A 124,336-nucleotide genomic window follows, 5' to 3' on the forward strand; every position below is an offset into this window, starting at 1 on the left:
TTATCTAAGACGAATCACTAAGTAGGAAGGCGCTAGGTCGCGACATTCTTCGAAGAGCACTCGTTTCGGAAACGCGCGTTTCTTATATCCAAACCCGCGTTTCTGAGACTACTTCTCAAGGCGTTTTTGTTCTATAGTGCCTAATCTAAAAATTAATCGTAGCGTTTGTCTAGATTCGCTTTCGTTTCCCGTTTACAGACCGATAAGTGCGGAATAGCACCCCGACTTTAGCGCTGTTTTCGCGAGAAACCGTAGCACTCGCGGCTTTCGGACAAGGACTGTCTTATTCTACACCCAATACTCTAAAAATTCATCGTAGGGTTTAGCTCTAGATGCCTTCGTTTAGGAGCTATCCCGTTTCGAAAACTTTCCTTCATATCCGGCCATATTCCTTAGCGCACTTTAAAACAAAGGAGCGATTTCGCTTCGAAATCCTATGTTACGGCGGGTTCTCGCCAAAGCCGCTGGGCTTTACGCGTTATTCGAATGCTAATGGAAAGATTCCAGAACCTTTCGCGTGCCCGAAAATTACGATCATAATTTTTTTCCTAAAAATGGTTTCTATGTGCTTTTGCGCTCGTTCTACAGTAGATAAGATCGGTATTTAGTTCTCGGAAAGGCCACCAGGCCTAAGGAAACAGAGGCTAAATACGGGACTCTGACTAACGGTCGGATAGATCAACCAATCGCAGCAACGGTCACGTGATTGCGCGAACCTCTGCCATTGGTTGACTCTCTATCTTTGCCCTACGTAGGAGCATAGCAACCGGACCTTCACTACTAAATAGATTAGGGTCTTGCGAGTCTCCCGGTCTTTTCGGGGACCCCGTACGACTTTCGGTTGCTAAGCTAGCGCACTTTAAAGGAGTGGAAGTTTATGCTGAGAAGCACTGTACCAACGTCAAAACGAGAAAATGTAAGAACAATAGTCCCGTCTTTTATTGGCCAACCGGACAAACATCGGTTTATTAGATTAATCGTAATCGAGTCTCGCGGTCCTGAGCTCCTGCAGCCCATGCAACTGGTAGCTGGACGAAACGCACTCGTCAGAGGGGCCGGTCTCTTTTTGCATCGTACGATTCGGGACGACTAGCGGAGACTCGGACAGTTCGGTATTTCACGCATAGCGATGAATTGGGCTCGATTGTGCATCGGCGCCGCCGCGGCGCTTCTTCTCACCGGCGTCGATCATGCCGTGGCGGGCACGAAACAGCTCTGTTTTCCAGACGGTGAGTAAGAACGCACACGAACGCGTCCTTGGGGCTCCGACGCAAACGGGATGGGCTCCCCTTTCTCATTGTTTCGCCAATTCCGGTCGTGGTAATCCGCGCGCGGCATGTTTTCATCAAATTCTCGCGTTTTTGACGCTTCGTCGACTATCGCGCGTTGATAGACGAATCGTAGTCGCTACAGAGACAAGCTGCGAGATCGCGTAGTACGCGATTAGTCAGTCAGCTCGCAGCGCTAGGAAAACACGCTCAAATAGATATATTTACCCGATACAAACATTCAGCAACGCTACACTATCGTAAGCGCCGCCTAAAAGCGAAACTCGCGCACGAAACGAAACGAAGCGGCTAATTTAAACCTGGTCGATCCCCGCATTGCGTCTGTCAAAGTCAATGTAGCTAATTTCATAAGACATGCACAATACTTCATGTCTTTTATCCCGCTCCTTTTCCCTCCCCAAACAACAATCGTAGGCTCGACCGATTTTCTAAGGGGTCTCGGAGTCAAAGATCTGCCGAGCGGCGTCACGGAATCGTGCGACTACGACGACGTCGTCGCGTGGGAAGTGACATTAGACGCGCGCGTATCTGCGTCGCTAGCCGACGTCCTGCGTCGCGGTTACAATCCTCAGCCTCCCACCTCCGCCCCCCGCCTCCCGCTTCCGCCTCCAACTTTATATACCTTCGGGGGCGATTACTCGTTCGAGCTTCGCCTGCGTCCTTGGGTAGAGTCGGCGACGGTTCTAGCGGTATACGACGGTATTGGGAACGAGCGACTACGCCTCAGCGTCGGACAACACGGCGCCTTTATACGACTGCAAAGCGGCTTGGGAAATCTTCCCGACACTCTTCGCGTTGCAAACGTCAACGTGACGGGACCCGGATTCACCCGTCTCAGTTTTAACGTCGTCGGTGGACAGGTTCAGGTCAAAGTCAATTGCTCTCCACCGGTTGTAGTCACTCCGCTCCCTGCACCGGTCGATACGGCGGCGGAGAGACAGTTTGAAGTCAACGGTGCGCTCGTTGTGCTCGGTCGGCCAGGCGAGACGGGTTTGGTGGTGAGTTTTTCTCTTTCCGCTCCACCGACAATATTTTATTTTATTTTTCTCGTGTAGTCGCCTCTTGCTACGCTCCAAACATTGACATTTGACGTTGATGGGAGCGAAGCCTTCGACAATTGTCCTTACGTCGTCGAGTGTCCGACCGGCGACGTCTCCGCAGCGGTATCAAGCGCTTCGGCGGATATCGCTGTGCGAAACATCAAGGCGCGTAACTTTTTACGCCGTTCTACGCACGTTCTTTTACGCGCTTGCTTTACGTAGGGTCAAAAAGGCCAAAAAGGCGAAAGAGGACGCGTCACTGATGGCGATGTAAGTTGACGGTCATTTTGTCTTCCTCATTTCATGTTTGCTCATTCTCACAAAGCCGGGTCCACCGGGTAGTCCGGGATCAGACGGATTTCCAGTAAGTCTTTTTCGCACACATCAACAACACCACTACTTTCACTTTCTGTCGCCGTCTCCAGGGTCGAGACGGTTTGCCGGGTGTAAACGGACTGCCAGGAACGAAAGGCCTCCCCGTAAGAAAGCAAATCGACTAAAAAATTCGGCACGCAACCTTTTGCGCAGGGCGATCGAGGACCGGGAGGTTTTCCAGGTCCGCGAGGACCGCCTGGCGTGCCAGGAGCCCCTACTATCGTTTTCTCGGTACCAAACGTTCCGAGCGTCATTGTTGGGCAGAAGGCAAGCTAACAAATTTTAAATACTTCAAATTTGAATTTTCTTTGTAGGGCGAACCGGGTTCTATTGGTCCAACGGGACCGGCTGGACGAAGAGGACAACCCGTATATAAAACGATTCTTTCATCAATTAATTTATTATCACGTGTCTTTTTTGTAGGGTACTCCTGGTCTCGACGGACAGACGGGTCCTCCCGGAGAGCGCGGTTATCGAGTAAGCTCTCCTTTTTTCACATAAACAAAGCCGTCTTGACGTTCATTCTTAGGGACTTCCGGGTACGATTGGACAAAGAGGAAGAGCCGGATCTGACGGCGAGCCAGTGCGCACAAATAGAAGAGATATTTCCTTATTTTCAACATTCATTTCTTCTTTTATTAGGGTCCTATTGGACGACAAGGACCACCGGGTATTCCAGGAGAGGCAGGAAAGAAAGGCATACCTGGTCATCAAGGACCTCCGGGTTTGATCGGAACGCACGGTCCCAAGGGACCGCCTGGTGTGGCCGGCAAACCAGGAAAAGCGGGAAATGACGGAGAAAGGGTTGGAGAAGAATTGTACGATTACGTCGATAAATAAGGCGACCATTCTTTCCCAACAGGGAGCTTCCGGAAAAGACGGCTTGCCTGGACCTCCGGGTCAACCTGTACGTCAATGATATTTTTCTCCCCAAATAATTTTCTTCTTGTTTGTATGGATTATTTGATTCAGGGTGCCCAAGGAAGTCCGGGACAGAGAGGACCCGATGGTCCGCCTGGGCCAATTGGTCCACCGGGACCAGCGGGCGATCCGGGCGCACAAGGACAACCTGTATGTGTCTACATTTAATTAAATGCGTCGTTTATCTTTATGAGTATATTTTTAGGGTCCGCGTGGCTTGAACGGATCGACGGGTGCGCCAGGAGCACAGGGAGAGAAAGTAAGACTGATGAGCTGAAAACGGGCCAAAGAGTTAGAAAAAGTTTTCGTCTTTTTTAGGGTAATGTAGGTCCTCCGGGACCTTCAGGAGAACGAGGAATGCGGGTGCGATTTTTCGTCTTACATTTTGATACTTTTTTAAACGTTTTTCGTTAGGGGAATCCCGGAAAAGACGGAACGCCGGGAGATTCGGGAACGCCAGGCACTTCAGTGAGCACTTCTCTACTTGCGTCAATGACTTGATTTGAGAGTGTCTTTCCAAAGGGATCATCTGGTGTACCAGGAAACCCGGGTCTGAAAGGCTCAAAAGTACGTTGATGATAATCAACATAGAATTTAAAGACAGCGTTTTTTAGGGAAGTCCAGGAGTTCCTGGTGAACGGGGATCTACGGGACCGCTTGGTCCCAAGGTAAGACAAAAAGAGCCCGCGTTATTTGGATACATAGGTTGTTCTCACAGGGCGAAGTCGGACCGATAGGCTTGAGCGGAGATCGAGGAAGTCCAGTAAGAAAAACATCCGCTATTTATTAAACTGAACACGCGGTCATTGAACCTCTCAGGGCACACCCGGAGACTACGGAAAGATAGGCGGAAAGGGAAGCAAAGGCGAGAAGGTGCGTTCCTCCCATGGTTGAAGTCTTTTTCTTTGCACGTAACTTGACTTATTCAAGGGTGAATGGGGTCCGATGGGTCCCGCCGGCAAGGACGGCGAAGGACAAAAGGTTAGAATTTTAGCAAATAAGTGAATTTTGTTATTAAATGTTATCATTTTAGGGTCAACAAGGCATGCCTGGTACTCCTGGAACGCTCGGTGCGCCTGGTCCTCAGGTAAGAACAGTATTGCTCGCAATTTTGATGGAATCCTAATTTTTTTCTTAGGGTCGCATTGGTAATCTCGGTTTGCCGGGATATCCGGGTCAGCACGGTCCCAAAGGAGAGCGCGGCGAGCGGGGAGGAGGAGGACCACAAGGCCCTCGAGGAAAGAGAGTCAGTCAACCTATTAGACGCATTCTCCTGAATGGAAAACGTTTCTTTCTATTTTCAAGGGAGCTGCTGGTCTCGACGGTCAGCCTGGCGCCACAGGACTGCCTGTGAGTTATTCTAGAGCAACGCTTCGCGTTCTTTCACCGTTCACTTTTAGGGAGAGATTGGCCCAAGGGGTTATCCAGGACAGGCGGGCAGGCCAGGACCGCCGGTAACTTGCTCGCAACGATTCGGACAATCTGCAAAGGATAACTACTCGTTTCTTAGGGTGAATCAGGCGACGATGGCGCGAGAGGACCCCAGGGAGAAAGAGTAAGGAAATTCGCCTTTTTTCTGCGTTTCTTTCACGCCGTTTTTACACAGGGATCGACGGGCGTACCTGGACCGAGAGGACCTCCAGGCGAGAGAGGAGAAAAGGTGAACTGGAAACACAAAGTACCAAGGGGGTTTTGTGAGAATTTGCTCTTCTGTTGCTAGGGCGACACCGGAAGAGCCGGCCAAGACGGATCGGCCGGAGAGCCAGGAGAACCCGTAATCAAAAAATATTACCGCGTGAAATTCTGTCTGAATATAGTCTTTCTAAGGGAGCACCCGGCACTGACGGAAACTCGGGAAGCAGCGGAATAACGGGACCACCTGTAAGTGCACTTCTCGCTACTCCTTACTCTCCATTCCATGTTTTTGACTGTGTAGGGATTGCCAGGACCGCGAGGGAAGAACGGTAACCAGGGACCTCTTGGGCCATCTGTGAGGAAGAAAAAAAACACATGCATAAATATAGATTTATTATATTTGTATAGGGACCTCCTGGAGAACAAGGTGCTACCGGCGAAAGAGGACGCGACGGTTTGAAAGGCAAACAAGGTCCAGGTGGTGCTCACGGACAACCTGGCTCACGAACTGTTCGTCGTCAACTAATTAAATGAATCGATTTTTTTCAATTTTTTGTCTTTGAAGGGTGAACGGGGTGAACAAGGTCCTCCCGGTTCTCCTGGGGCTCCTGTATGTAAAGAGAAAAATTTCTTTTTTGTTTGTTTTTTGAATCCTGGCTTGTGTTTTTAAGGCGACGAGGGTGAACGAGGAGAAAAGGGCAGCGCCGGAAAACACGGCAATCGTGTAGAGGAGACGAACCGGGCGAAATGTATCGTTTCATAAATTGATCGCATTTAGGGTGCTACGGGGCCGAAAGGCATGCACGGACAAATTGGTCCTCCTGGAATTCCTGGCGCGCCAGGACAACGAGGCGCGCCCGGTCCAGACGGTCCAAAGGGAGCGAGAGTACGTCGTCTTCAAGAGAAATCCGCGCGCTCGCGTATATGGTAATGTCTTTTTTCTGTGTATAGGGAGATAACGGTGAAAAGGGACCGGCCGGCGAGAAAGGCAAAGACGGGGCGCGGGTGAGTTGTAACAATTCCAACGTAGGATTTTACCTGAATATGATTTTTCTGCAGGGTCCGCATGGCGCTCAGGGCCAGGCTGGAAGAGACGGACCACCAGGAGAAAAAGTGCGAAAAATCATTCTTCGCATTAGACTGGAAAGAGACGACGTCTTTTTTTTATTCTAGGGTAATTCCGGCTTGCCAGGATCTCGGGAATTGCCTGGACCAAAAGGAACCGCGGTATGTCGCGCAAGCGTCGGCGTAGCTTTGCCTAATTTTTCTGCTAGGGTCCACGCGGATCTGACGGCAGCGACGGTTCGCCTGGTCCATCAGGACCGCCGGTGAGATTCGACGGCGATAAGATCCATGTTTTTCAAGTAAATGTTTCATTTTAGGGAGCTCCTGGAGAGCCTGGCACAGACGGCAGCAGTGGCGTTAAGGGAACTTCCGTAAATGGCACCAAAATGCTTATTTTTTTGCTCTTTACTGTCGTTACTAGGGTCAAAGGGGTCGACGGGGTCCTCCTGGTACCGTTGGATCAACTGGTCAACCGGGAGAAACGGGTCTTCCGGGCAACCCGGGACACCAGGGAGAAGCGGGCGACAGAGTAAATTTGAATTAGCGAATAAAGTATTAGTTGAATGAGTCGTCTTGGATAGGGTTTTCCGGGTCCTTCCGGTCCTATTGGCTCTCCGGGAGATGCTGGCGAACGGGTGAAGATTCTTTTTGGTTTTCTTGTTGTATTATTGAATATTTGTCTCGTCTAGGGTTCAACTGGACCTCCAGGTCCGCCTGGATATGCTGGATCGACTGGTCAAAAGGGAGAAACTGGATCGCGTGGTGGAATTGGCGCTCCCGGACCTCAAGGACCGATAGTAAAGAACACTTTTCTTAACCCTTTGATTTTATCTTACTAAAATGCTACGTGTTAGGGTGATGCCGGAAAACCCGGTGAAAGAGGCGATCCCGGCGAGAGAGGCGCTCCTGTATATATTACAATTATTTTTCCACAGTTGTTTTCCACTCACGTTCTTTGCTTTGCAGGGCTCACCAGGTCCAACGGGACCTCAAGGTCCTGGGGGCTTGAAGGGGCCCATAGTCAGTTCGCGCGCACATTATTCAAGTCGTTTTTCTATATACTTTACTCTTCCAGGGCCCTCCCGGACCGAAAGGCGAAAAGGGTGTGAACGGTCCTCCAGGCCCACCAGTGCGTTCCCTTTATCGCGATTTTCTCCCCCCGCGTTGATTTGACTTTTGTGGTGTTGTCCTTATAGGGAAAGGATGGCGCTGAAGGAGCGCGCGGCGACGACGGAGGCGCTGGACCGAGGGCAAGTTCTTTCGTCAATATATCAGATAATTATATTTGCTTCTTTCTCCGTAGGGACTGGCGGGTCAGGCCGGTGACATTGGACCAAAAGGCGAGAAGGGAAGCGAGGTGAGTTTGATTCAGTTTTGAATCTTGGGTCCATTCTGATCTTCTTCGACGTGTAGGGAACTCCCGGAGAGGCGGGAATTCCGGGCAGTAGCGGAGCACCAGGCAAAACGGTCAGAAATCATATTCTTGGACGTTTGATCTTTGCTCTGTTAATTTCATGCAGGGCAACCCGGGACCGCCTGGGCCGCCAGGACAGGCCGGTGATCAAGGAGAACGGGTGATTATAAAGCGGACCTTTTTTGTTCTACTATATGGCCGTATTCTTAGGGACCAACTGCACCAGTTGGGCCGAGAGGAGAAACAGGTTCACCAGGAGTAGAGGTACGTCCTTTAGGAGAAGAGAGAGGAGACCGATAACGAGCGCTTGTGTTTCCACGCCACCAGGGTCCCAAGGGCGACAGAGGTTCCCCAGGTCTGGACGGACCACCAGGAACAGACGTGAGTGTCAAATCGATTGCGTGTGTGAATTTTTCATCCCGCATTGGATTTAGGGCTCGTCCGGCGAGCCTGGCGCTGCAGGAGCGCGGGGCGAGAAAGGAGATAAAGGACCGGCGGGTATGAAGGGACCTTCGGGAGATATCGGACCGAGAGGAAAAAGAGTATATAGAATACTTTCTCGTTTTATGTTTGTTGAGAGCATTTTTACTTTTTACTAGGGAGAAGAAGGTGCTCGCGGTCCCGAAGGACCTATTGGAATAAAGGGAAGCATGGTAAATGTTTTTCTTCCTGTCTGCGTGACGTGTGTTCCAGAAGATGCGATGTATTTTTGTGCAAGGGACGACAAGGCGATTCCGGAAACCCTGGCGTGGACGGAACACCTGGAAAACCGGTCAGTATTCGCGAATTTGTAAAAATTTTTACGGTATCAAATTCTCTGTAGGGTCCTCGAGGATCGGAAGGACAAAGGGGACCGCAGGGACCGTCAGGAAGACCGGGACCTCCTGGAAAGCGAGTAAGCTTGCTTACCAAAGGATGTTCTCCATACAATAATACCGTTTTGAATTTATTTAGGGACCTCCTGGACCCCCGGTGAGATTTGTCTATTTTTTGATATTTTAAATTTATCCGCGTTTTTTCTGGCGCAAAGGGACCGCCTGGACCTTCGGTGAGTGTAGCCCAAATCTGTGCTGTTGTTGCGGGGTGAGACTTTTTGTTTAGGCGTCGGAGACAGGCGCTGGGCAAGGCGCGGGTACATTCAAGGACGGAACCGACCAGTACTATCTCTCGACAAAGCAAGGCTCGTTCGATCCGTTTGCGCAAGGCGAAAAGAAGGTTTGCTGGACAATGACCGTGAGTGGCTGAATTGGCTTCAAGCCTTGTTTTTTAGAACATTGAAGATTTTCCGCTTGCCGAGCCGAAGAAACCGGACGGAACGAAAGACAATCCAGCGATGAGCTGCAAGGACTTGAAGGCTTGTTATCCAGATCTAGACGACGGTACACCGAGCTCCGATGAGATAATTCCATGCACGCAATCAACGCTTTCTCTCTCTCTTTCTAGGCTACTATTGGATAGATCCCAATGAAGGTTGCTCCTTCGATGCCGTCCACGTTTATTGCGACTTCAGTGCCGGCAATCGGACGTGCGTCAATGCAACGAACGTACGCGTTAGGATTCGTTTTCTGCTCTCTTTGCGTGTGCAGCGTTCTTCTTTTTGTTTAGTTTGATTTCATGGGCTCCGTTTCTAAAGACACCTTGGTTAGCGACGTGAGCGGCGAAAAGGTAGGAAAAGAGAAGGGTATCTCCAGCAGCGCCACTCGAGATTGAATTCTTTTTTTTTTCTTTGCTTGACAGTTCAAATACGATGCCGGCAAAGTCCAAATGCGTTTCTTGCGAATGCTCAGCGACAGGGGCGTACAGAGTTTCACGTACTCATGCTGCGGCGCGACGCGAGAGGCCAGTTCACTGCCGGGTCGATTCCGCGGTCACGCATGCGGCGAATTCAAGCCGAGCGCACCGGAGAATGTTGAAGGCACAAAATGTCCGGTGGGTTTGCCGCGCGTTTCCTCGTTCGTTCAGCGGCGAAAGAAAATTGTATTCTATTCGTTTTAGACGCTACAATACTTGCTGATGGCCGAAGATTTGGATACGCTACCTTTGCCGGTTGTTGACTTTGCACCACCGAACGATTGCCGTGGCATAAAGATAGACGTTGGACGAGTGTGTTTCGCTTAATTAATTAAATAATTAATTAACCTTGTCAGCTAGCGGGGAGAGTGGTTTTGGCAGATATTGAGTTTGCCCAATTATTTACATATTGTCAATAGAAGTGCTACTAGACTAGTAACCTAAAAATCACTCCGGACTTTTTTCAGTCGAAAGTCTTGTAAAGTATACTAGTAGGAGCTTCATCGTTTGCGGAGTCTTGCTTCAGGGCTTTCGAACGTTCGATCTTGCGGCAAAAGAGCGCCGCAAGACTGAAGCAAAAGCAACAGTCCGCGAAAGTCGACTCGTCTAATACGGGCTTTGAGAACCCCGTACTCGATTAGTTCTGGACGCCGATTTCACTCGATTCATACGCCGATCTGAACGTAGATGGCACGCAGATTGAAGGTCTGTCAAAGTATTTTTATTGCTGCGACTGCGTGTCTGCAGTCGGCTATTTTGTTGTAAAAATCAAGGCAAAGTCTTTTTTTTAGATGTCTACGAGAGAGCAGCGACTCATTTACGTGTTGGCCTTCAGTGTCGTGGAAAAGCGTATGCCTCTCGAAGCGGCAGCCATTGTTGAATACTTGCGACGGAGAGGCGTTCATGGGGTAAATGTCGAGAGAGGGGCCTCTTCTCGACCTGTCAACGGCGGCGAGGAGAGAGTGGGAGATGCCGTCACCATGCTTAAATCACTTTTTGAGTTGCTTTCTACGAGCAATGATAGTCGAAAGGAGCACTTCTCCGTATTTTGCTCGGCTCTTCGTCAGAATAATCCTCACGTTTGGGAAACGTGCCTTGTGCGTTTCACAGGTAAGCAAATAATTGTATTCTTCTTAGTATGATGTGTTGAATTTTTACTGATGAAGATCTGAACGACGGAGAGTTGGACTCTATGTGCCAAGGAATGGCACGTGATCCATTTAGTTACGCTGAAGACAGTACGCATTGAAACGTCTTCGTTTATTTTCACGTCTATGGCTTCTCTTGTAGTTACCCCCTGCAGTGATGTTCAATCAGAAGTTGATATGAAAGGCGTGTCTTCTCGCAAAAGTACGTGCTGTGAATCGATAATGGAGTTTGATAGTTTGATCGGTATTCTAAGGCTTCTTTCGTTTGGATGATCTGCCAACTGACGAAATAGAAGTAATTCATTGTCAATGTTTGGAATCAAAGAGGACAGATGGAGCACGTGTTGGTGGTATAAGTTATAACTTATCAGATTCGTTTAAATATAGTGTATATCTGATCTAAGGGTGCAAACGGAAAAATCTGTGCGTTCAAGAGGCCGGCAGAAGTCCACGGAAGGTGCAAAAATGTGTTCAACTGCCTAAGAAAAGACAATTTGAAGCAGACGTTTCACGAGCTATGCTTCATTCTTCCTCGCAGTCAGGCAAGATTTTACGACCTTGTTTCTGTTCTCTGACAGGAGATGTACTGTAGGAAAACTGGATTGCAAACGTCTTCTTTGGAGAATATTGGACAATAAAAAAGAGAGGAAACACTTGCGGAATATTGCCAAGGCTAAGAGTCATTTGCATTTAGACTCACGTGAGTGAAAATTAGACCTGTCAGAAAGCAGTGAAGTTTATTTTAGGCGTTGCAACGAATGCAAGCCATGATTCATTGGAGTTTGAGAAGCGTCTCTACGAATTTTGCTGTGAAGAGATTGGCCAATATTGGCTTCCTCTCGGGCTTCGCCTTGGCTCGTCCCTGGTCGAGCTAAGGGCTATAGGAAACGAATTTGATCGTTATGGTGACAGCTACAAGGCCTTAGCTGTCGTAAGAAAACACATGGCTGACCACGACGGTGATGCGACATTCAGCAAAATTCGAGCTATCCTCCTCGAAGTAAAACGAAGTAGCGCTAATTATGCTGAGACCATAAAAATTCTCTCAAGTACGTGCCCATTTTGGAAGCATTTCTTCTGGCTTTATTGTCTTTTAGGTGTACCACAGACACCTCGACAATTTTTACGGTCGTGTTTCGGAATTGGAGGCAATACAGCGTTTCTTCTGGGGCAGCCAAACCACGGAAAGTCACTTGTGCCCTATCTCTCACAAGTTACAGGTAATATTCTCCTTTATAAAGGAATTTTACTATCATGTGCTAGTATAGTTTATCTGCGGAATTGGTGGAGTTGGAAAAACACATCTTGCTATGCAATATGCTAACTGCCAAGAAAAAGCGTATCACCCTGGTTTAGTTTGCATCAATGCCGAGTCTCCCATGACAATGGAAGCTTCTTTGCGCGAATATGTGGGAATCTTTTTTAGTTGCAATGCTAAATTTAATGAAAACGTTGTTGTGTTATAGTTTTTGTTGGAAAGGGCCAGGGGTGAGGGAAACCTCGATATGACAGGCGGAGCAACTCTTCGGCAGTTATTTTCGATATTTTATGAAAGAGCCAAGCAGAGCAATCGATTACTGATTGTGTTGGACAATGCTGACGAACTCGACACCATTGCAGATTTTCTTCCCCCATCTTCCGTTGCTTGTCATGTCTTGATTACAACTCGAACGACAGGACAAAATGAGGTTTTTCAAAGAAAGAACTCAGCTGTTCTAGTTCTTGAGACGCTTGACGAATCAGCTGCTGTCTCAGCTCTGATCGGGTTATCAGGCAAAACTAAAGAGGAGTTGTCTCGCACTGAACTTTATGCTGTGCGAAAGATTGCTATTGAGGCACCTGTTGAGGGACTTCCCATCGCTCTTAGTCATGCTGGCTCATATATACAACGTCACGACAGTGTCACTTTTACAGTTTATTGGGAGAAACTCGTTGAAGAGAAGCGTCAACTCGAAGCGGCTTCGTTGAATTTACATACTTTTCTTCGCTATTTTCGACTCTCGCACATTGAAGATGTTTTGCTACGCATTGGCATCACAACTCCAGCCGCCTTGCTTCGTTTAAAGATTGAACGTCTTGAAATAAACTTCTTTGACAGACAATCTCTCACCAATGCCATTGAAACACTGAACACTAGGCGCCACGCTTTCCTTACTTGGGAGATGGATATATCAGACATTGAAAAGAATTATCCGTCTGCGTATTCCGTTCTTGCGTGCTGCTCCGTTATGCTTCCCAAATCAATTCCGCAAGAGGTGATTTCTGCCGCACTTTCGACAATTCATGGCAACTCGAGGCCTCTGCGACTCGTCGAAAGTCTCAGCGCCTTGAAAAAGTACACACTATTAAAGCGAGACGAATTCAACGACGGAAGCGAAGTTTACAACTTGCACCATCTCGTTCACCGCAGCATTTTCGAAAGATTGAGAGCAAACAAAGAGGCATTGGAGTACGTGCTCGTAACCGTAGGAGACGTGATGCTAAGCTTGATGAGCAGTTGCAAGTTACCGTACGCCGGTGAGCGTAGTAGAATACATCCTCATTACTGTTCGGTGGTGAAGAGTATGATTGCTCTGCGAATGATTCCTAGCAACACTCGTCACATTCGTCTCGCTCTTAATCTTAACTTTGGATTTGGCGAATATGGAATTGTGAAGGAGTTGTCTTTGATGCTAATTGCCAACGTCAACGAAATTCCATATGTGTCGGAAAGAGAAGAAAGTGAAATCGTGCGTTATTGTATGTCTCGGTGTTGAAAATGCCACTGGCGTTCTTATTCTTAAGGCGATATTTAGGTTACATATTACTGAGCTCTGTAGCTGCCTTCCAAGATGATCATACCGAAGGCAAGAAACATTTCTTTAAAGCGTTCGAAAAGAGAAGCATTGAAGATTTTACGGAGAACGAACTGGCTTCACTGCCTGATGGCGAGTGTTCTCTTATAGTTCTCAATGCTTTTTTAGGCGATTTTTCTAGGTGTAGTCGTTGCGGCAGCGCATTATGCAACCCGTCGAGACGCTGATACTATATTTAACAAAATGTCTAAGATAGAGAGACATAGAGTTGGGCTGATAAACAGTAAAAAGCACTCCTGTTTTGTTTCTATCATGTCTGCATGTTATTGTATCTATAGCGTTTTATCATATGGCAGTCGCATTCTTTCAAAGTGGTAAACTTGAAAAGTACCAAGACCTTCAAAGAGTTTTCGTCTCGTTTTCGACTTCGCGCTCTGAACCTGCAGTAAAACTTACAGGTACAATGTAAGCATTCAAAATCCTGTTGGCTGTTTGGAGGCGCTTTTTGTAGGACTTCTTTGCCTTGCTTTCTGCATGGTATATGAGAGCAAGTATCAAGAGGCTCTTGACTACTTTAGGCAACTTATTGAATTTTATGAAGCGTTTGGCTCATATTTATCGCCACTATCTAAAGAGATGACGGGTATGTTTTGCGTGAGTGTTAGCGTACATTGCTTGATGATTTGTGATCAGTAAATGTACGCGTGACGGCTTTTCACTGCTGCGAACGGACACGCCAATATGAACTTGGACACGAACTATTGCAGAAAGGATTGGATGAAGTTAGAGCCAGTTTATCGGCTGACGACTTTTTTTCAATTAATTGTATGTAAATGAAAGTATATTATTAGTATCTTTCTTTGAGTTAGTTTTCTAGATCATACGATGTACGGGTACAGTCTGTATTTGCTTGGTAAGTTCACCGAGGCTGTCACTCAAATGAGGCAATGCCTCGCGGCGTGTCCTCGGTCAAGGGAAGATGAACCATTTCTAGTGAGAAGTAATTTCTTGAAAAAATATGTTTCTTTTTTAAGAATTTCTTTTCTCTAAGACGTTACGTACATTTGTATGTCACTGATTGAACTCGGAAAACGTGACGAAGTAGTTCAAACTTTGCATCAGTTTGAACATGTTTTACAAAATTTTGCTCTTGATTGCGACGACACTTTAATGAGCGCTGAGGGTAATAGACCTTTTGCTGAATTTTAATTTTAGTTTTTGGTTTACCATTGTTTTATGCAGATTGTATCTATTTGTCGGAGGTTTATGCTGCGATGGAGAAGTGGAACGAAGCTGTAGTTCTACTAAAGAACAGATTATCCATGTACGCAAAATTCGGAACGCCACCTAGCTCTACAGCTGTTTCAAGTAAATCGGAATTTTTCGCTATACTTTTTGCTGAGAGTAAATACAGTGTCTGCTCTTCTGGCACTGTACCTGCAAAAGATGGGGTTAATTGAGGAAGCATGCATTTTGACAAAAACGGCACTTCTTCAATACAATCCAAGGCTATTTTCAGATGGCATTACATTGTCATTACGTAAGCATTCTTCTGCACAGCAGTAGAGTACCTATAATTTTTTTCAGTTATTAGAGTACAATCAGAGTCTGCCCAAGAGTTTAGGAAAAGGCGGCGACTCTATTCTATGAAAGGCAACTGTGTATATTAACGTGGAAAAGACGTTCGCTTAATTAATAATCGAGGCTAGGTTTTTGTCGCGACGTTTAATTAATCTCTTTGTCAGATACATGCTTTGCTGTAACCAATGGCAAGAGAATCGCTTTCTTTGCTAATTTAATTAATTCTCATTTTCTCTCGACAATATAGATAGCATGGCAATATTTTTATCAAAGTAACTTGTATTATTTGAATCATAATTTAATATTAATTTGTATTTAGGTTTCTCTTTTGGATTCCTCTCCAAATTGAGTATGTCAATCATACGTACGACGAAACAGAAGATTACCTCAGCTCGGGAGAATACGGAGTAGTTATCAGTATGTCTCTCAGACGGGGTGAAGAAGCAAGCGCATAGGGGCGATGAAGAGCAAACGGTCGCGGTCTAAGTTTTCAAGAAGAGAAAATAAGTGAATTTTATTCTTCTTACCGGTAAGATTTATTTCTTCCCTGAAAGAGAATACGTAATGTGTAAGACACGTTCAAGATAATTGGACTGTGCATGCACCGACGCTGAACGCGACGCTCTATCAACGGCGTTAGTAAGAGAAGGCAACTTGCACGAGCTCTTTGCTGTCTTCTGGACTGCAGGGGAGAATTTCGACTAGTTGCCACGCGAATTGCAATTGCCATGGCCCATCTCCATTACAATTGTCCTCTTATAATCATTCACTACGACATAAAATGTATGGTCAAAAAAATTCTTTTTTTTCTTATAAGCGCCACGATCCTTTCTGTGAGAGAGAAGGCCGTCACAAGGGCGAAGATGATTTTCTAATGTGCAAAGGAAATGAACCAAACTATTGCAGTAATTCGTAAATAATGTAGTAGCACTAAAACAAATTGGAGCATGCACAAACAAACGAATTCTTTCTTTTTAGCACACATTGAAAGTCAGTCGTCTGTCAATTGCCGCGACTCCACACCGCGAGCGCTTCTTCATGAGACGAGGACCTTCGACGTATTGCGCTACTTCGGTGCTCATATCATACCAAAAGAACGTTTGCACATCCGAAGCTTCGTGACAAGCGCCTCGCATCACGCCACCGACGCTATATACCTTTTCGTTATAAAAGCAGTAAGTATTGTCATAGAACCGACGAAGAGTATCGAGAAAAGGAGGACAATCCCCAAGTTTATAACGAGTCAGTTGACCGTTACGTACGTCGAGCGTTAAATGTTCAAAAGGCCTACCGGGCCGCGATAAAATTTCTCGACGTAGATGCAGACAGTTACGGTCTGCGCACAGAAATTGAAACATGAACTCGTCGTCGTTGTCATCGTAGCCTTGAGAACAGAAAGGGACGTCTAGCCAACGATCTGCAAAGGGATCGTACTTGAAAACATCCAAGTTCTCTCCCACCAAACCTATCAGGTTAGAACCGAGAACATAGATATGATCGTTTGATACGAGTGTTCCTTCAACTGAAACAGGCTTCGATAACGATTGGAGAGTTGTCCAACTATTTGTCGCCGAATTGTACTGTTCGCATAGCGTGAAGTCATTCTCGCCTATATTGGATCCCATTGCATAGATGCGATTCTCGTAGACAACAACTCCTTCACCGGTTCGAGTGGACTGCATAGGGGAAACATCTCTCATCCAACAGCCCTCCGTCGAATCATATCGCTCTACGGAACGATTACGCCAGCCTCCAATAGCATAGACACTGTTGTCGAGAGTGACAACGCCAGGACTATATCTCGCTTCATTCAACGAAGGAAACTCTTTCCAGACGTTTGATAGATGATCATAATATTCGACTGTCTTCGTTGCTGTCACGTCGTTTGGAAAGAAGCCTTTCGACTCGGTACTTACGACTCCGCCAACGGCTAAAAGAACTTTGTTTCCAAGACGACGAGTTGGTCGCGGTTCACTTGACTTCTCAAGTACGAAACGGCGATAAGATTCGTTAGCAGAAACAACGGGATGTGATAGAACAATTTCCCGTTCTGCAATGAGAGGAAATCGCACGACTTTTGAAAGTTCTTCAAAACGTGATTTCCGATTTTCCTCGTCATATTCAATCCACTGCATGACGACGTCCCACACGTCTTCCTCTCGACTCACAGCCAATTCATCCGAGGCTAATAATTGAGAGACGATTTCCAGCGAAAGACGTCGAAATTCATCCGTCTTCACCAAATCAATAATATGAACAGCAGCAAGTCGAAGTGCTACTGATAGCAACTTCTCGCAATTGTGCTCATAAGCGAACGTCATCCATGTAAGACAATTCGATTTATTCACGTGCTTAGCCAACCCCGTGCAGCAATAGTCGACGACATCCTCAAACAGCAGACGATCAGCAGTACAGAAAAGAGTGACGTCATTACCGGAAGTGATTGAAATTTTTCCCGTATACGCGAAATCGACGAGGGCCTCCACGGAGGCCGAATCGACGTCGCGAAGGTGAATGCGCTCTTTGGAGCTTTCGTGCATATTTTTTGTAAACATTGTACGGAAATAGGCGCTCGCCGAAGCGAGCACGAGTCGATGAGCGGGAATTTCGACGCCGTTGTCGAGAACTAAGACGACGTCGATGAATGCTTTCGACAGACGATCATTTTGAGCAGATCGCAGCATTTCGGACGATCGTTCCGCCTTAGAAAAGGACAGGTCGTAGGTTGCTGGCCTCGTGGTGAAATCCATGCTCTGCACGTGGCGCTTCACGTGGCTCGAGAGCGATCCCGTATAATGAAGCTAAATGATTCTGGTCCGATTGCTCATTCGCCTAGAGCTTGCGACAATGCGTTATCCAAGTCGACTAGTGACTTCAGCTAGTGTCGGATGTGACGTCATGGATTCGTTCGACGGTTCCCAGACTCGCCTTCGTTTTGTGGCATTTTGTTGGACGTTGAAGAGCTGCAAATCGCTCTCCCTGTCCTTTAGGTCGAATAGGATCCAAACGAGCGTCAATTCGGTATGGAATCGCGAAAGATCACCGTACGAAGCGATTCTTCGCGAACAAGTGACATTGTCCACAACTAATCAGGCCAATATGCCGACGCAGCGGCAGATGCGACCGAAGAAGTTCAAAGAGCGACGACGACGAGGGTGAGATGGAAAAGGGGCCCCTTTCCCGGATCCTCGCTCTTCTAGGTCATACAGTACGAGCCGTAAATCTTTGGGAGTTTTGCCGATAAAATAAGTTCTCAAAAAAATTAATTTTTTCTTGGATAAAAAGTTCTAGAGGATTTCATTGGCTATCGCAGGCACTAATGAATAGAACCGGCTTCCGAAAAAAAAGAATGTCGCACCGTTGGATCAACCTAATGAAAATATTAATCAACATTTTTATTAGTGTACGTTCTTGAAGAATTACGTATCACCTCATGTGTCTATCTTATAGGACAGCGTTTGCCGGATCCAGCGTGTACCAATCACGTTTCCGTGAAAGGGCTCGTCGAAAGTACTCTCCAAACGGCCATCTTTGTGTGGTAAGTGCTAATTAATTATAGCACGAAAAATTACAGCATCTACAGTTTCACACTCACAGTCTTTGAGTTGAGATAATCCTACCGAGGCTACGGAACATGTGGCAATGAACTTTTTGCTCTGTTAGGGGCCTCATTAGGCTCCCAAATGACGTCACGGCTGCAGAACGGAGAATTTTTAAATAAGATATGGTACACGAACACGTGTTGGCACAATTTCGAAATATCTTTTTTATTCTAACTGAAGTGTGGGCGCTTTTGTTTGAAACAGGTCCTGAAATTGTGTTTGGACTTTTTGATGACGTCACCGTGATATTGCTCTCCCATCAATACGCTTAGGTAGGAGGAATGTAGAGTACTCATATCAGCCAGAAGAGAAGACCGCCGTGTTTTATAGTCTATGAAAATGATGGCTTGTCTCAACGTTGGTCTCTCAGCAGTCGAGGTAGACGTCTACGCATTTCTTACGTCTATTCTTATCCTTATCTTTAGCCGTTCGGGGTCCTGACTCCTGAGCACGACCCCGTTATCAAAAACTGCTCGCGCATGAAAGGGGAGGGACGGTTTATTTATTTAATAAATTCAAAAAAATTGCACAGAGTCTCCCGTCGCGTTTTCCGAGGCAGTTTTTGTTGACGGGGTCTTGCCCGGGACCCCGATTGAGCAGTTGAACACCTAAAAGTACACGTAATTTACGAAGACAATTGGTCTTTGTTTCTCAGTTGAAATTATGGTTTTTCTTTATACAATTATTTGGTCTAGCTAGAAGAAGCTCAGAAGGAGTGGTGGACTTTGGAGTGTGTGTACATGGAGATCATTACAGTTGCCTTTAGAAGGTGAGTTAAGTCCTCTGTGTATGATGTCATTGTGAGATGCTTTGGTTTGTTTCTCAATGCAGGAGATAATAGGCAGGTACGTTTACAGAGTAGGGAATATTATTATGGCGTTTTCTCATTTTCTTTTATAGGTTTTGGGAATGCAATAGAATACAATAGAAAGCTGTGTCAGGGTGCTTTCTCTCAAGGAGTGAAAAATCTGGCGCTTTGTAGGCGAGTGGGTTTGGGATTTCGAAAATAAATAGTAATCTCATTGGCGTAAGAAAATCTCCGCGGGGGTATGGAGTTGTCTCGAATCACTAGGCAACGGTTAGGTGAGTGTAATAGTAGATATGGGTGCCAGTCAGTAAAGAGTCTTTTGTTTTGCGATGCATTTGTTTTTGTTTTTAAAAGTAGTGCCTTGGTTCATTAGTGTTTATAAAGTTTTTTGTTGGCGTTGAGTTCCTGGGGTGATCTTCTTCGCAAACGATCAGTATCAACTTTGTTTTAATTGGATCCCCAAATTGTCTAGTAGTATCCGTATCCATACACGGTTGTGAAAATGTTCATAGAGGTATGGTGTGGATGGAATTTAGTGCACGAGCTGTAGATTTTTTTACCCTACGAATCTGCTTTTTCGGAAAAGGAACGAAGGATATAAATAGTAGATTTCGTCTCGTTGAGTGGTTCAATTGCTCGCCTGAATCGCCTTTCATAAAGGTAAGTACTGTTAATCTCTCAATACATAGACTGTATTACTTAATCCTAGTCCCTTTTTAGGGAATCTTCTACTAGTGTATCTATTGAACCTGTTTCATTTGTGGCGACCCTTTTGTTTCATTAAAAAGACAGTGAAACGGCGGTGTTTCTCTTTCTTTATAGGTAGCTTTGTAGTGGTAGTAGGAGTCGTTTAGTGTAGACGTAGCGTAGCGTAGAGGGTCCTGAGCATGACCCTGAATTAGATTTGAAACTGCTCGGAGACCTTCTCGAAGAGGTCTCGTGCGGCACGTCGCGCTGCACACAGACAATAGCGTAGACGTAAGCATGTTCGTGATATTTTATTTAATAAATCCCGGAAGTAAACCGGAAATTCTGAAAAAATGCGCATAGGTTTACCGTGTTTCGCTGTCCACCTGCACGGACCACGAGGGTCCGTACAGGCTTCGGTTTTGTGGGGGGTCAACCTCACTACTCCCCCGTCGGAGTTAGAGCCTGTTTAGTCTCCCGGCTCGGACGCCTGGGACCGGCAGCCCTCGGATGTGAGTTCTGCCCGCCTGGTTCCAGGGGGACCGCTATTGTAACCCACCGCGTCTTCCTAAGTGGGGTGGCAGTTTTGCACTCATGCCACGGGAGTAGGGGATTGAATCCCCTGCGGTTAAGCCACGTTTATCCTCTCTGGCTCAAGAGTTGGGCCAGTTTTATTTAGTCACCTCGGGGCCCAGAGGTGAACGAAAATGACCTCAAAAGTTTCTCGTATGTGATCTGGAAAGCAAAAAAGCAATTAAGATGCGAAGCAAACCTGGCAAGATCCAATGTGGCGAAGACCGTTTTAACAGAAGGCAGACAGGAGACGACGAGTTTAGCCACAGTTCACAAGGTAGAAACAGTCTTGAAGAAACCCCGTCCAGCTAAGAATCTATGCATTAGTAAGAGTGAATGGCTTATTCAAATGCTCTCTTATAAGACCTTAGAGAATGCTCTTTCTCATTCTTTTCTCCATTTCAAACGTAACTAAGAATTACAAACAAATGAATGCGTCAAATCTCGAATTTTCAAACTGTCCACTCACTTTTTACTAACAAGTTCTCGATGTTCACGTTGTTATTTGACCGTTGATAATAAGAAAATTATTCGTCCTATCAAATCCCCTTCAAAGCAGAAAAAGAAAATCAATCATATAGGAAAATCAAACATAGAGAACTAAGAAGAGAACACAATGAAGAATATCAGCTATTGGCGAAAGTATTAGATCAAACGATCGCACTCTGCGAGCGTATATCTTTCCAACGATGTGATGTACGTAACCGCTTCAACCTATAAAACAAAAATATAATTGAGAAAAATTTGATAACACGTCTCTCTCTCGAAATACCTTATCTCGAGCGTATCGAGCAGCAAATCGCTTCAAACCGCTTCAAACAGAATGCTGTAAAAAAACAGACAAAGAGTCAAAAATCAAAAGAGGAATATAAAAAAGTAATCGATCGCCGAAGATCGCTTCAAAGCGTTCAACCGATTCGAAAAGACACAGAAAATCCCTTCCCGACTCACCTTTACTAAATTCTAGAACGTTCAGAGAAGAATTGTACGTGGAAACGGCGATAGAAGATCATTGAACGCAGTTTCTTTGCAAAGCGTGCGAAAGCACGTGGCCCGGCTCTTCTGCGAGAAAGCTCGCACATCGGTGCATTGGGCTACGAAACGAAGCAAATAACGCCGTTTAGAGCAAAAAATATCATTACGATCGATTTCTTCATTCTTTCTGGTCGCATTCTTGCGAATTGCGGGGCGACGTCGGGAGAGGAAACGCAGACGACGAATTTGTGTCGCCAATTGCTTCTTCGACGTCTTATGAACCATATTCGACCTAGATGCTGTCGAATGGAGGCCAATTTGCGACGGCCAATCGGTCAGGAAAGGGGTGATGACGTTATATCCGGGTTTGGGGACCTAAGGCACTGTACTGTACAGAGATTGCACTAGACAACTAACTGACAATACCAGGAACGTGAAACTTTTGAGAAAGAGCTTTCCCGATAACTAACTATTTACGTTAGACCTCGTACATCCCTTCTGAGTACATGTATCCCTGTTATATTACGTAATTAATTAAGTTAAGCGAGTCAGACATATAATCAACAATTACCACTCAAACATGATGTCCCGAAGTCAGCCTATATATCAGGCACTTAATTAATTAAGTCATAAAAAATTGAAAAGATAGAAGTACAGAAGTAGAATCAATCATACAGAAGACATGTCTAATCTTTTATAAACGGTTTATCTGTACCGATAGTGACAGACATCATAGTGGTTTTCAATTTGCAATTCAAGTCTTTACCTCCAGTGAGAATAATCTGACTAGATCCATCTTTATTCTCAAAGCAATGGAGAGTGTGGCTATTAATAGGAACAATTCCTGGCATTAGGTGAAGCTAATAAAAGCACTGAAAAAGTGAAAATGCTGTCAAAATCAATTTCTCTTACCGAGTAAGATCTCCTTTTTTCAACGTCAAGAATGTATGCGTAGTCTTGAAATTTTCTACCCTTGTCTCCGCCAAGAAGAACAAAACACAGTTTCCCACATATTCCTGTTTGGCAATCGACAGAGTCTGTGATTATATCGAGCCAATGGGTTTGGAAAAAATTCGATAAATATCCATTTCTATTACAATTCATTTAAATTTGTCAACTAAATTAGTAGGATTTACCTTTTGTTTCAAATCTATCACAAAAGAATCATCTAATGATTGGCAGCCATACCCCCCGTGAACCAATCCACGATGTTCATCAATTGTTTCCATTGCAGCATCGCTTCGCGGTTGTGGCCTTTCTCCACTAAGCTCAATATTCGACCAGGACTGCATGCCAAGCTTTGTCCAACCACTAGAACACAGCTGGACATCTAAAAATTAATATAAATTGGAAACCAAGAGCTTTTTGAGTCACTAACGGCTCGCAGAAATCTGAGGTGGCACCGTTCCAAGTAAGGATGCAGGATCCATGAATAAATTTTCTAATAATTCAATGTTAGATACTGGGCGTGTCGCTGTATTCGGATTACTTTTACAGACATAACCAGCCTTGGTCGAACATTTTGCAGCAGCCCAGCCAAAGCGAACGCCGTCAAATGCGAACGTAACGCACATGACATTCTCGTGCACCGGCTCATATTTCGCCCACATTGTGAAAGTGGCTGGTAAGCCATGAAGCCACGTAAAGGCTCTTGAAGTATCATTGTAAATCAAGCCAATCCAATGCGCTGATCCGCTAAAAGGAGAAGATTCTCTTGCAATAAGGAAATGCTCACTTATGTCGCTAAATGAGGCTAAATGAGCATCGCGCTCTTGACATTTATGGTAATGTGCGTAATCTTGCGAAACGGGCATATCTTCTTCTTTAGACAAATAATAGCAGGCTCCCATGTAGTAGATTTCATCTTTTCAGCAATGAGGAGTGAAAAGCAGTGCGTCGTCTGTTGCACGCAATTCATTGTCAAAATCGACTAGGAAACAAAGCTGTCAAGAGGAAACTACAAGCATGTCTCATACCTAGAGCTACTTTGCATAACATTTGTTTTTTTCTAATGCAATCAGCAGTCAACCAATAGCCAGTACGATAGTTCATAGCAACGCATGTACGAGAAGGGTCAGTGTTTGGTTCTCCTCTATCCCACATGACGTACCTGCACGCACATGCAAGCCTATTCAATTATTTTCCTCTCGTGAAAGCTGTTTCATCGCACTGCACCTCAAAGAATCTCCATTGACCCAATTAAACCGATTCTCTCCTTTTCGCTCTAAACCAAGCCACACGTCATTACCATCGAGAATGCCATATGCCTTCATGTCGGCAAGGAGAGTGAGAACATAAGCATGTTCGTGAGAACTGCTAATGCTGACTTGGCTAAGAGAGCATATTAGATCATAATAACTCCAATAAAGGAAGTGAAATGATGTGGGCTCTGGTAACAGAGCATAGCAATAGCCAGCATAGAGAAACCAGCCAGGAGGACAATCTAAAAAGTTGTTTAAATAAATTAGAAACGGTGCAAAGATTTGCATTTGCTCTACATTTTCTCTCTTCACAGAGAACGACGGCTTCCTGGCAGGATTCATAGGGCTGTTCTATCTGTAGATCGTAATCGTCCAACGCCCTTTCATTTCCCTTGAAACGTCTACCATTTGTGTATATCAGTACTTGTTTTTAGCCGCTTGGGGTCCTGAGTACGACCCCGTCAACAAAAAACTGCTCCGCCGGGGTCCTGAGCACGACCCCGTCATCAAAAACTGCTCGCGCATGAAAGGGGAGGGACGGTTTATTTATTTAATAAATTCAAAAAAAATTGCACAGAGTCTCCCGATGCATTTTCGAGGCAGTTTTTGTTGACGGGGTCTTGCCCGGGACCCCGATAGAGCAGTTTTTGTCGACGGGGTCGTGCTCAGGACCCCATGAAGACCTAAAAGCACACTTTAGAGTGCATTCAGGAGCGATATATAGTATATGAATACCTGCTGGTGCCTTCCTATCTGAATTGACACTTCCTATCTAAATTGACAAAATAATCGACAAAACGAATAATGTACAATGTATTTCACACTGCCATCAAGGCGAACAAGCGACGTCAGCGTCTGATGTGCTGATCTAAAGTTGCAGTGACGCTGGGTGCGTGTAGGTGACAATATGTGACTCTATTATTATTGAATAGCCACTTTCTTAATTCTCTAGTGGTTGCGAAGAAAGAGACTCGCAGCTGTATACGATTACGGAACGGCCAGTAGCAATCGCGCGCTCTTAATTGCTCCACCCAGTCAAACCCGCTCTCGAAGAACAATGCAAAAGCCGCTGGAAAATCTAAAGGCGTACTACGACGACAGAGGACACGCCAACGCATCTCTAAAAACTGGGGTAGCGACCTCACCTACTGCGGCTCCTTATTTAGTGCTACAAGTCTGAAACTTTGACCCAATTAGTACGCCATCCTTACGTTGAGAGGGGCACCGCACTCTACGAACCATTACCGCGGTATGTGAGACTTCTTACGTTTGGTGCCGTTTCGACTGCTTCGACGACGCACTCGTTCCACAATCCAGAGTATAGGCATATTGTTAGTTATAGGTATATAGTCTGCCGATATGCGCAGATTGCACGCAATCGTTGAATCGCACGACTTCACGTGATGGCAATTCGTCCTTTGAGTCGTTGCGTTGACGTGTTTACTCGATGTGAGACGGGATGAACCACAACTTCTCCGGTATCTCAGCAATCATCGTGGCTATCTGTCACGCCGTTGCAGGAGTGACGCAGTTTCTGTTGTGTAGTAGGATTCTTCAAAAATGTTTATTCTTGTTGATGAGTTTTTGACGAAGGGCTCAGAGGCGAAGATGCAGTTTGTTGACTAGGGCGTCCGAATCTCTTTTCATCGGCGCCATACATGTAGTTCATTTTTCTCTCACAGTGTTGTTCACTTTTCTGCTGCCCCGTGTGAAACGCTGGAGACGCTTCTACTGGATGACCACTGTTGTCCTCTTTCTAACTGCTTTTGCGTCTTCTTTGGCTACCAATAGCATTTTTATTTGGAAAACATGGAACACGACTACCTCCCCTGTGATGGCAATCTTTGCATTGATCGTCGGTTGAGCATCAAGCGTAGGTCAGCTTGCCTACGGATGGGTGAACTACATGAAAGACAATTAGGATCATTACTAAAGTCTCCTATTGTTGAGATTGTTTTAGGACTACTGCATATAGTCAATCCTTTTCTCTTGGCTCCCAGTTATTTATTCATGTTTCAATAAAGAAGATGCAAATGCGTGTTTGGCTTATTAATGCGTAGAGCCATTTTGGAGCAATGCCTTTTGAAACTCGACACTTTCAATTAATTTAAATGTACAGTCACGGTCACTTAACATTGACAATGACAACTGACAGATTCGCATATATAACACCCATAGTATTGAACGTCTCTATGACAAAAACGAGAACATGGGCTGAGGCCCCATTTGGGGATTCAAAATCCCTTTTCGCTCGCAGCGAGCGTTGTGAACATCACGCGCACGCATCATTCCAAGGATATGAAGACCAACCTTTTACATGCACTGAGACTTTTAAGGTGCCGTCGAACCTTACGTTACGCTTCGCAATGCGAGCGTGACCCTTTCGGGAGCCTCACCTTTTCGTAAAAGCGCCAGCGCTTAGAGAAACAGCCTTGGAAAGCCTATGAGAAAGGCTGCAATGCGCGTGTTGGAGTGTATTCAGGCAAAAGCTTCGTCTCTTCGACCATTACCCGGATAACGACACAAAGTACACGTGTATGTCCACGTGGAGTGTGTGATCTTGCCCTTGCAGAACATTTCCCTCATGTAGCTTGATGGTTTATTTTGTCTTTCTCTTTTTATGTGGTGTGTTGCGTATTTTTCTTACCTTATGTATTAATGTTACAGTTTATTGGCATGTTGGTCCGGTGGATCAAGGAAAAATGTTCTATCATTTTGCTGCATTTCAACGTCGGCGAAAATACGTCTGACTGGACGTAAAATTTCTGTAAAAAAAGCAGCGTTTTCCTCTTTGTCCACCAAATAGTAGCCCCTGGCAAGGCTCAGTATTCAATAATGATCCAGTGCATCTCGCCCCCGGATGTAAACGACTTGCTTCTTTTCATCTCCATCGTCTTCTACAATAGAAAAACTTTTATGGTCCCCCTTAATTAATTAAAACACACGCGGTTCAGATGGCAAAGACACTCGCTAAACCGGACACGCCACTCACGAGGACGAGCCAGGCGAGCCAGGCCAACACTAAGATCTCGAATATCATGAAGTTCTTCCTTAGGTGATCAGAAAAAAATTACGCAAAGCTAAACTATCCGTCGGCATGGCATGCACAAATCTAACTGAATCTAGCAACCTAATCGACAAAGTAACATCAGAGTGCACATTACTCTAACCATCGATAGTAGCTGTCACAGACCCTAATGCATGTATGATAACTTCAGTGCATCACAGAAAAGAAATTGGCCATTTATCTCTAACGGATTGAAGAAAACAAAAAAACGGACTTACCTTGCTACGCATAGAGAGGCATACAGACAGTTTTCTAAGTCTGCAATTTAGGCAGAATTCTTAGGTCTTGCTGGAGTTGCGTTCTTCGACACTAGAGCGTTGCAGTTGACTTTTATCAGTACCTTGGTAGGGTGTGCGAAACGACGCTTGCATAGAGATGGACAAATAACAGTGACGTCAAAGTCTTCAAGTTGGACGTCAAAACCGTTTTCTTTGGCATCAATGACCACTCGTTAGCGAATTATGCTTGCAAGCTCGGCCTTTGTCCCGTCCTTCTCGAATCTGTCAAAATTCGGTGAGGGTCCCCAGTACCGGTGACTGTATATACGTACACTCTTACCGGGTTATTTGCACTTTGCAGCTACTAAAAACCCGCTTTGGCAAGCGAGATGGCAGTGACAAAAGGCAATCGTAGCAAAACGGGCACAGACCGGCGCAAGAAGTCGACTCGGAGGTTTGGCACGGTGAAGTTCTCTTTACACTCGCACTCGCAAAAGAGCCCCTACGGCGGTCGCATTTGGGCATGAAAACGGGATCCGCGCACGTATCGCCCTTGTAGCCGACGTCGCAGAGGCACGCAACGCAGCGGACATTTACGCACGGATTAGCGCACGTCGGTGTAGCACACATTACGCACGTTGGGCGGGCCAACCATCCGCAGTGGCTGCATCCGCGATAGCACGTTGGCCCGCCCCCTCCGCCACCGCCCTTACCGCACTGGAACACTGGACAAAGCGCTTCATGACGTTATTAATTAATACGAAGTGATCGTTCTTACGGCAGGCGACTATCTTGGCTCCCATGAGGGCGGCACCGATTCCGAAAAGTCCGAAGAAGCGTTTCTCTCTCGGAAGGGCGAGAGTCGAATTTCCGATAGGCGCTTCGCCGTAGAGACTTTCTTCGACGAGAGTCGCGACGGAGCACAGGGCGGTCGCGAGCAATATGGAAACAACGATGAACACCGTCATTCCGCCGAAGAAATTAACTGAGATAAGTGACCGACGAGACCCCTATAAGTACAATAGGAGAGCGTCTAAGTCAGAGCGATCTGACTCAAAATATTATTACAAGATCCGGTTAGCTTCCTGCGAGAGATTGCAAGTGGGTCCCGTCTGTTCAACCGATACTGGAGACCTCAAGAAGTGAATTGATTCTGTTTATGATGAAGCCTTTTTGGTAGTGCGCCTACCCAAAAGCCTTCGTGCCGGAAATCTGAAATGAGAAGACAGAGAGGAGGTTCGATCCTTCAGTGAATAGCTTCTCACTGAAGCACAAACATAACGCTTTTAGGATGTTGATAAAAGAAACCAACGCCCGGCAACGCCGGGTTATTTCTGGAAAAGTAATCAAAACTTGTGATCAGTCGAGAGAACGCTCTCTTTTACAGACAGTTAAGTACCGGTACAGTATGAAAGCATTGAAAGACATCCACAATAGTCATATAGAATGCTCTCAACTCAAAGACTGTGAGTGATATCATTACATGCTATAATTAATAATTAACACTTACCACGAAAAGATGGCCGTTTGACGAAAACGTTATTGGTACACGCTGATTTCCGCTTTAACCGGCAAACGCTGTCTACGAAGATGAACCCATCTGGCGATATTTGAAGTTATGCGAAAAGCGAGGATCCGGGAAAGGGGACCCTTTTCCATCTCACCCTCGTCGTCGTCGCTCGTTCCACTTCTTCGATCGCGTCTGGCGCTGCGTAAGCTAACGATTCATCCTGGTCTGATTATTCGTCGCTTGTTCGCGAAGAATCGCTTCGTTCGCGATTCCATACCCAATTGACGCTCGTTCGCATCCTATTCGACGTAAAGTACAGGTATAACGATTTGGAGCTCTTCACTGGCCAACGAATTGCCACAAAACGAAGAAGGCGAGTCTGGCGATCGCCTTCGAACGAAACCTCACATCCAACACGTGACGTGACGTCACTAGCAGACCTATTTTTGGATGTCTACGCGCGGTCCAATGAGCAATCGGACGTTTTCATATTGGAAAGCACCTCGTGGGCTTATACGGGATCGCCTCGAGCCACGTGTCTGGCACGTGAAACACCACGCCAAGCATGGATTTCACCACGAGGCCAACAACTTACGAACTGTCCTTTTCTAAGGCAGAACGATCGTCCGAATTGCTGCGATCTGCTCAAAATGATCGTCTGTCGAAGACATTCATCGACGTCGTCTTAATTCTCGACAACGGCGTCGAAATTCCCGCTCATCGACTCGTGCTCGCTTCTGCGAGCACCTTTTTCCGTACAATGTTTACAATAAACATGCACGAAAGCTCCAAAGAGCGAATTCACCTTCGCGACGTCGATTCGGCCTCCATGGAGGCCCTCGTCGAGTTCGCGTATACGGGAAAAATTTCAATCACTTCCGGTAATGACGTCACTCTTTTCTGTACTGCTGATCGTCTTCTGTTTGAGGATGTCGTCGACTATTGCTCCACGGGGTTGTCTAAGCACGTGAATAAATCGAATTGTCTTACATGGATGACGTTCGCTTATGAGTACAATTGCGAGAAATTGCTATCAGTTGCTCTTCGACTTGCTGCTCTTCATATTGTTGATTTGGTGAAGACGGACGAATTTCGTAGTCTTTCGCTGGAAATCGTCTCTCAATTGTTAGCCACGGATGAATTGGCTGTGAGTCGAGAGGAAGACGTGTGGGACGTCGTCATGCAATGGATTCAATACGACGAGGAAAATCGGAAATCACGCTTTGAAGAACTTTCAAAAGTCGTGCGATTTCCTCTCATTGCAGAACGGGAATTTGTTCTATCACATCCCGTTGTTTCGGCTAACGACTCGTATCGCAGTCTCGTTCTTGAGAAGTCAAGAGAACCGCGTCCAACTCGTCGTCTTGGAAACAAAGTTCTTCTGGCAGTTGGCGGAGTCGTGAGTACCGAGTCGAAAGGCTTCTTCGCAGAGGACGCCACAGAAACGAAGACAGTCGAATATTACGATCATCTATCAAACGTCTGGAAAGAGTTTCCTTCGTTGAATGAAGCGAGATATAGTCCGGGCGTTGTCACTCTCGACAAGAGCGTCTATGCTATTGGAGGTTCGCGTAATCGTTCCGTTGAGCGATATGATTCGACGGAGGGTTGTTGGATGAGAGATGTTTCTCCCATGCACTTCAGTCGAAACGGTAAAGGAGTTGTTGTCCACGAGAATCGCATCTATGCAATGGGATCCACTACAGGCAAGAAAGATGACGTCACGCTCTGCGAACAGTACAATTCGGCGACGAATAGTTGGACAGTTCTTCAATCGTTATCGAAGCTTGTTTCAGTTAAAGGAACACTCGTATTAAACGATCATATCTATGTTCTCGCTTCTAACCTGATAGGTTTATCGGGATGCCACTTGGATGTTTTCAAGTACGATACCGTTGCAGATCGTTGGCTAGACGTCCCTTTCTGTTCTCAAGGCTACGACGACCCGGACCGTTTCGTGTTTCGATTTCTATGCGCAGACCGTAACTGTCTGCATCTACGTCGAGAAATTTTATCGTGGCCCGATACGAAGCCTTTTGAACATTTAACGCTCGACGTACGCAACGGTCAGCTGACTCGTTATAAAGTTGGAGATTGTCCTCCTTTTCTCGATACTTTTCAGCGGTTCTATGAAAATACTTACTGCCTTTATAACGAAAAGGTATACAGCGTCGGTGGCGTGATGCGAGGCGAATGTCACGAAGCTTCGGATGTTCAAACGTTCTTTTGGTATGATATGAGTAGCGAAGTAGCGCAATACGTCGAAGGTCCTCGTCTCATGAAGAAGCGCTCGAGGTGTGGAGTCGCGGCAATTGACAGACGACTGACTTTCAATCTGTCCTAAAGAGAAAGAATTCTTTTGTTTGTGTGCATGCTCCATTTTGTTTTACTGCTAGTACATTATTTACGAATTACTGCAAAAGCTTGACTCATTTCCTTTATGCATTATAAAATCGTTGTTGCCGCTCTGACGGCATTCTCTCTCATTAAGAAAGAATTTATTTTGAGATAGAGCCAAATCTCATTAGTTTGAACGTGAAATTTAGGACTAACTCAGAACTTTTTCTATACCGATGTTAGGTAAAATAATAAGCGGATTTATGTGTTTCTGTTCATCTGTCAATCATGAATTCAAAAAGTGGTTAATGCTTGTTATTTTCTGTCTTTCCTTCTTTTGCTGTTATTCCCCTGTATACGGTTTCCCGGCCCATATGCCGAAGGATTTCCGTATTAGAATAAAACTGTAAACTGAATTGAACGGAACTGAACGTTATATCCGGGTCACAGTCCATTAAAAAGTAAGCCTTTTGACTGAGTTATTTCTCGAGACACGATTCGGCTATAGTGAAATGTCGTTCGAACTACCTTTTTTAGGCGCTGGTTGCTTTAGGAAAAAGTGAGGCTCCCTAAGAGGTCTCCCCGAGCATCTCCGCCTGTCAAACGAAAAGTAAGGCTCGCAGACTCGAGTTTATTATTCCATATGGCGATTCCATATAGGCCTACACCTAGACCGTGCAGTCGACGCGTCTCACTGGTTTCAGATGGCCCAAGAGGCGAAGTTTTTCGTCGCGCTTTCAGAGCTCGTCTCTCCTCAGTCATAAGTCTAACTCTATTTTCCGTTGATCTTAGAGAAGCTTAGAGGTTGTTCTTTGTGCGACTAATGTATGGAAGCGGGCGATATTCACAACGACCGCTGTGAGAAAAAATCTCGTGGTTCTAGCGACACTGAACCCTCAAAAGGGGCCTCACCAGTTTTCTCACCTTGGGTTTTGTTTAGCCTTCATTCTTGTATTGGAAACGGTACCGACATATACGCTTGCTGTTTTTAGGTTCAGATTATTTTCGAGTACATATAGGACATCCGTACATATATTTATACACGTGTCGTTATCCGGGCATTGGCGGGCAATGGTAAAAGAAAAGCGAACGTTTTGACTGAATTTTTTCGCCAGACGCGCTTCGGTCTTGAGAATAGGCTTTTCAAAGCGGGTTCACTAAACGCAGGCGCTTTTACAAAAAGGTGAGGCTCCCTAAGCGGTCCCGCGAACAGATTTTCGTATTGCGAAGCGTAACGCAAAGGTTGCGACGCGTCTTCGTAATTCTGTTCACGAAAGGCCAACATTTTGACGGGGCAATCGAAGCGTCTCAGTGGTTCCCCATCGCTCTAGAGACGAATTTATCCGACGCCTTTTCGAAGCCCGTTTCTCGTGTGTCGCAAGCCGATTCTTTAGTCCGTAGCACAAAGTAAAGCTAAAAGATTAGTCTTACTATGGCTAGAATCATGCGAGCGCGCAATGTTCACAACGGCCTCTGCGACCCAAAGTTCCGTGGCCCTAGTGATACCGAATCCCCAAAGGGGGCCTCACCTCGTTTTCTTTTTGTGGTCGTAGAGACGTTCATTAGTCATTCTCTCTTTGGCTGGAATCGAGCCTTTTGTCGTTCAGAGCCATTTAGAATCTTTAGTCGATTGACGTTTAGTCACCGTGACTTTGTGTTTCTCCCTTGCCAAAGGTAAGGTAATTCTCGCAGACGTCATTCAGTCTCGCTACAATGAGAAGTTTACGCGATTTAGATGAACGAATGTTCCTACGCGTCCGAAATGCGATCGAATCGACGTCGAAGAGGCTCAAAAAGTTTATGCACGCTTTCGAAGCGAAACGCAGGTGAGCGAGCGCATCTCTCTCGACTCCACGAGAGAATGCAACACAACTGCTGCTCTCTGCTTCGACTATGAGTCCCAAAACTGTCTTTGACTGAATCTACGGCTACCCTGATACGGACACGAAAAGGAAATTCCAATGTCATGTAATGATGTTCATTTAGGAGGGGCTTATGTGCTATTATTGATTGGTATTCAACCGTTGAAAAATTTTGGACAGAGACACTTTCATGTGATGAACCATCATTTTTTGATAATAGAGTCAACTGCGAACCAGCTTCGCAAAGGTAACCCAACCGCATGATTTCTTTACCAACGATTACACGTGTATGTGCACGTGGAGTGGAGCGTGCAGAAAATTTTTGCTGATGTAGCGTCACTGTTTATTTTGTCTTTCTCTTTTTTGTGGTGTGTTGCGTATTTTTTTTATCTGTATGTATTAAGTAATTAATGTTTATCGGCATCATATTGGTCCGGTGGATCCAGGAAAAAACGTTCTCTCATCTTGCTGCATTTCGACGTCGGCGAAAATACGTCTGACCGGACGTAAAATTTTTGTATCCAAACACAGCGTTTTCCTCTTTGTCCACTAAATAGTAGCCCCTGGGAAGGCTCAGAAAATAGTGATCAAATGCATCTCGACCCCGGATGTTAACGATTTGGTTCTTTTCATCTTCATCGTCTTCTACAATGGAAAAACTTTTATGGTCCCCCTAAAACATTCGCGGATCATGGCCAAGACACTCGCGACACAGGAGACGCCACTCACGAACACGATCCAGGCGAACCAGGCCAACACTAAGATCTCGAATATCATGAAGTTCTTCCTTGAAAAGCACTCCACAATCTGAACTACGACACCTACGTAACAAGCGTTTATCTAAAAAGCGTCTTCAATCTATTGCATTGATGATAGTGCTCCTCGCCTTAGGTAGAGTCGAGAAAGAGGAATAGATCGAGGACTGGATGCGTTATATCCGGGTCATAGTCTTATCGTCCCCTCGAGTCAGTGGATAGGGCCCGGACACTACGGGAAGTTACTCCTCAACTAAGATGGCGTCTCGAGAACTCGTGAGAGGGGTTCCGCTGTGATTGAAACATAAGGAAAAGGTTACGTAGCAGCAAATCCAATCGATCGAGGGGTCATTGTCTTGGAAGAAAAGCCTTTCGCCTTCGCCGTGCGCGATGGAATTGTCGAGAAAGTGTGCCACGAATGCTTAGTCAGGTAAAATGCGGCGAAGAGACGTACGCCTCGTTTCGTGAGCCATTGGCGACGGACAAACAATTCATCCCCGAATACTTGCTGTCGTTATCACGACTCCACACCGAGCGAAGCGTATCACCACAGCTCACAACAGTCTGCTTAGTCGACGGCCAAGTGGGCGGGGTAATTATAAGCGAGGACTTGACACGCCCTCTCGTTCCAGAAAACGATCCTGCAATGAAAGACGGAACTATTTGTGTGGAAGAGTATATGCCTATTCTATCAAGTCTAGAAAAGATGCAGGCTGAGTACTTAACCAAACTGGATAAGAAGCCCTTGCCCTGCGAGTATCTGCACCAGTTCCTCTTGGCCGTGGATAAGCGTTTTTCAAGGCGAGGCATAGCGACGAGACTACTAGCCAAGAACGCGGAGCTTGGGCGTCAAAGAGGCTTTCGTTCGGTCATTATTGAAACGACTGGCCGATTTTCTCAGGGTGGATGCGGCTTTGTGACGGTTGGTTCTATATATATATCGCGTACAGTGAAGCTACCCTATCGAACGGTGATCTCATGTTTCCCGGGGCGATGGAGAGGGGGCATTCACACGCCGAATTGCTGGTGAAGCAGCTGCTGACCTGATTAAGTCAAGAGACAAAGATAATGTCTTTTGATTTTTTTTTCCTGAGTGCAACTATAAGCCACTGTAACTAAGTAATGTTTCTAGGTCGTGCTCACGGTTGACGTTCTGTAGTAGCCGTTCGGTTCATCACATTGGAAGCATCTGCGTCTAGAATTTTAGAAGGTTAGTGCTTCGATCGTGTGACATCTGGCGCGCGCCATTCTAAGAGGCACAACGTCAAATCACGTGTAATGCGTACATGCATGTTCAATGTGCAGTAGTAGTTGGAAGAGGACAAAAAAACTCTCTCGATTCAATCCAGCGAACTTTAGGAATTAAATGTAGCATACCTCAGGAAAATTTTCTGTAAGGAAGTAGAGCGAAGACATGCGCCACGTGGACGGGTATCGAACCTATTAATACTTCGAGCTGCGTTATCCGGGTAATGCTCTGAGAAAAAACCAACGTTTTGACTGAATTTTTTCACAATACTGGCTTCGGCCTTGCTCATTTGCGTTTCAAATCAGTTTCTCTACGGGCTGGCGCTTTTACGAAAAGGTGAGGCTTCCTAAGGGGTGTCGCGAACAGATTTTCTCAATGCGAAGCGTAACGTAAAGCTCGCGACGCCTCTTTGTTATTTCATTTGACGGTACCCTAAAGGCGTACATTTCTACAGTGCAGTCGGCGAATCTCAGGAGTTCCCCATCGCTCTAGAGCGAATTTATCCGTCACCATTTGAAAGCCCGTCTCTCGTGCGTCGCACGCCGAATTCATTACTCCGTTGCACAAAGCGAAGCAAAAAGGTTAGTCTCCATATGTCTGGAGTTTTGCGTGCGTGCGATGTTCCGAACGCCCGTTGCGAGCAAAAGTTCCGTGGCCCCAGTGATGCTGAACCCCAAAGGGGCCTCACCCGTTTTCTCCTTGCTGTCATACAGACATCTCATCGTCCTTCTCGATCCCTATTTTTACGAGTGGGAGAAATTGCAGTTGCCCTAATGCTGCACTGGTTAGAAAAATCCTCATAAAAATTTCATCAGATGCAAAATTAATTTACACAAAGACGCTGTAAACGACCTTTATCACTGGCATGTAAAAGGAACTGATTGAGAACGCCGTGTTTAAATTTTTGCCCGCTCACCCTAAATATATCCGTCTACGTACGTTTGTCCAAAGATTCCTTTTATATAGGCTTTTCACATAGGCATATTGTTTAAGTCAAAAAGCGAAACTGTCGTATTCAGCGTTGAATATTTTCAAGCCTTCAAAAACTGCTCACCCTTCTATAAAAGTATTCGGCCATGAGCTAGCTTTCTCTCATGCCGTCATGGACTTCGATGAATATGTAAACCTTAAGCTGGACTAGTAGTGAAAACATTTGTCTTTAAAGGTTGGATTGAACGGAGAAAAGCCCTGTCTGGCATACGCGACAATTAGTCCTTTTTGCAGTAATTCATCAGTCTGCCAAGACGTGAGATCGAGGGCTGCACCTTTACTCACTAGTTCGTTTTCAAGCAAGGGCTATTATTTTGTTTGCAACTCTGTTTAATTAAGGTAAATCGAATAACCGGAATAGTTTATTGTAGTAGTGATGAAAGTCAAGGCATCTTTTGTATAATTTTTTCAGAAATAGAGAGAGAAAGAAACCTGTGCGAGCTGTTGAGACTATAGTGGAAGTATCACGGTGTCCACATGAAATTATAACGTAAGATGAGCTTCTTCTGCTCTTCTTTATTGTGCATAACGTATGTCTTTTCTCTTTGTCCTTGAGCATTGTGTTTTAAGTCGTAGTTGCATGCAGACAGAACACTGAATTCTCTGTGATATCGATGTGTTTTATGACAATATTTGGAGTCTAGCTGTAAATGTTTTTGTTGCCGCCTTTTAATTGTTTTCCCTCTCTCATACACTGTTTGGCATTTCTAGAACACTGATGGTCTTCATCGGAGTCGGCAATCAGTCTGTCGATATTGGATGATCAACTACACCTCATTTGACGTTCTGGCGACGTGTGATGACAAATGGTTAAGGCGTGGGCGTAAGAACATAGTAAGGATGGGAATGCGCAGCTAGTCGTCTCATCAGTTAGTCAAACCTTTTACAGTGATGTGGAGTCATATGTCTCAGGTTTCGCTTCTACTCAACATTATCGTCGCTCTCATCGCCAATACTTCGTCTCGAGGCCGAGCGTCCGTGCCAGTTCCGCTACCGTCTGACGCAACTCGGTTTGCCCAAAATGAAACGCGATGTATAATCATCGCTCAGTGCCGCGGTCTATGTAAAAATGAGGTTCGAGGACACGGTTTCTTAAAGAGAGCGTCACTAATGTATATTTCTCTCCTGTATCTCTTGGCGTCGCGGTAAGCCCACGCACGCTTCCTAGGGTAACGCTTTTGGTTTTACCTTACTCTCTTTCTCCTAGCTGCTCTGTTTCTCGAACTGCTACGCTTTTCACGGTTCAGGACGAATGTGTCTTACGATGAGGATAAAAGTGAGTGACGTAATTGAGTTGTTCTCTCACCTAGACCTATTCTAGGAAGCTGATGTCACGTCCTCCGCCTCTTCTAAGACACGTGACGTTGAATGTCTTTGGAGCGCTGCTTTTCAAGATTCATGGCGAAACCAGTCACGTTTAGGGTACTTATATTGAGCAAAGCGCATTCGCCTATTGGAGTTTCATTTTCTTGTTGGCTTTCCTTAGCGTTCAAAGTGCAAAGGAAGAACAGAAGCGGCGTGTTAGTTCTGACGCTTTGCTACGAGAATGTGGCCTTCTCTGCTTATCCAATGCCTCCGACGCTTCTTTGATGTTCGCCACGTTTGGTACCTCAGGGCAAGGTCTAGTACATTTCCATTATAGTTTTTTGTACAAATGAACTCTTGTCTCAGCAGTTGCGACAATTACATTAACTGCTAATGTCATTCCCGTCTTCCTCATTTTCATTGTCGTTACATGCATTTGTCGCAAAAAGCGCCGCTTTTCAGAGAGCCATCACCGTCACTCCGCCGTCTTTTTGCCATCGAGAAGCGAAGCTCGACAAGTCTCCGTTTCACCGACTAAACGTATTGGATTTCTTTTCGTCTTCGTCTTCGTCATTGCCGTCGTTGTACCGAAAGCCGTATCTTCGCAAGAGGATTTCTATTGTGAGGGTACGATACACGCTATCGGCTTGCTATTTGAATGTACATGAAATTCGTTATATTTTTAGAATGCGGAGGAGATGAATGGTATTGTCTTACATCGTCATGTCTCTACTTTTCTACACGTGGATTTTCGCAACAAAAGTCTTTTACTTGGTATGAAGCCGACGAATTGTGTTCTCGTAAAGGAGCGACACTCTTATTCATCGACAACAAGGAAGAAGAAAAGAACGTAACGTTGGCCTTGATTGAGTTGTCAGTTTCATTTTTGAATTCCACGAATACTTCAGAGACGTTCTTCTACGGTCTAACACAAACGTCTTCTGCATCAACAGGCGTTTACAGCTATGGATGGTCAAACGGTTCGCCACTACTTTATATTCCCTTTGATTCTGTGACTGCGTTCAAAGGAGAAAATCTTTGTGGGACGCTCGCATTTGAATATTTTAATGGGTCATCAGCGATACATTATCAAGCTGATCCCTGATTGTCTCAGCATGCCTACATATGCAAGAAGCCCAGAAGTATGTAACGCGTTCTGTTTTGCGTCTTACTTAAAACTGCCTATTCTTCTTATAACAGATCATTCTTGGCGTAACGGTGATATTCGAGTGGTTGGCGGCGTTTTGCCCACGTGCGGGCGTCTCGAGATATTATACGACGACTCATGGAGACGAGTCTGCATGAATGATTTCAGTGCTGGTCGAACGGCTGTTGTTGCCTGTGGACAATTGGGTTACCATGGTGTGCTTGAAGTTAGCTCTCGACTTGAAGAAAGCGACCATACATCTAACTAAAACGTTTTTCATACTTTCTGCGTCATTTCTTGGCGTAATTTTAGGTAGTTGAATTGAGAAGTCGAATGACATCATAAGCGTGAAGTCTCTGGCTGGGGTGCGTGGCTGCGAAAGCGAATCGAGAAGACATGCAAAGGATCTAGACGTCTACTGTACTGCGTGTCGATGTGTCTCTACATTTCTCTTTCTTTTTTGTGCGTGCAGGTGCGTGTTTCCGACGTTTATTGCTACAGCCACGAGTCTCATTCTTCGTAACCAGTCGTTAAGGTATGCATACAGTATAAGGAGTCACATAGGCAATGTCGCAATTTTTGTAATTTTCGATCAGCACATCAGACGCTGACGTCGCTTGTGAGCCCTGATGATAGTGTGAAAGAAGCGAGGACTACCTTGTTGACTATTCGTTTTGTAGACATTTTTTGTCGATTATTATCTTCAGATAGCACTATTCTCTTATGGTCTTTTAGGTCAGTGCACCGAACTTCAGCAAAGGAAGGCTCCTGAACGCACTCTAACGTGTACTTTTAGGTCTTCAAGGGGTCCTGAGCACGACCTCTTCGACAAAAACTGCTCCATCGGGGTCCCGGGCAAGACCCCGTCAACAAAAACTGCCTCGGAAAACGCGACGAGAGACTCTGTGCAATTTTTTCGAATTTATTAAATAAATAAACCGTCCCTCCCCTTTCATGCGCGAGCAGTTTTTGATGACGGGGTCGTGCTCAGGACCCCGACGGAGCAGTTTTTTGTTGACGGGGTCGTACTCAGGACCCCGAACGCCTAAAAAACAAAGATAAGAATAGAAAGAGGAAATGCGTAGACGTTTACCTCAACTGCTGAGAGACCAACGTTGAGAAAACCCATCATTTTCATAGACTAAATTTATTACGGCGGTCTTCCCCTCCGGCTGATTTGCGTACTATACATTTCTCCTAGGAAAGAGTATTGATTTTTCACTAAGGGAGAGCAATGTCACGGTGACGTCATCAGCACAATTTCAGGACCCTTTTCCCACTGTTTTAAACAAAAGCGCCCACACGACGGCTGGAATAAAAATGATATTTTCACGTGAAAATGTGCGAACACTTGTTCGTGTTAACATACCCTTATTTAAAAATTCTTCTTTCTGCAGCCTTGACGTCATTCGGGAGCCTAATGGGGGCCCCTAAAAAAGCAAAAAGTTTATTGGCACCTGCTCCGTAGCCTCGGTGACACAGTCATTATTATTCTGATGGGCCCGTCTTGGCAACGTTCTTCTGCCATATTTGCTGTGGGCGTCTTCCTGATCATCTGAACGCACATTAATATGACGATGGGATGCTCTCAACTCAAGGACTGTGAGTGTGAAACTGTAGATAATGTAATTTCGTGCTATAATAAATTAACACTTACCACACAAAGATGGCCGCTCTTTCAATGAACCCTTTGACGGAAACGTGATTGGTACACGCTGATTTCTGCTTGATCCGGCAAATGCTGTGCCATCAGATAGACCCCCATAAGGTGATATGGAATTCTTCATGAACGTACACTAATAAAATGTTGATTAATTAATATTTTGATTAGGTTGATTGAACGGTGCGATACTCTTTTCAGAAGCCGGTTATAAAAATTACTTATTTAATTAAATACAAGCGACTGACCGTGTCCCACTTGCACATTAATTATAGCCAATGAAATTCTCTACAACTTTTAATTAGAGATATAAGCTAAAGCTTGTTGAGCAGCAATTTTATCGGCAAAGCTCCCAATGATTTGGGGATCGTATGAGATTAAAAGAGCGAGGATCCAGGAAAGGGGCCCCTTTTCCATCTCACCCTCGTTGTCGTCGCTCGTTGAGCTTCTTCGGTCGCATCTGCCGCTGCGTTAGCTAGTGATTCATCGTGGCCCGATTATTTGTCGACAAAAGTCATTTGTTCGCGAAGAATCGCTTCGTTCGCGGATTCCATACCGAATTGAAGCTCGTTTGGATCCTAATCGACCTAAAGGACAGGGAAAACGATTTGCAGCTCTTCAGTGTCCAACGAAATGCCACAAAACGAAGGCGAGTCTGGCGATCGCCTTCGAACGAACCCATGACGTCACATACGACACTTGCTGAAAGGTGACGTCACTAGTAGACTTATTTTTGGATGTTCACGCGCAGTCCCACAACGCAAGCTCTAGGCGAATGAGCAATCGGACCTTTTCATAGTGGAATTTATCTGGTAAGCACCTCGTGGGGCCCCTCGTGAGGTTAGCTTCATTATACGGGATCGCTCTCGAGCCACGTGGAGCGACACGTGCCAAGAATGGATTTCAAAACCTACGAAATGTCCTTTTCTAAGGCGGAACGATCGTCGGAATTGCTGCGATCTGCTCAAATTGATCGTCTGTCCAAGACATTCATCGACGTCGTCCTAGTTCTCGACAACGGCGTCGAAATTCCCGCTCATCGACTGGTGCTCGCTTCGGCGAGCGCCTATTTCCGTGCAATGTTTACAATCAATATGCACGAAAGCTCCAAGGAGCGCATTCACCTTCGCGACGTCGATTCGGCCTCCATGGAGGCCCTCGTCGAGTTCGCGTATACGGGAAAAATTTCAATCACTTCCGGTAATGACGTCACTCTTTTCTGTACTGCTGATCGTCTGCTGTTTGAGGAGGTCGTCGACTATTGCTGCACGGGGTTGGCTAAGCACGTGAATAAATCGAATTGTCTTACATGGATGACGTTCGCTTATGAGCACAATTGCGAGAAGTTGCTATCAGTAGCACGTCGACTTGCTGCTGTTCATATCGTCGATTTGGTGAAGACTGATGAATTTCGACGTCTTTCGCTGGAAATCGTCTCTCAATTATTAGCCTTGGATGAATTGGCTGTGAGTCGAGAGGAAGACGTGTGGGATGTCGTCATGCAGTGGATTGAATACGACGAGGAAAATCGGAAATCACGTTTTGAAGAACTTTCTAAAGTCGTGCGATTTCCTCTCATTGTAGAACGGGAATTTCTCCTATCACATCCCGTTGTTTCTGTTAACGAGTCGTATCGCAGTCTCGTTCTTGAGAAGTCAAGTGAACCGCGTCCAACTCGTCGTCTTGGAAACAAAGTTCTCTTGGCGGTTGGCGGAGTCGTGAGTACCGAGTCGAAAGGCTTCTTCCCAAACGACGTGACTGCAACGAAGACAGTCGAATATTACGATCATCTATCGAACGTCTGGAAAGAGCTTCCTTCGTTGAATGAAGCGAGATATAGTCCTGGCGTTGTCACTCTCGACAATAGTGTCTATGCTATTGGAGGCTGGCGCAATCGTTCCGTAGAGCGATATGATTCGACAGAGGGCTGTTGGATGAGCGATGTTTCCCCCATGCAATTCAATCGAACCGGTAAAGGAGTTGTTGTTTACGAGAATCGCATCTATGCAATGGGATCCAATAGAGGCGAGAATGAGTTCACGCTATGCGAACAGTACAATTCGGCGACGAATAGTTGGACATCTCTCCAATCGTTATCGAAGCCTGTTCTAGTTGAAGGAACACTCGTATCAAACGATCATATCTATGTTCTCGGTTCTAACCTGATAGGTTTGGTGGGAGAGAACTTGGATGTTTTCAAGTACGATCCCTTTGCAGATTGTTGGCTAGACGTCCCTTTCTGTTCTCAAGGCTACGACGAGAACGACGACGAGTTCGTGTTTCAATTTCTGTGCGCAGACCGTAACTGTCTGCATTTACGTCGAGAAATTTTATCGTGGCCCGGTACGAGGCCTTTTGAACATTTAACGCTCGACGTACGTAACGGTCAACTGACTCGTTATAAGGTTGGGGATTGTCCTCCTTTTCTCGATACCTTACGTCGGTTCTATGACAATGCGTACTGCCTTTATAACGAAAAGGTATATAGCGTCGGTGGCGTGATGCGGGGCGCTTGTCACGATGCTTCGGATGTGCAAACGTTCTTTTGGTATGATATGAGCACCGAAGTAGCGCAATACGTCGAAGGTCCTCGTCTCATGAAGAAGCGCTCGAGGTGTGGAGTGGCGGCAATTGACAGACGACTGACTTTCAATGTGTGCTAAAAAGAAAGAATTCGTTTGTTTGTTGTGCATGCTCCAATTTGTTTAAGTGCTACTTGATTACTTACGAATTACTGTAAAATTTTGGGTCATTTCCTTTACACATTAGAAAATCATTGCTGCCGCTCTGATTGCATTCTCTCACAGATTGTGACGCTTGTAAGAATAAATAATTTTGTTGAGATAGAGCCATACCTTTTATGCGTTAGTGAATGATAAGAGGACAATTCTATTTGAGATGGGCCACGGCAATTGCAATTCGCGTGGAAACCAGTCGAAACTCTCCCATGCAGTTCAGAAGACAGCAAAGAGCTCGTGCAAGTTGCCTTCTCTTACAAATGCCGTTGATAGAGCGCAGCGTTCAGCGTCTGTGCACAGTCCAATTTAATTGAACGTGTCTTAATTACACATTACATATTCTCTTTCAGAGAAGAAATAAAATTAACCGGTAAGAAAAATAAAACTCACTTATTTTCTCTTCTTGAAAACTTAAACCGCGACCGTTTGCTCTTCATCGCCCCTATGCGCTTGCTTCTTCACCCCTTCTGAGAGACACTTTGATAACTACTCCCGAGCTGAGATAATCTTCTGTTTCGTCGCACGTATGATTGACATACTCAATTTGGAGAGCAATCCAAAAGAGAATCCTAAATACAAATTAATATTAGATGATGATTCAAATAATACAAGTTACTTTGATAAAAACATTGCCATGTTATATTGGCGAGAGGCAATGAGAAGTAATTAAATTAGCAAAGAAAGTGATTCTCAAGCCATTGGTTACACCAAAGCATGTATCTGACAAAGAAATTAATTAAACGTCGCGACAAAAACCTAGCCTCGATTGTTAACTAAGCGAACGTTTTCTCTACGTTATTTTACACAGTTGCCTTTCATGGAATAGAGTCGCCGCCTTTTCCTAACTCTTGGGCAGACCATGACTGTACTCTACTAACTGAAAAAAATTACAGGTACTGTACTGCTGTGCAGAAGAATGCCTACGTAATGACAATGTACTGTCATCTGAAAATAGCCTTGGATTGTAGTGAAGAAGTGCCGAATTCGTCAAATTGTATGCTTCCTCAATTAACCCCATCTTTTGCAGGCACAGTGCCAGAAGAGCTGACACTGTATTTACTCTTCTCAGCAAAAAAGTATAGCGAAAAATTCCGATTTACTTGAAAGAGCTGTAGAGCTAGGTGGCGTTCCAAAGTTTTCGTACATGGATAATCTGTTCTTTAGTAGAGCTACAGCTTCGTTCCACTTCTCCATCGCAGCATAAACCTTCGACAAATAGAAACAATCTGCAGAAAACAATGAAAAACAAAAAACAAAAATTAGAATTCAGCATGAAGTCAATTACCCTTAGCGCTCATTAAAAAAGCATCGTTGTCGCAATCAACAGCAAAATTTTGCAAAACATGTTCAAACTCATGCAAAGTTTGAACTATTTCGTCACGTTTTCCGAGTTTCATCAGTGACATACAAATGTAAGTAACGTCTAAGAGAAATGATATTCTTTACAAAAGAAACTTTTTTTAACAAGAAATTACTTCTCACTAGAAACGGTTCCCTTGACTGAGGACAAACCGCAAGGCAAAGCCTCATTTGACTGACAGCCTCGGTGAACTTACCAAGCAAATACAGACTGTACCCGTACCTCGTATGATCTAAAAAACAAACTCAAAGATGCTAATAATACACTTTCATTAACATACAATTAATTGAAAAAAAGTTGTCAGCCGATAAACTAGCTTTAACTTCATCCAATCCTTTCTTCAACACTTCGTGTCCAAATTCATATTGGCGTGTCCGTTCGCAGCAGTCAAAAGCCGCCACGCGTACTTATCGCAAATCATCAAGCGATTTACGCTAACACTGCCGCAGAACTTAGGATACCTGCCATCTCTTCTAGTGGCGATAAAACTGAGCCAAAGGCTTTATAAAATTCCAAAAGTTGCTTAAAGTAGTCAAGAGCCTCTTGATACTTGCTCTCATGTAACATGCAGAAAGCAAGGCAAAGAAGTCCTATAGAAAAAAGTGCCTACAAACTGCCAACAGGCTTTAGAATGCCAGCATTGTACCTGTAAGCTCTACTGCAGGTTCAGAATGCGAAGTCGAAAACGAAACGAAAACTCCTTTAAGGTGTTGGTACATTTCGACTTTACCACTTTGAAAAAATGCGAATGCCATCTCATAAAACGCTACAGATACAATAAAATTTAGGAATGATATAGAAACCGAACAGTAGTGTTGCATTACTCGGTCTTAGCACATCTCTATATCGCGTTAACTTAGCCATTTTGCTAAATATATAATCAGCATCCTGACGGGTTGCATAAAGCGCTGCAGCAACGACTAGACCTGAGGAAATTTGCAAAGTGAAAGCATTGAAAATTATAACACTTGCCATTAGGCATTGAAGCCAGTTCGTCCTCCGTAAAATCTTCAATGCTTCTCTTTCCGAACGCTTTATAGAAATGTTTCTTGCCTCCAATATGGTCATCTTGAAAGGCAGCTACAGAGCTCAGCAATATATAACCTAAACATAGCCTTGAGAATAAGAACGCTAGGGCAATTTTCAACACCTACACATACAATTACGCAGAATTTCACTTTTTTCTTTTCCCGACACATTTGACATCTCGTTGACATTGGCAATTAGCATAGAAGACAACTCCTTCACAATTCCATATTCGCCATTTATAAAGGTAATATCAAGAGCAATACAGATGTGACGAGTGTCGCTAGGAAGCATTCGCAGACATATCATACTCTTTACCACCGAAAAGTAATGAGGATGTATTCTACTACGCTCACCGATGTACCTCAACTGGCAACTGCTCATCAAGCTTACCATCACGTCTCCCACGGTTACGAGCACGTGCTCCAATGCTTCTTTGTTTGCTCTCAATCGTTCGAAAATGCTGCGGTGGACGAGATGGTGCAAGTTGTAAACTTCGCTTCCGTCGTTGAATTCGTCTCGCTTTAATAGTGTGTACTTTTTCAAGGCGCTTAGACTTTCGACGAGTCGCAAAGGCGTCGAGTTGGGATGAATTTTTGAAAGTGCAGCAGAAATCACCTCTTGGGGAATCGATTTAGGAAGCATAACGGAGCAGCACGAAAGAACGGAATACGCTGACGGATAATTCTCTTCAATGTCTGATATATCCATCTCCCAAGTGAGGAAAGCGTGACGCCTAGTGTTTAGTGTCTCAATGGCATTGGTGAGAGATTGTCTGTCGAACAAGCTTACTTCAAGATGTTCAATCTTCAAACGAAGCAAAGAGGTTGGAGTTGTGACACGAGCGCGTCGCAAAACATTTTCTAGGTGCGAAAGTCGAAAGTAGCGAAGAAAAGTACGTAAATTCAACGAAGCCGCTTCGAGTTGACGCTTCTCTTCGACGAGTTTCTCCCAATAAACTGTAAAAGTGACACGGTCGTGACGTTGTACATACGAGGCAGCATGACTAATAGCAATGGGAAGTCCCTCAACAGGTGCCTCTATGGCAATCTTTCGCACAGCATCAAGTTCGGTGCGAGACAAGTCCTCTTTACTTTTGCCTGATAACCCGATTAGAGCTGAGACAGCAGCTGATTCGTCAAGCGTCTCAAGAACCAGAGCAGTGGAGTTCTTTCTTTGAAAAACTTCATTTTGTCCTGTCGCTCGAGTTGTAATCAAGACATGACAAGCAACGGAAGATGGGGGAAGAAAATCTGCAATGGTGTCGAGTTCGTCAGCATTGTCCAACAGAATCAGTAATCGATTGCTCTGCTTGACTCGTTCATAAAACATCGAAAATAACTGCTGAAGAGTTGCTCCGCCTGAAATATCGAGGTTGCCTTCACCCCTGGCCTTTTCCAACATAAACTATAACACAACAACGTTTTCATAAAAGCATTGCAATAAAAAATGATTCTCACATATTCGCGCAGAGAAGCTTCCATTGTCATGTAAGACTTTGCATTGATGCAAACCAAACCACGCCGATAAGCATTTTCTTGGCAGTTGGCATATTGCATAGCAAGATGTGTTTTTCCAACTCCACCAATTCCACAGATAAACTATACTCGGAAAGTCTAGTAGAAATTCATTTATAAAGAAATTATTACCTGCAACTTGTGAGAGATAGGAGACAAGTGACTTTCCCTGGTTCTTCTGCCCCAGAAAAAACGCTCAATTGCATCCAATTCCGAAACACGGCCGTAAAATTGTCGAGCTGTCCGTGGTACATCTAAAAGACACTGAAGCAAGAAGAAATGCTCCCGAAATAAGCACATACTTGAGGGCATTTTCGTAGTTTGAGCAGAGGTAGCGCTGCTTCGCTTTATTTCGAGGAGAATAGCGCGAATTTTGCTGAATGTCGCATCACCGTCCTCGTCAGCCATGTGTTTTCTTACGACAGCTAAAGCCTTGTAGCTGTCACCATATCGATCAAATTCGTCTCCAACTGCCTCTAGCTCGACCAAGGACGAGCCAAGACGAAGACCTAGAGGAAGCCAATACTGGCCAATCTCTTCACAGCAAAACTCGTAGAGACGCTTCTCAAACTCCACTGAATCTTGGCTTGCATTCGTTACAACGCCTAAATAAACTTTGGTAGAAAAAAAATTGCTTTCTGACAGGTCTAACTTTTACTCACGTGAGTCTAAATGCAAATGAGACAGTTTCCTCTTAGCCTTGGCAATATTCCGCAAGTGTTTCCTCTCTTTCTTATTGTCCAATATCCTCCAAAGCAGACGTTTGCAATCCAGTTTTCCTACAGTACATATCCTGTCAGACAACAGAAACAAGGCCGTAAAAAATCTTGCCTGACTGCGCGGAAGAATGAAGCATAGCTCGTGAAACGTCTGTTTCAAATTGTTTTTTCTTAGGCAATGGATGCATCTTCCGTGGACGTCCGACGGCTTTTTGAACGCACAGCTCTTTCGGCTTGCACCCTTAGATCAGATATACGTTATATTTAAATGAAACTGATAAGTTATGACCTATACCAAAACGTGCTCCATCTGTCCTCTTTGATTCCATACATTGAAAATGCTTCCAAATAGATCTAAGAATTACTTCTATCTCGTCATTTGGCAGATCATCCAAACGAAAGAAGCCTTAGAATACCGATCAAACTATCAAACTCCATTATCGATTCACAGCACGTACTTTTGCGAGAAGACAAGCCCATGATTTCAACATCTGATTGAACATCACTGCAGGGCGTAGCTACAAGAGAAGCCATGCACGTAAAGAAACGAGCAGGTTTCAAAGCGTACTGCCTTCGGCGTAACTGAATGGATCACGTGCAATTCCTTTGCACATAGAGTCCAACTCTCCGTCGTTCAGATCTTCATCAGAAAAAATTCAACACATCATACTAAGAGGAATACAATTATCTGCTTACCTGTGAAACGCAGAAGGTACGTTTCCCAAACGTGAGGATTATTCTGACGAAGAGCCGAGCAAAATACGGAGAAGTGCTCCTTTCGACTATCATTGCTCGTAGAAAGCAACTCAAAAAGTGATTTAAGCATGGTGACGGCATCTCCCACTCTCTCCTCGCCGTCGTTGACAGGTCGAGAAGAGGCCCCTCTCTCGACTTTTACCCCTCTCCGTCGCAAGTATTCAAGAATGGCTGCCGCTTCGAGAGGCAGACGCTTTTCGACGACACTGAAGGCCAAGACGTAAATGAGTCGCTGCTCTCTCGTAGACATCTAAAAAAACGACATTGCCTTGATTTCTACAACAAAACAGCCGACTGCCGACACGTAGTCGCAGCAATAAAAATAAATTTAGCATTCCTTCAATCTGCGTGCCATCTACTTTCAGATAGTCGCATGGATCGAGTGAAAATCGGCGAGAACTTATCGAGTACGGGGTTCTCAAAGCCCGTATTAAACGAGCCAACTTTCGCGGACCATTGCTTTTGCTTCAGTCTTGCAACGTTACGGCGCTCTTGTGCTGCGTTCAAACGAGTAAGAAGTATGCCAACGCTGTAGCGTCGACGTGCATGTAATCGCATATTTAAACCGATTCGAAAAGACACAGAACATTCCTTTTCAACTCACCTTTACTAAATGCTAGAACGCGCAGAGAAGAATTGGACGTGGAAACGGCGTTAGAAGATCATTGAACGCAGTTTCTTTGCAAAGCGTGCGAAAGCACGTGGCACGGCTCTTCTGCGAGAAAGCTCGCACATGGGCGCATTGGGCTACGAAAACGAAGCAAATAACGCAGTGTAGGGCAAAAACAATATCATTACGATCGATTTCTTCATTCTTTCTGGTCGCATTCCTGCGAATTGCACGGCGACGCCAGGAGCGGAAACGCAAACGACGAATCTGTGTCGTCAATTGCTTCTTCGACGTCTTATGAACCATATACGACCTAGAGGCTGTCGAATGGAGGCCAATTTGCGACACCAATCGGTCAGGAAAGGGGTGATGTTTCAACGTCATATCCGGGTTTGGGGTCAGATAGTAAACATTTACTAAGGTACTGTACTGTGCACAGAGATTGCACTGGACTACTAACTGACAATATTACTGAATGCAAAATTATTAAATTAGCGGATAAAACCTTACTTCACTACTCGCTCCTCGTGTTTTTTGGCAAAGTGCAAGTAGAATCCAATTTCAACATCTACCGTGTAGTTTTCTTAAACCACTGAATGCACAACGGAAAACCTTTCTCTTTTGGTTGATATGTCAGCTGCTGGCCGTGCAACGGCGATTACTGTGAATGCACATTTCAAACGAGCCGGTGGTGGGTGTTGGTGCTAACGTTAACGGAATTGCTCTATCAAGAGTTGATGATTATTCCAGAAAATTACGCCATAGTGTACTTGCTATGGGATCCTCTACAATTTAATGTTCTAGGAGCACTGCAGAAGAAACTGAAGAGAACGGAATGTTTCACAGTCTCTTTTCATGGTGATTGAGTTTCCAGAGTTTTAAATTTGATCGTCAAAAGGTAAAAAAAACAGCTTTGCACTACATTCCGAAAACATTTCTTACTTTTACCTTGAAATATCCACGTCGAATGCTGGCAAATGCGTATCGTTTCACCTTTTGTAACTCTGTTTCTCTAATTATTCGTCAGAGTTTGCAACTTACACGTTAGAAATAAATTTTGCATTTGATTTTTTGATTTTTGTATTTTATCTACTAGACGTTTGTCATGAATTAAACACTCTGGCAAAACACAATTGTAGAACGTTCACTGAATACATTGTCAATGCGTCGAGTAAAACAGGGCTTCCATTTTATAGTAAATTTTAATTAACAGTAATTAGGCAATCAGCACGTTCACACGTATTCACGCGCACAGATAACGTTATTGCGAACAAAAGAGGGAATGATTTCTTTGAGTAATTTGACAAAAAGCAGGCCAGCGCACAAAGTTATTCAACTTCCTGAAATAACGTGGTAAAAAAGGCAAGATAATTGCTTGCAAAAAAGTCTCGGCAAAGCTCACCCTAAAAATTCACTCTGAGGGAAGCTGTCAATTTTTGAACGAATTTGATTCTAGGTTGAAGTTCCTTTTAGTAGACAGACCTAAATTGGCAGTGCATGGAAATTTTTAACGTCAATTGAAGGTTAATGCTCAGAGCGTGCACAAAGAGAATTTTCAAATGCAATGTATTTTTGTTCAAAGTTTTTTGTGTCATCATAAGAGGAGTTGACAAGTAAGACCAAAGTTATTTCTCGCATAAGGAACAAATTTCTTTATGATTTCAGGAAGGCTAAAAAAGGTTTTCAATTACTCTTTAGGTTCATAATTTAGTCATACCACTGCATAAAAGCTTCCACACATTGATCCTTTGTTAGATATCCTTGCAATCGGCCATCACTTGTACATGTTGGGTAAGTGCAAACAATGCGATAGAATGCGCTTTTGAACAAAGGCGGTGCAATCGCTGGAACTCTTTTGTACATTAATTCACGTTCTTCTGCCATGTACTCCGGGACAGTCGACCCGTGAGGATTTTCGTCGCACAACGGCATGTCCAGGCTTGTGCAGTTTGTCAGGGAGGCCGTCTCCTTTACTCTTACTGGTTCAAAAGCCATTTTCTTAAATAGGGCAAACTGCATTTCAAATAAATCTTTATTATTTTCAAATTCCTTTGGGAAAAGGCAGGGGATGAGTTTCATGAGGTTCTGCAAATGAAAAGATGCCTTGCTGGCAGAGTTTCACATCTAATTGGCTGCTACTATATATACCTTGGATATCGATTCGACCGGGACAGCGAGTTTTCTTTTCACAAGGCCGTTTCCGATGCACACTTCATTTGCGCCAACAAAGCAGAGTATGTAGTAGAGGTATTTTTCGCACTCGGTTGAAGTATTGTGGCTGTTTTGAAATTCAGTGTAAAGTGTTTTCTGTTGAGCTATTCTCAATGCCTCTCGCTGCGGAATAATGGTGTCATTGCTCAATCCGTACACTGTGTAGCATAATTCTAATGGAAGTCGAACGCACTTGTCTAAGGGACCCAGATCATAGACTGCGCTAGAGAGAGGCTGATACTTGCTCGCAGAAGCGGCAGCAACGCCAAATACAAACACGAAGCAAAAAGCAGTCCTCTTCAGTTCCATGAAGTCTTGACAATATTGCCGACAAAAAGTTTCTTTCTGCTTATATCCAGTAGCTGCAAACCAAAAATACCTATTATCATTCTCTGATGTTCACGGAGAAGATCGTTGTTGAAGTGCGAAGAACAAGGGAAACTGTAACACCTTTTACTTTCTATTATCTCCTCCTCTCTTAACTCAATTTAGGCGTTTTGTAGAGTATATAAACGCATTGATTCAGAGACGATTTCATTATTTTTCAATGATGTTGGACTTCTGGAAACGTTTACATTTTTGCCTCATCGCAACTCTCTTAGGAAGAGTGAAATCAGAAAACGGCACCATTTTCAACAGTTGGCAGACAATCGAGTTCACAAAGGAAGCCTCGCATGCGCTTAGCTATCCTGTAATATCCCTGCTGAACGTATCTGTTCCAAGATTTGTCGCTCGTGGAGAACGCCATCGCGAGCTACTAGTCGTTAGAAGAGGCCTCACGGAGTCGAGTCGAAACACGTTCTTTTTTGATCCGGTGGCTCAGTCGTGGCTGACCTTGAAAGTGGAAGGTGCGACGCCGCCAGTGATCCCGTACCAGAGCGCCACGGCATTTCCAAGTCTGCCTGGCAGTCCTATTGTTTTCATTGGCGGACTGAGAAGCGAGAACACAACATGGCGACTGGAAACGAGCAGGGCCTCCGGTTTCCTCGTTTATCGATGGAAAAAAGGCGCTCCTAATCCTTACTGCAACCGACGTGGGCACGCAGCTGTGGCAATTGATACCAAATTAGTAGTATATGGTGGAATGGAAGAAAACTGCGGAGACGTTGATTTTGACAGGATAACAGCAATAATTTCGTACGACGTCAAAGATGACGAATGGTCTAAAGTGTTGCAGCTAAATGAAGGTCCCACCATCAGATGGTACCATAGCCACGCAAGCGTTGCTAGTAGATACTTACTAGTTGCTGGGGGTCGGCTAGGGGAACTCGATCATCCAAGCAAAGGTTTTATCTTTGACTTCAAGGTAAAGCTTTGGCGCGACTTACCACCAATTCCGTTGGGCGAAAAGGTAGTAATTCTTGCTAGCAGTTTGGGAGTTCTTAGAAATGAAGAAATTTACGACTGGGTTTTGGTGACAATGCCGAATCCGATGCTAACAATTACGTCTATAACAAATAGGCGCGCTGCATACCCTTCCCTTATCGTGTACCGATTCGCCTTGAAAAACATCGCGAACGGTGTGTGGTTACCATTAAATACATCAACGATGGTATCGCCAGGATTTCCTTTGCGGGAGGGCGCTTTTCCAGTTGTCAAGGTTAACCGCGCTAAAATTGCTGTTTACTACGGTCGAATGTATTTATCACAAAGTACAGGAAACAACAAATGGTTTTTTGTGTCGGGCGGTTACTACAATTGGGGAACGCTTCCAAGCAAGTCTGAGCCCGGTCCCCTTGCCGGTTTTACGTACACTCTTACGAGGGAAAAACATATGTACGTTTGAGGTGGATTTTCGCATTCTTCGAGCCCTGGGCAAGGTGGAACGATGTATGAAGCAGCATGGCGCCTGTCTGTTGATTTTTCCGCCAAACCAGGTCTTTATCAGTGGGAACGCTATCTTCCAGCGAACTTCGGAATGTCTAGAGTTATAGATGAGGATCTGAGAGTTATGGTTGATTCAGTAGAAACAAACGCACCGCTAAATGTAAGAGGACACAGCTCAGTTCCGGTTGAACACTCTCAAACGTCAAAGTCAAGCTGTCTGCTTTTATTTGGAGGAGTGTATCGCTATATAACAGATGACAAGCTGGTATTAGTTTGCCCAGAATCGTTTCTCTTTAGAACTTTTAGGGCACCAAAAACCGGTCACAGGTGGGTTCGTTGGCCAAGTGACAGAGCTTTTCACACAGCCGTCATGTACAAGAAGAATACAATGCTGCTGTACGGAGGCGTTCGTTTTAGAATATATCATAGATTCAGTGGCAACCAAGTTTTCTTAGCTAGCAACGAGATGTGGATTTTAGAGTGGAATCAAATTCCTCTTGATGCTTCTACAAACATTGTCTGGACAAAGCAATTGACAGAGAATGGGCCATTGCCTCGTTTTGGGCACACTGCAGTTTTAAGGGGAAGTAAGATGTTGATTTTTGCTGGAACCGATTTTCAGTCAATTTTCAATGATTTGTGGCAGTACTGCATTACGTCAAGACAATGGAGCAGGATCACATACACGTTAGACTCTATTAGTGCGTATAATCTTGCGTTGCGCCACCACACAGCTGTCATGGGTGGAGGTCAAATGTTTGTCTTTGGAGGTTGCATGAAGCATCCTAGAAAACTTTTGAAAGGAAAAGACCAGCTTGACTTGTGTCCAACGTCGCATATTTCAAGTCTTCTACTTGCGTACGACACGATGAAAGGACACTGGAAAAAGATAGAGTCTTTAGGACAACCAGGAAGGTATCTTCATGGCATGATTTTTCTTGAAAACACTTTGCTAGCATACGGAGGAATTGGATCGGATGGCAAGGTAAAAGACACAATATTGACTCTCAAACCAGGCTGCAATCCAGGTGAAAAAGGAGACGTTCTGACGACTGGCTGTCAGCCGTGTGACGTAGGTCACTATAGCGACAAAGGTGGTCCGGTCTGTGACAGGTGCAGTTTGTTTTTTAGCACAAGTCGCCCTGGCTCATCAACTTCGAGCAACTGCACAGTGTGCAGCGAGATTTGTGCTTTTGGCGGAACTTGCACTGCTACGAGACCGAACGTCGAATACGAATGCAAGTGTATGTTTCCCTTTTCAGGAAATACTTGCAAAAGCTTTTGGCCTTTGCTAGTGTTTGTGGCCTCTATACTGGTTTCAGCGGCTGTCGTCTTTCTCATTTACAAAATTGTAGAGTATGTCAGGAAAGCGCGACGCTACGCGTTGGATCTTCAAGACCGAGAAGACGAAATAGACAATCTGCTGGAAGTTTGGAGAATTGAAAGTGACGAGCTAACTTTCATTCGAAAAATTGGCCAAGGCGGTTTCGGCGAAGTGTGGCTTGCCGAATATCGCGAGCTTGAAGTAGCCGTCAAAATTCTTAACGAAAACGAACGACTTTTTGTCGACAATTCGAATGAGGAATTTCAGAGAGAAATTGACTTTATGAGGCAACTTCGACATCCCAACATCGTTCTCTTTCTCGGAGCCGGCTCCTTCAAGGAAGATGGCAATCTATTCCTAGTTACAGAATTCGTGATTCGAGGATCTCTTCATGGAGTGTTGATGGATGCATCCATTGGCTTGACGTACGAACAGCAGATTCGATTCTGTTTGGACTCCTCTCTGGGAATGCGTTTTCTTCACGGACTCAATCCGCCGCGAATTCATCGCGATCTAAAAGCAGCCAACTTGCTTGTTAGTCAAAATTGGGTAGTGAAAGTGAGCGACTTCGGAACGGCGCGACGGCTCTTGAAATCGCAAGAGAACGAAATCACGTCGCCCGCCGAGAACTCACTTTCGAAACTAAGTTCAACGGATGACAATGACGACGAGACGCAGCCACTCTTGCTCGCACGATACAAGAAAATGTCGTGTCGACTTGGGACAAGTCTGTGGAAAGCTCCTGAGCTTCTGATGCAAGAGGCATACGGCGCCTCAGTCGACGTCTTTAGGTAATTAACTCACCGGCAATTCCATACGTTGTTCGAATATTCCTCTTCTAGCTTTGGAATTGTTATATGGGAGATCTTCTCGAGAAGAAAGCCCTATGATGACCAGCACCTTCCTCAGCATCTAAACAGCTTTATTGACCATATATGCAACAGAGGAATTCGTCCGACCGTTCCACGCAGTTGCCCCGACGGCGTTGTAAGGCTGATGGAAAGCTGTTGGCAGCGCGAGCCAGCAATGCGACCTACATTTCGAGCAATAGTGAGAACACTCGAAAGCCTTCATCATTCTATCAGAGAGTGACCTTGCCAAGGCAAACGGACTGTGCAGTTAAAAATAAAATGAATTTGCAAAGAAAGCCCTTAGAGCCAGATGTTTCATTGACGGACCTGGAGCGAACGTAGCCTTTTCTCCGTCTACGTATCCGGGAACAACGAGAATATGGAACGGGGACTGAACTGCCAAACGACGCAATTGTAGCAAGCGCGAGGAAGAAGAGACCTAGAACATCTAGAAAGTTAGAAAGGCTCCTGCGTAAAGAGAACTGCGAGGCGGGAGAGAAGGAGAAGAGAGAATAAGTGCGATATTCCTTGGAGGGGTCCCCCACTACGTACGCGTTGAGACAGAGGTCGATAGGTTATCCACTCAATTGATGTTACCAAGGAAAAGCGAGAAAATCGGCTAGGGACTCGTTCTTCAGCGATCGCAAACGCGACCGTATCCGGGACTGCGATTCTTTGATCACGTGTTCGTTACTTCTCTTCATCGTCTCATTCTCTAAGGACCCGACACGTACGATGCCCCCTACGATGCGTGGGCTGAGTTGAACAACTGCGCAAGTCAAAGAAAACTCCACCCCACAATCTTACGTTCATGAAGACGGCAACTGCAGCGCTCCTTTTCCTCTCATTGGCATGTTCCTGTCACGGTTGGCTCAATCAGAGGCCGAGTACGTCGTGCACCAAACCGAGCGGTCGCGACTGCAGCTGGTACGAAGACTGCCTCGAAAAGCAGTTTCCCTGTGAAGGCAACACGTACGACTACTCAATAGGCTTTGCAAAGAAATTCTGCAATCTCTTTGGAGAAACCTACAATACGTTCAGTAGCACTTCCAAACGTTGGATCGATGCAACGCGCAAATGCCTGCAAAAGGAATTGGCTCCTATTCTCACATCGAGCTACATCAAGTTTCTACCCAAATATCATCAGTGTCGTTTGATATATTTTAGAGGTTTTGCCTCGCACACGAAGTGTTATGTGAAGCCGGAAAGCGGAAGCAGTCTCACTATTTGCAATCTTCCGGATAAGTTGAAAATCCTGAACGTTATTAAAGGAGCATTTTTTCAAGATGTTCGCGCAGTGAGTAAGCAATCTGGGGAAGTCGTTCTCGAATGTGCAAAATTGAAGTTGGCACAATTGCGCTCAAATTTGTCGCAATGGGGAAAATAAAGGCAACAGACACTCATTTTTCGTTTTTGTTTTGTAAATGCTGCTGTCACGTGTTCGTTTTTCGCTTTTTTTCTAACGTAAAATAAATCTTGTCCAACATTTAATTAAGGGCCGGTTCCTCACGATGCTGACGTCATTAATGACACCACTGGCGGAACTGCACACTTACGGAGCCAGTATTTTGCGACGTGAAACTACCCAGACATGCCAATCAGAATGTTGATAGGCTACGCTTTGAAGCTACTATGATTGGCACGTCTCGATACGCTACAATGGGTCATTCGCGAAGAACCCCTATAAGAGTCAGGTCAAAGAAAAATCACTGGTACACATTAATAATTAACCCAGGGTCACGTAGACAGCTAGTCAAAGACGCAGACCTATGGCCCCTTCTCCTCCTCGAGGTATCCGGAGAAGAGCCTGGAAATGAGGCTACTCCAAGGCAGCAGCATCACCTTGCAATAAAGTATGTCTGAAAGAATGTATATTTGCCGAAGTGCCGGGTTTTCAAGACCCGGATAGTAGGGTGACGCCCCAGAAACTCTTTGCGGAAAAGCAGGTCTTTCTAGAACGCCTACTAGCGTCTCAAACAGCTTTTCGACGGGAAAAGACGGTTTGTAATAATCGCGTTTTCATGTCGGTTCTATAGATTCATTCGATCGATTGGTTGAGAAGTTAGGGTTAGTGCTGAATCTCGTTATTTGCTCGCTCTTGCAGAGTTCCTTGCCGCTGTTGTCAAAGGAAATACAAATACAGTATTGCAGTTCATTCGTGGATATCCGGGAAAGTGGAAAGAAGCGACGGACATTGTGAGTGCAGCGATATATAGATAGCTTACGCCTTTCAAACAATTTGCACTGACTTCTTTTTTGATTTAGCGCGGCGAAACTGCACTTCACCTCTCTCCAACAGTTGAAATTACGGAATTTTTTGCTTTCAGCCGGAGCCCATGTGGAAGCTTTAGACAAAGTATATTAGCATGTTATTAGTGGGGTTATTTCATTCTTGCTGTTTCACGTCAGTTGGGATTGACGCCTTTTCTTTGTGCTGTCTTCAATGGCACATTAGCAGTAATGAACGTTCTTATTAGTTGGGGCTGCGATGTTTCTGCTAAAACAAACGTAAGTAATGGCAAATCCTTTTGTGATAGTCTTTTAGTGATTTGATTTTTTTAGGCTGGTAATGGAGCTCTAGCACTTGTAAGTTCAAACGGTCATTTGGATATCGCAAGGAAACTGGTCGTAATGGGATTCAGCGCCAATGAACGTCATCAGGTACTATTAAGAAATGATTTATGCGAACGTTTCCCAAAATGAAATTCCCAGGTTGGATATACGTCACTTCATTGGGCTTCTCAGCAAGGACACGCTCGAATTTGTTATTTTCTAATTTCATCAGGCGCTAATATAGAAGCTTTAGAAGAGGTATAAAGTTAAAGGCGATCCTATTTGGGGTAATGTTCTCAAGGTTTCATTGCAGTTTGAATATACGCCTTTTCTTTGTGCCGCCTATAACGGAAATTCAGAGGTACTGAAAATTCTTTTTCGACGTGGTTGCAACGTTTTTGCACAAAACAGCGTAAGTGATCGATCAATATGCCTGTTCCGCTCTGCGTTACGTCTGCGTCAGGTAGATAATAATCAAGTCTTTGATCTAGGATGGTTGTGGAGCTCTCGCTCTTGCGAGTCGTAGTGGTCATTTGTGTATTGCTAGAGAACTTGTTGACATGGGATGCCGCATCAATGAACCTGATAAGGTATTTCTGCTTCACAGATCAGAAGATTTGTCATATTTATGAGTGTTCAGTCTGACTATACGGCACTTCATTGGGCGTGCGCCGAAGGCCACGCTGAAACGGTTGAGTATCTTGTTTCAGCTGGAGCTGATACAAATGCAAAAAATGCCGTACGAATTTCTTATTCACATTCTAGCTTCTTTCGACTTTTGTTGCAGTTTGGCAGAACGCCTCTTCTTGAAGCGGACTTCAAGAAGCAGTACGACGTCGTGGCAGCTCTCGTACAAATTTTGGGTAGCCAAATTTCAGTTCAAAATAGCAGCGAAGACAACCAATCGGAGGTAGTTCCCGTGGCAAAAACAACTTTTCATAGATGTTGACGTTTTCTTGTATAGGTCAGCGAAACGACTTTCCAGGAAAGTTACGTAATGCCAGAAGAAGACAAGAACAGCTTTGAGAGCAATTGCAGAAAATCAGATGAAGATACCGACGAAATTTTTCAAAAGATTTATGACGAGGCTCTAAAACGCTAGCCTCGCGTGCGCCAGGCCCTTCTCCTCTGCTCCCGGATAAACCCGGGGAGGAGAAGGGCCTGGTACTTGAGTTCACGTGATCAGCCCCCTTTTGGGGGCAGCGGTCGGTCATGTGGCGGATAACATACTGCCGATGTCACCTCTGTAATTAAAATGTCACCTCCGTAAGTAAAGTAATTGCTTCACTGCTTGCCTGCATGCCAGTGGACAATATCTAATGACATTATCGCACCTCTAACCGGCTAATTGGTGCCAAACGTCCCGTCGCTAATCATGACTTCTTCGCATGCCGAAACTGCGCCGTCCGTCGCTGAAAGGGCACAGAAAATTCTCCAATCTGTTTTCAAGTTGGAGACATTCAGGCCAGGACAGCTTGAAGCCATCAGAGCCGTAGCAGATGGTGTAGACGTCGGTGTGAGGATGACCACCAGCAGCGGCAAGTCTCTCTGCTATCAGTTAGCCCCTCTGCTGTTTGGGCAGTCTTCCGCTTGCATCGTGATCAGTCCTTTGCATGCCCTTATGATAGAACAGGTACAATACGTTGAGTACATGTATGTGATATGGCAAGCATCCATAATTAGGTCAATAAATTAAACAATTTGGGACTCACTGCTATTTCGTGCATAAATGTCAAAGAGATACAGACGCTCTCAGAATCCTGCTTGAAGGAATGCCTATTCTGTAAGATGCCTGAATAATCCAAATTGTCAACTATTTATGACTCTCTTAGTTTATCTTTCACCCGAATGTGCTGTTAGTCCTGCGTGGATTAACGTCATAAAGACAGTGCTTGCGGAACGTGTTAGGCTTATAGCAGTAGACGAAGCGCACTGCGTTGCCGAATGGTAGTATTGTACATCTCTCTAAAAGACATAAAGGATTACTTGTACAGGGGGGATGAATTTCGAACGGACTACGCCAAACTTGGACGGCTGAGAGTTTACTGCTCCTGCCCCGTGATGATCCTGACTGCTACTGTGACACGGTCGCTGATGAAAAAAATTTTCGAACGAGTTGACATTCACCGACCTATCATCATCTCACTGCCCCTTAACAGACCGAACCTTTTCTATATTGTGAGACCTATGAAGCTGACAAACGAGGTATGACTACTGCTTATGTAACCATTCCTTTCACCGTGTGCTCTACAGATGACAATCGAACCCATAGTCAACAATCTAAGAGAGGGGAAGAAGATCAAGACCATTATTTACGTGGGGAAAAAGGATTTGGCTGTAACACTGTGGGGCATGCTCAGGTGGTCTGACAAGGTTGCCGTGCACTACTCGTCGCTGACGACGGCTACAAAAAGACGTACAGAGAAGAAATTTAGGAATGGGGACGTTCACCTTGTCATTGCAACAATAGGCTTTGGGATGGTAAATCAAAGTCTCGACTTTTGATTTGTCTTATAATACTTTACTTCCCGTCTGAAGGGAATAGACGTCAATGATGTCCGTCTGGTAGTATATTATGGGCTCCCTAGAGCAGTCACTGAAGTTTTTCAGGTAATAACATATGAATCTAAACTCATATTTACGTCATACTTTCTCCAGATGTTTGGAAGAGCCGGCCGCGATGGCCAGTCGTCTACATGCGTTCTCCTTTATCGTCAGAGAAGCATTAGTGGTAAAAGTGTTGACCCAGCAGTTGCCTCCCTCGTGACAAGAAAGACGTGTATTCGACAACAATTTTGTTCGCTCCTTGAATCACCGTACGACAAATCCAGCCAGGGACAGAGTCCTTGTTGCTATCACTGCCATGTTTCCGGTGAAGATCCAAACAGTTTATTTCTGTTTGGTGACAAGAGGACGACGACCAAGTCCAAGGCCATCGATAAGTCACCAAGGAAGGCGGAGGTGTCCCAGTCAGCGAGGAGACGTTTACAGAGAAAGCTGGAGTCGTGGAGAACACGCGTGGCACAATCTCACACAATGTGCTTCCTTGGAGATGAAGGAGTCGCCAGCAACACACTTTTGCAAAAAATTGTCGATGTTAGTCCCAATCTCAAATCATTGGCCGACGTCGAGAGGGTCACTGGAGTCCAAAAGCGTTTTGCGCTTTCTCTTTTTGAAGCAATTTCCTATCCTGAGGACTGCATTGAGCATGACCACTGCTACTGCTAAATCACAAGATCGTTATATATTATTCAAAACGTTAAGACATCCTCGATATCGTCAACCATATGTTTTCTAGGCAACGAGATGTCATCCCCCTCTGTGTCACAAACAAAATCAGTTTTATCCAGAAATTTTCGGAGCCAACCATTTTCCAACTTAACAATGCCACGCCTTCTTGGATCAACGAACCCCTTCGAACCAAACTTCCGCTTTCCTCTGTATTCAGCAACCCTATTCTCCGTTAGAATTCTAGTTAGTGCAGTAATATCTTCCCGTGATGACGTGCTTGTGTGGGAAGCTGTTTTGTAAATACCAAGAATTTTCTCACACGTTTTGCTTCCCTGCAGAAGGTGATATGCAATCTTCGATACCAACGCCACGTGAGCCTTGCTGAGGTTGGCACCACTTGCACGAACAGAGTTTTTGATAATTCTGAAGTCACTGAAAAATTATTTATACATAGTAAGTATATTGTAACTCACAAATTGTAATGCTCCACTAATTGGTCGATTGGTTTTCCTCCTCCAGGTTTTCCTTTGATGTTCACTGTTCTGAAGTGAGTGTGAATGTGCGCAACATGTCTATCCCAGTCAGCTTCAATGTTGGCAATCAGATTTGCAGCTTCGTTTGCGTAATTGCTTCGATTTCCTCCCAACAAATGAATGAGCCAAAACCGCCACATCCGGATTATATCCCGGCCGTCCTCGTACTGGATGGCCTCCTTCAGATGGCAGTAGAGGAACCCCATATGAAGCAGCGCCCTGTGGAATGTATATACTTCGTCGTCCTCAGGTCCTTCTGGAAACGATGGGTTGCATACTACGATTGTTTTCCTGACTATGTTCTCAACACATTTTCTCAGCCATTGTTCCTGTCGGTCCTCAGGTAGTTTAATTGTGTCTGTCAGCGTCTTCAAACCAAAATGAGTGCAAACTGCGGCTGTCAGATGAGCTTCGAAGGCCTATATATAGAGAGAGACAGATTGTTGTTGCCGAAGATTGTTGTCAATTGTAATTTGTCTCACGTGAAGAAAAAACTGATCTGATTGCTGAAATCTTTTGGCCGTTTTGTCCACCATAGTTCTTTGGAGAGTCTCCTTGAAGTGACTTAGCGATCCCTTGAAATTTGACTCTCCCCAGAACGTTTCCAAACAGAGACCTAGACATTCCCACAAGAAATGGAAATCACCTACCAAAAAGGTATTACTACACAACTGCACAACTAATGGGAATCACCTGGAGACTCCTTGACCCAAAGAAGCCTGTCAACGACTTCGGGCTCCGGTGTTCTCCAGCGTTGAGCACCCCTGATATTTTTGCACGTAAGCTGGTCCCCCACGACTGCCTACAAAAAAGTATTTGTAGTGTAGATTATTTAACTGTAGATCGATAGAGCCGCACTGTAGGCGAATCGTCTGTTTTTCCTAGGTCACGTGCAAATTCTTCGAGCACGTGTATGGTGCCGTCCTTGCTGCCTTCGTTTTCATCCACTATTTCCAGTGGTGTAATAACAGGTATCCTAGGTTCTTTTGCTGGCATGAGTTTTGGACATGCTTGCGTTAGGGAGGATAGACTCGGAAATACTCTGGTGATAAATCTCATTATAAAATTGATTCCCGATTCGACGAGGTGGTCGTTGTCTTCAGCAGATGGCAAAATGTCTTCCTCGTTCAGTTCCCGTCGTTTCGTTTTCTATTCACGTTACTACATGACAGGAAAGAGAGCTAATATTAGGCATACCACCCGAGCAGTCGAAGCTTCTGGAAGAGTTTCGTCGAAGTCAATGATGAGTCGAGTGGTCATGTCCCATCGCTGAATATGTTTGTCTTAATTTAAAACGTTACATAATTATTTTGCCAATCTGTCATTTCGTTGCGTCACCCGTTTAGTAATATTTAGGTTGTCATAGGCAAGAATTCGTGGCTGGTGAGATTCCCTGAGTGGAGGACGAATGGTTTTCGCAGTGATTCTGAGATGTTCCCATATTTTGGAATATGAAGCTGATATTCCAATAGCGTTCATCCCTCGTATGATCTACTGATGGGTTAGTATGCCGAATAGTTGCATTTATCAAAATCTCACCTGTTTACTCGCAGAATGGGTAACCATCAGCATTGCTATTAGAGTTGGGAATGCCAGTGAAACTTTCGACCTCGACCTCTGTTTCAGGATTATTGCGACTACAAACACAGCACGCGTCTCATCACGATCTCCAAACGACCCCACCAATGGAGCAGTGATGGATGACACTAGGTTGAGCAGTCGTGGCGCCAGCAACTGAATCTGCCGGTGAAAGGCATCGAAGTCGAAGAGCCCATCGATGTCGAAATCCAAGTCACTCAGCAGGTCTAGTTCTGAACTCAAGAGACCAATAGCGGCGTCCCAGTCCACTCCTGCATAGGGAAGACGTTGCTATGGAAACATCTACAGTAGTTAAAAGCAGCATACCGTCAGATTTAGCGCATTTCTCTGACTCTGTCACGCCCGTCCCGCCTTCGTCCACACGTGCCTTCTTCGAAATCCCCGTGTACACGTGTGTCTTTCCTCGCTTCACTCTGGACGAATTGGGGAAGGCAGCGCGGGCCAACCTTCCAATCTCCACGTGGCTTAGCCTCGCGTAACGAGCACGGACGACGTCCTGAAAGTCTGCGACGCTGACGCAGTTACTGGCGTCGGATACATAGAACTGCTGTTCTATCCTGTCAAAAGGACCGGACTTGGCTCCCAAGGATTAATGTGGTATTCAAAAAGTACTCACCACGCACAGCGATCGGCCCAGAGGTCGTTTTCAGTATCCATTAGGCGGGAACGAGCACGAAAAATAATGATTAGCGACGGGACGTTTGGCACCAATTAGCCGGTTAGAGGTGCGATAATGTCATTAGATATTGTCCACTGGCATGCAGGCAAGCAGTGAAGCAATTACTTTACTTACGGAGGTGACATTTTAATTACAGAGGTGACATCGGCAGTATGTTATCCGCCACATGACCGACCGCTGCCCCCAAAAGGGGGCTGATCACGTGAACTCAAGTACCAGGCCCTTCTCCTCCCCGGGTTTATCCGGGAGCAGAGGAGAAGGGCCTGGCGCACGCGAGGCTACTAAAACGCGGCTCTGTAGCAGTGAATCGATCTCGTGTTATTGTTACGGGTCAGGATGGGGCTGGCAAGTCTTGTCTTGTTGATTCTCTTTTGAACAGACCCTTTGCAAAAGATAAAGCGAGCACGGAAGGCGCGGCTGTGGATATGGTCCATACAACAACCAGCGACTGGGTGGCTACTGACAGCAAAGATCACTTAGATCCTCTTATTGCTTAAGGTGTCTATTGCATGAATCAGCAGCAGTTGTCGTCGGAATGCTGGCAAGAAGGCTCCTCCAAATTATCTCCTTTCGTCATAGATTCTGAATCAGACATCGATAAATCAGAACCGGCATTGGACTCCGTGGTGCCAGTTGAAAGAGTGGAAACGTTGGCCGAAAATTTGAAAAAAGTCGCCATGGAGGCGAAAACGCTCACCGCCAACCAGCAGCAACTAGCAAACACTTTTGTCATCAATAGACCAAGTGAAGAAGAACTTAGTAAGCAAATCCTTGGCGTCCGCGATATCTGGGATTTAAGCGGACAGGAAATTTATCTCGCCACTCACTCGGCTCTTATGCCGCAAAGCAGAGAGTTTGGTTTGTCCATTTACATGGTTGTGCTAGACATATCAAAGTCTCTGTCCGATAACGCTCAGTCGTTTCATCGACCATTGGATGGCGAAATAATTGACCAGACGAACGATTTGGGATGGATACGCACAAACGGGGACTTTCCTCTGTACTGGTTTGGCTCAATAACTGCAGCTCACGAAGAGTTGCCTATAGGTACTCATTGGCTTGGCAAAGACGAAGAGGTGGCTTATCCTCCAGTCTTCGTAATTGGATCTCATCGAGACATCTTGGAGAGCGACAAGAAAAAGTTTTCTGATTCAGCTTCAGTTGAACGGTGGCTGAGAGAACAAGGTAATCGCCTTGAGAAAATTCTGAGCGAAAGCGATTTCATGAAACACATCGTTTTACCGGAAAACAGCATTGGGAAAGAATTGAGCAAAATGGTTCATTTTGTCGATAAAATCTTCCTTGTAGATAATTCGGCGTCTGGTTCGACTTCTCCTTGTGAAGGTGTCAAAGAAGTTCGAGAACGAGTTGATCGTATGACGACGAAGTTTTGGAAAGGCATGAAAAAGCAGCCTCTATTCTGGGTTTATCTCGAAATCCTTCTCTTTCGTTGGAGCGACGTTATGAAAACGGTTGTTGCTAAAGTTGATGAAATAGCGAAGCTCGCTCAGAATCCGAACATATGCAATATTACAAGTCGCGACGAAGTTTTTGTGGCGCTAAAATTTCTGGCCAATGTGGGTGCAATTCTCTATTACCCTGAAGTAGACAGTTTGAAGGACGTCGTTTTTACCAGGCCCATGTGGGTTATCAAGGCTTTATCAGTATTTGTGACCGCGGCAAAGCCTGGCCCATACATGATGCCGAAGTGGAAAAAACTCAGAGAGAAAGGTATAATGGTAGATGACTTGATGAACTATCGTCTAACGCAAATACGGGAAAATGACTCTAGTGAGATAGCTTCTGTCTTAAGAAACGCCAAGCAAGAGCAAATTGAACTAGATAATAGGCAAATTGTGCAGCTGTTAGAACTTCTCGACGTGATAACACCTGTTGAAGGTTCGACTCCGAAAGAATTTTATGTTCCGTCGATGCTCCAAACGTTGTTTCTGTCTAACTCCGAAACTCTTTGGGAAACTCACCCTCGCTCGTCTTGCTTTCCCGCTCCTCTGATTGTTATTCCAATGAAACTAAAATTTGTTCCGGAGTGCCTCTACTTTCGTCTTGTAACTCGCTTTTTAAACTTGTATCCAAAAGGCCCTCAGCTTTCTCGTCATCAGTGCATCTTTCAAGTAGAAGATATAGAGTCTCCTGTCGAAGGTACGACAGGAAGTTCAAGTCCTAAACTCTTCTTTTCTTCTATCTATGATAGAACGCTTTTCACAATCACATTGCCCGGGGATATCACTTGTTCGCCATCTTGCTTTCTCGCGTGACGTCAATGCGAAAAAGCAAAACCACCCAAAGCGCTCAATCAGATAGTTTGATACAAGCATATCATTATTAGGATTAGGAAATGAACGTAAATACATACAGCAAACTTGATTATTGCCAAGTGGCGGTCTATGAAGAATGCAACAAACAAAACAAAACGCTGGTGTCAACATTTAGAAATGTTTCCCTGTCGATAGGCAGCGAAACAGTGGCAGGCATGACGACCGTTACCGATCTTTCTCTATCTACGGGAAAGATTTACACTGCCAAAATTAGATGCTTTAACAGAGCGGGGCTTTATACAGACGTTATCTCCGACGGGGTTTTAGTAGACGCATTTCCTCCAGTAACGACAAAAATCCATGATACTCGCTTTGAAGATGTACTACAAGTCGACACCGTGGACAGAGACTACCAGGCCAATCTAACAGGCATTCGCACAAAATGGAAGCTCTTTACCGCTGCCAGCGAGTTAGAAGCCTGCTTCTGGTCTCTCAAAAACCAAAGCAAAGTAGTCGTCTCCGAACAGGAAATTTCTTCAAGTGTTTTTCGTACTCGTATACGCTTTTGCTTCTTCGCCATACAACGTACTACGCTAGTGTGCGATGCACTAGTTACGCTGGACTGTCTTCCAAAGCAACGTCTCACGGAATTACTCCAGACGATACCCACCCTATCGCTGGAGTAGTCTACGATCTCTGTCCAGACTCTTGTAGTCTGTTGACTGATATTGACTATTCGTCCAACATCACAGCACTTGCTTTTCGCTTTGACGGATTTTCCGATCCTGATAGTGGCATGGAGTTTTACGAGTGGTCTTGGAGTTATAACCCAGGCTGTTCTAACAACTCGGGGAGACTTGAATCATCCCAAAAAATGAACGAGTCTTACGGGTGCATGTATCGTCAGGCATGTTCCTGAATCACAACACGCTCTACCGTGCGACCGTTCTGGGTTACAACGGAGCAAAAGTGAAAGTGAAAAGCGTTTCAGATGGTGTTTTAATTGATACGACTCCACCAAAGAAGGTCTTAGTAAAGGACGGTGAAAGTCCCTTGGCTGACATAGACTATCATTCTTCTAATAACGTGATATCATTTACGTGGCCTTTGATTCGCGATGACGAGTCATATATTGCCATTTTAGAAGTTGGTCTTGGATCTGAACCGGGAGATAGCAATGTTTTCAATATGACAACAGTTGTGAATGAAACGACATCTCACACGTTCAACGACTTGAACCTTCGACAGAATGAAGTTTACGTTTAACCCCGGCAGTGCTATGTTTCTTTTCAACGTATCCCACGTTGCTGGAAGCGGTTGCACTCTCCTTCACCTAGAAGACGATTACCCCATCACGAACGTAACTGTTGCCGTAGATTCCGGGAATGATTACAAACAAATATGGAACGCAACAGTTAAGTCATTGATTTATCAAAGAATTGGCGTTCCCACTGGCGTTCCTGCAAGTTCCGATTTCTGGACTGACTATATCATTTATTGCCCTGTGACGGAATAAGGGGCTGAAGGGCTGAAGCACATGATATGACATGTGTAAGGACCATGCCATGCCGAAGTAGTTCAGTTTCGTGTAATGATCTGTGTGTGCGTCTCTTTGTGTGAATGTCTTATGTTCTCACTGTCGTCTATATTGGTGTTATGTTTCAAAGGCTTGTGCAGAAATGAATTCTAAGTGTTTTGCAAATCAAACCAGCGCTTCTTGTGTATCGCTATAGTCTACACATTAGGGTGTATAAAAAGTATACCCAAGGTGCACGCTACACGCATCACCATTCACTTCCACCGCAGCTGCAGCTAGATATCGACTCTCTATACTATATACTGTCTGTTATACCTGAGACCCCTTTCTGTATGCATTCGCCGAAAATTGAAAGCCTCGGAGACGTCTTCCGTTTATAAGCCTTCTCTGCGCCTAAAGAAGCATGACACGCGGCTTTAGACGCTTGAACTGGGGGCATAGAGTATAAAATACACATATCTATAGTGCATGTAACCTTTACTAATAGGTAAAGCTGGTAAAGCGGATAAAGCGTCCCGCAGCGCTCGTGTAGAGATGACTCTCGACTCCGCCACGTGAGTAGGCCTAGCAATCTGTATATTGACAGATAGGTAAGGATGACTAAGACCAATATTACATGATGTAGACTTTTACCAGGATGCGCTTTGAATCTGAGCCTTGCGCAGCGATCCTTTATTCGTTGGACGCTATATATTACTCTTCAGCAACATGCCAGACCTCTTTTCCACAGGTAAAGTAAGCGTTTGCCTGTCGCAAAACTAGCTGTGATCGCATTTCCGTGTTTCCGTATGGCAGTAGACATATCCAGTGACATGCACTGGCTAGCAAAGACGACGTAATTTAATTAAGGTACTAGGTCTCGATCCGTCACGGGGTATTGTCTATATATACAACTCCTATAAGAGCCCCGTCCTTGTGAACATGGACTTCCGCCTTTCTTGCAATAAGCAGATTAGAAACATTTGGTTCTCTTTCTCGATCTAGAAGACTTTGAGAGCTGCGTCCTCCGGAGACCAAATAGGCGATATAGCGCCTAAATTTCAGTCATGAATAATTTGCGGGAGACATGAATGACTTGGGTAGGACATGCACCCATTACCAGATTCACCAGCCAATGAATCAATGCACGATTAGTCTCGCTTCGATACGCATAGCTCAGGCTGATCTCCCAACTAGGAAACGACTTAGTAATTTACCCTCGTCTAGCTCACCGGCCCGATGAGAGGCCATCTTCTGAATCTTTCTTTTTCAGTGAGTTATTAATTAGCATTCACTCTATCTCGACTGCCTGCGCGAAGTAAAGACAAAGAAAATAATGACTACGTAGCTGAATGGTCCTGTAATTCTTTAGCAAACACTTAACGTATCCGAGTTTTAAACAATTCTTTAATTAACCGTCTTAGACACACGGAATAGGAGCTTGAGAGACGAGAAACTCCCCTTAGTTTGACGCCGGTCTCAAAGTGTCTTTCAGCCACATGACTAATGAACGTCTCTATAACCACAAAAAGAAACGAGGTGAGGCCCCCTTTGGGAATTCAGCATCACTAGGGCCACGGAACTTTCGGTCGCAGAGGCCGTTGCGAACATTGCGCGCTCGCATAATTCCAGCCACATGGAGACTAATCTTTTAGCTTTACTTGGCGCGACGGAGTAAAGAATTCGACTTGCGACGCACGAGAGACGGGCTTCGAAAGGGCTCGGATAAATTCGTCTCTAGGGCGACGGGGAACCACTGAGACGCTTCCACCGCCACGTCAAAATGAAGGCCTTTCGTGTAATGTTAAACAGAATTATGAAGACGCGTCGCGACCATGGCGTTACGCTTCGCAATGCGAAAATTTGTTCGCGGGACCCCTAAGGGAGCCTCACCTTTTCGTAAAAGCGCCAGCGCCTAGTGAAACCGCTTTGTAAACCTATTCTCCTGACCGAAGCGCGTCTTGCGAAGAACTTCAGTCGAAAGGTTTGCTCATATGGTTTGCTTTTCCTCGACTATTTCCCGGATAACGACGCGAGGTATAAATATGTACACACATCCGTGCACGTGGAGCGTATCGGCTGATGAGATAAAGAACTCGTCTTCTGATCATTTTCTTCTGCTATCATGGGCTCATGCTGCTCATGGGTGAGCGACTCTTTCTTCATTTGGCTCCATTCTTTGCGGCCTCTCCAGCGGTGCGAGCCCACCGTCCGTATGGAGTACGCTAAACATACGGGCATCTCTTTCAGTTCACCAGCGTGTCCGCTACGAGTGTCCGCTCGCCTGTTGACTAGCCTGTTGACTAGCCAAGCATGCGAATGACTAGATTTCTCTGCTACGTCGGTGACGTTTGGGACGCTGCGTAAATTGGGGGGTTCCTGAATCCGAACAAGGTAGAGGGGGGTCGAGCGAGCTGATGAAATATTGCTCCTACCTAAAAGCAGCTCCTGGCTTACTTTTTTCTTCAAGTTGAAGGGTAGCCACAGTCCGGGGTCTGAGCGATGACGTTTTCGGGTCTTCTTACGCAAAAGTTTCCCGGACAAATCGATATTTTTGGCCTATCCGGGGGACTCCTGTATCCGAACAGGCGATATCTTCACCAAAAATTGTTGTACCGAGGTCAGCTATATATCATTCGAAAGCTTAGAAACTTCGCTTTCATGCAGCACCAAAACAAATTGTTTTCTTTTTCTTTTAGGCTAGAGCAAAGTTACTCGCTTTCCAAGATCCTTAGGGTTATACTCTTTCTCGTGATCAGATTACTTCAAGAAGAGGCCTCAGGTAATAAATTTAAATAAGTTTGCATAGTTTTGAGCTTGATACGTGTACATGCTTTGAAGTGAGGCTGAAACACTTTGACCTGAGCATCATGCCTTTATGCGGAAAGCAGTCAGACACGTCCCATATGCCAGGACGAGTTGAAGAAGTCTTGTGCTACCTCAAAAAATGCACGCAAGCACCTGAAGATTTCGCAGTTCGACGGCTTTTACGGTATATATGTATATAGCCAATATTCAGCTGCACCACGTCCTACAGTACTATTTAGCTTTGAATATTGTGCGTTTCGTAGAATGATCATGCAATAGCAAACGCGAGTCAATTTTTACACTCGAAAATAGTGGAGTCTAATTTGATTAGTGACTATAGCCACACTGACGGTTCTGTCTTTCTGACTCGGGAATATCAGTGCTATCACTATTAGTAGTAAACTTTTTGTCGACGGCTAGGGTACTTAATAAGCGATTCCAGATCCCCGTAGGTCGAAGCGCATGCTATCCAAGCAGGCCGCAAATACGTCTATCTCTGAGATCACAACACCCTTTCAGCGCTCACACATTCTGCTTGAACAGTCACAGGACATGCAAATGCCGGCATAATTTTTTGCTGCCAGGCTAAATTTAGGTTGTGCTCCGACAGGAAGTGCTCGAGGGGATTAACCGGTGACGATCGAGGAAGCTTTTGAGAACGCGTAAAAGCCAGAAAGGATCTGATAACGTCCATACCGTCCGCCAGCCGCTAGAGACGGCTACCTGATCGATGAAGTCGAGGTTTTCCTTGACGGAAACCGCAGCTCCGCAGGCGAAAATATCCGCAATGGAAGAGCCAGCGTTGGCAAGACCAAAATAGTCCTTGGCGCAGCACCTGCCGTCCGACTCGCGAATGCATTGAAGAGGCAGGGATAGACTCTAAACTACTAAGGAAGCAGGCTTATCGCTAAACGTAGCGCTTTCGACATACGCTTCGCTTAATTACATAACGCTCAAACGCAGCGGCCCAACCGCTCTTTACATTACCGTGCGGAGCACTCGCACCATATCGCAGGTGATAGGAAGGCAGCAGCTGTTGGCCTGATTGGACCACAGGGGCGACGGCCGTGGAGCGACAAGGAGACGAAGTGGTGGGCGCAAGCGCTTTGCATGTTGTACGGAGTCATAAGAAACAAAAGGCACCGAACAATTTCTCAAAATCCCGAAAGAAGCGTCGAAAAAACAACTCTGTGAAGCGAGTAACGTGCGTCATCGCTGAATAATCGCGTCAGCAATGACGCACGCCAACATTCCATCAACGTTTCTCATACATAGGCCTACCACAAAGCAGCTGACGACAAACGCGACCGCTTCGTAGGGGATCCTTTCGGCGGCAGTGAAGTGAAGTACTCAAGACAAGACAACGGGTAAAGGCTTCTTTACCCCGCCCCGGATTTCAAACAAAGACCGACTTCCTAGCACAAACCTAACGCGGCAGACAGTCTTTCGTATCACAACGCGCCTTCACTTACATTAACGACTTCTACGGCGAGAGCTACAGAAATACTGAGCTTGAGGTTGACATCAGAGCAACAGTTGGCGCTTTTGATGACGTTTGCATCCGGCGATGTTATGTTTAGCTATCTAATTCAATGTGGTCCTTAAAAATAAAATAAATATTCCACAGGCAAAGCCCGAGAGAGATAAATAGGTTGCAGTATAGCCACACAACGTCCAGAAAGTCCTCAAGCTCCGACGTCTCCTGTTATCGCGTTGACCTCCTCTGCAACCATGAGTTTTCGTCTTGCAACTACCTTTCCTTTGGCATTTCTCTTTGCAGTTATTTCACCGCCGGCTAGCGTAAGATCAGTTGGACAAAGCACATTTATAGTTGTTGAACGACGTGCTCTTTCTACAGGGCTATCCAAAAAATTCCATCTCTTTTCGCGGACAAAATGTTTATTACGCTCCCAGTGGTGGAAATAATCCTTCCGCGCTAAATATCGGAGACGGCAAGGCTACGGTCTCAAACGATCAAATAGTCTACCTTCCGGGAAGTGAAGCCCCGTTTAACCCCGGCAGTGCTATGTTTCTTTTCAACGTATCCCACGTTGCTGGAAGCGGTTGCACTCTCCTTCACGAAGAAGACGATTACCCCCTCACGAACGTAACTGTTGCCGTAGATTCCGGGAATAATTACAAAGAAATATGGAACGCAACAGTTAAGTCATTCGTCTATCAAAGAATTGGCGTTCCCACTGGCGTTCCTGGAAGGCACGATTACTGGACTGACTATATCCTTTATTGCCCGGTGACTGAATAAGTGGCTGAAGGGCTGAAGCACATGATGTGACATGTGTAAGGACAATGTCTTTCTGCATGCGTGCCGTAGTAGTTCAGTTTTGCGTAACGATCTGTGTCGTCTCTTTGTGTGAATGTCCTATGTTCTCACTGTCGTCTATATCGGTGTTAAGTTTCAAAGGCTTGTGCAGAAATGAATTCTAAGTGTTTTGCAAATCAAACCAGCGCTTCTGGTGTATCACTTTAGTCATAGAGGTTACCAGCATGGAGAACGATAAGTCTCTGTCCTCGCCCCGATGGACGTTTCCAACCTCTACACATCAGGGTGTATAAAAAGTATACCCAAGGTGCACGCTACACGCATCCACCACAGCCTAACAGAGCCTAGATTCTATAAATAGATTCATGCTGGATTTACTCGCAATATTGGCTGCTAGAGTTGCAAGCCTGAAAAGCAAAGTGAAAGCTCGCATACAGCAAGAAAGGGAGAGATGCTTCGTATGACTTGTCATCTCGTAATCTCTCCTTATTGGATCATTAAGATGACCGTTTTGCGCGCGGAAAGACGTTCTTTTCTGCGGATCCTGATGCTCTTCGTGAGCCATCGAGCGTCTCCGTCGCCACTCTTAGGAGTGCGAAGTGCTCTAATAGATATTTGGTCGACGGGACGACGATTCTTTTGAATCCAATTGCTTTCTCCGTGTCTGCATTTTCTTCACGATTTCTGCTTTCGGCAATTGACAGACGACTGACTTTCAATCTGCACTAAAGAGAAAGAATTCCTTTGTTTGTGCATGCTCCATTTTGTTTTACTGCTACAGTAGTACATTAATTACGAATTACTGCAAAAGCCTGACTCATTTCCTTTGCACATTACAAAATCATTGTTGCCGCTCTGACGGCATTGTCTTTCTTAGAAAAGATTGTGACGCTTATAAGAAAGAAGAAATTTTTTGAGATACAGCCAAATCTAAATCTCATGAGTTTGCACGTGAAATTTAGGACTAACTCATAACTTGGAACGCATATGAATACAACGGGTTAGGTCCCCTCTGAGGGTTGTACATCACTAGTGCCAGGGGATTTGCGAACATCGCGCGATCACATAATCGACATCTCTTTCATGTGAAAATGATCGAAGGAGATCGACATCTCTTTCATATCAAAATGAAGGAGATCAACGTCTTTTCCTATAAATATGAAGGACATCGGCATGTCTTCAATATGAAATGAAGGGTGCTTCTTCTATTTTCACACGCCTAGCTCCGCCTTCGTGAGGATTAACTCGATATCGCTCAAGAGCGATGTACGTAGCAGCTAGTGCCTGAAGGCAACTATCCAGCTGACTGATCGCTAGTCACAGCGCTCACAGTCGCCATTTTCAAGAAGCCAAAATTGAAAATCTAAAACACATCTAAGACTGCCAGCTTTTACTGTCTACAGATTCTCTGGCGACAATAGCTATAACTATAAATAGCGTAAAGGCTCAATACAGTTTCTGTTCAAAAAGGCACGCCGACTGGCCAGGATTTCGTTTTTCTAAGAGACTCCATTCATGGCCTTATATTAATTAAATAATTCTCTCGATCTCTACCTCTGGTTGCTCGATTTACCTGAAATAGAGTCCAAAGCAACTTGTCAAGTACTTCTAGAAGCTTTTTAGTTTGGCGGAGTCTCGACGCAAGACTCTCTGACTTGTTTTAACACTCCCTCTCGCGATCTCTCCCATTTGACGCAATCGCCTGATTTGACGAAGTCCAAACGCGATGAAGCGTTGAGAAAGCGGACGACTGTCCTGCCGAAGGAGGCTCGACGCTGCCTGGGGCTCTGAACGTCGAGAACTTCGAATTCGTCGAGCTCTCCAGCAGGACCCAAAAACGATTAGACTAGTAGGAGCTTCATCGTTTGCGGAGTCTTGCTTTAGGGCTTTCAAACGCTCAGCAAAAGAGCGCCGCAACGTCGCAAGACTGAAGCAAAAAGCAACGGCCCGAGAAAGTCTTCTCTTCTAATACGGGCTTTGAGAACCCCGTACTCGAACTGTTCTGGACGCCCATTTTCACTCGATTCATACGCCGATCTGAAAGTAGATGGCACGCAGATTGAAGGTATGTCAAATTTATTTTTATTGCTGCGACTGCGTGTCTGCAGTCGGCTGTTTTGTTGTAAAAATCAAGGCAATGTCGTTTTTTTAGATGTCTACGAGAGAGCAGCGACTCATTTACGTCTTGGCCTTCAGTGTCGTGGAAAAGCGTCTGCCTCTCGAAGTGGCAGCCGTTGTTGAATACTTGCAACGGAGAGGCGTTCATGGTGTAAAAGTAGTCGAGACTCGGCCTGTCAACGGCGGCGAGGAGAGAGTGGGAGATCCCGTCACCATGCTTAAATCACTTTTTGAGTTGCTTTCTATGAGCAATGATAGTCGAAAGGAGCACTTCTCCGTATTTTGCTCGGCTCTTCGTCAGAATAATCCTCACGTTTGGGAAACGTGCCTTCTGCGTTTCACAGGTAAGCAAATAATTGTATTCCTCTTAGTATGATGTGTTGAATTTTTTTGATGAAGATCTGAACGACGGAGAGCTGGACTCTATGTGCAAAGGAATTGCACGTGATCCATTCAGTTCCGCTGAAGACAGTACGCATTGACACGTGTTCGTTTATTTTCACGTTTAGGGCTTCTCTTGTGTAGTTACCCCCTGCAGTGATGTTCAATCAGAAGTTGATATAATGGGCGTGTCTTCTCGCAAAAGTACGTGCTGTGAATCGATAGTGGCGTTTGATAGTTTAGTCGGTATTCTAAGGCTTCTTTCGTTTGGATGATCTGCCAAATGACGAGATTGAAGCAATTCTTAGATCTATTTGGAATCATTGTCAATGTATGGAATCAAAGAGGACGGATGGAGAACGTGTTGATATAGGTTATAACTTATCAGTTTCAATTAAATATATAGCGTATATCTGATCTTAGACAACAAACCGACAGAAGCGTACGTTCAAAGAGCCGTCGGAAGTCCACGGAATGTGCAAAGATGTATTCAATTGCCTAAGAACCAACAATTTGAAACAGCCGTTTCACGAGCTACGCTTCCTTTTTCCTCGCAATCAGGCAAGATTTTTTGACCTTTCTGTTCGATGACAGCAGATGTACTGTAGGAAAACTTAATTGCAAACGTCTGCTTTGGAGATTATTGGACGAAAAGAAAGAGAGGAAGCTCAATCACTTGCGGAATATTTTCAAAGCTAAGAGGAAATTGGCTCATTTGCATTTAAACCCACGTGAGTGAAAATTAGACGGGTCAGAAAGCAGTTTTTTTCTACCGTAGTTTATATTAGGCGCTGTAACAAATGCAAGCCATGATTCGTTGGAGTTTGAAAAGCGTCTCTATGAGTTTTGCTCTGAAGATGTTGGCCAGTATTGGCTTCCTCTCGGGCTTCGCCTTGGCTCGTCCCTGGTCGAGCTAAAGGCTATAGGAATCGAATTCGATCCTTATGGTGACAGCTACAAGGCCTTAGCTGTCGTAAGAAAACACATGGCTGACGACGACGGTGATGCGACATTCAGCAGAATTCGCGCTATCCTCCTCGAAGTAAAACGTAGCAGCGCTAATTATGCTGAAGCCACAAAAATTCTCTCGAGTATGTGCCCATTTTGGCAGCATTTCTTCTGGCTTCATTTTCTTTTAGGTGTACCACAGACACGTCGACAATTTTACGGTCGTGTTTCGGAATTAGAGGCAATACAGCGTTTTTTCTGGGGCAGCAAAACCAGGGAAAGTCACTCGTATCCTATCTCTCACAAGTTACAGGTAATACCCTCCTTCATAAAGGAATTTAACTATCATGTGCTAGTATAGTTTATCTGTGGAATTGGTGGAGTCGGAAAAACACATCTTGCTATGCAATATGCCAACTGCCAAGAAAAAGCGTATCACCGCGGTTTACTTTGCATCAATGCCGAGTCTCCCATGACCATGGAAGCTTCGTTGCGCGAATATGTGAGGCTCATTTTTAGTTGCGAAGCTTAGATGATGCCGTTGTTTGTTATATAGTTCTTGTTGGAAAAGGCCAGGGGTGAAGGAAACCTCGATATGACAGGCGGAGCAACTCTTCGGCAGTTATTTTCGATATTTTATGAAAGGGCCAAGCAGAGCAATCGATTTCTGATTCTGTTGGACAATGCTGACGAACTCGACATCATTGCAGATTTTCTTCCCCCATCTTCCGTTGCTTGTCATGCCTTGATTACAACTCGAGCGACAGGACAAAATGAGGTTTTTCAAAGAAAGAACTCCGCTGTTCTGGTTCTTGAGACGCTTGACGAATCAGCTGCTGTCTCAGCTCTAATCGGCTTATCAGGCAAAAGTAAAGAGGATTTGTCTCGCACTGAACTTGATGCTGTGCGAAAGATTGCCATTGAGGCACCTGTTGAGGGACTTCCCATCGCTATTAGTCATGCTGGCTCATATGTACAACGTCACGACGGTGTCACTTTTACAGTTTATTGGGAGAAACTCGTTGAAGAGAAGCGTCAACTCGAAGCGGCTTCGTTGAATTTACATACTTTTCTTCGCTACTTTCGACTTTCGCACCTAGAAGATGTTTTGCTACGCGCTGGAGTCAAAACTCCAACCGCTTTGCTTCGTTTGAAGATTGAACATCTTGAAATAAGCTTCTTTGACAGGCACTCTCTCACCAATGCCATTGAGACACTAAACACTAGGCGTCACGCTTTCCTCACCTGGGAGATGGATATATCAGATATTGAAGAGAATTATCCGTCTGCGTATTCCGTTCTTTCGTGCTGCTCCGTTATGCTTCCTAAATCGATTCCGCAAGAGGTGATTTCTGCCGCACTTTCGAAAATTCATGGCAACTCGAGGCCTCTGCGACTCATCGAAAGTCTAAGCGCATTGAAAAAGTACACACTATTAAAGCGAGACGAATTCAACGACGGAAGCGAAGTTTACAATTTCCACCATCTCGTCCACCGCAGCATTTTCGAACGATTGAGAGCAAACAAAGAAAGATTGGAGTACGTGCTCGTAACCATAGGAGACGTGCTGCTAAGCTTGATGAGCAGTTGTAAGTTACCGTACATCGGTGAGCGTAGTAGAATACATCCTCATTACTGTTCGGTGGTGAAGAGTATGATAGCTGTGCGAATGCTTCCTAGCGACAATCGTCACATTCGTCACGCTCTTGATCTTAACTTTGGATTTGGCGAATATGGAATTGTGAAGGAGTTGTCTTTGATGCTAATTGCCAATGTCAACGAGATGTCAAATGTGTCGGGAAGTGAAGGAGAAAGTGAAATCCTGCGTTATTGTATGTCTAGGTGTTGAAAATTGCCCTGGCGTTCTTATTCTCAAGGCGATGTTTAGGTTATATATTGCTGAGCTCTGTAGCTGCCTTCCAAGATGATCATATTGAAGGCAAGAAACATTTCTATAAAGCGTTCGAGAAGATAAGCATTGAAGATATTACGGAGGACGAACTGGCTTCAATGCCTGATGGCGAGTGTTCTCTTATAATTTTCAATGCTTTGACTTTGGAAATTTCCCTAGATCTAGTCGTTGCTGCAGCGCATTATGCAACCCGTCAAGATGCTGATACTATATTTAGCAAAATGGCTAGGATAACGGGATATAGAGATGTGCTAAGATCGAGTAATGCAGCACTACTGTTTGGTTTCTATCATTTCTACGTGTTATTGTATCTGTAGCGTTTTATCAGATGGCAGTCGCATTTTTTCAAAGTGGTAAACTGGAAAGGTACCAACACCTTCAAAGAGTTTTCGTCTCGTTTTCGACTTCGCATTCTGAACCTGCAGTAGAGCTTACAGGTACAATGTTGGCATTCTAAAGCCTGTTGGCTGTTTGGAGGCGCTTTTTTGTATAGGACTTGTTTGCCTTGCTTTCTGCATGTTTTATGAGAGCAAGTATCAAGAGGCTCTTGGCTACTTCAGGCAAATTTTTAAATTTTATGAAGCCTTTGGCTCATGTTTATCGCCACTGTCTGAACAGATAACAGGTATCTTAAGTCCTGCGACAGTGTTAGCGTAAATCGCTTGATGATTTGCGATCAGTACGCGTGGCGGCTTTTGACTGCTGCGAACGGACACGCCAATATGAATTTGGACACGAAGTGTTGAAGAAAGGATTGGATGAAGTTAAAGCTAGTTTATCGGCTGACAACTTTTTTTCAATTAATTGTATGTTAATGAAAGTATATATTATTAGTATCTTTCCTTGAGTTTGTTTTTTAGATCATACGAGGTACGGGTACAGTCTGTATTTGCTTGGTAAGTTCACCGAGGCTGTCACTCAAATGAGGCAATGCCTCGCGGCGTGTCCTCGGTCAAGCGAAGGTGTACCATTTCTAGTGAGAAGTAATTTCTTGAAAAAAGTACGTTTCTTTTGTAAAGAATTTCTTTTCTCTAAGACGTTACGTACATTTGTATGTCACTGTTGAACCTCGGAAAACGTGACGAAGTAGTTCAAACTTTGCATGAGTTTGAACATGTTTTACAAAATTTTGCGGTTGATTGCGACGACGCTTTGATGAGCCCTGAGGGTAATTGACCTTTTGCTGAATTTTCATTTCACTTTTTGGTTTTTCATTGTTTTCTGCAGATTGTTTCTATTTGTCGGAGGTTTATGCGCTGATGGAGAAGTGGAACGAAGCTGTAGTCCTACTAAAGAACCGATTATCTATGTACGAAAAAGACGGAACGCCACCAAGCTCTACACCTGTTTCAAGTAAATAGGAATTTTTCGCTATACTTATTTGCTGAGAGTTAATACAGTGTCTGCTCTTCTGGGACTGTGCCTGCAAAAGATGGGGTTTATTGAGGAGGCATACAATTTGACTAATACGGCACTTCTTCACTACAATCCAAGGCTATTTTCAGATGACAGCACATTGACATTACGTAAGCATTTTTCTGCAGAGCATTACAGTACCTATAATTTTTTTTCAGTTATTAGAATACAATCATGGTCTGCCCAAGAGTTAGGAAAAGGCGGCGACTAAACTTTATTATATTCTATGAAACGCCACTGTGTAAAATAATGTGGAGAAGACGTCCGCTTAATTAATTATTTAATAATCGAGGCTAGGTTTTCGTCGCGATGAAACATTAATGAAGCACAGAAACCTAAAATAGTTGTGATCGAATTGACTACTCGAGCATAAAACAACAACGCACGCCTCTCGTCAAAACCTGTCATTCGACTTCTCAAATGAGTATTCATTCAACTACCTAAAATTTATTACTATTACGCCAAGAAACGACACAGAACGATGGAAAACGTTTTAGCTAAACGCCCTCCAGGCCGTACAAAGCGTAAATATGACAATTTGGCGATTGTCACGGTGCTGAAAGAGATCGCGACTTACACGACGAATGGGACGTTACGCACAAATACCAAACAGTCAAACAACCTTGAAACGTTAAAAATTTCACCTGCGTATCGTCCGCATCGCATCGCTCGCCGAGAAGAGACGAAAAACGAGGAAAAGTTTTTTACTCATGTGACGCCTAACGCGCGCAGTTCTCATTGCTGGTTATGTATCACGTGGCGGCATGCAACTCGATTACAACATAGATTAAATAGAGACAATAACTGGACGAGCGAAGCAAAACAACGTAAAAGAATTCCTTTCTCTGCTCTTCTCACCTCGTACGTAATGAATACAGTATACGCAAAAGGCATCTCGTTTGAGTTCGTTCTTCCCCAAAGACGGTTTCGCTTACCAGTCACGTGCAGATCCAATGTCCGACAGATGTCATCGCTCCTTAGTGTCGAAGATCCTAAAACGAGATAGCGGTGAAAACGTGCTCGTTCTGTATCGTCCACTTAGCTTTTAGGCCTCCATACGGACGGTGGGCTCGCACCGCTGGAGAGGCCGCAAAAATGGAGCCAAATGTAGAAAGGGTCGCTCACCCATGAGCAGCGTGAGCCCATGAGCCGATCTAGCATAGGGAAGAGGGCCCTAAAACTAGACCGGTCCCTGTCGACAGTCATAGCCCTGCTGCAGAGGAGCTATCGCGCAAGACGTGAACAGAGTGAACAGTCGTGTAGTCGGCGTGGAGATGACGAGCCCGCCGACGCCGACGCTCCCCGTGTTGTACTAGCTTATAGCGTAGTAGAGCGGGACGGTTACGCCGATGACGCAGCCCCTACAGGGATTAGAACCGCGCGAGCGGCGACCTGTAATCACTGCGCCTTCGTTGTCCCGGGGAGCGACGTTGCGACGACTTGTTGCTCGCACTCCACGACTGACGGGCTGTACTGCACGCTGAACGACGACGAGGTTACGCAAAGAATTGTGTGCGATGTGCGCGCCTATATGTGCGAGAGAGGAGAGAAAGAACGAGCGCTCATTGGTTGAAGATAATTTGCGGTAAGACGCGTTACCTTATATGGTCAAAATTGCGGCTCACGTGAAAAGTTTCGACTAACCGCGTGACGCGCACCTGCTCGTTTTTTTTTTTGTGGTTTTACCTGACGTCATGGTGTCGAGTGCGTCGAAAACCAAGATGGCGGACCGACGAAAGCTCCCAGCTCGTACGCGCGTGTAGCGTCTCCGTTCCCTAAGTAAAAGACAAACGCAACGTTCGATCGAGTCGAAAAAGCGCGTTGCGACGACCAAAGGGAGGCATTTTCGCAAAATTTCAGGACTTGGACAACGATTGAACGCTTTCTTTGTTCGCACGAGTATCGACAGACATCGTCGCAGTAACGCATTCGTAAAAACGCTCCGCGTCTAGAGAAAATTGCAGCGCGACGTCGCGTCGAACGTAGAACGAGTCCGCGATCGCGATCGTCTCGCGATCAGGCTCCGTTTACCTATCTTATTGTATCCAGGTAGCGGAGTATTCGTAAAATCCCGACTAGCGCCTCAGGAAGGGCGAGGATTTCGATCGCTGTTTGGCTGCGTGGGCGTTCCTTTTCTCTGCATGGGCGTTTCTTACGTATTACGTCATTAATAGCATGGTTTCCCGGTAAACTGTTCCTTTCTTCTATATCTATGATAGAACGCTTTCACAACCACATTGCCCAGGGATATCCCTTGTCCGCCATCTTGCTTTCTCGCGTGACGGTAATGCGAAAAAACAAAACCACCCAAAGCGCCCGATCCAATAGTTTGATATTATTAGGATTAGAAAATGAGTTTATACGAACGTAAATACATTTGGTGATTGACACTGCTGTAAGTGAACGTACATCGTAAACGACACCCAAAAAAAATGCAAGACGTGCAAGTTATTTTTTCTATTCGTCCCTCTCTTTTATGCAGCTCTTCATATTTTCTTCAACGTCGTATTCAAAAGGAACTAAGTCATCAATTGACGTCTCGATCTCAGAAAAACTCGGTCGTTCTATGCTGTCCGAAGCCCAGCATTTCTTAATTATTTTTGCATAGCCTTCCGGACAGTCGTCAGGAATTTTGGGTCGATATCCTTCTATGACGGCCGCCTTCAAATCAGAAGCAAACTTGAAACCGCTGTCGGCATGAGGTATTCTCCTTGTCCAAATCTCCCACATAACAATCCCGTAGCTATGAAAGAAACTCCAACGCCTCATATGAATACCTACGTAGTTGTTTACCTGTATACGTCGACCGAAGCTCCGTACGGTTTTCGTGCGAGGACCTCTGGAGCGAGCCACTGCATTGTACCAACTTCCTGAGTCATTGCAGTGCGGTGGCTGTCTACCAACGGCTCACTTTCTTCATCAACTGAGCGTCTCCTTCCATTTCGCCTTACATCTTTATGACGCGAAGGCGCCTCTTTAGAAGACTCAACCAGTCTTGCTGAGCCAAAAACAGCGACGCGCACAGTCCAGTCTAAACTGACAAGCAGATTCGCACTCTTCAAGTCACGATGAATTCGAGGAGGCTTCATCATGTGGAGATACAGTAATTCATTCCTCTGGCTCCGTCCAATGCAAAGGAAAACTTAGGTTCTTTATCTAGAGCAATGTCTTTGTTGTGTAGTATCGCTGTCAGTGATCCCCTGTGCATTAGTTCCATGACAAGAAAAGGTGTGCCATCCCCCGAAACTTTCCACCTCCGAAAAACATTACGACATTCGGATGACGAGTTGTTTTCATGACTTCAATTTCTCGTGCAAATTCGACTCGACTGCGTTTGATTATTTGCATTTGATAGGAGTAGAATATAGCTTAGGCAAAGGCAAATCGCCCTTGAATTTGATCGCTAATGTGAAAAATCCAGCCCGGACGTTTTCTTCCACACCCGGACACTTTTTTCTTGAAAAAAGTGTCCGGCCGGACACTTTTTTACCTGGACACTTTTCTGCGTGACAGGCCTAGAAGTTCTCGGCGTTGAGCTCTATAGCGCACCAGGCAGCGTCGATCCTCTCAGTCGTTCGGCTTTCTCACCGCTCTCATCAGGCGATTTCGTCAAATGGGAACAGCCTGTTCCCATTTGACGAAATCGCCTGATGAGAGCGGTGAGAAAGCCGAACGACCGAACAGCTATCTTTATTTCATTATTTGTTGCCAGGCTTTTTCCTATATTCACTTTACGTCTCAACAACGTTGTCGACGAGAACGATCGACTGGGACTGAATGAAATGAATAGGAGCTCCTGTAGAAAGCAAATGTATTTATCAGAACCCGAAAGTGCATTCCGTTCTCTATGTACACCAAACTTATGTCCATAAATAGGTCTATAAACTAAAGCAGTCATCACTGATTAGTTTGACAAAGGTGTAGAAATCGAGAGAATTAATTAATATAAGGGCATGAATGCAGTCTCTTAGAAAAACGAAAGCCTGGCCATTTGGCGAGCCATTTTGAACAGAAACTGTATTGAGCCTTTAAGCTATTTAGTTCCAGGTTGCATGCATTCAAATTTTAGGATATTTTTCTCGCGCTTTGGCTATTACTGGACATAAGAAATTTATCATCACTTTTTGAATTCATGATTGACAGATGAACAGAAACGCATAAACACAAACGCACTGCATGCAAAGGAACATTGCAAGCATTGCTTTTCTTCACAACTTCGTGGAAACGCATTGGGCACAGACAAGATTTTTTTTTCCAACGTAAGGTGGACACGGTATAGCCCCGCAAGAAACCTCAACAGAAGTAAATTTACCGCCCCCGGCCTCGAATGCCTTATATTTTCCATCTGCACTTTCAAACATGTAGCAAAATTAGCGTGCATCGAATTATCTTTACCTCGGACGTAGCTTTCCGGGTTTTCGTCGAAGCAAGCCACTGCATATGACATTGAAAATGCCAATCCTTTATAGGCTGCCATACTGTTCGCAGGGCAATGTGCAGATCCGTACTGAGTGAATGTTGCTGACTGAGGAGGAGCCTCACAAACGGCACAAGGTATCTGAAAAGTCAAACGTAAAAAACATTTATGAATTACCTTTTTTGCCAACTGCTCAATATTGAAAAGAGAATAAGTTTTGAAATTACCTGTTTTGAATGGAGCTCCGTGATGTTTTTCCTGCTAAGCCCCTTGTAGTACGTATCGTATACTACGGCGCGCATATACACTGCATAGCCGTCATTTTTTTGAGGATAACGCACGGCATGAAGTTCGTCGTCCAAATCTTTTTTGCAGGTGAACGAATTGCCTGAAGATGTTGAGATCATCAAACCGGTAAACTTTGTTAATGTTCCTTTGGGACAAGACGTCCTTCCCCAACGAGTGAAAGCGACGCTAGTCGAATTGGGAGTGCAAACAGAACACGACAGACGTGTTTCTCGTAGATTATCTGCTGATGAACTCGTAGTGGTGTCGACCATTATAAGAGAAGTTCTTTTAGCATATTCATTTGGAGTCCAAGAAGAAGTCCATTTATCGAACGAACTTTCGTCGACGCATTCACGAACTCTACCGATGGTAAGCAGGCTACCCGAATACACTTGCGACCAATATGCAGGGCACTGATCTAAGAACGTAAACGATGATCGATTCTCACGATGCAAGCAGACGGTGCAAGGAATATTTGGAAATTTTTGAGATGCGCTTGAAGCGAAGTTCACGCTTACGATTTGATTGCCCGTGAAAATGTTCGATTCTCCGGGCCTTGCACCCGTTAGAGGAAAACATGGAAGTCTTGAATGCGATTTGACCATTTTCCCGGAGTAAACGAAGTCGGCGTTGGCCGGGCAATTTTGTTGACCCCAGTGAGTGTATGGAGCGCCACGTGCAGTTTGTGGGGACGAGCAAACAGCGCAGGTCACTTGCTTTGTTATGTCTTCTTTATTGAATTCCAGCGGAAAAAACGCCCATCTAATGGCCAAAAAATACAATTAAAGATTTAGTGGCGATTTATACCTTGATGGATCGTAAATGTGTGCAACTTTTTCTAATCTTCCTGATTTTAGGTTTTTGTCAACGCACACGCCCTCCGCGGTCGGTTGAGCCATCAGATATCCACTGAACTCTGTTCTCCACGATTTTGGACATTTTTGAGTTCCTAGAAAAAACATGAGCATTCGCACTCAAATGTAAACCCGAAGGAGGGGGGGGGGGGGGGGGGAGGAGGGGGAGGGTGAAGGGGTTGCAACACCCCTTTTGAAATATTTAGAGAACTTTTTAGTGAATTACAACATAAAAAGAACTAAATAATACGTATGACTGACTGACTAAATTTTAGAAGTTCTCAGCATAGGGGGAAATCTGTATTTCTGTATTTGTCCTTAAGAATATTTTGAACGATTTCGCCCACATTCAAAAGCGACTGCACCCCCCAGACTCTTGGCTTTCAACCCCTCCTTCGTAAAATTCCTAGAATCGCCACTGCAAATTCAGTGCAAACCTACAAAAAGTACATATATTTTGTAACACGCGAGTATTTTCTGACACAGAACCAAGCTATTGGATATGCACTGGGGGACATGCCAAATTGAAGAACAAGCCGACTTACCAGGGATCATAATAACACCACGCCGGCGGACTCCGCAAAGAGCACACGGTATCGCATCATACAATCTGTCCTTAAATTTCAAACTTCTGAAAGAATGGTAAACTGCTCCTTTAGCGATAAAGCCGCTGCCGAAATTATTGTGTATATTGTCCGGGCCTTGGGATTTCGTTAAGCACAAAGCATTTCCGGGTTTGATGTAATTTTCTCCATTTAAAAGGGCGCTAACAAGTTTGATTGGCAGTGTATGAAACATTGCAACTAAAAGATATACTTAGCTGCGTATCCAGTACTCAAGAGACTGCTTCCTTCTCGACACGTAGTTTCACCCCAACGAACATAAGTTGTGTAGCCGTTGCTTGGATCTATTGTGCACGAGTCGAGATTGCACGGTTTTTCATGAGTAAGCTTAGGACAGTCGTTTGGATCGAAATAGCTAATAATTTTTCTTTCTCTTGTTATCTTTTCACAGCTCTGCAAGTTTGCAGTAGATATGTGAGATACAAAGGACCCACAGCACTTACGTCTTGAACGCATGTAGTCCATTGAGTCCACAAGGTGACTCTGCATGATAAACCTAAATTTTTTTGAGTTTGAATAATCTGCCAATGTTTCGCATGTCAAAATAGCACCTGGATCCTATAGATCAAAACACTCACAACAGTATAAGGTGAAATCGAATAAAACGGTTATACTTGATAAACCGGATATTCGTGGGCTTCCTGTCCTGTAGCAGTGGGGGAGAGTAGAAACAACGCAGCGACGCGTAGTTGCCAAGTCATCTTCAAAGTATCAATTCACTAGGCTTTAGACTTACATAATAGCAACTGTCTAATTCTTGAGGATTAATTAAATGGAAGTCAATTACGCTTCCGGTTCTCAAGGCTTCAAGAGAGAATGCATGCACATTTGGTAACAAAAAAAACAAATCCTTTTCATGAAAAGCGCTTCACAAACCTAACGCGCGTACTAAAAAGTTCAAGTCGACAAAGGAGACCGTAGCAGAACGCAGCATGTTACCACTGATTGGAGTCACTTAAGTTACAGGTGTCAATAACAGCGGTCTTTAGAAGTTGAGTTTGGGGTGTTATACTTTGAAAGAGAAATACCGCATCGCTCGAGGTTAGACTGCATGCAATAACTTAGGTGAGCTTTTCTCGTGTACCTTTTCAAGAGATTTGAAAATCTTCAAGTGGAGAAAACTGCTGCGTCGGCGCGCAATTTTCTGAATGAAGTGACCGTGAGGCTGAACTAGCCTTATATTGCGCTAGCCAACTAGACCCAGGTGGCGGATATGCAACACTAAAAATTAAATTAAACAAGAGTTCAAAGGAACAGCTGTACTTGAAAAATGTATAATTTGTAGGAATGATTAATCATGCTTCCAAGGCATTGAATAAATTACTTACGACTGCACGCGTCGAGGTTGGAGACGGTTTCGTGCACAGATGCAGAACAAAAAGAATCTGCACGTGACTTGCACAAGTCATAAAAGCCACCTGCAGAATTCTACTGCTATGTGCATCTAAACTCCTTCATGCATCACTAAAGTCGCCAGATGCCAACACGTAAAATTGAAATAAAATTCTCGCACGCAAGTAACGTATTCTCGAGGTCTGCTAGAACCTTCTAATGTACGTTTAAGTAAAAGAGAGTAAAGCGTGTGTCTCTGCAGAAGAACGACTGAACCCTTCGTCAGCTAGTGTGCGTTAGGGCTGCAGTCATTCGTTTTGAATAGTTGCAGAGATCATTGGAAGCGTCATGAATGAATGTATGCATGCTATAAGCCAACAATAATTTTATACATATATGAACCACTCACACTTTATATATAAATAGCTTACTTTTTATATATATGGAGGAAACTAAATATAAATATGAGACGTTTCCTTACATATACTGTATATTTTTATATATGTTGCAATTTATTTATATATATATTTGGTCTTCTTTGTTTATACTTTTGTCCCCTTTGGCGTTCCATACACAACGGTCGCTGCGAGCCATAATCCTGTGGCCCTAATGGTAGTGAATCCTCAAAGAGGGCCTCACCAATTTTCAGTTGTCAAGTTAATATATTATTAGTAAACATAAATCTATGGGTGGGTTAGCAAGTACAGGTAAGGGCAGACTATACGGCAAACTAAAACGTGGAACGAGGGAAGGGGTATGTGTGAGACGCAGTTAGACGCAGTTATTGAAGACGACAACCAAAGCACCGAATGAAGGTGTTGGCGGGAAGTGACGTGACGCGGGTCGCCGAGCATGGAAAGATTGTCTTGATTTTGTCTAAGATGATGGTAGCATAGCCACGCTGGAGACCCACCGAGAGACGTTTGCTCCAGTAGTTGACAAATGCAGCATCATTGACGAAGTCGATGGAAGGACGAACAAGTGGCCGGAGCAGGATGCCATTGGGAAATGAGCCGATGACGATGGGCAGACCACCCCGATCTAATATAGTGACTTCACAGCGACCAAGTAAGCCTCGCTGTTCACATTTTACACGATGTAAGAGACGGACAAAATCGTACGAAAGAGCTATCCTGCATACATCGAGCGAGCAAGGATATCCCTCCCAAGCGAGATTCTGACCCCGAACACAACGTATTTAGGTTCTGCTCCGATGTTTGAATACGTATGAAGGTAGCGTGATTAGAAGGCATGGTGCCCTATCTATTCTGCATGCATGGCTTCGAGCTGCCAGCTGAGCCGGAAAGCAATCTTTGACTTTTAAAACGCTGAAGTTGACATCTGCAGCAGCGCCATTCAAGCATCTATCCTGATTTGCCTAATCATGACTCAAAATCCAGCTGCCTGGCATTCTAAGCTAAGCTACGAATAAATATCGGAACAGCCAGCTGGCATCCTGTGCTAAATTATGAATAAAAAATGCCACCTCAACGTGCACTCTATATGTTTAACCAATATCTTCACATGATTGGCTAAAAAGGATTCTAGGAAATGGGTGAGTGTGCGTGTGCATTCGGTTAATTATCAGGACAGCTGTGGGGATTTTCAGATGCATCATAACGACATTGATCTGTAAAATGACGCACTCACCTGCAGTGCGTTCAGAGAGTTCGTTCGAAATTCAGCAGTCAGCTATAGATTCTTGGCAAAAAGAAGATTTAGGAATGAGGCGCTCCAAATGTACTCTCCCTACCTACCGAACCGCAAAAACAGCTCTTTCAACAGACTTTCAGTCATCAAAAGCTTGTACAGTATGGTCAGTTGGTACTCGTATTTTTCGCCCAACTCCACCATCGCTAGTCCCGAAAGACCTCTCAACCCTGATCGTAGCCTCAAATTTAACATGTGCGAATATAGGAGGGTAGCTGCCTACTAAAACGAAGACTGTTTGCTGTAAAGAAGACGCTTGTGACTTCTCTATTCTTTACCTAACGCACGCTACCTTCAGTTGAAAAAGAGCATTGAACGACTACAAGCAGAGCTTCGTGACGACTCTCTCATTCCTAGGATGAAAGTAGGATTTGTGCTGTTTATAAGCTCGAGGCTTAGTCTCGCATGTGCGAGCCTGACCTTAGGTTTCGCAGGCGGAGAACTGCTCGTGGACACTCCTTAGGGAGCCTCACTCTTTCGTAACGGCGCCAGCGGCTAGAGAAGGTTATAAAAGCGGCTTTCAACTATAGCTGAAACGCGTCTTGAGAAAGAATTTATTACCTCAGTCCTGGTTCAGTTGTGTTGCAGGTACTTTGAATTAGAGAACGGTTACAAGCATATAGTGCACGTTCAGGTAGCATTTCTTTATTCGTAGTTAATTAGCTTAGGATGCCATGCAGGCAGCTGGATTTTGAATCATGATTAGGCAACGCAGGATAAATGCTTGAATAACATTAGCTGCAGATGTGGAGCTCAATTTTGCTTATGCGATGAAAATGAAAGCTTGTATTCAGGCCCAGCTGGCGTCTTGAAGCCATGCAGAATATATTCAATAGATAAGCCATGTAGGGTAGTATGACTTTTCATCATGCGACAATCATACTTATTGAAGCAACGAGCAGAACCTAATTACACAGTACGTTCTCAAGCATTGTTCTCTTTATTGCTGTAAAAATTCTCATCTAAACTTACGCGAAAGTTAGACAGTTATCGAAACTGCTCGCGTTCTCGTTTTACGAAAACTATCCATTGTTTTTTCTTTTTCCCTGTAGTTAGTTGCTTACCGCCTTTTGTTGCTGTGTCTCTTTTGAGACAATGTCTAGTACGAATGTAGAACAGTTGAATTATGTCCTACGTCATGTTTGCAGATGTTGATAACTATTTATTAAGCTGGAATCTCAGGTGCAGCGAATCCTTGTAATTTACAGACGCTTGGGTGTCTTCTTTCCAATCACGTCAAGACTATTAATTAAAGCTCCGTTTGCTTGTTGCTCTTTTATTGTCATTTGACGCTTACATCAGAAGGCACTCAGCGACAAACCTTCTTGCTCTTCCACTCAAGTAAATTTTTCACGGTCCCTGCCCATTATAGTCTAGCAAACACAGGCACCTCTATTTATATATCGAGAATGTTTGTAGACTGGCCTTTTACTAACAGTAGCAGTTAAAACTTGCATGCTACGGTCAGGGGTTCTTGTTTGTCTCTAGAGGAACAGTTGTTGCCTTCTGTTCCAAGTAGCAGCTAGGGTAGTAATCAGTTGTTGGAACACCAGACTCTCTTACAGTACTACATTCATCTTTGGTGATTGAGAGCTTCGTTGCTCCCGTTACACTCAAACTAGTATACGTACATAAACAATTGGCAATCTGCTTTTAGGTTTTGACGACGCTCAGCATTGCTACTTTGAATGTCTACTTTTCTCGTTGTTCAGCAATTGCTTTTATTTCTGCTGTGTTCGTGGCTTGTGAGCTGCGACGGCGAGATTGTGTCATGCCCGGTAACTAGAAAGCGCCGCTCTCTCTCACTTTAATTTTTTTTTTTTTAATAGGATCCAGGTAAAGAAGTTGTTTCATTATACGTTCAATAATAATACCGTGCAACGTAAACGTTAGGACTTTCATGCAGAGTTACTCTATGGACGGAGTGGTCTCAATGCTCTCAAAGAGTGAGCTCTGAAAGTTCATATGTAAGCTTACTTCATAACCAAACATTTTTTAGACTTGCGAGAACAGAAAACATACAAGAGAAATTATTTCCTATTTTAACAAGAACGATTGTCCAGCTCTTACTGAAGAAAAGCCCTGCGATATCGAGAAGTGTATAAGAAATTTTGATAGCGGCTATACTACCTACGTCCGTTGGGGAAAATCAACTTGCAGAGAAGGGGCTGTTTCAGTGCTGAGCGGCTACGCGGCAGCGTAAAAACAGAATACCGTTATTTTTGGTAAATTACAAAAGATATGTGCTTAGTGCTGGGATTGATGGTCGTGCTAAATGTCTTACCCATCAACCCCAATATGAACCATTCAACTACATCTTTGACGGCGCCGGTGTAAGGAAAATGGATTTACAGATCTACGGCACTAGGGAGTTTGAAAACGGTGTAATAAAGCACCGCCCTACTAAAAAGTATGGTAAAGGAATTGCGTGTTCAATTTGCGAAGTTAGCGCATACGACGTTTTAATGATTCCAGGTAGGGGGTTTAAGAGAAAGCTGTGTCTCATTGCTTTTATCTTAACAGGTCGAAGCGAGTGTCCTTCTAATTGGATTAAAGAGTACAGCGGCTATCTAATGGGTTCTAGATACCAGATAAAACAGTGCGTAGACAAAGGCATGGATACTGTTCTTAGAAATGAATTTGACATTAAAGATAGGTAAGCAAAATAATCGGTCTAATTGAAAATCAAAACGGTTTTAATTTTGAAGAGACAACTGGAAGTTCTCTTTTCTTCAATGTAAAGACACAAGCACCTGTCTAAATGCTTATCCTTTGGAGTGCACCGTTTGCTCTACGCCAAAGAATGTAACTGGAGCTGTATACACGCAATGGGGGAGACAAGAATGCACCAAGGGTCAGAATCTTGTCTATTCTGGTCTTTTAGTATCAGGAGGACACCCAGGGTGGTTTGAAAAACATCAGTGCTTGCCTTCAACGCTATCTAAGCCAATCAAGCCTGGGCCCTATCATACAATTGTTCTGGTCTTTGCGCGCTACCGTGACGGAAACAAGGCAATTCCATGCTCAGTATGTCTATCGGAAAACAAAGTTAGTTCTGTCATGATACCAGAACGATCAGAATGTCCTGGTGATTTGCATCAAGAGTATAGGGGCGTTCTTGCAGGCGATGCCGATATGAATTGCTTTGATAAAGATCCGCTGTACCACTTGAAAACAGTTACTCTCTCTAGTACTAGCGTGGCTGTCATTTCTACCGACTATCTTCAACCATCTTCATTCTCGGCCAAATTTCGAACCAGTTCTCAAACATCCGCGTTGATCAATTCTCCTTGTGTATTATGCACATTCAGTCAAAAACAGTCCAAGGCGGTTTTTACGCGATTTGGTCGGACGTCGTGTCCTTCAGGTATTCCGACGCTGTACACAGGATTTGTTGCAGGAAGAAATTATAAACTGTTTTGCTTCCCAAAACGCGATTTTCAGAAATCTGATTTTAGCCATGTCTCGAAAGGCGCTCTTGCTACGTTGTCTGCAACACTCTACTACGCACAAAGCCATGTTATTTCTCTCAAAGCATTAACCAAGGTGCTTCGAAAGAAGGTAACGGCAATGCTTTTAAAAGATTTAACACTAGAGTGTAACTTAATTTTATTGAGACATTACTCTTGTGCACAATAAGTAATGAAAGATGCGCTCTCGCAAAAGCTAAAACCCTATTTCTACTAAACCAAAAATAATGTCTTTTTTTAGGTACCTTGCACTGTGTGTGCTGCTGCAGTCTCGACGTTTACTCTATTTGGAACTCATTTGTGCCCCAATTCGTTTAGAGCGGCTTACAAAGGATACGCGTTTTCTGCCGTAAGACACACGTTCTGCATTGACAAAAACCCCGAAGCCTATTCAGGTCTTACATGTAATTTACCCTTTTCAATTAAGACGTTTTTTCTTTATACAGACGACGAATTTTATTCTATAACACACTCTCATTTATATCCCGTTAAGGCTAATTGCTTCACGCTGCCATGCCCACCCCATATTGAATCGTTCATACTGTGCGTTCAGTGTGTTGCGTCCGAAATCAGTTACTAGTCACGTGATAAGTGGACGAAATCGCAGTTTATACCATTTTAATGGCATAGTCTGTTTCTGAATGTTGTTTTTGGCTGTTTCCTTTTGCTTTCATTGGCGGTTGTTGTCCGTGTTTTCGCTCTTGTTGTAGTTGACCTCTATGTACTGCAGTGCTCATAAAAAAATTTTTAAATTCCGCATCTGTTTTTGTCAGTGCACAATAAGTCGCGGAAGCAGGATTTTCTAAAGAGGGGTCTTGGGGAGGTCTGCCAAAAAATGATTAATAATGATCGTTTTGCTTCTCCATCGATATCTACATCCTTCGTGGCGTTATCCGGGTAATGATCAAAATTTAAGTCCAGCTTTTCGCTGATATTTTCCAAGACTCTTTTCGGCTTTATTAGAGCGCTGTCCAAAGAACTTTTTAGGGCGAGGATTCAATTACCTGAAAATGAGGCTCCCTAAGGGGGCTCACGAGCATTTTTTTCACCCAAAACGTAATCTAAGTCTTGCAGACGCATGTCGACTATTCTGCTTGAGGATACTTTTTAGGCCTACACTTAGACGGTGCATTAGGCGCGTCTCAGTTGTTCTCCCTTGTCCAATTAAGAGCCGATTTTCTTTCGAAACTGGTCTCTCTTCCGTCGAAATTCCCTTCTCCGATGACCAAGAAAAATTGAAGAGATTATGTCTCTATCCATCTTCAAGCGAAACTAAACGAACGTGTGATGCTCAGAACGGGTAACGGCCGCAATTATTGCTACGAGCAATAATCCCTTGGCTCTATAGTTATACTAAACCCTCAAAGGAGGCGCCTGAACCGTCGTCTCAACGTGTACCCGTTCGGATTGGCTATATATCATTGCTTTTCTTGATAGTGATGTAGTGAAATAGGACAGGTAATTTTCAAACGAAGGTTATTTACAACCTTTCTTTTCTTCTCGAAGGGATTCAATATGAATAGACTTGTTTTTCTTCTCAAATGTTGAAAGCAAGCGCCTGAAACTAAACTCGTAGTCTTAGTGGCGAGAGCAGATAGATTCTTGAAGGCAATGTATATTATTTTTTTTGTAAGGGCTTTCTGTTCTTTCCGGTCGAACTGCGGTAAGCATCAAAAGATGTCAATGATTATTGTTTGGCGGCTCATATCAACCGTTTGTGGTCAGTGTTTAGAACAGCAGGATATGTCACTCGTGTAAATACTGTTGCCTCTACATAAGTAGATATATGAAGGTAGTGCAGTTACCTTTGTTCTAATACCTCTGACTCCAGAGAGGAAAGAGCGTACAGTATAGCGCGATAGAATCTTTTGCTCTACATTAGCACATATCAAAGAAAATCCGATGATAACGATGAAAGCTGAGTAGACCTAAAAAACGTATTGTAGCTTTCGTGCGTCAGGCGTGTTTATTTCAAACGGGAGGACTGAAAGCGTCCGTTCTCGCTGATTATCCGGAGCACAAACCGCTTTGTTGTGGAGTAAATCTAATTTTTTCCTTGAGGGAAAATATTTATTTCTCTGTACAGTGCGTCCAGCGCTGAACCGGAAATTCTTCTTACGTGCGCGATGGATGTTTTCGTATCTTAAAATGCAGTACACGCCTTCAATTAAGACTCGCTTACTTACGCACATGTGTCTCCTTGCAAGTCCGGCTGTCAGCGCAAATGGAGACTGTCTCTTCGCGTGGAGAGGTCCTATTTCTCATGTCTCGTCCGCTTGGTACGTTAGGCTATTTTCCTGCCGTTTGAAGGTTCCAGCTACCCTTTTAGCCAGCGTACTTAGCTTTTATATGTCCCAGAAGTATAATAACGCTAAATGGCGGGCTGGACAGCCTTTAGAGAGACCATACCAGCGACTATTCTAAGAGGCTGAGCGTGTTTACGTTAGGCTATTTTTGGACTTCAGTGGTGCATCCTCGGGTTGGCTTCCAGCGGAAATGTCTTCGGCGTTTACGTATCTTTGTCTTCTCTATTGGACCCAAATGCATTCGACGTCGTTTTAAGCAACATGTGCTCATCCACGTGTAGTTGTCGTAGCGCACGCAATCACGTTGCAATGGCTCCCTTCCAGGTTTTTTCCTTCTGCACGCCACTGAAGGGAATTCGCCTATCTACGCGCTACGGGCAAATGAGCGGAGGAGATTTTGTCAGTTTTCGCCGCGAGCCGGACAGTGTCCACGACCGGAATGCAATCGCGGCGACGAATCGCGGTGAAACTGTTGGCCACATTGAGCGATCCCTAGCTGCTGCTCTCGCTGATCCATTGGACGACAGACAAATTCGATTGGAAGGGTACGGCGCTTTTTTGATGACGTGCATAACGGTGCGAATTAGGGTGCTCGTTGGCGTTCCCTACTCGGAAGGATCCAGTCGATCGTGGCGCCGCCGCGTTTGGGACTGCAATGTCAGCGTATTCGCTGCGGAAAACTGCCAGCCTGCGGTCGTTTACCGCACACTTCGTCAAGTCCAGTCACTCGGACTGACCGCTCGTCTCAAGGGCTGGGTCGACGAGATTGAAGAGGCGTGCAAATCGTGCACGTCCTCCGAGGGGACACGCAGCTCAAGCCCAACGTTTGACCCGCCAGAGCGCCCTTCGTCGACGACGCCTGATCTCGGCCCGCCTGATGCTAAGCGGCGGCGACCCAACAGCCAGCAGTAACTATCGTTCTAGAGAGTCAGAATGTCTTTGATCTAGTTGTGGCTTTTAGAAAAGCCTGAGCAATAAATCATACGTTTCCTCAACAGCTGCCCGCTCACGACAGCGTTGACTTTCTGTGCGACGCATAAACGTGCATTGCTCTCTCCAGTTCAATGCCGCTGAGACCCTCTCTGTAGAGTTCTTCGTGTTTCCGCACACGCTCAAAGAAGGCGGCTATGGTGGGTGATTGAATTCGGGCAAGGCTTGCTGGCGCTGTTGTATGAAGACCCCTGATCGTGTAATCGCAGTGAGCTTTGGTGTATTGCTTTGCCATGCACCAGACCCTTTCTATGGGATTGAGCTCACAGTGAAACTTGGGCAGATACTTCACTACATGGCCGGATGAATGAACCAAGTGTTCAATTTCATTCATCTCTTCCTGAAAATCTGTGTGCGAAGCCAGCATGTCCGTCAGGAGCTGCTTGCTCTTTCCAACGACGTCAAAGCCTCTCTCTTGGAGAACTCTACTTAGCCCCTTTGGGATTCCCTTTTCATCGACCATGCTTTGCCTTTCTCCTTTCCAAATGGTGTCTCTCATGCAGGGCTGCTTTCCACCAGAACCCTTGTTCATAGCCTTTACATTAAGGGCATTTGAAGCAAACTTTCGGTGGCAAGGACTGTTGTCAAGGATGAAGAGCGCCTTCATTCCTGGATATGTACGATCAAAAATCCTTATGGCTTTGACCATCTGTTCTTTGAACCGAGCGGCGTTCCAGTAACCTTCCCGATTGCAGCCAATTTCGAGAAACTGTCTTACAAGCTCTTTGCCGTCAGGAGAGGAGAGAAAAGAACCGTCTTTCTCGACAATGAAATCCGACACCATCAGTGCCTGCCCTGCCGATTTTGGCTTGACGGGATTAAAACTGCCGTCGCACCAAAAGGTTGATTGGTCCTCGTTCGAGTGAAAGATGCTCTCGTCATGGTAAACGCGGACAAGACCGGATTCATCGTACTCCGCCAACTGCCTCAGGTACAGAGAGCGGTAGATGACAACGTCCTCGCGCTCGTGACCGTCAACGTACATTCCTTTCTTGTACCTGGTCACCTTGAAGTCGAGCCGTTTCATCCACTGGTGAACGGTGGATCGAGAGACAGCCATGTTGGCGTTCCCAAGAAGAGGAAGGACGCGTGAATTTACAAAGTTCTGCACGTCGACGAGGGTAAGATTAGGCTGCCCTTTTCTGCAGCTATTGCCTCGCACGAATTCCTTTAGCATAATCTGAAGGTCGTCCTCTCCCTCCAAAAGCCAAACCTGCCCTCTTTTCCTCTCCTCTTCGCATGCCTCACCACCTTCAGCAATATGCCCCATCCAATCGCGTACTGTAGCACCGCTGCATCCAAGAAGAGCAGCCGCTTTTTGGCACGCTTTTGTTATCCCAAGATGAAGGAATTGTCGGACCAGATATGCGGCGAACATCATGCGATTCGTTCCGGCGAGATCCCGCATCCAATCGTCGACACGCTCGCTTACAACTTCCATTTGTTGAGCCCACTTGTGCGTACTGGGCTCTTCAGAAGGCGTGACGGGAAGGTCCGTGTCATGGGGCCGTTTTCTTCCTCTTCCACCGGCGCGGCCACCCTTTGCAGCATCTCCCCGGGGTTGGAGCTTGTGCATCCTGTTGACATTGGAGATCAACGCGAGGGCACGCCTCTGGCTGGCACGCCTTGGTCGCGTGATTGACGAAACGTCTTCAAGTGCTTCCGAAGAACCGGAAGAAGCACCGCTGGCGTTTACAAACACCGGTTGTGATGTGATGGTGTTTAGAAACACCGGTTCCGACGCAAGCGATACGCGAGAAGCCATGAAAACAGTTCGAATTACGCACAACAAAAGTTAGAAAGTCCCGGTCATACCCCGGAAGTTCGCATTCACCTCGAAAGGGGACTCTCTGTTTTGGTTGACGTTTTTATTGCGTTAAATCTTCGTTTAGAGCACACACATGCCGTACAAAAAGGTTTGAAGTTCAGAAAGCAAGATTACAGTACCGTACGCACGGCGTACATTTTTCTGGTTTAGCGCTGGACGCACTGTAGCTACTAAAAAGCGTCACGCTTTAGTGCTGATAGAATTGGTGTCATAACATTTATTACTAAAGGTCAGGCAGCAGGAACACCAACCGTCAAACAAAGCAGAAAGAAACCACCAATAACAACATTCAGAAACAAACTATGCGATTAAAATGATATAAACGGCGATTTCGTCCACTGATCACATGACTAGTAACTGATTTCGGACGCAACACACTGCGCGCACAGTATGATCGATTCAAAATAGGGTGGGAACGGCATCGTGACGCAATTAGCCTTAGCGGGATAGAAAGGTTCGGGAGAATAAATCTCAAAGTTGTCGTCTGCGAAAAGAAGAAACGTTTTAATTGAAAACGGTAAATTACATGTAAGACCTAAAAAGGCTTCAGGGTTTTTGTCAATGCAGATCGTTTCTCTAAGGGAAGAAAACGCGTATCCTTCGTAAGCAGCTCTAAATGAATTGGGACACAAATGAGTTCCAAATAGAGTAAACGTCGAGACTGCAGCGGCACACACAGTGCAAGGTATCTGCAAAAAAAATGACATTTTTTGGTTTAGTAGCAATAGGGTTTTAGCTTTTGCGAGAGCGCATTTTCATTACTTAATAAAGTTATTGTGAACAAGAGTGCACGTCTCAATAAAATTGAGTTACTCTAGTGTTAAATCTTTTAAAAGCATTACCGTTACCTTCTTTCGATCCATCTCGTTTAGTGCTTTGAGTGAAATTTTTCGTCTACTTCCGAAGTATAGTGATCCAGCCAACATTGTTGAGCGACTATGAGCGCCTTTCGAAACATGGCTAAAATCTGCTTTTTGAAAATCGCGTTTTGGAAAGCACAAGTGTTCATAATTTCTTCCTCCAACATATCCTGTGTACAGCGTCGGAATACCTGAAGGACACGACGTCCGACCAAATCGCGTAAAAACAGCCTTTGGCTGTTTTGGACTAGATGTGCATAATACGCAAGGAGAAATGATCCGCATGTTTGAAAACTCTGTTCCAAATTTGGCCGAATATGAAAATGGATGATGATAGTCGGTATGAATGACAGCCACAAAAGAATTAGAGGTTGCAACTGTTTTCAACTGGTACACAGGATCTTTATCAAAGCAATTAATACTGGTTGTGCCTGCCAGAACGCCCGTATACTCTTGATGCAAATCACCAGGGCAGTCTGATCGATCTGGCATCATGACAGAATTAACTTTGTTTTCCGATAGACATACTGAACATGGTATTGCGTTTTCCGTTGAGACAGAGTTGGAGTTTGGGATATATCTATATCGCTCACCGTATCGTGCAAAGACCAGAACCATGACTTGATAGACCACATGCGCGATTGGTTTAGGTGCATGGCATAGATGGCATTGAAGGCAAGCAGTCTAGTGGTCCCGACTGCAAATTATTCCTGTGTCTTCTTGATACTACAAGACCAGAATAGACGACATTCTGACCCTTGGTGCATTCTTGTCTCCCCCATCGCGTGTATACAGCCCCAGTTACATTCTTTGGCGTAGAGCAAACGGTGCACTCTAATGGATCAACATCGAAATAGTTTTGTTTGTTATCGTCTCTACTTTGAAGAAAAGAGAACATCCAGTTGTCTCTTCAAAATTAAAGCAGTTATAATTTTCAATTAAACCTATTATTTGCTTACCTATATTTGTCGTCGAATTCATTTATAAGAACAGTTTCCATGCCTTTGTCTACGCACTCTCTGATCTGGTATCTAGAACCCATTAGATAGCCGCTGTACTCTTTAATCCAATTAGAAGGACACTCGCTTCGACCTGTTAAGATAAAAGCAATAAGACACAGCTTCCTCTTACAACGCCTATATACATACCTGGAATCATTATAACGCCGTACGCGTTAACTTCGCAAATTGAACACGCAATTCCTTCACCATTATACTCTTTAGCAGGGCGGTCCCTCATTTTACCGTTTTCATACACCCAAGAGCCGTAGATCTGTAAATCCATTTTCTTTTCACTTACAAAGTCATACATGTAGTTAAGTGGTTCATATTGGGGTTTCTTGGTAAGACATTTATGACCTCCGGTCAGTGCACTAAACAAATATATTTGTAATGTACCAAAAATAACGGTTTTGTGTTTTTACGACGCCGCGTAGCCGCTCAGAAGTGCAAAAGCCCCTTCTCTGCAAGTTGATTTTCCCCAACGGACGTAGGTGGTAGAACCGCCGCTACCGACATTTCTTATGCACTTTTCGATATCGCAGGGCTTTTCTTTAGTAAGCACAGGACAATCGTTCTTGTCAAAATAGGAAATAATTTCTCTTGTACGTTTTCTGCTCTCGCAGGTCTAAAAATTGTTCGGTTTTGAAATAAGCTTACATATGAACTTTCAGAGCTCACTCTTTGAGGAGGGGCTTTTTGTACTACCATGTCTTTAGGTCTTTCATGTTTTGGAGACGTCTTATTTCCGTGCTTAAGAAGAAACTCTACATAGAAAGCGATGGCCATTTTGAAAACAAACAATTACAAGGATTTGCGTTTTGGAGACGATGTACTATCATCCGATGACACGATCGAATACGCATGTACCAAAGAGAATCCGTGCGACATTTCTTCCAACGCATTTGTCACGTTTCAGGCGAATAATTCGGTTGAATGTAAGTAAGAGCAAGTGCTGAGAACACATTATCTCAAATACGATGCGAAACTTTTGGTGATTAATTTTGAAGAGCAAAATGTCACCTTTATTGTATCCGTCACTTCTCCCACCTCATTTAATATAAGAGGTCTCGAATTATTTGAAATTCGTCTGCTGTTGAATGAAAAGCAAAAGGTCGCTATTCGTCTTCCGGTCATTGCAGTGGATCCGCCTACGAAATACGTCGCCTTCCGGATTGATCCGTCAGCTGGAACGTACACAATAATCGACCGTTTTGAATAGATGTAGAGGGAACGACACCTCTGAATGCTTCACGCTTTTTCTTTACATGAAAATGTTTGTAATAATATCTCTATTCTGCATGCGTACTTACCTAGAGTGACAAAAACAAAAGGAGAGGGTTTCAGACTCATTCAGAGGTGCGGTGATCTTGAATGATATGGCGTCAAAAAATCGGTATTTTGAAGTCATACACACGCCAAAATGATTTTAACCACCTTTGCCCAACGCCTAGCTCCTCCGTTTCTTGAACCTTTAAAGTCCCAATTGCCCTCAAAGTTCTCCCACTCGTTGTCACTATACGCATATTTAAAAATAAAATCAAAATATTATGGAGCCGACCACCGCAGTTGTACGGGTGGAGCCCGTATAACGGCCGAGGGAGGCTCTCTCAAACGTGATCTTAGGGCCGGAAGTGTCTGTCTGTCTGTCTGTCTGTCTGTTCGTCGTTTTGGAGCTTTGGATAAAACGAGAAAAGTCTCCTAAGGCTCTTGGGCGACAGGAAAACCCTGCGACGCATCGACGGCAATACTTAAGGGTGGACAGTAGGTGTATTGTCAAACTGAATAGATAACTACTAGTAGCGTCTGTGAGACTTACTTTACGCTTCCAAAAGCGAAAACCTTCCCGTGAGACCTCACAGTGGGTGGTGATACCGTACAAGCTGAATAAATAATCTTGGCTTTCTCGGAAGCTAAGGAAGCAATCGAACTCGCTTAATTCCATGTTATCTTTATGTCGCCGCAGCGCTGGAGGGGGTAGATTGCTATTCATAAGCCATATACCAGGTAAAGTGCAGAGGCGGGCCTGAGAGATGGGTGTCGCCCCACCGCGTCCCTCCTGTTGAAACAAACGGTGTTTACCAAAACATCGAAGCCATAACTAATTCTCCTACTCCCCAACCCAACCCACTGTACTGTAGAGGAGAGCTTAAACAGCTGCTGGCCCGCACTGCGGCGAGCCTCGTCTCGCCGAAGGTCTCTGATGACAATTAACGGACAACCCTGCATCGCGAGTACGTCAAAGCATTATCGCCTCTGCGGTACATGTTATCTTGCCAAACGCGGCGCAGGATCAGGTCTTCTTGCGAAAGTCCGATCTGCGAATCAAACATACGCATGAACGGTGGTCAGATCCTACGCAGTGCAGTGAGCTCTGTCCACTGCATATCGCACCCTGCTGCTTTGAAGACGATAGCGCCCACCATAGAGGTCTAGGTGTCGGCGGTAAGCGTCTTCGTTTGATTCCAGAAAGAGGAACATCCGTTCTTACGATGACGTCACGCGACGCCACCGGATGAAGAATGCAACCGCGAATAACAGGAGAATCGAAGGCGACAAATTTTTTTTCGAGGCGGATTGGGCTTAAGCGATCTAAGAGAGAACACATTTAAAAATATTCGACATTGAAAAACGTTCTGTCTTTCACTGCAGTAATGCTACGTCTGTAAAAGTAATGGCTATTGAACGAGGAAAGAGCACACAGCAGAGCCATTTCGTATCTTGCAGTAAGAACAGTGCCACTAGCAAAAATTTTAGAAATGGTATACAACGTCAATGGAAAAGTTTGAACCAATGCATACTCAGACGAGTTCCATGCATCCAGCATTGATCAAACTGTCGTTAGTCGAACATCACAAAATTATAAATCACTTCGTCTAATGTAACGATTATAAACAAAAAAGTTTCGAAAGTGACAAAGAACGTCTAGTATTCGATCGATTCGTCGATGACTGCTATATGAACGTTCACAGACTTATAATCTGTCGAGAAAAGGAAGCCGATAGCCAATGATGACTGAACATTGGTGAGGCCCCCTTTGAGGAGTAACTATCACTAGGGCCACGGGATAATTGCTCGCAGCGAGCGTTGTGAATATCGCACGCACGTATACTTCCAGTCACATGAAGACTAACCTCTTAGGTCTTCCTCGGTGACCGGAGAAAGGAACTCGACTAACGACGTAAGAGAGACGAGCCTCGAAAGAGAAATGATAAATTCGGTTCCTGGGCGAGAAGGCTTGACTGAAATGCGTCGACCGCCCCATCTACGCATAGGCCTTTGGGTCACCGTCAAACAGAATATTCAACTCGCGTCTGCGAGCCTTACCTTACGCTTTGCAAGCGAAAAACTTAAAACGGAACCCCTTAGGGAGCCTCACTTTTTCGTAACACCATAAGCCGCTCGGAAAAAGAAGTTTGAACGATATCTCGGTATAGTCGAAACGCGTCTTGCGAAAAACGTCAGTGAAAAGGTGGACCTTTCGATGACCATTACCCGGATAACGACAAGTTCTCAAAAACTGGTCGCCCGCTCGCTCACCGTCGATCACAAACCCGAAAACGAATCGGAAAAGAATCGAATCAAATTGGCGGGCGGCGAAGTGAGACTGGGAAACGGGCGCGTTCATCGCGTCGTGTGGAATCGCATTCGCCAGCCCCACTGGCACTGTCTGCGGTCCCGTTCTTCGCAGCACCGAACGCAAAAGCGTTCCCCTGCTCAGCGTCGCTCGATCGCTCGGCGACTTGTGAAGTTATAACTACGGAAAGGGTCTCCACGTCGTCTCATCCATCGCTTTCTCGTTTTCGGTCTCTGGGCCGTTATGAGTCATCAGGAAGCGGTCGATTTCGTCGCGAGGCATCGTCTCGAGAGCGACGACGTCGAAGAGGACGACAAAGACGGGTCTCGAGTCTGTAGCATGCTCGATGGGAGAATCGATCGTTGCGAGCGGACAACATCAGCGTCATTTTAGCGTTTTTTCACAAACCCAAGAAGAATGTCGTAGCCGTTAAAACGGTGATAGCTACTGATGACGTAACTCAAGATGTCGACGTCGTTCCGCCGCCGACGTCAGCTGCTCTGAGGCGGAAACGAAAACGAAAGCCTGCTTCAAGAAAGCAGAAACGTCGATGTTGAAGATGCCGGAATTGAGCAACGGTGATGTTTCAAAATCGTATTAAATGCGGTATGCGCGTCTGTTGGTTTAGATTGTAAATTGCTAACGGTCGATTTGTTCTGCATGACTTGCTACACGCCCTTTTATCATTCTTGGTATGTATCGTTAGTAGTCTGTGTCTGATTTTTCCTTCTCTCAGCCGATGGGAGACTCTCGTCTTTAAGTAATGTTTTATTGTTTACTGATTGGAGTTTGATAATGTAGTTGGAATTCTTAGGCTTCTTTTGTTTGGATAATCTGCCAATTGAAGTAATTCTTAGATCCATTTGGACGCATTGTCAATGTGTGGAATCCAAGCACGTGTTGGTATATACAATTTATCAGTTTCATTTAAATGTAGCTTATGAAATCCTCAAACAGCAGACGATCAGCAGTACAGAAAAGACTGACGTCATTACCACAAGTGATTGAAATTTTTCCCGTATACCCGGTACGCGAAATCGACGAGGGCCTTAAGTACAAGTCGATTGCTCTTTCGCCAAGAGCCTGCCTTGCGGGACTGCGCGTGGGGATCCAAAAATAAATCTGCTAGTGACGTCACGTATCTGACGTCTCGGCTTCGTTCGAAGGATCGCCAGATTCGCCTTCGTTTTATGGCATTTCGTTGGACAGTGAAGAGCTCCAACTCGTTATCCGTGTCCTTTACGTCGAATAGGATCCAAACGAGCGTCAATTCGGTATGGAATCGCGAACAAAGCGATTCTTCGCGGACAAGCGACTTTGTCGACGAATAATCTGGCCAAGATGAAGCGTCTGCCGACACAGCGGCCGAAGAAGTGCAACGAGCGACGACGACGAGGGTGAGATGAAAAAGGGGCCCCTTTCCCGGAACGTCGCTCTTTCGTATAATTTTTACTCATGTGACGCCTAGTGCGCGCAATTCTCAAGGCTGGTTATGTATCACGTGGCGGCATGCAGCTCGATTACAATAAATGGACGAGCGAAGCAAAACAACGTAAAAGAATTCCCTTCTCTGCTCTTCTCATCTCGTACGTACAGTGTTGTAGCGAATATATGCAAAAGGCATATCGTTTGAGTTCGTTTGTCAAAAAAGCCGGTTTCGCTTACCAGTCACGTGCAGATCCAATGTCCGACAGATGTCATCGCTCCTTAGTGTCGAAGATCCTAAAACGAGATAGCGGTGAAAACGTGCTCGTTCTATATCGTCCACTTAGCTTTTAGGCCTCCATACGGACGGTGGGCTCGCACCGCTGGAAAGGCCGCAAAGAATAGAGCCAAATGTAGAAAAAGTCGCTCACCCATGAGCAGCATGAGCCCATGAGCCGATCTAGCATAGGGAAGAGGGCCCTAAAACTAGACCGGTCCCTGTCGACAGTCATAGCCCTGCCGCAGAGGAGCTATCGCGCAAGACGTGAACAGAGTGAACAGTCGTGTAGTCGGCGTGGAGATGACGAGCCCGCCGACGCCGACGCTCCCCGTGTTGTACTAGCTTATAGCGTAGTAGAGCGGGACGGTTACGCCGATGACGCAGCCCCTACAGGGATTAGAACCGCGCGAGCGGCGACCTGTAATCACTGCGCCTTCGTTGTCCCGGGGAGCGACGTTGCGACGACTTGTTGCTCGCACTCCACGACTGACGGGCTGTACTGCACGCTGATCGACGACGAGGTTACGCAAAGAATTGTGTGCGACGTGCGCGCCTATATGTGCGAGAGAGGAGAGGAAGAACGAGCGCTCATTGGTTCAAGCTAATTTGCGGTTTAGGACCGTGACCATATATGGCCAAAATTGGGGTTCACGTGAAAAGTTTCGAGTAACCGCGTGACGCGCACCTGCTCGTTTTTTTTTTCTGTGGTTTCACCTGACGTCACGCTGTCGAGTGCGTCGAAACCAAGATGGCGGACCGACGAAAGCTCCCAGCTAGCTCGTACGCGCGAGCAGCGTCTTCATTCCCTCTCTCTCTTTCTCACCCTCCTCGAAGTAAAAGACAAAGGCAACGTTCGATCGAGTCGAAAAAGCGCATTGCGACGACCAAAGGGAGGCATTTTCAAATTTCAGAACTTGGGCGACGATGGAACGCTTTCTTTGTCCGCACGAGTGTCGACAGACATTGTCGCAGTAACGCAATCGTAAAAAAGCTCCGCGTCTAGAGAAAATTGCAGCAAGACGTCACGTCGAACGTAGAACGAGTCCGCGAACGCGATCGTCTCGCGATCGGGCTCCGTTTACCTATCTTATTACATCCAGGTAGTGGAGTATTCGTAAAAAAACCGACTAGCGCCTCGGGAAGGGCGAGGATTTCGATCGCTGTTGGCTGCGTGGGCGTTCCTTTCTCTGCGTGGGCGTTTCTTTCTCTGCGTGGGCGTTCCTTTCTCTGCGTGGGCGTTTCTCACGCCAGCATCTCATATAGCATCGTTTCCCGGTAAACTCTTCCTTTCTTTTATGTATAATAGAACGCTTTCACAACCACATTGCCCAGGGATATATCTTGTCCGCCATCTTGCTTTCTCGCGTGACGTCAATACGAAAAAACAAAACCACCCAAAGAGCCCGATCAGATGGTTTGATATAAGCATATCATTTAATATTAGGATGAGGAAATGAGTGTAAGCCTAATGATCGAAACATAACGGACACAAAAATGATAAACAACAAATAATACCTCATACCAAGCTACAAAAAGTACTAGTCCAGCTTGTTTCCAAAGCACTTATTTGCTTTCCTTACGTCCAAACATTTTTTTGTATTGTGTTTCAACGGCGAACTGGCCCACGTTAGCATAATCAAGACAATCCAAAAGTTGACGAACTGTAGGAGCCTTTTTTCGTTTCATCCAAAGCTCCAAAACTCTCCACCGACGAATGTTGATGTTGCCACTGCTTTTTTCAATGTCAAATTGATCATCTAGACTAATTCCAAAGGCTATACTCATCAATTCCCAATTGGCTCCGTCAACGGCAGCGCACGCCCGAACTAGCTACTCTGACACCAGATTTTCATTAGAGGGAAAAGAGTCTAAAGGCAGACAAATGTAGATTCAAAATGTTTTTTCAATAGGAAGCGTACCTGAAGTGAAACAAGAGGCAATTATTACCAAGTCTCTGACAGAAGAATGATGACGTTTCTTAGGCCGAGTAGAAAATATGACGTCGTCAAGAGTCTACTCGTTGACTTTGTAGTCCACTTCACTTGACGAATAAACGGCCGGATCATCATTAAGTTGTCGGAGGTGAGAACTGTCTAAATAGAACCAATTGAGAATAACTCCTGGACTTCGTTCGTCGCACGCTTGAACGATCATCAATTTCAGCTCGCTGAAAAAATCCTTCGCAGCGGCTTGGCAATCGAATTTGCTGGACCAACGAAGGATGACGTCAATGCAATGACGCTTTTTCTTTATTCCCAATTGAACGAGACACTCAATTACATTTTTTTCAGCGAGCTTCACTAACTTGATGCCGTTCTTCCACAGCTCTTGACCCGTGTCCGTCAGACGAAAGCTGCGGCATTGAAAAATAACAAACGACGACGGCGAGATGATGTCGACAGGCTCAGCGCACTCGTATCGTTGGCCACGATATACGTCGAGCAACGAGTCTTCAACCCAAGCGTCGGAAGGAATTGAATCATCGAGAAGAGCGGGAATCCGATACTCTCCAGGCGTCTCTTCCAGCTCGACGCACAGATCCAAATAGCAGAGAATTTCGATCGCGTCATCGACCGTCACAACGAATGGAAACGGACAGCTCTTCTGTATTAGATCGTCCTCAAATGCCGTCAGAGCCAAGTTGATCTGAAGCTTTGACGCCTTTCACAATTTGTCTTTTCGCAAAGAAACTGGAAACCAGGCGGGAGCTAGAAGAGGACCGATCACGTTTTGACAAAGCCACGAAGGTCGAACACAAATTCGTCGACCCAAATTAATTATCTATTAATTAAAGCATATTACTCAAGCATTGGTATACGCATTGATATTTGCTCACTAGTCCAGACGAGTCAAGATACTCAACGGCAACTTTTTTCTCGTCCTCGCTTAGAACGATGCGGACAACTTCAGCAATCCAATTCTGGAAATCGTCAGTCGTCAGGAAATAAGCCAACTGATAATCTCTCTTTTCGTCCGAGACCGAGAGATGCTTCTCAATTTCGTGACATAATTTTGGAACGCCTTTCGCTGCCTTTAAATGAAGTCAAAAAAAGTGACGTAGTGAAGTGAATTTCAATGTATTCAGTCATTACCTCGAGCATATTTTCACGAATTTTCTTAAGCTTCTTTCGGCAGTCGTCCATGCGAACCGAACTGCGCTTGTTGCAATCCATTTCAATCACGTGACTAAGTTCAATTTTAAACGTGTTGCCAAATAATTCTTGAAGATGTCTGGCGACTCGCTTTGACAGAAAGCTGGCTTCAATTCCCGTTTCCTCTTTAGTACGAATCAAATTGAAAATCATCATAAGTGGAATCGGCGACTTCGGAAGCGCTCTCAATGAAGCCTTGGCAAACGCACACCATAATTGGCCATTCTTTTGAAGTCTCTCCTCCAACTCATCTTCCTCTCGAATTGGGAGGACGAGAATAAACATTGTATTGGACTCTTGAAAAAAGAGACCGTGGGCGCTGTGAAAGGTCGGTTGGGCACCAAAATCCCAAGCCGATTCTTTGCCCACTAGCGGAATAATACAATTGTGAATTTCAACGCCGGAAGTGCGATCTTTATCTTTGGGTGGAGAACGATCAAGTTGAAGAAGCGAATTCACGAGCGTCGTCTTTCCCGCCATTTCTGGGCCTATTACGCACAATTTTATCGAATCTGGTCGAACCATTTCTCGATGAAGAACGGAAAATCGGGCGGCGTCCTATTAAAGTAATTACGTACAAGAAATAATTCAAAATGATGACGTACGTAATGCTGCCGAAGGAGAGCTCTTATTTCACCATCACGTGCCACCTGATGAGGCGTCTTTCCGTCCTGAAATTTGCGTTCACGCATTCAGTTTATTCAATAGAAAATAAATCCTGTCACCTTATCTTGAAACATGACGTCAACGCCCTCTTCGATCAATAGATCAATAATTGCTTTGTCTACGTAGAACGTTTTAGCAGCCAGATGCAAGGCATTTTGTTTCGTCTACAAAGACTCAATAGAGAGAACGAGTGAAATATAAGGATTGTGACCAACCATATTCGTTACAGAAACATCAGCTCCTAAATCAATTAGTTGCTGAGCAACGACCAAAGAAGGTCGATGATGACTGCATGCGTACAATAATGGTGTTTTCTTCTTCTAAAATCGAATTTCCAAATGAAACGCAAAATATCATAAGAATTCCACCTTTTCAACAGAATTGACATTAATGCATTTCTCAATGACGAGATGATGAAGAACATATTTCACGTCTTTTTCAGACTCTGAGGAAGAGGTGGCAAAAAACAAAGCCGTCTTCCCTTCCTGAAACAGAAACGGTAATTGATTGATTGAACGATTGGTTTTTTAGCCAATGAACGGCATCTCACGTGATCTTTTGCTTCACAGTCAGCTCCTTTTTCATCCAAGAAGCCAACTTTCAATGAACGATCAATGGAACTGCGACACGCATACATGAAAGGCGTTATCCCCAACTGAAGATGAACTAGAAATAAAAGTAGTAAAAACAAATTCTACTAACATTGTTGGCGATATTAATGGCAGCTTCGTGCTCAACGAGAAATTGCACGGCAGACGAGGTTCCATATAAGCAGGCATAATGCAGAGGAGCCTTCCCTCCCTATTAAATAATACACCTGTGATTCTTTTTCAAATTTGAATAAGAAGGTAACACATCACCTGATCTTTACACGTGACGCCAACGCCCTCATCAATCAATAGCTCAATAATTGATATGTCTGATGTATTTTGCACGCCATAATGCAAGGCTTTGCGTTTTTTCTACAAATACTTGAATAAACAACGAGTGTGGAATAAGTAGTCTGACTAACATTATCTCTTGCAGAAACATCAGCTCCTAATTCAATTAGTTCTTGAATTACGACGAAAATAGGATTTTCACTACATGCGTACAGCAAGGGTGTCATTTTCGTCAAAGTATCCGACTTTGGACTGACACGAGCCGTTTACGAGGACGGCGCATACTGTCAGAAGACCGCCAGACGTTTGCCTCTCCGATGGATGTCTATCGAAGCTATTATGCACCGCCTATTTACTGAGTAAAGTGACGTGTAAATCCACTTAAACAACTTATCTTAGAGCCACAAGAAAATATTTTTAATTTTTAGGTGGTCTTATGGAGTTGTCTTGTGGGAGATTTTCACTTTAGTTATATTGGTTTTTTTTTGCCTGCGTTGTCACATTTTCAAATTATTTCCTACATTGTAGGCTGCTTCCCCTATCCTTGCATGACAAGTAGGGATGTTCTCTTGCGTTTGCGCAGGGGAGACCGGCTAGACTGTTCAGAGAACTGTTTCGAGGAACTGTGAGTGGTCTTCTATTTCATTGTGGCTACCTTAGTTCTATTGTTCTTTTGAGGCGCTCATTGATGTCTGATTATTGGCATGGTGAAGATGAAAAGCGTCCCACGTTCAAACAGCTGTCTGAGAGACTGGGAAAAATGTTGGAAGAGGAAAGACCTAACAAGTACCTCAATCTCGACATCACCTATTCATATCCTTTTTGGGAGCTGAAGTCAACAACGGAAGCAAATGAGTCGCTATCGACGTTGTCTCAATGCTTAGACAAAGTTTTTGAAATCGACTGTGCAACGCTCAAGAAGTCGACCAGCGACAAGATCGATGCCAGGTACGCAATGAGAAGAGAAAGTGCTTTTTAAAATGATTTCATGTTTCTGCAAGCTCTTTGAAAAAAATTAACTAGACTAACTGTTGTGATTGTATTGATGTTTGTTTTTGATTTTCCAGAGCGCTGGTAAGATGGCGTTTCAGGCAAGTGATATTTGATGTTGTGTTGTTGATTATCTTTCCCGCTTCTACTGTATCCACGCACTTTTCTATCATTCTTTAGTGAAAAATCGTAAGCTTTGTGTTCCGCTCGTTTTGACATTTTGCACTGCGACATCGCAGGACAAAACGATAGATCTGGTATTAATACTTCAACTTTTCAAATCACTCTTCAAAGAGAGTGAATAAGTAGTGCCTTGCAACTTATTTCAATTTAAGATAAAAATTATTACCGCCTTTCTTAACGATTCAAACCAAAGAGCAAGAATAGTCTGAAGTAATTGTTGCTTTAATAATTAGGAAATATAACAGGGATAATCAGTAGGGAAGAAGTACGAGGTCTACCGTAAGTAAACTAATAACTAGTCACAGGAAAAGCTCGTTCTCTCGAACGTTTCACGTTACTTGTAGGGCTTGGCTGCTAGGAAAGTGTAAAATTCTGCACGTGAGCAACGCTTCCCGGATACATCTTCATTTATTGAGTTTTTTCTATATTACTACTCTACGCTTCAAAGCTATTCTAACTACAGAACAAAAAAAGTAAACAAGAAAAAAAGAACAATAACAGTGCGAAACAAAGCAAGCGGCAGTAAAAAAGTAAGAGATAGAAAGTCACACCTCCAACTGACACAGTTTCGGATAGCAAAAGAAAACCTAGAGAAACAAGGCCAGGAGCCGTTCAAAACAACTACGGACTTACCAAAAAAGCCGAAATGAAGCACGTCTGTGTTTGCGTGACCCAGGTCGCACCACGTGGAGGTCCAGACGCTTCGCAACCCGACCCTCACCAATGGCATGAATTGGATCAGAATCCCACATTTCGTGGGCCTCCGAGGTTCGTTGCCCCCCCGGGAGACGACTATCACCACCGCCGAAGAGGCCCGCTCATCGTGTGCTCGACGTGGAGGAGAGCCGACGAACGCCCACGCTGTCCCGTGTAATACCAAGGAAACAATCCTCGATAAGACGGAGCGTGTTTTCCCGACGCGAAAGCCCCTAGAGGTCTTAGGGATGTGCCTCTAATCACTTTCACGCCGTTGCTCCACGACCGTGCGTCGGAATATCGTTCGTCCCTCTGGCTCCCTGTCTTCCAACGACTAACCAAGCGTACGAGCGAGTTCTCAAGCGACGGGGTTACGTAAAGAGGGAGAGCGCCGTGCTCGACTTTATGTACTCGCGTACGAACGGTGACGCAAACTCTTCGCTGATTGGACGTCGGGTGTGCGTTATAAACCGCAACGGCATCACGCGAGAGAGCGTTGCTTTTTGCACCTCTACGCGCAACCAAATAAGGTCATAATAGGAGCGATCACCCGCGTGCAGCGTTTGTCCCAAAAGAAAATGGGAACAAGAGACGAGCACGTGCACGCTTGCATGGCCAAGATGGCCTATACACGTGACGTCACCGATTCGTTCACGAATCTCCACGAAACGCGAGAAAGCGCGACAAAAGGCGACCAGAAACGCTCCAATTTATTCGATCGAGTTCGCATTTCAAAAGAAACGCGGCGAACTCGATCGAATCGTAGGGAAAAAAAGGACTCGTGATTTCGATCCGTTGATTCGGTCAAAGACAGTTTTGGGGCTTATAGTCGAATCAGAGGGCAAAAGTTGTGATTCATTTTCTCGGGGAATCGAGAGAGATGCGTTCGCTCACCTGCGTTTCCCTTCGAAACCGTGCATAAACTTTCTGAGCCTCTTCGACGTCGATTCCAGCGCATTTCCGTTAATCTTTGGACGCGTAGGGATATTCGTTCGTCTAATTCGCGTAAAATTCTCACTGTAGTGAGGAAACATTTTGGCAGTGGCTATTGTTACGACAGTCGTAACTGGACCTCTGAGGCTATTGCTACGCCAGTCTAGCGCACTATAGAGTAGAGAGCTTATAAAGCGTTTTATTCATGTACCTAACCCAACCCTAACCCAAAACCTTACTGGTATCGGTGGCGGTCCCGCTCCGGGCTTAACCGCCCCAATGAGCATAGGTCGCAGAGGGGGGCTTCGCCCCCCTGGAACCACCATGCTACGGGCGGTTAAGCCACAGTCGCGGGTGATCGTATATCGCTGCTTAGGTGCAGAGAAAAAAAGAAAAAAAATGAAAAAAAATGAAAAAAAAGGCAGCACGCATCGGGATTCGAACCTCTGATCCCGTCACGTGCCCCCTGGTTCATGCATCCGGTCGTCCCACAGCACCCCCCCCCCCCCCCCCCCCCCGCCCCCCCCGCCCGTTGAGCTATCGCGGCATCCCTAGATACCTGACGTTATCGGATGACTTTATAATGCTAGACTGCGGCTATAGTGGCTATAGTGCGCTAGAACGACTGTCGTAACAATAGCCACTTCGAAACATTTTACGTCGCGCACGCGCGCTAACTAGGATATGGAGGGCTCTCCGTCGACGAATTCGGCGTTCAGCGCTCCAGGCAGCGTCGAGCCTCCTTCGGTAGGACAGTCGTCCGCTTTCTCAACGCTCCATCGCGTTTGAACTTCGTCTCGTCAATCGATTGCGTCAAATGGCCGGGAGATCGCGAGATGGAGTGTTAAAACAAGTCAGGGGAGGGGGTCTTCCGTCGAGACTCGATCGGCCAAACGAAAAAGCTTCTATAAGTACTTAAAGGGATGCTTTGGGCTCTATTTCAGGTAAAACGAGCAACTAGGGTAGTTTGTTGTGTTGAAGTTACGAGAATGAGTCAATGGTTGCAGGTATACAGTGCACGTTCAGGAGGCATTTTTTATTCATAGTTTAGCGCAGGATGCCAGCTGTTTCGATATTTATTCGTTCTTTAGCTTAGGAAGCCAGGCAGCTGGATTTTGGGTCATGATGGACAAAGCAGGATAAATGTTTGAATAACGCTGCTGCAGCTGTGAACTTCAATTTTTTAATTCGTTGGAAATTTCAGGCCCAGCTGGCATCTTGAAGCCATGCAGAATAGATAGGGTTCATTACGCCACACTAATACTTATTCAAGCATAAGAGCAGAACCTTGATAATGCATATGCTGTAGTGTGTGTGCTCGGGGCCATTCCCTTGCTTGGGAGGCTAGCTCTTTCGTACGTTTTTGTTCGTCTCTTACGTCGTGTGATATGTAAAAAAACAGTGAGTCTTACTCAATCGGACGCGTGTTTTGAAAATGAACTACCCATGCTACCTTCTCAGTTGGTTGTGTTGCTGTTCTTGAATGAGAGAATGGCTACAAGCATACACTGCCATACAGTGCCCGTTCAGGTAGCATTTCTTCATTCAAAGTTTAGCTTAGGGTGTCAGCTGTTTCTTCATTCGTAGTTTAGGTTAATTAAGATGCCAGCTGGCTTTTGAATCTTGCATGATTATGCGAAACAGAAAAAATGCGTAAACAACGCTGTTGCAGATGTGAACTTCAATTTGCTTATGCGTTGAAAGTCAAAGATTGCTTTCAGGCCCAGCGCTGGTATCTTGAAGCCATGCTGAATAGATAGAGTACAATAACTTTTCATCACGCTACACTGACACTTCTTCAAGCAATGAACGGAGCAGAACCTAAATAGGTAGTACGTTCTCAAACATTGTTGAACCGTCTTATCCATTGCTGTGAAAATGCTCATCTTATAGCATTACTTTTCTGAAAGTAGACTTACGCGAACGTTAACAGTTATCAAAACTGTTTGCGTTCTTCTTCTTAGAAAATCCCTCACTTTTTTTCTCTTTCGCTGTTGTTATAGTTGTTTAGCGCCTTCTTCTTCTGTGCATGTTTTTTTTTCGAAGCAATGTCATGTACGAATATAGAAACACGTCCATTGCATGCAATACACGTTGCATGCCAGATGCTGCTGACTATTAAGCTGGTGTCTCAGGTGCATCAAATCTTTGTTATTTACACTTGGGCGTCTTCTTTCTCATTACGTCAAGATTATATAAGCTCCGTTTGCCTGTTGCTTTTTCATTGTCATTCGACGCTCACATCAGAGCATTCAACGACGAACCCTCTCGCGCTTTCACTCAGGTAAATTTTCGCTTTCTATACCCATCATAAGCTAGCAACCGAGCACTTCTCTATTTATATCACGTCAAAGTTGACAGACTGGTCTTTCACTAAGTGTAACCCTTAAAATGTGCATGATAAAGCCATGCAGTGGTCCTTGTTCGTCTCTCTAGAGGCACAATTAATTCCCGCTAGGCAAAAGAACAGGGTAGTAATCGGTGGTTGCATGGAACACCAGACTCTTTTACAGCTGAATCTTACTTTCATCTTTCAAGATTTAGATCTCCGTTGTTCTTGTTTTACTCAAAGAAACGTACCTCGTTTACAATTTGCACTCTGCCTCTAGGTTTTGACGACGCTCAGCATTGCTACTTTGAATGTCTACTTTTCTGGTTACTCCGCAAGTCGTTACATTTCTTGTCATTTTTAAGCTTGTGAGCTGCGACGAGGAGATTTTTTCATGCCCGGTAACTAGAAAGCGCCGCTCCCTTCTCATTAATTTTTTTTCTTAAATAGGATCCAGGTAAAGAAGGCTTTTTCAACTGTTTTGATTAGTAATACAGTGCAATAAAACGTTAGGACTTTCATGCAGAGTTACTCTATGGGCAGGGTGGTCTCAATGCTCTGAAATAGTTAGCTTTGAAAATTCATATGTGAGCTATTTTTCAATGTAATATTTTTTAGAATTGCGAAAACAGAACACGCACAAGAGAAATCATTTCCTATGTTTACAAGAACGATTGTCCAGTGCTTACTGAAGAAAAGCCCTGCAACCTTGAGAAGTGCACAATAAATTTCGATGGCGACCGTTTTACCACCTACGTCCGTTGGGGAAAATCAACGTGCAGGGAAGGAGCTTATACGCTATCTACCGGCTATGCGTCATCGTAAAAGCAGAAGACGTTTTTATTTGGTAATTTACTAATATATTTGTTTAGTGTACCGCCGGGTAGTGCTACGTGTCTAACCAATAAACCCCAATATGAATACTACAACACTTTTGGCGCAGCAGCGAGAGTGGAATTAGGGCTCTACGGAACTAGGGTGTATGAAAATGGTAAACGAACAGGACGCCTTACTAAAGAGTATGGTCAAGGAGTTGCGTGTTCAATTTGTGGAGTCGACGCCTACGACTCCTTAGTGATTCCAGGTATGTAAGTGTTGTACAGAGAAAGCTGTTCCCATTACTTTTTTGTAACAGGTCGAAGCGATTGTCCTTCTAGTTGGATTAAGGAGTACAGCGGCTTTGTAATGGGTCCTACAGACCAGTACAGGGAGTGCGTAGACAAGAGCATGGAAACTGTTCCCAGTTCTTCGAGCGACAAGATAGAAACGTAAGCAAAATAATAAGCTTAGTTCAAAATTAACACTGTTTTAATTTAGAAGAAGAAAGTGGATATTCTCCTTCGCTCAAAGTAGAGACAAAAACAAGCGAGACTATAGCGATGCCGATCCGTTAGAGTGCGTCGTTTGCTCTACACCAAAGAATGTAACTGGAGCTATATACACGCATTGGGGACAAAAAGAATGCACCAAGGGTCAGCATCTCGTCTATTCTGGTCTAGTTCTATCAAAACACCCATCAGGTGCGTATGGACAACTGCACTGCGCGCCTTCAATGCCATCTAAACCGACCGTGCGAGCAAGCCAAAGCCTAAATTTTCTTGTCTTCACACGGTACTTTGGAACCGCCACAACGGACAACGCAGCATCATGCTCAGTGTGTCTATCGAAAAACAAAGTGAATTCTGTCATGGTGCCAGATCGATCAGACTGCCCTGGTAATTTGCATCAAGAGTATACTGGCATTCTGGCAGGCATAAGCGATATGGATTGCTTTGATAAAGATCCTGTTTACCAATTCAGCAACGGTGTCAATGGGGCAAATCTCATTCAACCCGTTTTTCATTCCGCATCATATTCACCCAAATTTCGAGGCGTAACTTATGGCAAAAAGAGGATCTATTCTCCTTGCGCAATTTGCACAATCAGTCTAAAACAGCCCAAAGCTGTTTTCACGCGATTTGGTCGGACGTCGTGCCCTTCAGACATTTTGACGCTGTACACAGGATTTGTTGCAGCAACAAGCCATAAAGCCGTTTGCGTTCCAAAACGCGTGATCCAAAAAACAGACTTCCGCGATATCTCTCCATTGCTTCATTTAGTATGGTATGCAGGACAATACGTCACACGAAACAAAGGAATACCTTACAAAGAAATTGTCGATTTGGATTCAAAGCAGGTAACTGTATTGTTTTTCCAAGATATAACACCAGCGTGAATAGTAATTTGAGACACTTAATGTACACAATAAGTATAGCAGTAATTAGGTTTCGTAAAAGATTTTGGCTACTATATACCAAGATTAATCTATGTTTTTTTTTCAGGTACCTTGCACTGTGTGTGCTGCTGCTGTCTCAACGTTTACTCTATTTGGAACTCGCTCGTGCCCCCTTGGGTTTAGAGCTGCTTACGAAGGATACGAGTTTTATAACGGTGGAAGCGCAGTCTGCATGGACAAAAACTCCGAACCCTATTTAGGTCTTAGATGTAATTAACTTTTTAATTGAAATGTATGGTTTTTCTTACAGGAGACAACTCTGATGTTAGTAATGGTCTTGTTTTCGAGCCTGCTCAGAGTAATTGCCTGACGCTGCCATGCCCACCCTATACTGATTCGACCATACTGTGCGTTCAGTGTGTTGCGAAAGAAACCAGTTAAGACATATTACTAGTTATCTGATCAGTAAGCAAAATCGCCGTTTATATCATTCTAACCGTATCGTCTGTTTCTGAGTGTTGTTGACGTATTCTGCATGTTTGCTTTTTTTCTGGCGGTTGGTGTTCCATGTGTTTCCTTGATCTTGTAGTCGGCCTATGTACGGCTCACGAAGAAATATAAAAATGAATTCACATGAAATACTCCGCATCTGTTCTTGCCATAATCAGTTCGCGGATGCAGGATTTTTGAAAGGAGGGTCTGAGGACAGAGCCCCAAGAAAAATATTTGGAGGGTGCTGATGTCTTTTAGTTAACTCTTATTGCGTACCTGACATTGACCCTGTCGCTGACCCTGTCAACTCCTTGAAAAACGTTGTCAATAAATTGGGACAACGCCGATAATCGACGCATTCGTTTCTGTTGTTGACTTTATCTCTCAAAAAGGACATAAATAGGTGATATCGAGATTGAGGTAGATAGGGTATACAATGACTTCTCATCATGCTCACAAACTCGGAGCAGAACCTTAATACATAGTACTTTTTTAAACATTGTTTAGCCGCTTTGCATGTTTTTTTTTTCCCAAGCAACGTCATGTGCGAATATAGAAACACTTTCATTATACTACATGCGTGTTCAGATGCCTATAACTATTGAGCTGTTCTCTCACGTGCAGCGAATCCTTGTAATTTACAGACGCTTGAGTGTCTTCTTCCTAATCTCATCAAGATTATAGAAGCTCTGTTTGCCTGTTGCTCTTTCATTGTCATTCGACGCTTACATCAGAAAGCGTTCTACGACGAACCCTCCCCTGCTTTCACTCAAGTAAGTGTCTATAGGATGAGCGATGTTTCCCCCATGCAATTCAATCGAACCGGTAAAGGAGTTGTTGTTTACGAGAATCGCATCTATGCAATGGGATCCAATAGAGGCGAGAATGAGTTCACGCTATGCGAACAGTACAATTCGGCGACGAATAGTTGGACATCTCTCCAATCGTTGTCGAAGCCTGTTCTAGTTGAAGGAACACTCGTATCAAACGATCATATCTATGTTCTCGCTTCTAACCTGATAGGTTTGGTGGGAGAGAACTTGGATGTTTTCAAGTACGATCCCTTTGCAGATTGTTGGCTAGACGTCCCTTTCTGTTCTCAAGGCTACGACGAGAACGACGACGAGTTCGTTTTTCAATTTCTGTGCACAGACCGTAACTGTCTGCATTTACGTCGAGAAATTTTATCGTGGCCCGATACGAGGCCTTTTGAACATTTAACGCTCGACGTACGTAACGGTCAACTGACTCGTTATAAGGTTGGGGATTGTCCTCCTTTTCTCGATACCTTACGTCGGTTCTATGACAATGCGTACTGCCTTTATAACCAAAAGGTATATAGCGTCGGTGGCGTGATGCGAGGCGCTTGTCACGATGCTTCGGATGTGCAAACGTTCTTTTGGTATGATATGAGCACCGAAGTAGCGCAATACGTCGAAGGTCCTCGTCTCATGAAGAAGCGCTCGAGGTGTGGAGTGGCGGCAATTGACAGACGACTGACTTTCAATGTGTGCTAAAAAGAAAGAATTCGTTTGTTTGTTGTGCATGCTCAAATTTGTTTAAGTGCTACTTGATTATTTACGAATTACTGTAAAATTTTGGGTCATTTCCTTTACACAGTAGAAAATCATTGCTGCCGCTCTGATTGCATTCTCTCTCACAGATTGTGACGCTTGTAAGAAAGAATAATTTTGTTGAGATAGAGCCAAATCTCATGAGTTTGCACGTGAAATTTAGGACTAACTCACAACTTTTTGTGTACTGCATGGTGTTAGGTAAAATAATAAACGGAAAAATCTGTTTTACATTTAAAAAAATCATTTTGAAATACACAGATATGAAACGCATATGAATACAACGCGTTATTTCCCTCTGGGGGTTCTGCATCACTAGGGCCAGGGGATTTTTGCGTGCTGCGGCCGTTGCGAACATCGCGCGCCCACTTAATCTACATCTGTTAAATATGAAAATAAAGGAGATAGGCATCTCTTCACTATGAAACTAAAGGGCGCTCCTTCTATTTTCACACGCCTATCGTGAGGGTTAACTTCATATCGCTCAGGAGCGATGTACGTAGCAGCCAGTGCCTGAAGGCAACTATCCAGCTGACTGATCGCTAGTGACAGCGATCAGAGTCGCCATTTTCGAGAAACCAAAATTTAAAATCAAAAACACCTCTAAAAATGCCAGCTTTTTCTTTCTCTGGCGACTCGTCATGCAAATGATATACTCACCTTTTATGTCGCAGTGAATGATAGGACGACAATTGTAGTGGAGATGGGCCATGGTAATTGCAATTTGCGTGGCTGCTAATCGAAATTCTACCCTGCATTCTAGAAGACAGCAAAGAGCTCATGCAAATTGCCAAACTAGAGCGTAGCGTTCAGCGTCCGTGCACAGTCCAATTATCTTGAACGTGTCATACACTACTTTCTTCCAGAGAAGAAATAAAAGTTACCGGTAAGAAGAATAAAACTCACTTACATTCTCTTCTTGAAAACTTTGAAATCTTCTATTTAGTCGTACGTACTCAATATGGAGAGGAATCCACAAGAGAAACCTAAAAACAAAATATTATTAAATCATGATTCGAAATAATACAAGTTACTTAGATAAAAATACTGCCATGCGATATTATCAAGAGTTAAACGCTTAATTAATTGCAACAAAAATCTAGGATCAATTATTAAGTATGCGAACGTCTTCTCCACATTATTTTACACAGTTGCGTTTCATAGAATAGAGTGAAGTTCAGTCGCCGCCTTTTCCTAACTCTTGGGCAGACCATGATTGTATTCCAATAACTGAAAAAAATTATAGGTACTGTATACTGCTGTGCAGAAGAATGTTTACGTAATGCTGTTTACGTAATGCCAATGTGCTGTCATCTGAAAATAGCCTTGGATGGTAGTGAAGAAACGATGAACGAGAGACGGGCTGCGAAATAGACATGGACAAATTCATTTCTTGGGCGATGGGAAAGACCCGAGGCGCTTCCAATTCTGCTTGAAAATAAACGCATTGAGTGCGCCTTTACACAGAAAAATAAAGACGCGTCGCGAGCTCCGCGTTACCCTTTGCCATGTGAAAATCTGTTCCGGAGACCCGTTAGGAAGCCTCACCTTTTCACAGAGCACTAGCGCAAAGAAAGCTGCCAATTTGCATGGTTCAAGCGCGCCTAGCGACAATAAATACTCAGCCAAAACACGAAACGTTTGTATTTTCTTATGCTATTACCCGGATAAGCACAAGAACACGTGGAAGCATAATAAATAAAATATTATTTCTGTAACCGACGCTCTCGGAGGTGGCCAGCGTTCAAAGCACCGATGTAGAAGAGCGAAGGGCTTTGGCAAAGCAGCCAGTATTTTGCGACGTGAAACTACCAAGACATGTCAATGAGAATCTTTGTAAGCTACGCTTTGAAGCTTTCGCGTTCATGATAGGATACACTACAATACGTCATTGGCCAAGAACCCCTACAAATGTGGAGTCTGATCGGGGCGTGTCTTACGGAACTGCCCACTAAATAATTTACTTTCCACCACGTGAGCGAGCGTAGCCATACGAGCCCTCTTTATATGGGCTATTCACCTGCCCATATCCACAAAGCATCCTGACATAGTGCAAGAAAACGAATGGTTAGTCGAGAACACAAAGGCCGCGTACTTGCTCAGCTTTAGAATCTAGTGGCGCCCCGCCTAGCTTTCACATTATGATTCTGCAGGCGTTCATTCCTGCGTCCATTACGTTCCTCTCGTCATAATACGCGGAGTTACAGGACGGTTTCCTACTCTGCAGGCCGTCTCTCCATTCCGGGGAGAGAGGCCGGTCTGGAGCTACATTCCCTCCCTCAGCGAAAAGTCTCTAACAAAGTGACGGATCGAGTACAGACAATGCAATCAGCAAAGGGTACGTGTAAGACGTTCGTTGCTGAGCCAGGACCTTTGGCCACTTGGTCCAGCAGCCGTCTTTGTTGCCATCTTTGTTCGAGGCATTCGACGCGTGAGGTCAAGCAAACACAAAACGAGCAGATGCGTCACGCGGTTAGTTGAAACGTTTCACGTGAGCCGCAATTTTGACCATATACGGTCACGCGTCGATCCGCGAAGTCTAGTAAAACGAATTTAGGGACCAATCAGCACTCGTCTTTATTCGCCTCCCTCGTTCGCAAAGTCGTGCACTTTGCGCACAAATCCGGTACTTCATCGTCAGTCGTGGCTAATTAACGATTAGACGTGAGCGCTTGAGCGCTCATACCCAAATTCGAAATCGACGTGACACGCTGAAAGCGAAAAATGTGGTGCTTGTGTAGAAATTCTCGAAGTTCTGGCTGAGTTTACATCGTGACGACGCAGGGCAATTAGGAGTATTGGGCGTGTTATGCGCACGCTCACTTAAATACCTGGCACGCAGCCATACAAAACACCCGTTTTGATTCGACTCCCCTTCCACTAGTCTGTTGAAGATGACGGAGATTGAAGAGTACGTCGTGCTCTCTCAAGAACACGTAAAGCGAGTTGCGGAGCTTACAGCCCACAACTTCTCCTCATCGGGAGGTGATCCAATGTCGGCGAGCTCCCAACTCACTCCCGAAATCTTCCTGCCGTTTTCACGACTCCATGTCGAGCGAAGCGTAGCACAACAGCTTACCACAGTCTGCTTAGTGGACGGCCAAGTGGGCGGGGTGATTGTAAGCGAGGACTTGGCACGCCCACTCGTTCCAAAAGACGATCCTGCTGTGAAAGACGGCACTATTGATATGGACAAGTTTATGCCTATATTATCAGTTCATGGAAGGATGCAGGCTGAGTACTTTGCCACACTGGATAAGAAGCCTTCACCCGGCGAGTATCTTCACCAGTTCCTCTTGGCCGTGGATAAACGTTTTGCAAGACGAGGCATAGCGACGCGGCTGATTGCCAAGAACGCAGAGCTTGGGCGTAAAAGAGGCTTTCGTTCGGTCATTACTCATTCGACGGGCCGTTTTGCTCAGGGTGCGGCGAAACGATGCGGCTTTGTGACGGTTGGTAGTATGTCGTACAGTGAAGCTACCCTACCGAACGGTGATTTGATGTTTCCCCGGGCGCTGGAGATGGGGCATTCGCATGCCGAATTGCTCGTGAAGCAGCTGATCTGATCAAGTCCAGAGACAAAGATAGTTAACTGGGTTCATGTCTTTTGATGTTTTGCTTGGTGTGACTAAAAAGTGCTGCATTAATTAACACGCACATTCCATGGCTTTCTCTCCGGCTGGGCGTTAATTGGTCATTGGAACGGATTCGTTGCCATTCCAACGTCGATCCATCAAATTTGTGAACATCGTTCAAATAGACACGACATCAGACAAGTAGTAGAAACCACCAAATTGATAGATGTTCTGATTTTGGAACACTGATTCGTGCGTGGAGACATGCAGGCTCGTAGCCAGTTCCGTAAAATGGGGTTTTGGCGCGCTTTGGGCGCCAAAAATTTTTTAGTGGAGCGTTGTCGAAAGCAGGTCCCTAAATAATTTTAGGGCGTGGCACCCAGTAATCCTTGTTTGGCCCTCTCTCTCTCTCTCTCTCTCTCTCTTTCTTCGTCCTCTTTCTTTCTTTCTTTTTCTGACTTTTCTTAAGTAGACGAATGTAATTCTTCTTCTCTTATGGTGACGTTATATAATCCCCTAACGCCAACAAAGGGGGCTGATCGATCGAAAAAGGCCAAGACCCTAGACCTCTCCCCAAATACGCCTCTAGAAGCGGGTTTGCTTGCGGACAACACTTTCAAAGAATATGCACCCTTCTTCGACGTGACGAAGAGTCAATCTATTGAATTTGACACTTGTAGGTTTAGCGATATCCGGGCGTGTGGGGGGGGGGGGGGGGAGAGGGTTGCATTCTTTAGTAAAGAGGTCATCTAAATGATTGCGTTACCTGTTTTTTTTTCACGTTCACGTCATTCCAATTCTTAATCCATTTCATCAATTTCTTCACGTTGCTTTTGTCTCCTTGCTGTCCAATGATCTCTTTCGTTGACTTGGGTTTGTATTGGTCATAGAACGGAACCGTGGTCACCGGATAAAACCACGTCTCCTCTAAAAGACGGCGATTCTTCCTCTATTTTTTCCTTCCTTGGTTTCTTTGGAAAAGGACACATCTTTGAATATATAGATCGTTTCGAAGGCAAAGACGAAACGAACGCCAGAAACTCGTCTTCGAATAACGTCTTGATCTTAAACTTTTCAACCTGCCACAGTTTTACGTCATACATTATCGATTCTATTCATCAACGTATTACATTTTCAATCTTCTTTGGACCAGCGTCTCTTCCCATGACGCAATAGCTCGTTCTCTTCCCGACTTGCCCCGAAATTTTACCGCCGTACTTCTTAATGTAGTCCAAAATTTCTGCGCGTTCAAAAGACTCCAGCACGCCCGTTACAACGAAGGACAACCCTCAAGACAATTCTCACCTAGGGCCAAAACATTCTTTTAGGAATGACAGGGGGTGACCAAAACTACTAAAGGTAAAGCCTCTAGACGTATTATTCATACTAAAGAGATCTTGACCAAGAGGCCAAAAGCAAAAGAAGAACAGCTTACATGGGACAAACACGGCCCCACCTATACTTTTACTGATATAATATTTTTAAAGCCTTACTTCTGGAAGTAGTTTGCTTCCCAAATGAGTTGGCCCATCGCAATTCATAAAGGCTCTGTACGTGGCTTTTGATGTCGGTGTCGATTTCGATTGCTGTCACTTCGATATAAGATTTTGGCTTCTTTGCGGTTGCTTTTGATGACGATGACGTCACTTGTCTTTCGTCCTCGTCATCTAGATGAAATCCATATATGTTAATCGACAGGAAATAGTGCAAATTATCACCTAAAATTTTTCCTGCTTTTTCGTGGTCACAAAATCTTCCTCGTCGGAATCCGACTTAAAATTTTGCGCTCAAAAGCGTTTTCGTTCAATATACGTACCAAAATAGCGGGTCGCTTCTTTCTCGAATCTTTCGCCTGCCACTGGACGGCTTTACCGATCGCTGACGAGGCCGAAGTTGCCCCGGGACTTTGCTGAAAGTACGATCGAAATGTCTTAGAGGACGAGAGAGTCAAAATTCGCTTCGGAAAGTGGCGATAACTCACCATTTTTCTTCACGAGTATACGGGTGCCGTCGAACAACAAACCCCGAATATGGTGGTATCTAAAGCCTGCCTAAACGCCTCGGGTACTTATGCTCGTACGTCCGACGTCCTTCGGAGAGCCTGTCTGAAACTCGCGAAAAGAAAAAACTCGGTCTTTTGCACAGAACGAGCTCTATACCTACGGGACAAGTGTACGAATCCGCATTTCTCGTCGTCGCAATATTTGTCGTCTATAGCAATAGGTGCAGCGATATTCCAAGCAATCGAACGCCAAAGCGAAATCCGCCGAGGCGATATAGCGGCAGATCGAGACGCAAGCTCGAATCCTAGCTCAGATCAACGACATCGCGGAACGATTCAACGTGAGCTTCGAAGTCCAGCAGAACATATAAGCGCTCGTGCAGCAGAATGTAACTGGGTGTACGGGGCCTCTCGCTTTTACGATACCTAATGCAATCGATTGCATTAGGTATCGTACCAGTGGCGGATCTAGGATTCGAGCAAGGGGGGGTCCATGGGAG

At 44.8% G+C, this 124,336-nt stretch overlaps 14 protein-coding genes and 11 long non-coding RNA genes across 69 annotated transcripts; 15 read left to right on the forward strand and 10 right to left on the reverse strand.

The window, feature by feature from the left end:
- Positions 1-1,000: 1,000 nt before the first annotated feature.
- Positions 1,001-9,980, forward strand: LOC136197315 (collagen alpha-1(II) chain-like). Its single transcript, XM_065987051.1, has 63 exons — positions 1,001-1,229; positions 1,704-2,287; positions 2,345-2,494; positions 2,552-2,599; positions 2,655-2,693; positions 2,755-2,808; positions 2,858-2,971; positions 3,019-3,072; positions 3,128-3,181; positions 3,234-3,287; positions 3,347-3,508; positions 3,567-3,611; positions 3,677-3,775; positions 3,831-3,884; positions 3,944-3,988; positions 4,040-4,093; positions 4,148-4,192; positions 4,240-4,293; positions 4,344-4,388; positions 4,445-4,498; positions 4,556-4,606; positions 4,659-4,712; positions 4,764-4,871; positions 4,931-4,975; positions 5,026-5,079; positions 5,136-5,180; positions 5,232-5,285; positions 5,346-5,399; positions 5,453-5,506; positions 5,562-5,615; positions 5,669-5,770; positions 5,826-5,870; positions 5,931-5,984; positions 6,039-6,146; positions 6,212-6,265; positions 6,320-6,373; positions 6,434-6,487; positions 6,535-6,588; positions 6,643-6,696; positions 6,747-6,854; positions 6,907-6,960; positions 7,015-7,122; positions 7,180-7,233; positions 7,292-7,345; positions 7,401-7,454; positions 7,522-7,575; positions 7,629-7,682; positions 7,739-7,792; positions 7,846-7,899; positions 7,950-8,003; positions 8,067-8,120; positions 8,174-8,281; positions 8,339-8,392; positions 8,458-8,511; positions 8,563-8,634; positions 8,694-8,711; positions 8,770-8,787; positions 8,841-8,954; positions 9,010-9,118; positions 9,183-9,283; positions 9,345-9,404; positions 9,477-9,668; positions 9,735-9,980. The coding sequence occupies exons 1-63, from the start codon at positions 1,130-1,132 to the stop codon at positions 9,855-9,857; spliced, it is 4,839 nt and encodes a 1,612-aa protein (XP_065843123.1). The 5' UTR covers positions 1,001-1,129; the 3' UTR covers positions 9,858-9,980.
- A 206-nt stretch (positions 9,981-10,186) lies between these two features.
- LOC136197320 (uncharacterized) lies at positions 10,187-11,533 on the forward strand. Its single transcript, XM_065987065.1, has 8 exons — positions 10,187-10,235; positions 10,322-10,438; positions 10,532-10,640; positions 10,697-10,768; positions 10,821-10,880; positions 10,933-11,028; positions 11,083-11,220; positions 11,271-11,533. The coding sequence occupies exons 1-8, from the start codon at positions 10,218-10,220 to the stop codon at positions 11,384-11,386; spliced, it is 726 nt and encodes a 241-aa protein (XP_065843137.1). The 5' UTR covers positions 10,187-10,217; the 3' UTR covers positions 11,387-11,533.
- On the forward strand, positions 11,446-15,252 carry LOC136197593 (uncharacterized). The gene is made up of 15 exons (XM_065987387.1): positions 11,446-11,543; positions 11,591-11,678; positions 11,776-11,898; positions 11,947-12,087; positions 12,145-13,417; positions 13,474-13,605; positions 13,655-13,756; positions 13,812-13,931; positions 13,985-14,116; positions 14,167-14,298; positions 14,351-14,473; positions 14,525-14,656; positions 14,716-14,841; positions 14,888-15,013; positions 15,061-15,252. Exons 1-15 carry the CDS (start codon positions 11,446-11,448, stop codon positions 15,141-15,143), a joined length of 2,931 nt encoding a protein of 976 aa, XP_065843459.1. The 3' UTR covers positions 15,144-15,252.
- A 668-nt stretch (positions 15,253-15,920) lies between these two features.
- LOC136197330 (uncharacterized) lies at positions 15,921-16,520 on the forward strand. The gene is made up of 3 exons (XR_010672518.1): positions 15,921-15,959; positions 16,033-16,312; positions 16,374-16,520. It is a non-coding gene; the product is annotated as an uncharacterized lncRNA (long non-coding RNA).
- Positions 16,521-18,528: 2,008 nt separating this feature from the next.
- On the forward strand, positions 18,529-19,630 carry LOC136197324 (uncharacterized). The gene is made up of 8 exons (XR_010672514.1): positions 18,529-18,592; positions 18,652-18,781; positions 18,861-18,928; positions 18,987-19,034; positions 19,082-19,270; positions 19,352-19,425; positions 19,488-19,501; positions 19,557-19,630. It is a non-coding gene; the product is annotated as an uncharacterized lncRNA (long non-coding RNA).
- A 10,245-nt stretch (positions 19,631-29,875) lies between these two features.
- Positions 29,876-31,039, forward strand: LOC136197594 (kelch-like protein 20). Its single transcript, XM_065987388.1, has one exon. The coding sequence runs from the start codon at positions 29,876-29,878 to the stop codon at positions 31,037-31,039; it is 1,164 nt and encodes a 387-aa protein (XP_065843460.1).
- Positions 31,040-32,095: 1,056 nt separating this feature from the next.
- LOC136197332 (uncharacterized) lies at positions 32,096-32,928 on the forward strand. The gene is made up of 3 exons (XR_010672520.1): positions 32,096-32,215; positions 32,586-32,706; positions 32,768-32,928. It is a non-coding gene; the product is annotated as an uncharacterized lncRNA (long non-coding RNA).
- Positions 32,929-35,198: 2,270 nt separating this feature from the next.
- Positions 35,199-36,369, forward strand: LOC136197326 (uncharacterized). The gene is made up of 5 exons (XR_010672516.1): positions 35,199-35,234; positions 35,353-35,479; positions 35,865-36,063; positions 36,123-36,227; positions 36,301-36,369. It is a non-coding gene; the product is annotated as an uncharacterized lncRNA (long non-coding RNA).
- A 2,912-nt stretch (positions 36,370-39,281) lies between these two features.
- Positions 39,282-41,180, reverse strand: LOC136197322 (uncharacterized). Of its 2 annotated transcripts, XR_010672512.1 has the most exons (6): positions 41,125-41,180; positions 40,821-41,066; positions 40,423-40,767; positions 39,998-40,136; positions 39,710-39,940; positions 39,282-39,649 (listed from the first exon to the last, which is right to left on the reverse strand). It is a non-coding gene; the product is annotated as an uncharacterized lncRNA (long non-coding RNA). The 2 variants fall into 2 exon arrangements; XR_010672511.1 differs by having other exon boundaries at positions 40,423-41,066.
- Positions 41,181-41,313: 133 nt separating this feature from the next.
- On the forward strand, positions 41,314-42,663 carry LOC136197595 (kelch-like protein 20). Its single transcript, XM_065987390.1, has one exon. It carries the CDS (start codon positions 41,314-41,316, stop codon positions 42,661-42,663), a length of 1,350 nt encoding a protein of 449 aa, XP_065843462.1.
- Positions 42,664-43,422: 759 nt separating this feature from the next.
- LOC136197317 (uncharacterized) lies at positions 43,423-48,596 on the reverse strand. Of its 8 annotated transcripts, none has more exons than XR_010672508.1 (21): positions 48,057-48,596; positions 47,929-48,000; positions 47,819-47,878; positions 47,656-47,766; positions 47,473-47,601; positions 47,304-47,420; positions 46,944-47,246; positions 46,774-46,895; positions 46,585-46,725; positions 45,253-46,531; positions 45,071-45,202; positions 44,923-45,024; positions 44,745-44,864; positions 44,560-44,688; positions 44,379-44,504; positions 44,214-44,330; positions 44,024-44,161; positions 43,839-43,964; positions 43,663-43,788; positions 43,522-43,611; positions 43,423-43,458 (listed from the first exon to the last, which is right to left on the reverse strand). XR_010672508.1 is itself a non-coding variant. In XM_065987059.1 (21 exons), exons 1-20 carry the CDS (start codon positions 48,364-48,366, stop codon positions 43,580-43,582), a joined length of 3,792 nt encoding a protein of 1,263 aa, XP_065843131.1. In that variant the 5' UTR covers positions 48,367-48,596; the 3' UTR covers positions 43,423-43,458; positions 43,543-43,579. The 8 variants fall into 8 exon arrangements, 7 of the variants coding, with proteins under 7 accessions (XP_065843131.1, XP_065843127.1, XP_065843128.1 ...); XM_065987059.1 differs by having other exon boundaries at positions 43,543-43,611; XM_065987055.1 differs by having other exon boundaries at positions 43,543-43,615.
- A 1,718-nt stretch (positions 48,597-50,314) lies between these two features.
- LOC136197319 (uncharacterized) lies at positions 50,315-51,369 on the reverse strand. The gene is made up of 3 exons (XM_065987063.1): positions 50,875-51,369; positions 50,444-50,811; positions 50,315-50,396 (listed from the first exon to the last, which is right to left on the reverse strand). The coding sequence occupies exons 1-3, from the start codon at positions 51,244-51,246 to the stop codon at positions 50,321-50,323; spliced, it is 816 nt and encodes a 271-aa protein (XP_065843135.1). The 5' UTR covers positions 51,247-51,369; the 3' UTR covers positions 50,315-50,320.
- A 1,183-nt stretch (positions 51,370-52,552) lies between these two features.
- Positions 52,553-55,559, reverse strand: LOC136197325 (uncharacterized). The gene is made up of 4 exons (XR_010672515.1): positions 55,492-55,559; positions 55,182-55,378; positions 55,048-55,121; positions 52,553-55,000 (listed from the first exon to the last, which is right to left on the reverse strand). It is a non-coding gene; the product is annotated as an uncharacterized lncRNA (long non-coding RNA).
- A 1,149-nt stretch (positions 55,560-56,708) lies between these two features.
- LOC136197596 (ankyrin repeat domain-containing protein 29-like) lies at positions 56,709-59,275 on the forward strand. The gene is made up of 13 exons (XM_065987391.1): positions 56,709-56,730; positions 56,824-56,939; positions 57,044-57,135; positions 57,205-57,295; positions 57,349-57,447; positions 57,502-57,600; positions 57,652-57,750; positions 57,806-57,904; positions 57,984-58,082; positions 58,133-58,231; positions 58,280-58,402; positions 58,457-59,125; positions 59,176-59,275. The coding sequence occupies exons 1-12, from the start codon at positions 56,709-56,711 to the stop codon at positions 58,592-58,594; spliced, it is 1,176 nt and encodes a 391-aa protein (XP_065843463.1). The 3' UTR covers positions 58,595-59,125; positions 59,176-59,275.
- An 11,569-nt stretch (positions 59,276-70,844) lies between these two features.
- On the forward strand, positions 70,845-72,596 carry LOC136197321 (uncharacterized). 2 transcript variants are annotated; one of them, XR_010672510.1, is made up of 3 exons: positions 70,845-71,501; positions 71,554-71,934; positions 71,993-72,596. It is a non-coding gene; the product is annotated as an uncharacterized lncRNA (long non-coding RNA). The 2 variants fall into 2 exon arrangements; XR_010672509.1 differs by having other exon boundaries at positions 70,845-71,934.
- Positions 72,597-73,788: 1,192 nt separating this feature from the next.
- Positions 73,789-74,347, reverse strand: LOC136197327 (uncharacterized). The gene is made up of 2 exons (XR_010672517.1): positions 73,970-74,347; positions 73,789-73,914 (listed from the first exon to the last, which is right to left on the reverse strand). It is a non-coding gene; the product is annotated as an uncharacterized lncRNA (long non-coding RNA).
- Positions 74,348-74,408: 61 nt separating this feature from the next.
- On the forward strand, positions 74,409-79,535 carry LOC136197316 (uncharacterized). Of its 2 annotated transcripts, XM_065987052.1 has the most exons (21): positions 74,409-74,480; positions 74,568-74,877; positions 74,933-75,004; positions 75,059-75,118; positions 75,171-75,287; positions 75,338-75,475; positions 75,523-75,645; positions 75,703-76,005; positions 76,054-76,175; positions 76,224-76,364; positions 76,419-77,694; positions 77,751-77,882; positions 77,934-78,035; positions 78,092-78,211; positions 78,268-78,399; positions 78,455-78,580; positions 78,635-78,757; positions 78,811-78,942; positions 79,002-79,127; positions 79,175-79,300; positions 79,349-79,535. In XM_065987052.1, exons 1-21 carry the CDS (start codon positions 74,463-74,465, stop codon positions 79,399-79,401), a joined length of 3,852 nt encoding a protein of 1,283 aa, XP_065843124.1. In that variant the 5' UTR covers positions 74,409-74,462; the 3' UTR covers positions 79,402-79,535. The 2 variants fall into 2 exon arrangements, 1 of the variants encoding a protein (XP_065843124.1); XR_010672507.1 differs by lacking the exons at positions 79,175-79,300; positions 79,349-79,535 and having other exon boundaries at positions 78,635-78,750.
- A 19-nt stretch (positions 79,536-79,554) lies between these two features.
- On the reverse strand, positions 79,555-81,328 carry LOC136197323 (uncharacterized). The gene is made up of 3 exons (XR_010672513.1): positions 81,222-81,328; positions 80,790-81,138; positions 79,555-80,717 (listed from the first exon to the last, which is right to left on the reverse strand). It is a non-coding gene; the product is annotated as an uncharacterized lncRNA (long non-coding RNA).
- Positions 81,329-81,647: 319 nt separating this feature from the next.
- On the reverse strand, positions 81,648-82,538 carry LOC136197597 (uncharacterized). Its single transcript, XM_065987392.1, is given in 4 exon segments — positions 81,648-81,933; positions 81,984-82,291; positions 82,294-82,433; positions 82,436-82,538. Coding segments are annotated over 4 exon segments (837 nt in total).
- Positions 82,539-88,734: 6,196 nt separating this feature from the next.
- Positions 88,735-90,187, forward strand: LOC136197331 (uncharacterized). Its single transcript, XR_010672519.1, has 3 exons — positions 88,735-88,778; positions 88,849-89,002; positions 90,072-90,187. It is a non-coding gene; the product is annotated as an uncharacterized lncRNA (long non-coding RNA).
- Positions 90,188-90,292: 105 nt separating this feature from the next.
- LOC136197318 (uncharacterized) lies at positions 90,293-92,641 on the forward strand. 2 transcript variants are annotated; one of them, XM_065987062.1, is made up of 7 exons: positions 90,293-90,360; positions 90,414-90,613; positions 90,666-90,889; positions 90,938-91,070; positions 91,123-91,975; positions 92,126-92,279; positions 92,331-92,641. In XM_065987062.1, the coding sequence occupies exons 3-7, from the start codon at positions 90,757-90,759 to the stop codon at positions 92,462-92,464; spliced, it is 1,407 nt and encodes a 468-aa protein (XP_065843134.1). In that variant the 5' UTR covers positions 90,293-90,360; positions 90,414-90,613; positions 90,666-90,756; the 3' UTR covers positions 92,465-92,641. The 2 variants fall into 2 exon arrangements, with proteins under 2 accessions (XP_065843134.1, XP_065843133.1); XM_065987061.1 differs by having other exon boundaries at positions 90,666-91,070.
- Positions 92,642-97,243: 4,602 nt separating this feature from the next.
- Positions 97,244-102,405, reverse strand: LOC136197170 (uncharacterized). Its single transcript, XM_065986875.1, has 17 exons — positions 102,194-102,405; positions 102,001-102,131; positions 101,261-101,458; positions 101,003-101,184; positions 100,798-100,925; positions 100,686-100,749; positions 100,180-100,382; positions 100,107-100,128; positions 99,890-100,053; positions 99,737-99,821; positions 99,548-99,633; positions 99,292-99,494; positions 99,017-99,240; positions 98,828-98,960; positions 97,857-98,776; positions 97,544-97,697; positions 97,244-97,492 (listed from the first exon to the last, which is right to left on the reverse strand). Exons 9-15 carry the CDS (start codon positions 100,001-100,003, stop codon positions 98,515-98,517), a joined length of 1,107 nt encoding a protein of 368 aa, XP_065842947.1. The 5' UTR covers positions 100,004-100,053; positions 100,107-100,128; positions 100,180-100,382; positions 100,686-100,749; positions 100,798-100,925; positions 101,003-101,184; positions 101,261-101,458; positions 102,001-102,131; positions 102,194-102,405; the 3' UTR covers positions 97,244-97,492; positions 97,544-97,697; positions 97,857-98,514.
- Positions 102,406-108,001: 5,596 nt separating this feature from the next.
- Positions 108,002-109,074, reverse strand: LOC136197598 (serine/threonine-protein phosphatase 6 regulatory ankyrin repeat subunit A-like). The gene is made up of 7 exons (XM_065987393.1): positions 108,979-109,074; positions 108,827-108,928; positions 108,669-108,767; positions 108,517-108,621; positions 108,335-108,451; positions 108,182-108,286; positions 108,002-108,130 (listed from the first exon to the last, which is right to left on the reverse strand). Exons 1-7 carry the CDS (start codon positions 109,072-109,074, stop codon positions 108,002-108,004), a joined length of 753 nt encoding a protein of 250 aa, XP_065843465.1.
- Positions 109,075-114,289: 5,215 nt separating this feature from the next.
- On the forward strand, positions 114,290-116,634 carry LOC136197599 (uncharacterized). The gene is made up of 9 exons (XM_065987394.1): positions 114,290-114,379; positions 114,429-114,435; positions 114,522-114,565; positions 114,597-114,799; positions 114,851-115,062; positions 115,114-115,246; positions 115,296-116,154; positions 116,300-116,453; positions 116,504-116,634. Exons 1-9 carry the CDS (start codon positions 114,290-114,292, stop codon positions 116,632-116,634), a joined length of 1,833 nt encoding a protein of 610 aa, XP_065843466.1.
- Positions 116,635-117,159: 525 nt separating this feature from the next.
- LOC136197069 (uncharacterized) lies at positions 117,160-124,230 on the reverse strand. 34 transcript variants are annotated; one of them, XR_010672400.1, is made up of 15 exons: positions 123,816-124,230; positions 123,553-123,764; positions 123,328-123,501; positions 122,965-123,139; positions 120,364-122,913; positions 120,224-120,301; positions 119,923-120,164; positions 119,760-119,863; positions 119,539-119,687; positions 119,407-119,489; positions 119,170-119,245; positions 118,920-119,118; positions 118,275-118,357; positions 117,702-118,198; positions 117,160-117,647 (listed from the first exon to the last, which is right to left on the reverse strand). It is a non-coding gene; the product is annotated as an uncharacterized lncRNA (long non-coding RNA). The 34 variants fall into 34 exon arrangements; XR_010672401.1 differs by having other exon boundaries at positions 120,355-122,913; XR_010672369.1 differs by having other exon boundaries at positions 119,923-122,913; positions 123,816-123,939; positions 123,998-124,230.
- Between the last annotated feature and the right edge of the window lie 106 nt (positions 124,231-124,336).

The sequence above is a fragment of the Oscarella lobularis genome, chromosome 17, assembly GCF_947507565.1.
Source record: "Oscarella lobularis chromosome 17, ooOscLobu1.1, whole genome shotgun sequence".
Classification (NCBI taxonomy): Eukaryota; Metazoa; Porifera; class Homoscleromorpha; order Homosclerophorida; family Oscarellidae; genus Oscarella; species Oscarella lobularis.

What these genes read in the sequence shown, in the direction of transcription:
- LOC136197315 (XM_065987051.1), top strand. Translation starts at nt 1,130, where the DNA reads ATGAATTGGGCTCGATTGTGCATCGGCGCCGCCGCGGCGCTTCTTCTC. An exon ending in CCGGAGAGCGCGGTTATCGA is followed by an intron (nt 3,182 to 3,233) that starts GTAAGCTCTCCT and finishes GTTCATTCTTAG; the next exon opens with GGACTTCCGGGTACGATTGG. An exon ending in AGGACGGCGAAGGACAAAAG is followed by an intron (nt 4,607 to 4,658) that starts GTTAGAATTTTA and finishes TTATCATTTTAG; the next exon opens with GGTCAACAAGGCATGCCTGG.
- LOC136197320 (XM_065987065.1), top strand. An exon ending in ATTTAGTTACGCTGAAGACA is followed by an intron (nt 10,769 to 10,820) that starts GTACGCATTGAA and finishes CTTCTCTTGTAG; the next exon opens with TTACCCCCTGCAGTGATGTT. An exon ending in TCATTCTTCCTCGCAGTCAG is followed by an intron (nt 11,221 to 11,270) that starts GCAAGATTTTAC and finishes GATGTACTGTAG; the next exon opens with GAAAACTGGATTGCAAACGT.
- LOC136197593 (XM_065987387.1), top strand. Translation starts at nt 11,446, where the DNA reads ATGATTCATTGGAGTTTGAGAAGCGTCTCTACGAATTTTGCTGTGAAG. An exon ending in AAGCTTCTTTGCGCGAATAT is followed by an intron (nt 12,088 to 12,144) that starts GTGGGAATCTTT and finishes GTTGTGTTATAG; the next exon opens with TTTTTGTTGGAAAGGGCCAG. An exon ending in ACTGGCTTCACTGCCTGATG is followed by an intron (nt 13,606 to 13,654) that starts GCGAGTGTTCTC and finishes CGATTTTTCTAG; the next exon opens with GTGTAGTCGTTGCGGCAGCG.
- LOC136197594 (XM_065987388.1), top strand. Translation starts at nt 29,876, where the DNA reads ATGCAATGGATTCAATACGACGAGGAAAATCGGAAATCACGCTTTGAA.
- LOC136197595 (XM_065987390.1), top strand. Translation starts at nt 41,314, where the DNA reads ATGACGTTCGCTTATGAGCACAATTGCGAGAAGTTGCTATCAGTAGCA.
- LOC136197317 (XM_065987055.1), bottom strand. Translation starts at nt 48,366, where the DNA reads ATGTCTACGAGAGAGCAGCGACTCATTTACGTCTTGGCCTTCAGTGTC. An exon ending in GGGCTTGTCTTCTCGCAAAA is followed by an intron (nt 47,767 to 47,818) that starts GTACGTGCTGTG and finishes CGGTATTCTAAG; the next exon opens with GCTTCTTTCGTTTGGATGAT. An exon ending in CAACTTTTTTTCAATTAATT is followed by an intron (nt 44,331 to 44,378) that starts GTATGTTAATGA and finishes TTTGTTTTTTAG; the next exon opens with ATCATACGAGGTACGGGTAC.
- LOC136197319 (XM_065987063.1), bottom strand. Translation starts at nt 51,246, where the DNA reads ATGGAACTGAAGAGGACTGCTTTTTGCTTCGTGTTTGTATTTGGCGTT. An exon ending in CGGTCGAATCGATATCCAAG is followed by an intron (nt 50,812 to 50,874) that starts GTATATATAGTA and finishes TTTCATTTGCAG; the next exon opens with AACCTCATGAAACTCATCCC. An exon ending in GTGGAAGCTTTTATGCAGTG is followed by an intron (nt 50,397 to 50,443) that starts GTATGACTAAAT and finishes AACCTTTTTTAG; the next exon opens with CCTTCCTGAAATCATAAAGA.
- LOC136197596 (XM_065987391.1), top strand. Translation starts at nt 56,709, where the DNA reads ATGGCCCCTTCTCCTCCTCGAG. An exon ending in CTTTTCGACGGGAAAAGACG is followed by an intron (nt 56,940 to 57,043) that starts GTTTGTAATAAT and finishes TCGCTCTTGCAG; the next exon opens with AGTTCCTTGCCGCTGTTGTC. An exon ending in ATGTGGAAGCTTTAGACAAA is followed by an intron (nt 57,296 to 57,348) that starts GTATATTAGCAT and finishes GTTTCACGTCAG; the next exon opens with TTGGGATTGACGCCTTTTCT.
- LOC136197316 (XM_065987052.1), top strand. An exon ending in TAGAGATGTGCTAAGATCGA is followed by an intron (nt 78,036 to 78,091) that starts GTAATGCAGCAC and finishes TTGTATCTGTAG; the next exon opens with CGTTTTATCAGATGGCAGTC. An exon ending in AAGCTCTACACCTGTTTCAA is followed by an intron (nt 79,128 to 79,174) that starts GTAAATAGGAAT and finishes GAGTTAATACAG; the next exon opens with TGTCTGCTCTTCTGGGACTG.
- LOC136197318 (XM_065987061.1), top strand. Translation starts at nt 90,757, where the DNA reads ATGGATTTACAGATCTACGGCACTAGGGAGTTTGAAAACGGTGTAATA. An exon ending in GAATTTGACATTAAAGATAG is followed by an intron (nt 91,071 to 91,122) that starts GTAAGCAAAATA and finishes TTAATTTTGAAG; the next exon opens with AGACAACTGGAAGTTCTCTT. An exon ending in CCAAGGTGCTTCGAAAGAAG is followed by an intron (nt 91,976 to 92,125) that starts GTAACGGCAATG and finishes GTCTTTTTTTAG; the next exon opens with GTACCTTGCACTGTGTGTGC.
- LOC136197170 (XM_065986875.1), bottom strand. Translation starts at nt 100,003, where the DNA reads ATGACCGGAAGACGAATAGCGACCTTTTGCTTTTCATTCAACAGCAGA. An exon ending in TGTCGCACGGATTCTCTTTG is followed by an intron (nt 99,634 to 99,736) that starts GTACATGCGTAT and finishes CTTTCTATGTAG; the next exon opens with AGTTTCTTCTTAAGCACGGA. An exon ending in CGGCGTTATAATGATTCCAG is followed by an intron (nt 98,961 to 99,016) that starts GTATGTATATAG and finishes TTATCTTAACAG; the next exon opens with GTCGAAGCGAGTGTCCTTCT.
- LOC136197598 (XM_065987393.1), bottom strand. Translation starts at nt 109,074, where the DNA reads ATGACACCCTTGCTGTACGCATGTAGTGAAAATCCTATTTTCGTCGTA. An exon ending in GCGTCACGTGTAAAGATCAG is followed by an intron (nt 108,768 to 108,826) that starts GTGATGTGTTAC and finishes ATTATTTAATAG; the next exon opens with GGAGGGAAGGCTCCTCTGCA. An exon ending in ACTGTGAAGCAAAAGATCAC is followed by an intron (nt 108,452 to 108,516) that starts GTGAGATGCCGT and finishes TTTCTGTTTCAG; the next exon opens with GAAGGGAAGACGGCTTTGTT.
- LOC136197599 (XM_065987394.1), top strand. Translation starts at nt 114,290, where the DNA reads ATGTCTACTTTTCTGGTTACTCCGCAAGTCGTTACATTTCTTGTCATT. An exon ending in TTAGCTTTGAAAATTCATAT is followed by an intron (nt 114,566 to 114,596) that starts GTGAGCTATTTT and finishes AATATTTTTTAG; the next exon opens with AATTGCGAAAACAGAACACG. An exon ending in TCTACCGGCTATGCGTCATC is followed by an intron (nt 114,800 to 114,850) that starts GTAAAAGCAGAA and finishes ATATTTGTTTAG; the next exon opens with TGTACCGCCGGGTAGTGCTA.